Below are 120,738 nucleotides of genomic sequence, written 5' to 3'. Positions count from 1 at the left end.
ATTAGGGCTATCCTCAATGTATTCCTGAAAATGAAATGTTGGACAAATAAATGATTGAATAAAAACCTATCAGAAACGTATTACTGATGAATAAACAAATGCTCAAGATGAAAGCTGAGTAGACGGCAGAATAATACAGAAAACTGAACTATGTTTATATTATGAATTAACAGCACAATACAAATGTTTTTAAAACCAGTCCGTACCATACCATAAACATACCACACACATATAAACATTTAGTGAATCTTGTCTTACAGCTAAGTGTTGGGTTAATTATTTAAGCACTTTTCAGTGTTCCTTCTTCGTTGTGTTAAAATCCAAATGACAAATATGGACATTTAAATAACATTTACTTGTTTATTCACATAGGATTGAAATGCACATTTTGGTTGTGGTCAAAAAAGAAGAGAGTACTCAACTGCAGTTCCATCTGCTAAATCCATGAGAGATCAGTACTAAAGTACTTTGGAGGTTGGAGAACTTTAGTTGGTTCTAGGCCTCTCAGTGTGCTCATTCATTTTGAGTATCTCAAAATCGTCTTCTTCTTCATCTGCTATGCTGTATCTTTGTCATGTTTTCGTCATGGGAACCTATTTTAAGAGCAGACGCCAGCCAAGATGACAACCCCATTCTTACCCTATGCTCTGGATAATGAGGTGCACACGCTTATGCTAATGTTATGCTATAAGTGTCTGTGACTGTAAGTGGTACACAAAAACACATTGTTGGAGTGCAAGCCACTAGCCACTTAGCTATATATATTATTATTAGTATTATATTATCTATTTAGTGAAGAGGCTAAAATTGAACAAAAAAAATCCAAAATGAGTTGTGATGGAAGAGTTCATAAAATAAGACATAGTACTAATCTACAGTAAAAATAACTGGACTGTCCTGTTACACTCTTGTCTTGAATGATGGAATGATGTCTTGTCACTGGCAACCTTTTGCTAGTGAGTTGACATTAGGTTGCTGTTATGCAAGCACTATCAACAGAAATCTCATACAACCTTGAAGTTAATACAGTATTGTTTTTATTTATGACAATGGCCTGACTGAATAGAAGGAAGGAGAGCTAGTAGACATCAGGTCAGGTATAAATGTTGAGCCTGAGTAAAACCCGAAATCATGTTTGAAAACTTAAAGCGTTTGAACACACAGTTTTGTTGGCCAACATGGAATTATCATGTTCAAGTGCAATGGTTTGTTTTTTGTGTGGTAATCTAATGTTTTGATAATTGTGGGATGACAGTATGGGATAAATACAGTATTTCATATCATATTATACAGTATTTCATAGTATAAGTAATGCTATATGGTATGGTTTGTAAAGTCAAAAGATGCATCAGTTTGCCCATTCTTTAGCCTACCTAGCAGTGATGCACTACACACAGTAACTTTTCAAAACCATACACTTTTTGCATAGATGCTAAATTTAATTCATGCAAATTATTAGAAAACAAAAAAGTGAGACATTGGAAAAGAACACAAGGGTAGAGTGGATTAGATTTAAATTGAGATGAATGAAGGTGTACGTCATGGTGGCTACTTCTGATCAACAGGATACTGGGTTTACAAAAATAAGTGAATTTGTATTTATATATTTTATAAAAAGAAAAACAAAAAAAACTGAAAACAGAGGGAGTCTACATACTCATGTGAATGAAACAGTCAGGTTCATCTACAATTAATCCACTCATCTTTTAAAAATTGTTCTTCGGAGGGAAGAGAGAGTTTTTCCTGACACTCTCAGTCCAAGTATTGCTTTTCTATCACTCTGCCTGTAACAGAATCTGTCAAATTATGGCTTCTTGCATACCTAAGATTGTGTGAGTGGGTCAGTCAGCATGCAGCAATCATTTCTCAAAGGGCTGGTGCCATGCATAGTAGCCTGTATACGTCTGCCACTAGTTTCAGGTAAGTGAAGCCTAACTCTATAAATAATTTCATTTCTGTTGCCTGGCCATGTTTAAAAGGGCCCAGCCTTTACCATGAGAGAAGTTAACTTATTTCTTCATATGTCTCAAGAACCTCAAAATGATATTTGCACTAATGACGATCTTTCTATATCACAGAAAGACCTTGAATCAAACAGCATCCAGCTGTGTTTAACAGAACTTAACAACCCAAAACGTAATTCAACTATGGAACCAATTCTAAATCAATGGACTGGGGGAAATCCTGCTCTATACACCCATGGGAATTAAATAGAAGATTACAAAACGTAATAAATAAATAAAATAAATTAAACCTTTTTCAAACAAATGTGAACACATTATAAATACAAAGGAAAGTTTCAATTTCTTGTCATCTTGTTTTTACATAATTCAAATATTAACAAAACTCAGGATGTCGTGTACAGAGTCATACACTTATATAATAGTAAAAAGCTGATATAGAGAGTTGCACACAAGTCACTAGTGTTTATAAATAGTGAGGGAATAATACATCAATATTAATAAATAGAGATCAATAGAGACAGTAGATTTGGGGAGAACTGAGGTGTTGAGAGGCAAGTTAGGGGGATCAATTTATGGCTTAAGAGGCTCTTTAAGCCAGAACACTTCATTTCTATCTATGTTAGCCACCGTCGTTTTACAGTCCTTAGGAAATACGTGTAAAGATAAGGACTGATCCTGTCTCAGGTGACTACAATGGCTACATAAGATGGAGAGCAGGGAAGTGCCGCAGAAGAGCACCCTGTTTCCAGCACCTCACCTGGTGGGGACAGGAGAAGAGAGTTCGGGATCACAGAGGAGGAACGTGGAACGTGGATGAGACCAGGAAGGTGAGAGTGGACGTAGACATCAATAGGGTGCAAACTTCTGTCTCTCTGGCTTCTTGATCCCATTGGCCGAGGAGATTTTGGTGGTGTAGGATGCCAGAGTCCCATGCGTGGGGGCGGCGGCAGCAGCAGCATTGGGGTTGGAGAGTGCCAGGAGGGGGACGGATTTCATTCCCAGGAGGCTGGAGAGGGGAAGGGCATAGGGGCTGCCCAGCATTGGAGCGTGGGGCAGACCACCCATCGCTGCCAGGGCTGCAGCAGAGGACGAGGCAGGGGAGGTGGGCTGGGTGAAGCTCATGTTGAGGTCAACAGGGGTTGGCATGGAGGAGGACTGGGCAGTGGATTTGGCGGTCTCTAAACTGCATTTGGCAGCAGGAGGTGAAGGGTGGAGGGAGAGGGAGAGGGATCCGGATGGAGAAGGGTTAGAAGGTTAAATAAAAGACATGTTAAAGAAATTGAGAAAAAAAAATAAAAAAATCATAAGAGAGGTGTGTTTTGCTGAAGGTTGCAACATATTATTTAAGGTGGGACCTTGGCACTCATGAGGGAGGTGCTGTTTAATTCAGGGTAATGGCTTGGGTAGGGGCTTGGGAGGAGAGGAGACAGAATGGTTTTAAACTCATTAGGATTTTCCTCGCTCTCTCAAGAAGTCTACATCTCAAGAAGAATTAGTGAGTGACTATGAAAGCATTTCTCCACATGGTAGACTGACTACATGAACATGTAGGCATCAGAACATACTGCCCTATCTGAAATACGCAATTCAATGTGTCATTCCTTATTCAAGTTGATACAGGGTGTGTTCAATATGCAGAGCTTTCTAATGCAACTCTTTGAAAGAAGAAGAAAGGCGATGACAATGGCGCTGATTCAAGGGCAGTCTCTTACTGTATATGGTTGTGCATAAACATATGCAGCAATCAAGAGCTGGAATTTTATTTGAGAGTTAATGGAACAATATTGGTTCGTTCTGATGCCAAGTGTCATATCTTCAAATCTCAGTTTTCAGTAGGTTTCACTCTGAACTCATCCCTTCACCCTGGACAGGTGAGTGTCTCAATTTAGACTGTATTTGTATTATTTTTGGTACTTTACCTGGAACATAGTTACAGGGCCAAATAAGCAAGACCACTGATGTCTGATTTTATTTACCAGTCTGCTTGTTGAAAACACCCCTAGAATGAACATGTGTCTGTTGACTGTTTTTTTTTTTTAACTTCTGGACCTCCCAAGTCAATATAACCTTTTTGTTTACAAAATGGTTCCTATTTAGTGAAGCGAGGAGGAAATGCAACTGAGACGAGCTACAGTCATGAAACAAAATGAATAATTCCCCTTTCATGCCATGTGATATCAACAAGATCTTATACATTATTTTAATGACTTTGTTTCTGAGTGGGCAAACCTAAGGATAAATATTGCTGAAAGCAGTGATCAGGGGGTCAAGCAGCCCAGCAGGCCAGAGTTGCCATGGAAATGTTATGTCATTATGCCAATGGCATGGCTGTAAGCACTCAAAGCAAGTTTCATGTCAATTGAACAATTGCCCGAGATATGAGCTTACTGTTTGGCAGCTTTGCCAACGAATTAGATGTAACGGACAAATGATTTTGTAAAAAAAAAGAAAAACGGTCTGATAAATCGGTCTGAAGATCACTTGTAGCACTTTTGGTCAAATCCAATATGGTGGCTTCATCAGTTAGGTTGACATTATAGGTTGTAATGTCCTGTCATTGGGATCTCCCAAAATATCACCAGACACCAGAGAACAACCACTTTTATTATGCATCAAAAGTTAATAGGGAAAATGCGATTTTCAAATACTAAGTTTGGTGTCAATTCATGAAATAGTTGCTGAGATATGACCCTGATGACCGATTTCAATTAGCTGTTATGGACAAAAGGTTTCAAAAATCTAAAATGATAATATATGATGAAAATGGCACATTTTGTGGCCTAGGAAGAATTTTTAAACGTTTTAATATAATCAAATATGGCGGAACATCTAATATGGCGGATATTGACTTCATAAGATGCTTTGAACTCCACTTGATCCCAGAAATCGAACTGTACCAATCCAACTTAATTTTGATAAACTGGGCATACGGTTTAAAAGTTACATGGGCATCCCATTGGAGTGCTCAAGACATGAAACTTGGTGAAAAGAATCTGGGGATTGTCCCCAATCAATGTGCTAAATTTCAAAACGTTTTACCATACGGTTTTAGGGGCTGCCATAGACACCCTAGCCAGAAGAAGAGAAAGATGAATAAGATAAGGTAGAAACACAGTGGGTGCATACGCAGCTTTGCTGCTTGGCCCCCGACTATTACATGTTGATCCTACAAGCAACTTGCCTGAGTGTGGAGGTTTCTTATGTGATTGTATTGAAACAGTAAACATAGACTGACTCCTTAAAGCATAACAAATTCCACTTTCATTACCAGATATTTACACTTCCATCAGACAAAAAAACTATGTATTACACACAGATGTGGTTGGTGTTCTGTCTGGCTGTAGGCTGGGCTTGGCCCTTCATACAAGGCTGGCTGCCAAGTCTTACCATGATGTGATGAGGTACTGGGCCAGGTTGATGCTGATGGGGGAGCCTGTAATGGTGACGTGTCGGTCACTGGTGCTGTCCAGCTGGCTGCCAATCTTGATCTGCGCCCCTGAAACTTGCCGGATCTCATTGATTTTGGTGCCTTGCCGGCCAATGATGGATCCAATAAGCTGCATCAGAAAAGATGAGAAAGACCAGAGAAGTGTTTGTAGTGGAGAGAACCCACAAGAAGGACAGTATACATTCAGTGCCTGTCATCTCAGTCAGACTACTCAGCTAAGAAAGCTATCGTAACAGGGTTTAACAGCGGCATGTGCGTGTTATCGGCCACGTTCACGTTGTCATGTTAATATATTAACAAACTAATACATTTAGCAAATCGATTGTTTAACAGGCTGGCTGATTGTTTAACAGACTCGCCGATAACCGGTGCAGCTGCCCTAAGATGTGCTGTGAGAGCAAACCTAATCTGGAATTGTTAAAACACATTAATGAAAAAGGATGTGATAGGTAAAAATATAATAATATACTTTCTATGTTGAGATATTAATTCAATTACATTGTATTTCTAAGCCAAATCTAATTATAACTTAGACATAGTTACTAACTTAAATCCTGTACAATTGTGGAAAGCAGTAAACATCTATTCATATTAAATATGGTGACTGATTTCTGAAAAGAGCCTTCGATAAAAAGGTTTGCTGAAGCTGGGTATTAATGTGAAAAGGAATACAGAGGGACCCTGATAGGGAAATATGAAACTCTGACTTTAATATGTGTGTTAATCATATGCCTTTGTTTGCTGAAACTGAAGCTTTTCTGTTTCTGTATATCTTTGATTCTTAAGAACTAATGGTTCTAACTCTGTGTTTGTGCTTAAAAGTGTACCTTCTGTTTGTGTGTGTAAGAAAGGGCTGATAAGAACTAGTAGTCCTTGTTTTATGCCTTGCTGATGCATTACGTTGCAAAATGCATAATAAGATGACCACGGACGTCAGAAACCCACCACGTGGTTATCCCTGCTGACAAAGTGTTTTGGCGTTAGAGAACGCTAACTTCTTTCTAAATAAACCTTTTGTGGTGTGTTTTATTTTGCTCTCTCGTCTGCTGCAGTCTGGAAGTGAGCCCAGGCTCTCACTCGCTCTCTGAGAGAAGGCCCCTGCCTCTCTGGCCTGCCAGGACATGGGTGAGCCCAACAAGCTTGTTGTTGTTGAATAAATATACTTATATGCAACTCAGGAGTCCTGAGGTTACTTAAGTGAATTTTCACCTCACATAATTGGGGGTTTGGTCTGGGCTTCCAACAACCTGATCGACTTTTCGTGCCGGGGCTAATCATCAGGACCTTAACCATACACAGGGGAGTACAGGACTCCTTTTTCGAATGACCTCGTCCTTGACTTGGAAGGAGGCCAGGGCCTGCCAGCTAGGAGAGCCGAGGGTGAAAGAATCAACGGGATTGGGGGGTGGTCTCCGAGCTGTGTGTGAGGTTATTGTTTGTTTGTTTGTCCTTGTGTGTACACTTACAGTGGGTAGCACTAAGGATATACAAGAGAGGTATATTCCTGTTCTCCTGGTTGGTTGAGACAAACTTTTAGGCATACACAAAAGGGTATATTCCTGACTCCTTGTTGGTTAAAGTCAAAACATTAAGAATACTTTTTCCTGTCTCCTTGTTGGTTGAAGTCAAAACATTAAGAATAACTATTTCCTGACTCCTTGTTGGTTGAAGTCAAAACATTAAGGATAGTAAATTCCTGACTCCTTGTTGGTTGAGTCAAACATTGTAAACTAAGGATAGCTTTTTCCTGACTCCTTGTTGGTTAAGGCAAATGTATCAAATACAAAATAAAAAAAATTAAAAAAATGGGAAAGGGGGTATCCAAGTTAGTGGTTTACAATGGGTAAAACACAGACTAATTAAGCAATATAGCACGAGTGGGAGTGGGGTAGGTAAGGGATAATCCCACGGGTAGTGTTTGGCCGTAGCCACCGATCACCCAAGAAAATTCCCTGGCCTCAACCTCCTAGCAAAACGAGCGAGCAAGTGATATGGATGAACTCTGGTCAGGCTCGGGTTGGTGAGAGTCTGAAAGTAAAAACGAAACTAACCCTAGTGTGGAGATCAGACAAAAGGTAGTAGATAAAGGTAATTTAAAAGGTGTCAAGATCAGTTAAGATCAGGCAGGTAATAAGATAAATAAATAAAATTACTTAAATCGCGTCCAAATCAGAAGACTTCTATAAAATATCAGACTGTGTATACAAATGTTAAAAAATTGTCGAAACAGTCCTTGAATACCTAGAACGACTGAGAAAAGTATTTAAGGATCGTAGTGAACGATCAGAACCAGCCCCGTGTGCTGATGATGGGCCATGCAGTGAAAACATCAATGCTGGGTTCTCCCCATGCACGCACCATGCAACAATGCTGAGTAACGCAATGAAACCATCAAAATTGTGCTGGCATAGAATATGCACTTTGGAGGACCTCTTTAATGTTTTATGGGTAGTTCTATTATATCATTACTATTACTATTAATACTAATACTGATAATACTACTACTACTACTACTACTACTACTACTACTACTACTACTACTACTACTACTACTACTAATAATAATAATAATAATAATAATAACTAGAAAATGCATTTCCTGAAGGAAATACCAGTGCATGAAATGCAAAGGTTAAGAAAGGAAGAAGAAAAGAAAGAAGAGTGAAAGAAGGAAAGAAGAAAGGAAAGAAGAGTGGAAGAAGGAAAGACAAAAGGAAAGAAGAGTGAAGAAAGGAGAGAAGAGTGGAAGAAGGAAAGAAGAAAGGAAAGAAGAGTGAAAGAAGGAAAGAAGAAAAGAAAGAAGAGTGAAGTAAGGAAAGAAGAGTGGAAGAAGGAAAGAAGAAAAGAAAGAATAGTGAAATAATGAAAGAAGAAAGGAAAGAAGAGTGGAAGAAGGAAATAAGAAAAGAAAGAAGAGTGAAAGAAGGAAAGAAGAGTGTAAGAAGGAAAGAAGAGTGAAGAAAGGAAAGAAAAGTGGAAGAAGGAAAGAAGAGTGGATGAAGGAAAAAAGAAAGGCAAGAAGAGTGGAAGAAGGAAAGAAAAATGGAAGAAGAAAATAAGAAAGGAAAGAAGAGTGGAAGAAGGAAAGAAGAGTGAACAAGAGTGGCTCTGGATGAAGAGATAAAGAGAGAGTGAAAATATTGAAAAAAGGAGATAAAAATGGAGTGAAGAAGAGAGATTGAGTGTGAGAGAAAGTTGACTGAGAGAGAAAGATGGAGAGATGGAGAGAAAAAAAAATAGAGAATGGATGGTGTCTTAATGTTCCTAGTTACAGTTAAATTGAGAGGGACAGAGAGAGAAGAGATTCTTTGGATTTGGCACAGGTGTCAGTAAAGCACAGGTGCAAGCCAGTTTAAAGACCCTATTATGATGACATAATGGCCCAATGTAAGTCAATGGGAGAAATTTATATTCGTTTTTCTTTAATATCTTAAAAAGTATAAAGTTTAGAAAAGTGAAAAATACATAGCATAAGTGTCCTTTACAAGACCTACGCGACAAAGTTTGAATGAAGTTTCTACGTTAAGCGGTTCGGGCTGAATTAATCGCAGAAAAAGGTAACAAGAATAAGAAGAAGAAGAAGAAGAAGAAGAAGAAGAAGAAGCCTAGGAATAACAATACAGGGCATTTCATGCACTGTAATAATAATATCTATCTATCTATCTATCTATCTATCTATATATATATATATATATATATATATATATATATATATATATATATATATATATATATATATCCTTAGTGTTGGAGGATGGAAGGGGGGCTGTCTATGATGGCTATGCAGTCCCAAAAGTGACTCTCTGAAATCCACCCACTGAACACATAGCTTCTCTATGACAGCGCTCCAGAGATCTAATGAAAGGTATGTCATGTTGTGTATGTTTGTCAAAACCTTGATCTAATGCCCTTCTAAACCATGTTTTAGTCTGGACAGAGATGACAGATTTACTACCACCCCTGCACCCAAACTTTCTGCCCTCTTACAAGCTCTCTATCTTCACAGTAGTGTGTGCCTTTCCTCAGAAGTCACAAAGCAGCACAGTATTTTATCAGGTTGTTCTTTCCATGGCCCTGGGCTGTTAATGGCACTGTTGATAATATTGGACTTAAGTGTTCAATAATGGCTGCCAGAGTACTGTATAAAAAGGGCTCATCCTCCCTCGAGTAACAGACAAACAGACTCCTTTATTGATCCTCAAAGGGAAATTGCAGTAGCAATTAACACAAACCACAAAAACACACAACTTACACAAAACACACAATGAGGTAGGTAAAACAAAATCATAGTATTTACAACATGCACTGCCGTTTAAAAGCTTGGAATTAGCCGGAAACAAAGTCAACAAAGTTGGAAACAATGTACTCAGCTTAAAACAATATTTTTGTTCTTAAATATTATAGCATGACTGCTCCTTCCCTGAATAGATCTTGCATAATTTGGAGCGATGCTTTGGGTCATGGTCTTGTGGTAACATGAAACGAACTCCGATCAAATGCAGTCTACTCATCTCTGCGGCTTCCCTCCCCGGCCCTTCTCACTGCTGCTTACCACTATTAAATCACTGTTGCTTTTTATTTACACAGAGCTACAATACATAGAGCATTACAACACAACACTTTATGTGTGTTTTTCATGATAATAAGAAACTGAATAAAATTATTTCATTGAATAAGAGATTTCCATCTTCTTTTGAGCTTCTCACATTCTACTGTTATCAATCAATCTTTACAACAATAGGAAGAAGCAACATCTGCAATGTGTCTATGAGGATGAAGTGTATTGTTCCTTGGACTAAGAACTTCTTCCCTTTCTCCTCACTGAGTGCCCATTACGCTGGTCTAGCCAACACCACTCTCCATCTAATCTCTCCTACCAGCTGCCTCTCCAGCTCTGTAGGGACGAGAGTATAAGGATCTCTTCTCTGGAGTAACAAACTCATCTATTAGGCCTTTTGATGTCTCTTTGAAGTTTAATTCCCTGGCTTCAGCGCCATACAGATGCTTTTAATAATAAATTACAAGCTATAATCTTCAGCTCTTGTTCAAGCACGGTGGTGAAAAAAAAAACTAAAATGTAAACCTATAAATCTATGTGTCTATAAATATCTAATTATATATATATATATATATATATATATATATATATACACACACACACACACACACACACACACACACATATCTATACAATAAACGCAATCTCTCCTTTTGGGTAACACTTTACTTAAACCAAGTATCCAGAAATAATTTTAAACATATTCATTAATGTTCTTTTAAGTATTCATAATGCATTATAGTGCCCCAATTCTGCCCCCTTACAATTATGTTCCACCTAATAAGAATTTCTCTGATAACCAGGACTGAATTTTGAAAAACGTAAGCTCCCACCCCAAAGTGGCATTTAAATTGTACGTGCAAAAAAAATAGAGTTGGACAGTGTAGTTAAGTGTGCTACATAGCTATTTATTTCTGTATGTACAAACCTTTATTGAACAAACTGAACAAATAGGATTTCATGTCAATGATTTGGGTCGGTCGGAGGTTTCGCCGGCCATCACTGCTGGTGCTTGGTTATATCACATTACATTTAACTGGGCTCTCTTTATAAAATTAGATCTCGTTTTACTTTTGAAAACCGAATGGCAATAGTGCAATCAACAATTTAGTCAGTTCTTGACTATGGTGACATTGTTTACATGTATAACACCCTCTACCTTAAAACCCCTGGACTCGGTATACCATAGTGCTATTCGCTTTGTTACAGAAGACGCTTTCAGGACCCACCATTGTAACTTATACAAGAATGTTGGTAGGTCCTCTCTAGCAGACAGGAGGGAAAAACACTGTCTTTTATTTGTTTATAAAGCCTTAGTAGGAAAACTGCCTAATTATCTCATGTCACTTTTAAAATTAAAATCCATCTGTCATAACACACGGTCACAAAGCCTCATCTCCCTTGAAATCCCCCTTATCCAAACTAATATAGGTAAAATAGCTTTTAAGTTATTTTCTTCCAATAAATGGAACACCGTTCAAGAGGACTTGAAACTAACCCAGTATTTTAGATGCTGAGGGTGAGCCTCAGTGCTGTTGTTTAAAATCATTCTCTGATTTAATTTGTTTACTTTATGTTATTATTGTTTTTATACTTAATTTCGAGTTGTATAATGTGTTTTGTTTATTTATTTTGTCTGCACTCATAAAGCATTATAATGTAGCATACTACCTACACAAATATATGGAGTCGCATGTGAATGTTTTTAATGCGTTATGGATACTGGGTTAAGTGTTACCCTATTTTGAGTTATGCCTATGTATGTCATCTTGCTTCTATTGCATACAATGAATCACCCTCTATTTTGGGGAATTGACGTTGACGAAGCACTTGTGTTGATCCAGGTGTCACTGAGTTCAAACAGACACATTCTAAACTGGCCTGTGTGTCTTAAAATAACAGGGGGACACAGAACCTATCTGGAGCCACGTGACAGGCCCCAGTGAGTACTGTAGTGGACAGAAAGGGTTTGGGGAGGTGTGCTCACAAGTGTCTCTCAGCATGGGACAGGTTAGTTTGTTCTGCTTTATGTACTGAATTGTTTTGATAACAAGTAGCAAGTATGTCCGCCATGGGGGATCAACTGAAATAGCAGGATGAGAGGCAAAGGCAACCCAACAAAGAGATGATGAGTGTTTGTATGGGTGAATAAAGGACTGCTGTAGATACCCCAGCTTGTGATGCTGTTTCTGACCTCAACCAAGATGCAAAACCCCTTTAATCTGGCCTCTTCATTTCCAGCATTGCCAGCCCAGTTCAAACAACAACCAGCTGTCATAGGCTAACCACAATCTTATTATTTTTTTTTTTTTACAATTCTAAGCGAGAAATAAGATTTTGAAGACAAATATTAGATTTAATAAGATGTAATGAGGCAGACATGGTGGATTTCAGTTGACACACTTATAAACAGGTTATGGGTTATGAATACTGTATATGAAAAGGAAAACAGTTTTTGTGTCTGCCTTCTACTTACATCATTTGGAATGAGGAGCTCCTGGGACATGGGCTGTGAGTTGGACTCGACTCCTGCTGCGATAGAGAAAAGGAACTAAGGTCATCCAGTGATATCACAAAAAGAACACACAAATACAAACAAACTGCATAATGCATTTCCCTGAATTCCATTATTTCCAGCAAGGAAACATTTTCCACCCTTTCCTTGACAAGTCAGTTGCGCCAAAAAGGTGCATTATATAGTTAGACATTGCAATATTTAAAATGTTTCTACATCTACCATAATGACAATTCTGAAACAGGCTCACTATAGTTAAGGGATGACGTCTGCCCTTTGGGGAAGTGGTACAGATTTATTACCGAGCCGAGCGATCAGTGAGAATAATGAGAATGATCACAAGTGATCAATGTTTCATTTATGATCACTTATAGCCTTTGATCACTTATAGCCATTCTAGAACGAAATGTAAGCTAAGGACAGTAGATACCTTCAGTCGTTCACCAAATGTATAACTTTTTCGACTAAACTTCAAAAGTACATGTAGGCTATGCTTTACTTCAACTTTGTGCGCCAGACTGTACGTTACGAATAAAATGCGTATGGCATGACGTTAGGGACGCAATGCATTAACATTTGCAAAGCACAGGCTACCATAGACTGGATAGGTGCAGTGTACCTACATTCTGTCAGCGTGAATCTCCTTTAGACACATTTTTCGTATTTTAGATATTTTTCACGATATTCAAGAGTAATCTGAAAATGTGTTGAAATATCCAAGCGAATTTATATCAACATAGGCTCAGGTCGCGGACCCCCTGCAATGCCGTTGCGGCCCACCAGTTGAAAACCCCTGCACTAGACAATAAACAACACACGCTGACGTAAAGGGCTACCTCACCTATAAAGCATATTGTCCCTTTGTGCTTCCTTGAATCTCAAACAAAGTGTTACTGACAAGCTTCTAGGTAATGAGAAGAATATGACTACCATGAAGGCTACTGAGGAAAACGTTCTTTATCAGGGATTCAAGGAATCACACAGTGAGTACTTGATACAGATAAGCTTCAAGGGTTCAATGTATTTTTTCACAGTCAATGTTCATTGTGTGCCCATGATGCATGTAACATCAGCAAGTCTCAGAAGGCAAATGTAAAAACAGCAAAAGACTTGCACACATGTTTAAAGTTAAAAGTTTAAGGTGTTGCGTAGCAATCCATTACTTGCTGACTTCAAGTTAAAATGGACCTTATTCTCGAACATTTTCTTAAGTGTTTTCTTAAATATCTTCTTATGAACTTCGTAAGACCAACCCTAAGAAAGATCTCTTCAGGATTCATGAACGCATGGAAATGTGTTCTTAAACTTATCAGATAACCCTTAGATGTAGTTCATCATTACCAATGGATATGTTCCACTATATATGATGTTGACACTTCATTTTTCACTTCAAAAATGATTTGTACCTGAGAATGATCACTGAGGGCCTCATTTACTTACATTTGCGAGCGCAGCGTAATCAGCGTCTTTGACAAACCGTATATACGAACACCCACTTTCCCTTATACCCTCCCAGCAGCGGGGAATCTGCATTTTTACTCAAGTGCGCCGCCTTTGTAAATACGTTTCCATGTCATTACCCGCATTTAGGAAATTACGCCTGAAGTGGGCGCAATTCTGTTAGTAAATGAAGCCCTGAATGTAAAGCGACTAGTTTTGTGTGCTTATGCTCTTCCTTTGTCATTCTCTCATACTGCCCAAGGTCTTGGAAATGACTTTGAAATGCCTTCCTGGTCAGTATGAAATTCCACCTACGGCTGGAATATTGTTTCATTTCTGATCTCCACCACCCAGATGCTATTTAGAGGACAGGTGCTGAACTATAGATCTGCACTACACAAGCTTTACACAAGATTATCGAATGTGTGTACATATGACTGTGAGTGTTTGTATATGAGTGTTTGCATGTCAGTGTGCATGTTGGTAGTCCATTCAATTCCAAATGCTAAAAGTTGATATAATTCCTGTTGCAGTTACCCAAATACAGTTTAATGGCTTTTAAAATAGTACAAGCAGAGTGGTTTAAATCCCTCTGAGAGGAATTGAGTATGAGTTTAAGTGCATCTACCTGGCATGATTGGAGGGACGGGCTGGCCCATGGAGGTCATTCCCTGTTGCATGGACAACTGATGCAGTTTAGCCACCTATAGGAACAGCCAAGAAAATGTGTCACAAAGGTAATATATTACTTATCGCTGTGATAAGTAATATATAAGCAAATGATATGTGGTCTGATATGTGGAAATATGTCATTATGATAATCTAAGACTGGATGCATTTGGCATTAAGGTTAAAAAGGATTCTATTTGGCATCATGTAAAAGTTGAAAGTTGGTGAAGTTCACCCCAAACAACAATTAACAATACCACAAAAATGATAGAAGGAAGATATTTTTTCTGCAGTTATTAATGTAGGTACTCTTTGTATGTCAAAAACATGGATGGTTCTAACCAACAGGCCTTACCTCTGAGTGTGGAATGCCATATTGGTTCTGTAATGTGTATGCCTATAATAAGACACAACACAAGTCGTATTAGTGAGTGGAAAAAGACTTCAAATACTGCATATACGTATATATATAAAACAAATATACAATCACAAGTAACAGTAAAGATAAATCATGGTTTCTTGCTTTACGTTATGTTAGGAACAGTCTGCTTAATAGGAATTGGTCACATGTTTTTAATGAACAACAGAACTACAGAGATCCCTCTCTTTTTTTAAAGGAATAGGGAAATTCCCCTGGAGTTAAACAGAAGAGCAGACTGTTTTTTTTCCCCACTCTGATGGACTGCCTTAACACCCATGGTTTGTTTACCTAATGTAGCAGGCCATTAAAAAATACCACAAAAAACACCCATCCAGATACACACACATTATTATTATGTCAAACATTAATGACTGCTTGCATTAAGAAGTAGGTACATACATAACCACATATGTCCAGGCCACCTCATGAACCTCTATGCCTTGATATAAAACCCAGCAGTACAGCAACACTAAGTCAACAGTAGATTCAGCTCACACATAAAAGTACATTGTATACCACACTCTGTATATTGTATATTACTTAGACATCCTCAACGGACTCAAATCTTTCATATCTAATTTTAACATTTTTCTACCTAAATGTGATGCCAATTGAGACACTGAAGGGCATTATAACGACAAGTCAAATTTAAACACTGTTGTTCTGAAAACACCAGCGGCCATTTTGCTAAAATGGATGCTAGTTACTTAATTGTATTATAAGAGGTTCAGAGTGCTTAAAGGAGCTATATGCAAGTCTGGCTAGTTGTCGGTTAGTGAGCCAATGGAGCATCGCTACATGTATCGACACCTATCTCCTCTCCCTTTGCAGAAGTAAACAAAAGGTTTGGCTACGATTGCAGCTGCTGAAGGCTACATAGCATTAAAACGTTTATATGATTGAAAGATTTGTAGGCTACCATTTGTGTCTCCATCAACATCGATTATTGGTCATTGTCTGAAAGATCATGACATATTTTGCAGTTACCAAATCAGTTGTTAGTGTTTTGTTCCTTGATTGTGATGATTATGTATAAGTTTCTGCAATTGCCTTCATTATCGATTGCTTAAGTAAAAATGTGGTTCCTGTTGAATAGCCTTATCCCCAAAACATCTAGGCATCCATTGTGAAAGTCATGGCTAGCCTGACGATGTCATACTCATAATTCTAGTCAGAATATGAGTCTGATGCTGAGCCATTGGGCTGTGATTATGGAGCGTGTTTCAACGAACCAGGAAAAAAAATGCCTCTTCGCTCAATTGGATACCTACAACTGATCAGAGCAACATAGTATGACCATCTGATACATTAAAACTTTTACCGGATCCCGTAAGAAGGACGGCTAAAACATATTTTTGATCGACAAATGCCTTGATCGCGTTTCTCTGTTCCTCTTTCAAAATGAATGCGCTGTCAATATCTGTGAGATATGCCTGCTCACGTACTTATTAGCAGCAATGCTATAGCTAGCTACTATTTGTTTCAATGGATTTTTTGTCTAAGCGTTAGCAATAATGGTCTAGAGCGCTTCAGTTAAGACCTACAATCCTCTGCAACATTTGTGTTGCACATACACAACTAACCGAGTCAATGTAGACATAAAAAAGTCGTGTAGATAGCTTAAATCATATAAAATATGTCCCACTAAGCTCCCGAGACGGCGCCATCTTTGTTCGATGTATAATCTATCTATCTAATCAACTCAAGCGTTGGTTGGTCATCTGTCCATCAACGTATAAAGCCCGCCCTTACAATTTGATTGGTCAGATCGCTTTTCCGAAAACTTGAATCTCTCCCAACTAGCTCAAAGCCAGACTGAATCTCCCAGACCAAAAATTTTGTGGGCGGAGTTCAGGCTGGTATCCAGGCTAATTCATGGCATCAATAATGATTAAACCTGTCATTATTTCTCCCCCCCCCCCCCCCCACACACACACTTATACACATTTACACAAATGTACTACAGTGTCATTTATTTATGTACTGCACTTTGCTAATTCCAATTCACTGCATCTTAGCCCTGCATATGCCCAAATTATTTATTATGATCTTGTAAGACATTATCCTTTATTCTTATTTTTGCTTTTTTGTTAGTAAGTTTATATATTTATATGTTTTATGTCCTATGCACCAACCACACCGAGTTCATTTACTGTATGTGTAAATATACAGGGCCGATAAAAATAATTCTGATTCTGATTCTGATGAGACTTGATTCACAAGGCAGAGAAGGTCTCTTAAATGTCATAGGCCACCAAGGCAGAGTGGACGTGCCAGGCCAGCATGCATAGTAGACAACAATGCATTCCACCATGAAGCTTTACCCTTACATAAGGTTTAACCCTGGAGAATCATCTACAGGGACTTTGTCCCTTAGAATGTGATAGGTTGCATGATTCTGCGTGTAATGTTATAGTTGGAAGGACATTTTGAATGTTTTCCACAAAAGCACATCTTTCCCTTGTTATGTTTCCTGTTTTCTTTATTTCTTTTCATTTTAAAGGTGACCATTGCAATTCTGATGATGATGGAATCTGCTGCTATGCTACTGAGCTGATTTTCTCAGGAGTACTAGACCTTGAATCATTTATTTAAGTTCTTTCTGAAGTTCAAGTTGTTCCTGGATGTTCCTCTTTACTCAATAATTTGGTTAGTGGCATATTTAATGGCAATTGCAGACTATCTATTATAATCATAGTTTAGTTCTTTAACCCTTTTTTATGCAAAGCACAAAAGGAGGAGAGTGATATTGGGGTATCTAACCTGCACCCTGATTGCAACGCCAAAGAGCCAGGTTCGTTGGTATGGCAGTCAGAGTGCAAACTTAACTTAAACAACGAAACCAACTAGCTCGTAGGTTCGTGATATTTATTTTTTGTTGTGTTATAGTGCAAAGGCGAGTTACTTTTCTCCCTGGACACACAGGAGTGTGGCAGGACTGTTTGTATTTAACGGGATGCTGCAGAGCATGTGAGGTCTCTTGAACTATCCTAGCTATTTCTATCTTAGGAAACCATTTTAACAGTTGGTAGATGCTAGCGTGTAATATTAACTCATGTTAATAGGAAGTGAACATGAACTTGTGTGAAAATATGAATCTGCACAGGCACCCAGAGGGTTTCTACTGCATGGGCTTTCTCTATGGATTAAGGTTTTTGTCTGACTATAACATGCTGGCCCCAGGTCCCAAAGAGCAGAGCGTAGAGTGATTGGTGCCTGCAAGAGGCCTGGCCTGGAAGTTTTTCCCCCCAAACATATACTCACTTGCTGCAGATCCAGACCTCCTTGAGCAACTGACAAAAGTTGATGTGACCCAAACTCTGAGCTTTCAAACAGCTTGAAAAGAGAGAATAGACAGAAATTATTGTCAACAGACTGTGACAGATGAAAGTAATGATATGAATACTATTCTATTATAAAACCATACATGCATACACAAGTGCACTGATTCTGTAAGCCTGTAAGGCGTAATTTTCATAAATGTCAACATTTTTGTTTGTTTTTTTGCAGGGTGGCTGTTGCAAAATAATGAATATTTATAGGGAAAGCACTACCTGATTGGCCGACATCCTGCTGACATCATGAGGGAACATCAGACAGCTATTGCTAACTAAATTCTATGATTAAGGGAAGTAAATTAGCATTACTAAGTAGCTTAGTTTTTCTACAAATACACATTTCATGTCATAATGAATAACATGAATAGGGAATTTACTGTACAACAGCTATTTCCAACACTAAATGTGTCATGTCATTCAAGCTATCGTGTAAGCATCAAATGTAGTGTTATGTAATTCAAACTGCCGTGCAAACGTAAAATGTAGTGTTATGTCATCAAAGCTACCGTGTAAAAGTAAAATGTAGTGTGTCATTCAAGCAACCGTGGAAACGTAAAATGTAATGTTAACAGAAACATCTTTGGTTAGTTACCATTTAATTGTTACGTCCCTGTTAATAAAACAACCTGCAATATAACCTTCATTTTATATCCAAGTTTAAGTGATTTATACTAATTTATGGTGATTTATCCTTTGTTTGCAATGGAATCTTAATCCACATTCAAGTCAATGCATTTGTAGGCTACTCATTCTTTTACATGAGCAAAAGTATGAAAACTACATTCCATTTAAAAAATGAATCCCTCAGCTGATAGATGCTGATCAAAAGTATGACTATTCAAAGCAATTTAACCCAAACCAGTAATCAGTTATCATTTTAACCCAATCACAATAATCAGGAAATGATGTGTCCCTTTTCCTTATTCTAGGTTCATTATTTGGAGTTTTGGGATTTTTAAGCAGTCAGGGTTACCTAAACAAAGCTGTTTCATCATAAAACTAGCGCGATTCTGAGATTAAAGCCTTGGGACCTCCGACAGTATTACAAGACACAAGAAATATTTTTTGAAGGCAAAGACATCAACAGACATCAACGTTACACTCTTTTTCTTATTGCAGCGTCCCCTAGAGGTGAAATTACGCAAATTTGGCTGCGACGGATAAACACTTTCGAAATCAATGAACACATTTGTGACCCTTGGTCTGAAGATCATCTGTGGCAATTTTGACGAAGATTGGAAAATCTTTTTCATGAAAACCAATATGGCAGCTGCATCAATTAGATGGTAAAGGTAACTGGTATTCAGCAGATACGGGAGCCAAACAGCCCAGTAAGCCAGACTTGGCATGGAAAATGTATGTTATTATGTCAAGGAAATTACCCTAAGAACACACGGCAAGTTTTATGTATGTTGTCCAGATATTGATCGAGATATGAGCTTGCTTTGAGCTCCTTTGGAGAGAATGTGATCGACAAATATTTCTTCCACAAATGATTTCCTTCCACAAACACAGAACTCTGTGTCTTGTGACTTATACGTTCTCATTTGAGTAAACATACTATGATTTGTATGAATTAATGTATATTTGTAAACATACAGTTTATATTTTGTAAATCATACTGTGCTTGTGCATCTGTCATGATCTAGATGCAGATAGGTGGCAGTCTTGTAACTATTGCCTTGTTCATGTAGACTAGTGTGTGTTCATAAAATTGAGCCTTTAGTGTACTCCAGAATTTTAACCACATATATGTAAACATAAAGTTGATTCTCACTTGTATATGTAGCGCAATCAGCGAATATCATTGACTGGAATGTTTTATTCGTTAGTAGGTAGTGTTCACCATCACGTAAACACATTGGTCAGTAGGTGGCAGTGGTGTGATTTGTACCATTGATGTTTCTGTCTTATTCACTGAGAATCTGGTGAAGTAATCAGTTCCCTGACTTTCCTTTGGAAAAGATACATGTATTCCTTATCTAGAGCATATTTGTATTTTGTAGGTGGGCTGATGTAAATACTGGTAGTCAGTTATTTAGCTAGCTTATCTCCCTCTGGAACGAAATACTGTTTTCTGATTGGCTAATGGGGTGTACATTAAGTTCGTGGAACCGCACACCTTGGACGTAGTCCCAGTAGAAAAGTTAAATTGCCGTTCCATATCAATGCTCTTGAATGGTTACCATTGACAACCAACGTAACGTAACGTTTTTTTTTTTTGAAAAACAGCCTGTTCCAGGCACTACTTTCTCTAACGGAAGCACTAGGCTTCAAATCAAGAATTCATCAGGTTATTATGCATAAGTTTCCTAAAGATAAAGGAAATTCTAAATAATAATAATAATAATAATAAAAACATTTTTGGATGTTGTAAACGGGAGATAAGCGGGATAACAGCCTCGGAGCTGTGCAGTTCTACAAAGTTAATGGACTTCGCGGACCAACCCCACTCCGCTGCGCGTCGTGGAGTTCTTTGCCCCGCAGCGTCCATTAACTTTGTAGAACTGCACAGCTCGTCGGCCGTTATCCCTTACTTGACATACAGTAGTTTTGTTTCAAATATTAGTGTTTGTGTATTTGTGTTTTATAGGCCTATGTTGTTAAGAATTGTTCCCTGTTCCTAAGTTTGTAAAAGTGTGATGATGAATCTAACACATGGAAGAGAACAAGAGTAAAATACTTCCATACCTGATTTCCAGCCAGAAGCACTGCACCAGGTGTTGGGCTAGGTCTGTATGGAATAGTAGCTCCTTTTGGAGGGGACTGGAAAAACAAACACACATGGACCAATGCACACAAGATAAAAATAAATGAATTTAGAGACAAAGCAGTATACAGTAGAGTCCTTGTTTTCATCCTATTATTTGGGGTCAAAGCACTGAACATCCAGGAACTCTCTTGTTTTTGTTCTGATTATAAGTAGTAGTTTCAACTGTGATTTTTTGTGTAACATAAAAAAAACTAAATGCCATCTAGTTGTGGTGTGAGCGCCACGAGCCATTTTAAAATTTTGTGAAGTAGGGATGGACATTTCCAGCAAAAATATTCATACCTGCAAACTAGTCGCTTTTCGCCGAAATTCTAATTTTCAATAGAAATGTGTAATTTACGTGAATCGTGAAAATTCTTTCACATGGATGAATGCAACTTTTGGGCTACGTCAGAACTAGATCGGTGGACATGTGATGTAAGTCGCGTTATCTGCCAACTATGTAATATGCTGTGTAACTTAAACTTGATTTGGCAAAAATAATTGTACTCTAGCAGCGTTTAGTGTGTCGTGATCCATCACCTTCAATGATGATGTTTGACGATATCTATAATGGAAAGCTAGTCAGCTTGTTATGCTAGCATTAGCCTACAATGTCACTCAGTTCAATGTGAATATATTTGGGAATAAAATGGCATCCATATTGTTATTTGATATTAATGTATGTCATTATCGTAAGACACACACACAAAACCATTTCACATCATATGCAATTGGTGTTGCTCACTTTGAACCCAATACTTTTAAGTTTAAACATCCCCATAATTTAAACGGCTTCTGGCTATGCAGCAAATGGTGTGTCCTCGTTGCGATGAAATCTTTAAATAACTTCACACAGTTTACACAACCTTACACAAAAGACACAGAGGTAAGCAAAAAACACAGTATTAACAAATTCATAAATAAACTATTATACTGTTTGATAAATTAAATAGAATACAAAAAAAATGAATTTCAGATATTACTGTGCAAATTTAATATAGAATGTGCATCAATTTATCTTAGGCTTTGGCCGCTAATGTTTCTGATCTGACAATCAAGAATTTATTTTCTATACATTATATTCTATTCTATTGGACGCTAATGCTGGTGGTCGTGTGCTGCTTTTATAGCAGTGCAACTGAGTTAAGTTCTGTTTTTTTTTCTTCGAGGCAGGTATGATCTATTCAGAGCATCAACTGCCACGGCCTCCTCTCGTTTTGTCTGATATAATGTGTCAGTAGCCTTACACCAACTTTAAAACAGGTTAAATTAAGGTGACCAGACGCCCCCGGTTTCCGGGGACAGTCCCCGTTTTTTGCTTACATAGATTAAAACAATACGCTGTTTTGCAGGTGTTTACGTGTCTGAACTGATAATGTCCCCGGAATTTTGTCTCAGAAATATGATCACCTTAGGTTAAATAGGCTAACCTACTTCACTTCACTTGTGCTGTGTTCTGTTTGCTTAAAGCATATTTTGCTGATACTTACAAATAAACACCTATAGAATATGTAGTCTTATATTTAGTTGTAGGTTGTTACTTGAGTATCCTATAAGGTATCAGTTATGCAGGAAATATTGCTTCAACAGTAAATCTAGCAACAGTAAACCATGCATTTATTTCGTCCTATTATCTTAAATGCTTAAGTCAGTTTATTTTTTTCTCTGAGGTGACATACCCCCTATTTTTTTTTTACCTGCAACACAAAAATAAAGCAATACTTTATCATTAAAACCCTGAATGTGCTTTAACAGTTAAAATGTTTTTTTTTTTGTCAATCACAATGTTTGTGGTTACTGAGCAGGACAGTAATAGATTTGACTGCATCACATTAGAAGTTGCAATACAAAATACACTTTCAAATACAATTCCATATCCTTTTCTGTTGGTAGTAACAATAACTTCAGTAAAGGGCCCTGAAATCATCAAGTATTGATAACATGCTCTCCCACACTCTGATGGAGCGTGTGTGTATGTGTGTGTATGTCTCCCTTAGTCTGCCTTTCTAAAAATCTAAAGTTTGAGGTTGAATCCTTTGTGTTTTCATGCAAAGAAATCCACAACAGGGCCAACTGTAATTTCAATAACTACATGTTTGGTCTTGATAAAAATTGTAATTGTAAATCCTACCTCCAGTATTACAGTGCAAATAAGTTTGACACATTGGATGATCGAGTCCTGTGTGCCAGATATCGTGACTCCTCTCTCAGTGGAGTTGGGAAGGAGGTCTCCAGCTACCTGTACCTGAGCTCCTGTGCTCTGCCAGAAAGAAGAGGAGAGATATCAGATGCTCTGGGCGGCTTAGTGGAACAAAGGTTTTTGCACAGCCACTCTTATTATTAGATAAGACCCCACCCCACCCTGCATCAAAGGAAGGTGAAAAGTTGGCTTGTAATTGTAAATTAGTTTTCAAGACAGGGACAGTGCATAATAAAACATTAATCTTGTACAACAAGAGCATATGCATTGTGCCAGGTTCTAGCAGATTGCTGTTTTCCAACCTGGAGTCCCTGGGCAGGTTGATGGAATAGTTAGTACATAAAAACATAATAATAGATGTTGTGTCAATAGCTTGACACAACATTATGCATTACCTCATTCCTCCTGACAGAAAAAGGACAAAGAATATAAAATAACTGAGCCCTTACTGGCATCATAATGTATAAATTATGCAGCACAGCAAACAGCTAGGAAAACAGAAAGAGGGGAAGAAAGAGAGGTGTTCTGAAGGAGAAAGAAAGAAGCAAAGCAAGATACCAATAGATTCATTTTCTTCAACTCACCTCCCGGATCTCCTTGATTTTTGAACCACCCTTGCCAATGAGTGAGCCGCACTGGCTTGCAGGAATGACCAATCGTAAGGTAACTGGAGGTTTGCTGGTAACCGTACCATTTGCCACAAGAGCAGAAAGATCCTGAGTCAGTGGGATACATAAGAAGACAGGTGTGAATATGAAAAGGTAGATAAGACTGTTTGCTATTTAATATGTGGCTGCTGTACACAAACTGGCAAAATGTGCCACTGGAAATAGCAAAGTGGCAGCAGCTATACATGACCCAACATTCAGGTCATAATAATTGTATAGTTCAACCTAAATTCTATCCATAATTCTATTAGAATCTAGCAGGTTTAAATGAGTCACAATCCTTTAAATGTAAGATACACTATTTTGCGTTACATTAATATTGCAATGCGCTATTGCAAAAGTTGTGCCAAGCTCATTGGCAGGTCAAGTAGAATGCTAGACTTATTCTGCTCCCAAACCATAGCAGACAGAAAACCATTTAAATTGTTTGAATATCACTGGTCACTGCAATTTCTACCTGTAGCTATCCATATGGAAATTTCCTTAGACTTCCAGTTGCTTCTGCAGATTTCATTTTCTAAAATTGGTTAATCTACCCACCATCCCTGCTATGAACAGTACGTTTTTTTTTTTTTAGAAAAGCACAGCTATTGTGTAGCAACCAACACATTTGGTATTGTCACAACCTCAGCTGCACGCTCCTCTGTTCCTGTTCCTGCTCTTGCTCCATTTGCTACTCCAGTCCGTTCATCCTCTCCTGTGTTTAGTATTTCCCTCAGACCTTAGTTTTTCCTCGATGTTTGGTTCACAGATGTTTGGCTCACCTGTAGCCAATGTGTTAATTAAGTTTAGTTCCCACCTGTAGCCAATGTATTCATTGAGCTCCTATGTAAGCCTTAGAATTTTCCTTTGTCTTTGTGTGTAATTGTTTGTGATCAGCAAGATGTACTGTGTTCTCCAGTCCTGTGAACTTTGCATTGTTTGCCCATCGTGGCACTTTGATTAATATAAGTAAAACACACCGTGAGCGTTTGCATCCTATTTCTTGTTTCAAGTCTCCAGTTTGTGACAGGTTTTGAGATTTTCTTCTCATTTCAACACCAAATGTTTTTACGAAAGTGTAAAGCACTCTACGGAGTAAATTAAGTGATTACCTTCATATCAATATGCTTTTTGAAGCTTTTTGTAACTACAAAACAGGTCATCAGTTGGAAGGTCAAAGCAAAATTTGACAGTGATGGTTATATTCAGACAGGATTTTTGAAGGAAAAATGCCTGTATAATATGCAATCCTATTTTCAATCTCCAGTGTATTCATGCTGAACATTTTTTGTGAATTACAAGGAAACGATCAGTGTTGCTTTTTACATGAAATATAGTGCAGTCAGGTCAGATTTGACATGAAAAGCTTTGAATTCAGAATTAGTTTGAATTCAAAATATGTTTTTTTTGCAATAAATGAGTGGTTATCAGTAGTCATCAGTCAAAGGGAGATAATTGAGATATTGAAACAAATCTTTCTGTAGAATTCAACTCAATTTCTTCATGGTCAAAATATAAATGTTCTCAAATGTCTTCATCTTTTATTTGTTTTCTGTTAAATTCAGTGTTATAAATCATTTAAATAGATTTTAGTTTTTAAAATTAGTCATTTGGTTAAAAAAATATTTACTAAATTGGCCACCCCAGTGCTTGGAGGTCCAACATTTCTTAATTAGTTTCCATGGCCATTGGCAACAGGTTTTGTGCTTGTCATTCACATGTTTCAAATAATTCCGCAAGTAGTATGTTCACTTTTTGACAGACAGACCAGAAATTCAGTGCATCTTGAAGTCAGAAAGTAACATGTTGCTACGCAAACACCTTACACTTTAAAGTTCTATTTGATGCAAATGAATATTGCTGTTTTCCTGTTCTGACATTATCTTCCTCTGTACCCCCTGTTCTGCTTCATGTACTCTCTCTTTGTCTCAGGAAGAGCAAATAGCTAAGACCAGACTGATTAGCATTCAAATGGCATATGTGAGGATTCGAAATCCAGAGAGATTAATTTGTCCCCGATCCAGTTATTTGGAATCTCAGTCATCACCTAGATAATTGCAACAGGTATGCAATTACTCTATGTGCAGATTATATGTGCAAATTCTGTAGAAAGCTTTGCTGTGTGTTGTGTTACGACAGAGGCCAGCAACGTTAGGCCACCGGCTGTCTGGTTGTTGAAGCACATATAGGCTCTACAAGCGGTGCGGCCAAGCACAAGCTGTGCAGATGCTTGTAATACCATTGTTCTAAAGCGGATTTATTAATTTGAAAAATCTCTGGTGCTTGTGTCCTGCGAGGGCATCGAGTTGCCAGACTGATCCCTATAAGCAGATATAATATCTGGGTAAGAGTGTAGGCCTGGGGGGCATTGAGTTGCCAGAGTGGTCCCTTTTAGTAGGGGCAACGAGTGCCCCCCTTTGAAGGCCTGCACTCTGCCGGGGGCATCGAGTTGCTAGGGTGGACCCTGAAGTTGGACCCCCCTAGGTTGTATTGAATCAGCTGGACCTTCAATTTTTGTGAACAATCAGCCAGAGCTAAAATGTCTGCACATAGAACAGTCCTGTTCGTGACAACTGGCTTCATTGTTTATTACCAGGTCCACAACGACAATTTTGAACTTTGTTTCAGTGTGCTTTGTGTGTTTGTCTGTTTTATGTGTATGTCCAATGGGTAATGTGAATGTCCCATGGGTTTCAGTATTGTGTAGGGCCTACAGTATATTTCTATTTAAAACAAAACAGAATCATGAAACATTTGGTGGCATTCGGTTTTGGGATATTTATGTTAGGTTACCATTGCTAAATTCCCTACTATAGCTTTAAACACTGAAGCAGCAATTGGCCAGCCAAACAATGCATTGCCTACAAAAATGGCTAATGGCTTTTCTCTCTAAATATATTTTTGTGGAAGTCTCAGATTCACAGCTTGCTGCTGGTCTACTTGTGTCCTACTTAGGCATTAATCTCTGTGCTCTTTGAATGAGGTTTTATTGTGGTCTACCAGACTGTCAAAATGGAAATAAATACTTTGAATTCACAGCTGGCCAAGATCTTCAATGGCTATCGAATAAATCTGCAAAAAGAAATCTGCTTGCCACAGCCATTGCTACTAGGACAACACTTCCGTTATGACTAATGGAAATAGGAAGGATCTAGCAGTGGAACTGGGAGTGGCAGATTTCTAGACGTTTTTTCCTTGATTTTTTTTAGATTTTCACTAAAGTGAAGTGTGTCCATGTGTTTGTTCACATGTGTTTGTCCATTGTTATGAATATTTACAATATCCCATGTACATCTGCGTCCTTTTCTCTGAGGCAGAAATCCATGTGTGATGTGTGCAAATGCGTGTCTGGTACCTCCTCCAGCTTGACTGTGATCATGGTGAAGGCTCGGAACACGCATTCAGTGGGTCCTGTGATGGTTATGATGCGTTCTGGACATGACCCCTCTGAGATGTTGATGCGGGCACTGCTCTGTACAGACAGAACAAACACAATTAGTGTCTCTCTCATATTAAGGCTGGACAACAACATTGTCTCTGACCCCAAACACAGTGAATACAAATTGTTACTATCAACCCACAGATACAGGATTCGAAGTAAGGTTATACTAAAGCACTCTTTTGTGAAGCAGTCAATCCTAAAATTAAATATCGCATTTAAGGTCAGATCAAATATAATTTGAAGGGACTTGAATGTGTATTTTGTGATTGTAAGAGTCAGGTTGAATGTATGCATCTTTGCTTCTTGACCTATTTTTTTTGTTTCATTGTGATGCAAGACAAATCATCCTCATCATCATCTCTCTTCTGGCTCAAAGTGTGTCACATGCTTGGATGTAAGCCCTTCTATTTCCTTTGCTGGGTTGCTCACGCTTGGTTGTACGTCACTCTATTTTGTTTGTCTGTGTGCTTGACTATGAGCTCTAAGATATTAAAATATGCATGAGGAGGAAGTGAAATCATGTTCTCTTTTCTCTGTAGCCCAGTAATGACTCAAGTCTGTGCTTGTCAGGCTGGTTGTATGTGGTTGTGTGCTATACTCTTACTTATCTCACCTCCATGTGATGTCAGTCATTCTAAACCACCTCTACATCTTAACTCTTATTTTTTTATCCTTTTATTTATTTTAGATTTTTTTGTCTTTATATGTAAAGCAAGTTGAGTTGAACATGTGTATGAAATGCAGTATATAAATAAAGTTGCCTTGCCTAACATAATTTCCGCGCTCCCTCCTATCTATTTCCTTGTCTATCACTGTCTCTGTGATTCCACTTATTTATTCTCAGTCTCCTCTCTTTTCACATTCTTCCCCTTTCCTCGGTCTGAAATGCAGTTCCCCATCTAGTCACCACAGCGAAACTGGCTCTACTCTTTCTGCTTCATCTTCCTCTTCCTGTTGGCAAAACAAAATCCAGCAATTCACCCTTACAGTGAACCCACCAGAAGATACGGAGATCATTATGCCTTCTATTTATACTGCTTATGAAATAACCCTTTCTCTTTACTGACACAGGGTTCTGAAGAACACACTGCAAGAGAAAGATCTTGTTTCCTTTGTTTCCTCTAAAGGTCAGCCATGACTCAAGTTGACATTAAAGACATTAGAGAATCAACCTCATTTAACAGCTTTAAAATAAATCTTAAAACATGGTTAATAAATAGCCAAAAATGTGAGCATTAGTGGGTCAGTAGAACTTATATATTGGGATTTTATTTTATTTTGTCAGTTATGTTTGATATATATGTTAATGTCTTTTAAAAGTTGTTTAGCCACTATCACTCTGTTATGTTTGATATACATGTTAATGCCTATTTAAAGTTGTTTAGCCATTAACACCCTGGCAGGGGGACTGCCAATGGAAACTAGCCTTTTGGCTACAATTGGGTACATTTACATTTTAATGTTTATTAATGTACACTGTCCCTCTTCAACAAATAAACTGAACTGAACTGAAGTGTGCCATTCTTAGCATGTATTCTATTCATGAATAAGATCATGCCTTTCAATTTACATCAAGTGCAATCTGGTCTTAATTGGGATGTAATCAGGAGTGGAGGATGAAGAGCAGAAAGAGACGTTATCCTCAATGCCACCAAAGAAGGCCAATTTGCATGTTAAAACTATTGTTCTGCTGGCTCTATTATGGAGCCTAACCAAGCATTTTTCATAATGTACAAAGCAGCTTCGAGACACCAGTGCTGGAACCATTTAGTTCAGTGATTTCCTTGTTTCATTTCATTTATTTTATGTGAATTGTGTGATTCTGAGTCTGCTTGCATACACTTAACACAGCAAGGTTTTATGTAGGCTTACCTCTTCTCGTATTCTCTTGACAGTCTCTCCTTTCTGTGGAAGAGAAGTTAACACATCTTAGATAACATTTGAACAATTGTAGCTTTCCGTATATAAACCTTTCCATTTGATCATGTTGTCATGACTGCCAAAACAAAGACCAATGATACCCCAACCACACTGAAAACATGTCTTCTGCCATTGGACAGCAAACATCATGAGAAGTTTCAAGATAACCCTTTGCAATCTTTGGAATAAATTGAGCATTTGACCTATTTGAGTGCTGCTAATGGCAAACTTAAAGGCTGTCTCAGATTGGAATTTGTTGTACTCCTGTTTGTTTGAGAGCAATAAAGGTCGGAATTGACACTTTTAAAAGGTGCCCCCAACCTTTTCACTTTACATTTTTTTGAAACAAGACATTTTAAGAGCAGGAGACCAGTGAAGCAAAGATGCATATGATTTGAGAGAATGATGATAGCATTTTGACTTTACACTCAAAGCAAGGCTGTTTTTGAGGTTATTGTGAAAATGTAAACATGATTATTACAGCGCCACCTTGAGGCCTATGTGTGTTTATGTATGTGCTAGAAAAGTGAGAGAAATTTCCAACCCACCTGCTAATTTAGTTTTTTTTAGGCCTTAAGTTTTTTGCTGCCCAAACACAGCTTCAAATTAAAATTAAAATGAATTAATATTTACGTCATATCAAAATAAATTAATATTACACACAAAGCTACCAAGTGTTAAGATCGTTCCTAAAGCTAGAGATAGCGAGTATAGTTAATGGCTAGGTTAACTGGCGTGAGACCTTGCATGTTTTACACACCTCTCGTGGGGGTTCGAGCTCAGTAGCATCCCATTAAATAGGCAGTTAGGTGGGAATACACAAACCCGTTTCTTTATTGTTATGGAAGACTGAGTGTGAATGAAAATGTGTTCTATCCCATGTTTTTTGTACCCAATACATTAATGGGATTCATATGTGAAAGATGGAGAGAGACCTGGGAAAGAATTTCACTGAAAAAAGTAAATATATGAACCACGATTTATAGTCAGGAAACAAGGGTAAAGGATTATTGTGACATAGGAGATAACCACTAAAAAAAGTTACATTGTTCAGTATACATTGTTTGCATGTGAAGTATCTATGTGTGATATCAAATAAAATGTTGTTGTCGACATATTGCACATAACACACATTAGCCATCGTAATTTATCACAAGCTAGCTGAGAAAGATTTGCAAAGTTGTGATCTTTCAAGGCATTTGCTTTGAGATTGACAAAGACTGAACAAACGTTTTGGCATGAGATGAATTTATTTGTGTGCTAGCCTGAGACGGGACTAAGTTAAATGAATTTGGCATTTTTGCTAGCGCCTTAACCCCCGTAAAAATGGGCTGACTAGTTTTATGATCAAAAAGAACAGAGTCAACAAATTTGCAACAACAGCAAGCAAGCTTGCTTGTCTAACAGCAAGAAGGCCAGCTCAGGATCTGTCTTGCATCCTTGTTATCCCTTCTACCTCTCACCGAGTAAAGCCAGTGAGAGATCAACTTTTGTCTGGTCTCTTGCTTGGTTACTTTCTCTTTTTCTCTTTCTTGCTTCCTCAATGATGCCCATACGGGTCTTTACATTTAAATATATATGTACCCCTTTCTTCTTCTTCTTGTTCTTTTACGAACTGTATTCGCAATATTTTTGGATAGATTTGATTTAAAGAAAAACTAAAAATGTCCATACTGAGAATACCGAGCTAGCTTCTTCTTATAGCTAGCTGAAGGCTCTGACCTATAGTTGTTGGTGTGTGTTGTGGTTCTGTAAACTTTACAGTGTAAAGCATTATGCTGTTCTCTCGAGAGTTCTCTTGCATGGTCCACCAAAGTAACATTGTACAATACCAGACGTCCAGGGCCCAGAAGGGTGATGACACTATTCTCCCTATTACAGGTCAGTGTACCATCAAAAATATTTTGAAGTTGCTTTTTTAAGGTCACGTATAGTTCGGAGGCTCCAAGGTCATGGGCTCATATCCTAATGGAGGAAACCACACATTAATGCACATTCAGCCCACATCAACCAACTGACAGAGAATATCTTAAGGGCACCACCTCAACCGAATGAAATGGCAAGAATACAAAAGCAGAAAAGACAAGCCCCATAGTACACCAGGGTAAAATGAGCCAAAAATTGAAAACTGAGGGGTACGTTCTTCATTGGTGTTGTCAGAACATATAAGCATAGCGAGGCATTTGGTTCGAATGTGTGTGTGTCTTATGATTAAGCCCAGCGGCGTACATGACTAGACGGGCCCGATTACAGACCTCATTCCCCCCTTACCGTTGTAAAGACAGGTGAATTTAGCTATATTGCAACCTTGCGAGGCGCAGGAAAATGTACTTTTGATGTACAATACACATTAAGGGCAGAGATGGGCAAAAATACATCAAAATGTATTTTGATACAAAATACAAAATACCCCTCAAATAAATGTATCAAAATAAAATACAAAATACTGATGCCAGAAAATGTAACAAAATACAATACATGTATTTTGTATTTTTAAAAAACAGGAAATACTTTTTCTGAATTTTCAGTTTTCTCACAATTTGATATAGCAGAACATTCAGGTTTGGGCTATTCAGTGGCGTAACATAGTAACCACGGGGCCAGGTGCAGGCTATTATGATGGGCCCATGTCAGTGCCACAGGGCTCTCATTGCAATCTCTATGGCTTCCGGGAGGGCTATCCCCACTGTGCTTTCGTCATACGTAATTGCCAGGTAAGGACTAGGACGTGATCTGGCACTCCACTTTGTGAATGAGGCGCGCCTCACCTAGGACGCGATCTGGCACTCCGCGCCGATGATACTCTTTTTAAAGATCTCAGCCTACTAAAAACGTTGTTGAGACTCTTACTAAAGATCTTACTCATTCTCACAGAGACAAAACAATACACGTAGCCTACTATAAACGTTGTTGAGATTTTTATTAAGTTGAAAGTCGGTAACAAAACAGAGACAAATAGCTACACGTCAAGCAATGTCATTTATTTCCTAAAATACGTTTTACGAATCCAACTTACATTACCACTGCACACTCACCATCTTACAGATAACGTATAGAAGTTGTACTAGCATTTGTATTCAAGGTTTATACTTTAATCTACCAAAGTACTCACTGTTTAACAATACAATTTTCACAAGTTACAGATTATCTTTGACAACATTGGCCCCCACATGTGATTGACAACACTGGCGCACACATGTGACATCACACAGATAAATGACCGTGTAGCTATTTGTTTTGTCTCTGTGAGAATGAGTAAGATCTTCAGTGCGAGTCTCAACAACGTTTATAGTAGGCTAAGAACTTTAATAAGAGTCTCATGTGCGCCCGGGCCCCTGCCTCTATGCAATGCGGCGCGGAGTGCAAGATCGCGTCCTAGGTGAGGCACGCCTCATTCACAAAGTGGAGCATCTCGCCCAGGCGTGGAGTGCCAGATCGCGTCCTAGGTGAGGCGCGCTTCATTCACAAAGTGGAGAGTCTCGCCCAGGCACAGAGTGCCAGATCGCGTCCTAGGTGAGGTGCTACTAATTCACAAAGTGGAGAGTATTGCCCAGGCGCAGAGTGCCAGATCGCGTCCTAGGTGAGGTGCGCCTCATTCACAAAGTGGAGAGTCTCGCCCAGGCGCAGAGTGCCAGATTGCGTCCCGGACCTTAGCTCTAATTGCGTGTAAGGACATCACAAGGCTTTCATCAAGTCACATTGTGTCAAGATGGCTAACGTTCAGTGCAACAACTCGATTCGCTCTTTGAAAGAACCTGCTTTAAGTCGGTGTACTAATGAAGATAAATTGACAAGGATCAAGACAGCTTTCTAAGTTTTCGACTACAACCCTGTTTTGTGAAAAAAATTGATCATGAGAGAGTCATGAGAGAGCTCTGGGGTGATTTCCTTTTCGCCCCAAAAAGGGGCGGGCCATAAGAAGCAACACCTTTGGCAAATTGACTGATTCGACAATTCAGAGGCAGATCAGATGGTCTCATGGTAGAATCCGACAGAAAAAAAATCTCCTTCTGCCTAAACACTGGAGAAAGTAATTTGAGTATTTTAAATACAAAATTACTCCACTCTAAAGTATTTTGTTACAAATTACATTCAATTTTTTATCGGCCCTATCAAATACAAATTACAAAATACTCAAAAGCAAATTAACTTGTATTTCAAATACAAGTAATTGAAATACTGCCTATCTCTGATTAAGGGTTGCTACAATATGTCCTGAAAACACTAATGAACACAGTATTTCAGAGATCAAACTGATTTTGGAGAAACAATGTATAATGAGCAGATAGACAACACATGGGAAAACATTTATACAACTTTTTCAGGGGGTTATCAAACAATCTTGTGAATGACGAACATTTACATGGATTTATGGGAACAGCCGCTCGACAGCGCCTCGTCTGCTGCAACCAGACTCCTTAAAACCAACCTACTCTGAGGAGTTCATAGTCCAGGTAGTTTGTCTCCTTAAGTTTTTAGGGAATGCTGTCATGTGCAGTGGCCTTAAATGCAGCAGCAGGTAGGCAGTTCAGATTGTGGACTGTTTGTCATTGCAAGTTGCATACCCCAGTGTGGTGAGAAGCACCCCTGTTGTACCTGTCCAAGTCATGGAGGTTGAGGTGCATTACTACTGCAGGCAAACTGTTTGGGAAGGTAAGGATCCTGTGGTAACCTGTGGCAGGTGTGGTAAGGTCTTCCATCAGAACTGCATCTTTCCTCCAAGTTTCCCAGGGTTATGCTTTAAAGTTATGTACAGTAATATGAATATAGTAATGAGATTTCCAATTAAGTGTTACGTTTAAATTAAGCTCAACATTTCCTAATATGTTCAATCTTTGTTATACGAGTTCATTTTATGTTATTGTTGATGTTATAATTACTGTGCATTTGCTTGTTTGTTGTTGTATTGTTAAACTTGTTGGGTGCTGTTGAACTTGTTGTTACAGTAACACAAAACCCCTCTCTGTGGCTTGTACCTTGACATGGGTGAGAGGGCTTTCCACTTAATAATACAATTGATGTACCCTTGTTTGTGTCGTTCATTGTGTCGTGTCAGAATTGCACCAGCCATTTATTTATTTATTTATTTCAATTTGCCATCACTGAATATACTGCAAAGGGGAGCTGTTCAGGTAATCTATGTTTAAGATGAAATAAAGAATGCAGAACCTACTTTTGCAAATGGGAAATACGAATCTACAATCTCTTTTTGCTGAGAGAAGGCAAAGAGAACCGACGCTCATTGGAGGAGCAGATTGGTTGAGAGGGGGAATAGAGGGAATCATAGCTGTACTATAAGCTAGAGTGACAGAGGTGTTACATGTGTCCTCTTCACTCCCTTAACTGCATTTCGTTGTCTCAGTACTTGTACTCTGTGCAATGACAATAAAGTTGAATCTAATCTAATCTAATCTAATCTTTGGCTGATCAAAGACCAAAGGCCTCATTCAGAATCATCTGCAACAGTCTCACTACACATGCAGGCAGGTCTGTTAAAATTGCATAGCAATAGTGAGGGCCTACACAAGAAGTTGTTTAACTAATTTTCAGGGACGTGCACAGGAGAGGGCTAAGGTTGCTCGGGCAACTGCCCATCTGCCCTCCTTGACTTAAGTTGCCCCTCTGAAGGAAATTATAATTTTTTTTAAATAGTATAACGGCTGCCGGATTTCATGTTGGCATAGATAAAAAAAAATCGCAGAATATGTGTGCGGGGGGAAGGGGGCGTGGCGGCGGCGGTTAGTGATCGACAATTTCTCAGTTTCAGGCAGAATATGCGTGCAAGGGGACAGGGCGTGGCGGCGGTGCATACAAAAATGAACGTGTTGCCATTTTTTTTCCCGGGCAGAGCAAAGGCCCTTCAAAATTCCTGTGCACGTCCCTGCTGATTTTCCAAATATTATGGAGTTAATTGACAAGACCCTGTTACATTTGCAGAGAAATTAAGCTGGTTATCAATCATCACACCGAGGTTTCATGCCGTTTTAGTGGGGCCGGCCCAGTGTTCCGAAAGCCCAATATTCCGAAATCTCAATATTCCGAAAAAAATGTCCCCTTGGCATAATTTAGAAATATTTTAAGTGGCACAAAACTTAACTTACCGGGCTATCACGCATATCACTTTTCATAGGCAATATTGGTTAATTTAGCCAACTCTGGTTTTGAATATGGGGTACCATTCGTGCGAAGGAAATCACCGGCAAATTGTCGCAGGACATTACAAACACTACAATGCATGCGTTGGCTATCATAAAAGTATTTTTATCATCGCGATGCAAATGCCATGTGTGTGTAATAATAATCTGAATTAAAGTTCATGCTTGTGAAATAAATGCATTTATTTGTTTATGATTTTGTGTTCAATTCATTGGAATGTGCATGTGGGCTATAGTGGTTTACGTTGCTGTGCTCAAAAATACGGAACAGCGGGCTGTCGGAATAATGGGCTTTCGGAACATTGCCATGGAACCGTTTTAGTTGGGTACAATGAAGATGAACCAAGTTGGAATTTAATATTTTGTGGGAATGTCAGATTGGCTGGGAATACCAGAAGTTCAATTTTTGGAAGATTGAGTTGAAGAAGACGGTCCCTCATCCAAACTTAAAAATATCACTCAGAAATCTGAGCCACAGGGAAGGACAAGTACAATTGCGTATCATCTGCAGGTTTAGCCGCTAGAATCTTGTAAGCGATTAGCAATTCCTCCATTGTGCTACTTTAACAAAATGCACATTTCAGCTCTTGATGGCCGACCAAGTAGCAAAAAAAGCTATTCATATAACAGCATGGTAACTTGGCAGTCGTAATTGGGTCATACTAGGCAAGTAAATGTGAGAAAACACCCAATTTGACTATAAACATGAGCACATGGGGTTTTTCATATACTGACTGAGGAACTACAAGATTATACACTCATGCATCCTTGCTGGATACTTATAGTTTCGTCCCGCAAAATGTTACCCTACCAGCAAAGCATAGATGATTTTTTTTCAGCAGCGGTGTGGTTGTGTGTGGGTCCAAGAGCCCCAGGCACTGAACCTGTTCTCATGTTGGGACATAAGTGATGTGATGTGAATGTATGCCCTAAACTAAACAGAGATGTGCAGCTGATGAGTTTGTGAGTGCAACACATGGCAAATTCATTTGACTATGCACTGTAACGGATAACCGGTTCAGATAGAATGCAGAATGCAGAAGGGATTCATGCCTAGGCTAGCCGTTTAAATAGGGTGCTGGTACTAATTTACTAAATGCAAACCATGTCTTCAACAGCACCAACTAACTTAACTTCTGCCTAGTGCTACAGAGATTATGTCTATAGCTACTGTTAAATTCTTCCTTTGCTAACGTTATCTATCCAAATCAGGACATTTCCTACATTAATGTTATGCATGCATAGAGTAGGAAGTGTGCAGCTAATTGGGGCAAGTGTCTCCTACATGAAACATGAAATTTCACCAGACCAGTCATACTTCATCAGCACTGCACTGCATATAGGGGGGAAAAACTACATAAATGAATGTATTAATGAACCAAATAAAACATTTTGTGAATTCCTTATTCATTTTTAATTATCAGAATAGTCCTTAGTTGAGTTTAATTATCAGACCCTATGTCTTAATATGCAGCTCATCTCCTTGTACAGACTTTGGTCATCTCTAGACTAGGTATCGCACTATTACCCAGAGAAGATCCAGAATTTGACTGCAGGTCTGGCTTTCGATTGGCCAATAAAGACACAAGAAGAAGCGCAGACATTTTCATTTGCAGTACCTCTTGCTATTTTCAAGAATCATTTCATGGACCAATTTCTTTAAAACAATTTTCACATGATAGTGTTTTTGTGATATCTCCCTTTTAAAATAATGGTGTTGGTTATGTTCTTGTTAATATTGTTGTCTACAATCATTAATGTTACACATTATCCATTTGTAACTGTTAAGATTAATAAAAAATGCTCATGATTTTGTAAGTTGCTTTTGCTAAATACCCAAACCCTTGTTTCCCACAATAACTGAATAGACTGTTGTAGTCTAATTTTTATATACAAACAAATACCTTATATTGTGGCCAGCCCAACAGGAATAATTTACTGATCTTGTTAAGCCTAGGTACTGACTTAACTTAACTGGCTGAGCTGTATTATGCATTAATTACGTAAGTTCTAGTTTGGATAGCCAGCAGTCAGAAAAAGACTTAACCTAAACCTTAGTCTTTGTAAATAACCCAATACCGCACCTTCTGAATCAAGAATTAGAAAATATGAATACTACTCCACAATGACAACTGGAGGAAATTCCCCTCAAACACATACTGTACATCTGAACCAAGTTCTCAAAAACAAACACTAAAACTGCAAGGTGGAGAGGTACTCACCTTCCCTATGATGCTTCCGACCTCCTGTGAAAGGTAAACAAGACAACTGTTATAATATAGATCTGCGTGCTCCACAACCTCTGAGCTCAGAGATAGAGCGACATGTATGTAAATGCTAGCCCATCTAATGGACAAGACTAATCTAATGATAGCAGTTAGCATATACTGTATGCATTTTAATTTTTCTCACCATGTTTGTTCAAATGGTTTATAAAGCTTACTGGATAACATGGATTTCTACCTTAATGTGATGACCATGTTGTGTTCTGAAACAGTTTTGAAAAGGAGCATTTTGAAACTTCAGTCTTTAATTAAAAAAACGTACAAGAACGTACTTCAACATTTCCTCTCTTGCTTCTCCAGAACACCCCAAAGGAGCTTAAAAGTATTCAGATCTGGTGACTGTGCAGGCCATGGGAGACGTTTAACTTGTTTTAGGGACTTGTCATGATACTGCAGCCCAAATAATCACTGATCCACCCCCGTGCTTCACTATGGGCATGTAACAGCCCGGTTGGTAAGCCTCTTTGGGGTTTTTCCACACTGTAAATATCCCAGATATGGGAAAGACAGTGAGGTGAGAACACAAAGAACAATACATGTTTGACATTGTCTACAGCCCAATATTTGCACTGCTGGCACCATTGAAATCGACATTTGGCATTGGCACGAGTGACTGTTTGGCTAAAGCAGCCTGACCATGAATATTGACCCAGTGGAACTCCTGACAAACAGTTTTGGTGGAAACAGGAAAGTCAAGGTGCACATTAAGTTCTGCAGTGAGTTGGGCAGCTGTGGTTTTATGTTTTTTTTTTTTATCCAATCTAGGTTCGGACCTGGAACCTGGACAACCCTTTCAGACAGCTTCCTCTTGCATCAGGTACTCCTGTTGGCTGTGGTTCGTCCTTCCTGGTGGTATGCCGACATTACACTGCATACCTTGGCTCTCAAAACACCTCAAAGACTTGCTGTCCTGGTCACAGATGCGCTAGCAAGACACGCACCAACAATTTGTCCACTTTTGAACTCTGATGTCTCCTATTAGCTTGTGTGCTATTGCTCTGCTAATTCAACTTTCACACTCTGCTCTTACTGATGGAATGTGAAATCAGTGAAGGTTGGCCACCAGGCCACGGATAGGTTAGTATATTGGCCAGTGTCTCAGTTTTAATGGTCCAACTCCTGTAAGTCCAATACTTTGACAAGAACTGTTGGTACGAGCTGAATTATGGTATTTGCCTCCCTTAACCTGAGTTAAATCTGAGTGGGTTCAACTCCCTTCGTAGTGGCCTACAGCCCTTAGGACTACACTAACACAGTATGTTTGAGCACACACTAGATACAGCAAGTCAGACAGGTAGAGGACAGTGTAATGTAATGTGATTATAATCGTGCACGGGTTTACAAGGACAAATGCCACTCACAGACCTTTCTCGATCCCACTCTCATTCATTTCCTATCACTCTTCACTGTCAAAAATGTGGTAATGGTGAACTAGCCATCTAACTTGGCCTGCCTAGACTATGACTGTTGTACTGTTCTATCCCTTAAATTGAAATTCATTATCTTATTTTATTCAGTAAGGAAAGTTGTAACAAGATTAAAATGTCTTTTTCAACCTTGCCAAAAAGATAGAATGGGGGATTAATATCACTATAACATGAAAGCATGAAACGTTGAATCTGATAAAGTACTACATACAGAACAAGGTTAAACTTTACCAAATAAAAATGGGGAGAGAATCAGCATCCTGTACCATAATTAGCTGTATTTCCCCCTAGGACCGCGGTGCATCAGCATCTTATACCATAAATGGCTGTATTTACCACGAGGATCGCTGCACATCAGCATCCTATACCATAAATGCCTGTATTTCCCACGAGGATTCTGACCTGAGATAATTTCTCTAGCCCACTCTACATCCCTCTCCCACTCATTTGCCGTCACATCTTCCCTAACTAAGGTGCGTCACCATACTAAGCAACTTACAGCTACTTATTATAACCATTACCTTGAACATACATTAGCATTGCACACAGAGCTATCCAGAGTATCCAGAACTGATAGGGGTTTTATTCTTACCTTCCCATGCATGAGCAGCCTGAGGGTGAGGGTCACATTCATGCCCCCTTCTCCGAAGTCCTGCTCACAGTTCATTCTGGTGTTTGAGTGTGGCACAGGGAGACGCATGAAAGTGGCCGAGGCAGCAGGTTGAGCTGGCAGTACTGGTGGGCAGTACAGCTGGTACAAGTACAGCTGGAAGGAGGGGATCTCTCTCTCTTCCCTTTATCACTCTGTTGACACAAAACACCCAATCATCACAGACCACATCAAGCAACATTTCCCTTATCAGTGCTTAGGATATACAGTATGCTACAGCCACCTAGGATTTGTTTTCCTGACTCCATATTTTCTGCCACCACCTTCATCCATCCACTATTCACCTGTATCTATTCTAGTGATTGTTTACAATGTGCTTTCATACTTCATAGGTATACTGCAGCAGGACCTTTGGGCATTTGGGTAGCATTTAAGTGATGCATGTCCAAGGTGGTAATGCCTCAAAGTGCATTATTTTCTGCTTCCCAAAATCCCAGAAGTAGTGATGTGTTGTTCGTGAACTAATTTGTCTTCACAAATGTATCTTTTTAGTGGACGAGAGCAATGGCCATCTTTCATGCCCATCTTTCATCATGTTCCTTTCATTCGACTGGCTTGTTTGTTTGTTGCAGATTTCTCTCTAATTCAACTGTGGATATTTGTATTGGTTGGGCTAGGCATCTGAGTTTATTGAAGAGGTGGAACAACCTGTAGCCTACTGTACTCTTCTGTGTGACTGACGTGTTGGAATGGACGGTAGATTTATCCATGCATGGCACAAATGCTGAAGTATTCACTGACGACACGAAGCACACTATGTTGAAACTTGAACACGACTTAGACATTTGGCCGAGATGAAAAATTATATACATTTTGTTATATTTACATTTTTATTTATATTTTATTACTGAAAATACATATATTATTGGTCCAAAAAAACCCGCTGTTTGGCAAAAGTATTTGGTTTTCAGGGATCCACCTGACCATAGTTGAAGCTTGACCTTTTAAAAGCTTATGACTAAAATCTCCACATGTACCAAACCTAACTAAATGCTAAATAAAATTCCCATACACCAAGCCAGGCAGCAAACCAAACATTGCTCCTCACCCCCACTACTCCTCATCTACACACATGTACGCATATTCTCTCTGTCCTAATCTAGACTATCTTCGCTATGGGACGCTGCTGTAGATCTACCTGTAGAAACCCTCGGCCAACTGCACCCACCGCCACCGTACTGGCGTACACTTACGCCTTACCCCATACCCTATGCTAGCATTTATATACAATATATATTATTGCCACCACCGTTTCTCTGTTCCTACTCTCCTTACCCCTGTAAAAGTAATCCTATGAACACAGTGTATACCCATTTAACTGGTCTTGTATGTATCATGAATATACCACCGGATGTCTGAATATATATTATGTACATCTACCAAGTGCATGCTGTGTACAACACTTGCTGTTTCCCTTCCCCTTTTGCCACACAACCCTTCCCCCATTCCCCCCTTCCTATCTCCACCCGGCCAACCTCAACCAGATGGGTCCCCCCTTATGTGCAGTGGTTCTGCTTAAGGTTCCTTCCTGACTCACAGGGAGTTTTTCCTTGCCCCTGCTGCCATTGTGCTTGCACTAAGGGGTCCAGGAACTTGGCTCTGAGACAATTAAATAAAATTGAATTGAATAAAATCAAATGCTTATAACAGGCCATCGTCAGAGGGGGGCTTGGTTCTGAAGGCTGCCTCTCTTCCCCTCTCCCTCCCACATTAGTAGTTCAGATAATTAGGTGTTAATGTCAAATATGTGCTTTAAACTACTTCCATTCTTGCATCTGACCGACACTCACACTTAAATGAAGTAAATGAAGTGCTTTTACATATAATGTATTTTATTGGAAAGAAGTCAAGTTTAAGGGAATCTGAATGGTTCTGCAAAGAATGGTACAGGGACTGCATTTATATAGAGCTTTTCTACTCATTGAGCACTCAGACACCTACCCATCCATGACTCAGACTCATTGAGGCCTCAGACACCTACCCATTCACACAATGAGGGCTGAAGCTTCTATTTAATGCTACTAAAACTGTTTTGTGATATTAATGATTACAATTATGTGGCGGTGTCCTTGTACAGCACATTCTGTGGGGCATGATAAACTAACATGAAGAAGTAGGCTGACGTTTAGGTAGCGTCTTTTATGCAACTTCACTATTGCTTCATGTGAATGCCAAGGCATTTTAGTACAAACTGTTATAACAAATGATGTAACACATACAAATTCTGATCACCATCGATTTCCTTTAGATAGCCTGAATGTAGGCTATATGTTTACTCTTGAACAACTATTAAAAAATGTGTAATGTGATTCGTGCATGTATAGTACAATTGTATAATACACCTACCCTAATATACTGTATGTAATGGGGTATAGTTTAATAGAACTACAGCCTTTATTTCAATACAATGCTGTTCAACGAAATTAAGATGGATTCCTAAATCAAGAATAAAAAAACACATAGACTTATACAATACTATGAAAATGGTCTTAATCAAACACTTACTGAAATCTCAATCAAGGGTCAACTAGGCTTCATAATATTATTCTGATGGATACCAAGTTGTCCTTAACTTGGGGTGACACAATCATAAAGGTTAGGCTACAGAAGTCTTGCTTGTTTGCCGATTGTGAAAGACGTGCTCCCATTTTTTGAAAACCCCCCACTCAGATCTAAGGTTGAGGCTTACATGGCGTAGTGTGAAAGTAATTGATAGCCATTAAAGCAGCACTAAGGAGTGGAGTGGCCTGGAGCTCCCCCTAGTGGCGAAAAAGGTTGAAATTTGCTTTCTTCGTTTATGACAAATTAATGAGTCAACAACTATGCTAACACAGTCAAACATCAAGCAAGTGCAAAACAAGACAAAGCATGACAGAAAATAACTACTTTCTAATCCAGCAGAAAGATGGCTAGCTCTGAATCGAAATCGCTACCCGATCCTCTTCGTGCATGTTCAGACACAAAGGACCGGGCGGCTCCAGAAATCCTACAGACCGCAGTAATTTCCCTACAGACCCCCGATGGCAATGGCGGAGAAGCCATTCTCCATATTAAAAGTAATTGTAGCGGCAAAAACATTTTCAAGCTGTTTTTTTTTAAGGTAGAATTGTTACATAGTGTTACTTTAACGGCTACAGCAGCACAACATTTGTATTGGGAAATACCCGGTATGTAAAAGGATTTTGAATGAACTGTAGGCCTACATCACACCCTGCTGATAGTGTACATTTTAGGTATATATTCTACCAGCTTATTTGACGATGGCTCACAAAAGAGTTTTTGAATATGCTAGTCCGCTACACACCAGGAATACTCAATTACTCCATCGAGTCCAAATGAAATCAAACAGCAGGTGATTGGACGGAATCGAATCAAACACACGGACAGAACTGAGAGGTGCAAAGGTGTCTAATCATACATTTGTTCACTCTACTGTTTTGGGTTGTGCACATTGTTTTTAGTCCCATATAAAAGGTGATTCAGAGCATGAAGAATTAAATCAGATCGCATCACTGGGGACGGGGGATGGCACAATGGAGGAGGAAAATTCACTCAATGTCTTTCCCTCCCTCTCTCTCTATCTATCCATATTTCTACATTTGTTTGTCTTGATCACCTAGCCCATCTCAACTGCATGCAAACCAATGCACAGTACAATAGAAGATCTTTCCTTCCACATTAAGAAGACTTACTGATAAAATTGGCTTATGTTCATAGTGTTCTTCTTTGGAATGAAAATAGCACCTGCCCAACACCACATCCTTGGAATTGTCCCATTCCTTTTTTCCACACAATACCTTATGAGTTTCCATAGATATTTCAAAACATCAGGCGCTCCTTTATAGACACAATTTGGTTCCCCGTTAGAACCAGGAGACGATGCACCACACCACGCCTGGGCGGCCATCGTCCTTTGCTAAACCTCTCTCCAATAAGAGGAATGGCAGCCGGTAACACGAAATCCACATGCCTCTTATCGTCTGTATGAAGCTGTTGAAGATACTCTTCTGGGTCCCTTCTTTGAACTCTCAAACTTCCAGTATTTACTACGCCTACCTATATTTGAAGTTTGAAATCTGTTTGAACGTCAAGGAAAATGACAAAGGAAAGTGAATAAATACAATATGTCATGAACCTTTTGAACTAAAACTTTTTCAGCAAAGAGAATACACTTTTCTATACCCTGTTTTGGTCTATGTTTATCTATGAATGCATCAGACCATTTCAAGTAGTTTAAAAGTACTACTCTTAATAATCGGCTTGACCTATGGCTGCCCTACTCAACTATGATGACATTGCATTACATTTTATAGATACAGTCAGCTACAAGTCAGAGTATAGAGGCAAAGAGTAGTGTTAGGGAAACTAAAACTATTTCATGTTAGAACCTAAAGCTGGCAATTTATGAACAGGAGCATCAGGTTAGCAATCCGCTTAATTTTGTTGTAAAAATGTTGGTGACATGCATAAAAGTACCATCATTATCTCATTTTTTAACGTTGTAATAAAATGTTCAGGCATTCTTCAGACATACATGCACATAGATTGCCCTGTCCACATTCTCGCCTCTTCAAGCTCCTTTTTGGCTATTTATTTTTTACTAGATCAAAAAATGAGCACAGGCTGTTCAAAAAAAGACCATATTGCCTTTTTGAAATATAACAAATTATATATTTTGTATTCTAAATAATAATTCTAAATGGGTTAATGTGGTTATTGTGAGTATGTTTCCCTTACATGTAACTGTAACACACCTTGCTGACTGTATCTTTGGGTTGTGTTTGAATTTATGTGTTTTTAGTTAATACAAGACTTTTTGTGAGAGCTTGTGCGAAACAGCAATATGGACCTCCAAAATAAACCCTTGTTCAACAAATAAAACTTATATTTTCTGGCAAAAATATTTTGTTCTGACATCATAACAACTGTGTTAGCAACCTGTGTTGACATTTGCTTGAAATTGGCAGAAGCTGAACTAAGCTAACAGACTAGGAAAAAAATATTTGTCCAGATTTGTTGTAGCCTTTTCATTGCCAGACATCTTTCAGTTTTTCAAAATACTTTCAGGTATATCTCACAACACAGAGGGAAGTGTGCAATATGCTCATGCAATCAGTGACAGATATAGGCCCTAGGTCACTGACTTGCTTTATCTGGAAGCCTCAAGCTTGTGTCCACCCAGGAATAGAGCTAAAACAAAACGTCACAGCAACAGATTCCTGTGTCAGGGCTGTAACCATCCAGGAAAAAGACTGGATGGGTGACAGAATAGGAAGGGGGGGGGGGGGGGGGGGGGGGGAGATAAAGACAAACTGAGAAATCGAGAGGAAAGACTGGGGATAGGGAGGTGTCAGCTGCACAAGCAACACAGGCTCGGCATGTGTCTCTGATCTCTGGAAAGCTATTCAGCTGTTGTGGAGTGGACAGCTGTACAAGCAACGCTGGGATGTTGGGGTCCTTAACAATGTTTCTTAGTCAGGGGAAAACAGACATAACTCTTCACTTTTCCCCTCAAACATAACCCAGCATTACCGCAACATTAAATTCAGCATGGATGAATCACTCTCATTTACATATTTTGTAACTATAAATCTCCTTCCAGAAGAGTTCATAACGTTCAATCTAAATCAGTAATCAGACTATTGTTTCTGCTGGGACTTAAACATAAACAATCCCAACCCACATTCCATTTTTCACAGTGATCGAATGATTGCATATGACAATTTGTCATCCTTAGAGTGTTGATAAGGACAGGTAAACCTCATAATCCAGATACTGCAAAAATGTTCGAAAGGTGGTGACATAGTGCTCAGAACCTGTGCCATAGCTGTCCTTGTGTGCTCCAACCAGCTGAAGTATGCCAGCTTTAATCCACGTCAGCCACAAGAAATAATATGGATGGTGTGTGTCTCTATGCTAGCACGGTTTGACATATTTTTTAGCTTGTCCATTGGGCAAGTGAATGGTCCATTTTGCTTGACGAGATCTAGGATGTGGTTGCCCAATGTTAGTATCACATATATCAATAATAACTGACCTTCTTATCAAAACAATGTCTAAACATGCACTTTACTTACTGTACGCCTATTTCCCATAATTTAGATATTTCACACTTGTTGGAATTTGTCCATTTTGTTTTGACTTTAATCCGGACCTCGCAGATGGTTTATTCCGGAACCTACGTTAACAGTCAGCCTCTTTTTCAACTGTAACTGCCCCCTGAACTAGACAAAAGACCACCAGTTCCATCCATTAGATACCTCTTTTTTTGCCTGCACTACAAAGAGTGCAGACTCTTTCCCACCGGCATTGCCCGGGAACAGACGTCCTTTCTCTGCTCCAGCAAGCTGAAGAGAGCACACTGCCTTGTGCACCCTCACTCTCCCCTAAGTCTAACGGCAACGAATACCTAAGATTTCTCGTAAGCCAGGAACGCATCGCTAACGGGGATATATTAGACCTGGGCATTGTACGGCCCGCGGGCCAGATACGGCCCGCCGGGTGATTCTGACTGGCCCGCGAAAGGTTACATGATAATTAGAAAATACTTTTTTTTTGCACAGTTCTGAAAACATTAAATATTTAATATAGGCCAGAGGTGCCCAACCCGTCGATCATGATCGACGTGTTGATCTCGGAGACTTTCCCTGTTGATCTCCATAAAAAAATTATCTGTTTTTTACGGACTTCGGAAGACCATAGTCAGAAAATATCTCTGAACACAGCTGAAGTGTTCTCAGGAGGATTCTTAAATTGAACTTGAAATTGAATAAGGCGCCATATTTCTAGAGACCTCCAGGCGACAAACACATCGTTAACAGCCCTGTATCCAGGTTTGCCCAAACAGTAGATGCTGCGTGTGCTTTCTATTACTGTGTATGCATGGCAAGTGTGAGAGCGCCGAAGTTGCGTAGTGGCCGTGAGCGGTATCGCAGACAGATAGAGATTTTAAATTGGATATGAAGATGAAATCTGACACAGAGTTTCAGCGTTAAACTAATAAAATAATTGCTGTCTGTGGTTCTATATGGGCTGTGGAAATAATTTAGAAAAATTATAGTTTGAGATGGATTGATAATTGATATAATTGAGAACCCCTGGTTAAATGTGTTCTTGGTCACATCAATTTGATTCAATTACAACTAGGCCTAATAAAAAGTTAAGCTGTTAGTGCAGTTTGGAGTCTGGACGGTCTTTTTCTCTCAACGCCTCAAAGGTATAGGTGATCTTGGGCCTAAAAAGTTTGGGGACCACTGATATAGACATATAAAGTCAAAAAGGCAACAAAACTGGGAAACTTTTCTTTACACAGTACACAGTTCAGTGACTTGTTGTCTTGTTTATTTTGGCTACAAAGATGATGTGATGTCTTTAGAAAGCTAAGAAAATCCTTGTTTCAATAGTATATGAAACTCAAAATGCCCTTTGTTATTAATGTGACTGAAAATGAAAATCATTTTGGAAATTCAATTTGAATAAATTATATTTTTGAAAGCTAACGTCACATTTGAATTGCTAAATAATAACATACACTCTTACCAGCGGTCAAAACAATGCCATTTACTGCTTTTTATATAGAAATAAAATTGGCATTTTGGCCCGGCCCTCCAAAATATTTTCAGTTGCTCATTTGGCCCCCTGGGAAAAATAATTGCCCACCCCTGCCCTAGGATATAAGTACGTTTAGCATGAGCAGCTAACCATCAGCCTGCTAGCTACCTCTGCAACAGAAGCAAGGCAAAGCACGGAATTGTGTAGACGACTTGCATAAGGAACTATGGAGTGACCTAGTGACCAGTAACAAAGAAGGCATCATTTACAATGTATTTTCTTCATCTAAGGACATCTTCATAATCTCTTCTGTCTGCCTCATCAACATCGGATCTACCAGCATAACTCTTTTTCCCTAAAGACTGGTAACTTCCAAAGCAAATACAGCCGCGGAAAAAATTAAGAGACCACTTCAAAATTATCAGTTTCTCTGGTTTTACTATTTATTGGTATGTGTTAAAGTAAAATGTACATTTTAGTTTTATTCTATAACCTACTGGCAACATTCCTACCAAATTTCAAATACAAATATTGTCATTTAGATCATTTATTTGCAGAAAAATGACAATTGGTCAAAATAGCAAAAAAGATGCAGTGTCTTCAGATCTCGAATAATGCAAAGAAAACAAGCTCATATTCATTTTTAAACTACACAATACTAATGCTTTAACTTAGGAAGAGTTCAGAAATCAATATTTGGTGGAATAACCTTGATTTAAAATCACAACTTTCATGTGTCTTGGCATGCTCTCCACCAGTCTTTCACATTGCCGTTGGGTGACTTTATGCTACTCCTGGCGCAAGAATTCAAGCAGCTCGGCTTCTTTTCATGGCTTGTGACCATCCATCTTCCTCTTGATCACATTTCAGAGTTTTTTTTATGGGATTCAGGTCTCGAAATTGGGCTGGCCATGACAGGGTCCTGATCTGGTGATACTCCATCCACACCTTTACTGGCCTGGCTGTGTGGCATGGAGCATTGCCTTGCTGGAAAAAACACTTCTCAGAGTTGGGGAACATTGTCAGAGCAAAAGGAAGCAAGTTTTTCTTCCGGGACAACGTTGTACTTTGCCTGGCTGAGGTTTGTAAAAGACCATAAGGATTGAACCAAAGCCGACTGGAGGGTCTCCTAGTTCGTCTTCTCTGATGAGTCCAATTTCACAGTAGGTGCAAGACTCTGTGGCTTGTAGGCCTCTCCAGGTCTCCGTCTAACCATCAGACGACCATGTGTTGGGCAAAGCTGAAAATTGGACTCATCAGAGAAGACGAACTAGGAGACCCTCCAGTCCGCTTTGGTTCAATGGATCAGTGGATGGAGTATCACCAGATCAGGACCCTGTCATGGCCAGCCCAATTTCGAGACCTGAATCCCATAAAAAAAACTCTGAAATGTGATCAAGAGGAAGATGGATGGTCACAAGCCATGAAAAGAAGCCGAGCTGCTTGAATTCTTGCGCCAGGAGTAGCATAAAGTCACCCAACGGCAATGTGAAAGACTGGTGGAGAGCATGCCAAGACACATGAAAGTTGTGATTTTAAATCAAGGTTATTCCACCAAATATTGATTTCTGAACTCTTCCTAAGTTAAAGCATTAGTATTGTGTAGTTTAAAAATGAATATGAGCTTGTTTTCTTTGCATTATTCGAGATCTGAAGACACTGCATCTTTTTTGCTATTTTGACCAATTGTCATTTTTCTGCAAATAAATGATCTAAATGACAATATTTGTATTTGAAATTTGGTAGGAATGTTGCCAGTAGGTTATAGAATAAAACTAAAATGTACATTTTACTTTAACACATACCAATAAATAGTAAAACCAGAGAAACTGATAATTTTGAAGTGGTCTCTTAATTTTTTCCGCGGCTGTATAATTTACCTTTGCCATTGTACTGTATTTAATTTGTTTTCTTCACCGGACATAACTGTTGGGATATTTTTTCACGGTTATTTGGCAGTTGGTTTCGCCACACCATCCTGGGGTTATTTGTAAGTATTGCTTCCCAGAAACATAGGGTCTTGCATGCATCACTAACCAACCATTTCCCTCTTCCAACTTGGCACTGTAATCAGACAGATTACACATTCATTGGCCTTAACAAAGCCACACACGTGAAGGAAACACTCAAACTTTGCGCTTCACATAGGCCCATCCTTTGTTCATATCATATAACGTGCCCACACATGCACGCGGAACTACGTTTGCAAATCCAGGTGCACATGAACGCATGGTAATGCAACACTGGATACAGTACTGTAAATTGTGTGTTTTTGCCTAGAAGTCTCTAGAAATCTGGCACCATATTGAACGAAACGTGCCGTTCACAGACTCCAGAATGAATGTGTTCACAGTATCGTTCATCAGGCAGTTATACAGTACGTTCAGTTCAAGTTCACCAAAATTATGAACGAGTTCTTGAACTTTTTTTCAATGAACGCGTTTAGACGCAACACTGCAAATGAGAATAGTCTGGATTGCTGTACTTGCACAGACTAGACTCAATAGACTAGCGCAGCATCCTGGTGTAGTCCTTTAATTTATTTGATGACATCAAGATGCCTCGTAGAATCATGACTATAAATGTGAACGTAATTGTTAATTATACAAATATTCTCATATTTATTATTATTATAACTATTTAAATCTGAGGATGTCTATGAGAATCGCGATTCCTTAAATAACCACAAGATGGCCCCGTTGAGTAATCGCATTTTAGAAGACTCCGGTAAATTTACGACTGCTATTTCGTGTTCTGAAAGTCTTCTGAAGTTCAGAAGAAATCCCAGATGAGAAAACGTTGGAGAATGGCAAATATTGTCCTAAATCCACCAAAGTGGAGTTCAGTCCTAAGTCCTTCTTAAATTCTTCTCAACTGCGTTCGAGAATGAGGCCCAATATTGTCTTGGTGGCCCTCATGAAGACGGTATTGCTTGTTATGCACAATTGCACACACATTTATTCCACACCCGCTCACAAGGCAAGGTACCTACATAATTCTGGTGCCCATGTGAAGCACAAATGGAGAGCTGAGAAGAGTGATGGAGAGGGGGCATTGGTTGAATTGGCGTTAATAGTTGCAATCAACCTCTCTTCAACCTAAGTGAGGAGACATGGAAGGCCAATAATTCAGCCAAGGGCCACTGTTCCACTGCCAGGCCAGAGGGGGCGCCAATATCCCCATGTGTCATCTCCAATTATGGTGTCATTTGCCATATACCAACTATTGGCCCATACAATACAGAACGCCTCATCGCAATTATTGACGCGCTGAATGAAAGACCCGAAGAGAGAGGGCTGTAGGGGTCTGGCATGTCTCTTTATGTCATCATTTAGGACAATGTTGCCTTCCACTGCCTCGTGAATGAATGGTTTGAGCACAGCCCTGTATGATTCAATTCCTCCCTGCATTCTCCCCTTTTCTGAATCCAATCAAGGAATTCTTTTCTGCCTGGAGATGGAAGGTATATGATCACCACTGGAAGCAGCGGATGCTGGTTGCCTGGCAATAGGTGCAGAGGACTGACAGGGATGGTACTCTCCCGAACTTAGCCTGCACTGTGATTTTGCGATTGGATTCATTCATCCAATGATGGTTTAGTAAATTATTATTTAGTCATAACTCAATATTTCACCAATCAGCTAAAATTTCATTTTAATTATGATTATCCTAAAGATGATTGATTTTTAAATTATGTTACCTTGTCTAGCAGCTTTGCAAGAAACAGCTGGAAGCCTTTTGCCCAGTGATGAGAGTGAAAGATGAAAAGTCAGACTTTGAGAGGGGTAATAAAGCTGAATTGTAGTATTTGAATTGGCTGGTGGCGATCCAGTGGCTGTCCTATTGGCGTGAGTGGAGCATTTCAAGTCAGTTTGAGCAGCTACAAGGAGAGTGAAACAGGGTCACTAGCACACAAACTACATGTTTCCTGACTAAAAACCAATCAAAGTTTATGACACCACATTCTGAATCATCTGCAATTGTTTCACCACACATGCAGGCTGGAGTGTGAACAGACAAGCTCTGGCAACAGATGCTACATGCTCAGAGAATTGAACAATTCGAACTAATGTATCCAGAGTGTATCTGCCAGCGTATGACCCTAAACGATTCATACCCGCATGTAAGGGATAATGAATAAATAAATAGCAATAAAACCGACTCCAAACTATTTGTTATTGGCTCTAACTCAGTGCTTATGAAGATGAAGACCTTCATCCATAAACAGCGCCGCCGCTCCCATAACATGCACTACGCGCTGCGGGTAGGGCACCACGTTCTGAGGGGACACCAAAAAATAGGCAACTGAAAAATCATCTTAGTTATAAAAATTATTATGCCGATATTATTTCAGTATAGAAGTATATGGCACCTTCAAGGCATGTATATCACAAAACAGGCGGAACAAGAGATATATTTAATTGCCCCCCAGAAAACAAAAACAAATACACACTCAACTTCCCAAGCTCGCCGTGGTTGTGCCCTTTCCTATCTCAGTGGCTAGGAAAAAAAATTGCCTCAAAAAGACAACAGGAGTCAGGGGCAGAAAAAAAGAAACAGTAAGAAACTGCAAGATGATGCCTGTGCATCACTTTCAAGTAAGTCCATGTTTAATCATTGTTAAATACGGGAAATGTGCTGCTAATTAAATGGTTAGCCTATGCATACACTTCGAACTAGCTGACGTTATTGATAATGTTAGCACACTCAAATATGTTATAACTTAGGTGCAAGTAGGGCTGCCAAACGTCCCAAATGGTCCGTGTCATCCCGAATTATGGGTGATTTTGTTTTGTCCCGTCCGGGACAGCTCCAGTCCCGTATTCCAATCACAGCCTTTTGTCCGTGAAAAAGAAAAATATGACAGTTTGTGTAATCTTTGACCTGGAGACAAGCGCCTCTCAACTTCAGTTGACTCCACTGGCATTTGTTATGCCAACAAAAATAATAATAATAGTAGGCCTAATTGGTCACGCCAACACGAGCAGGTAAAACTTGTAGCGAGAGTTCATCATGCCTCGACTGAAGGACAGACTGCCCCACATCAAATAGAGAATCTTAAATCACGATTGAATTGAAAGCTTGCACATTGACTACTGGTTGTTTTCATATTTCATATCAGCATTCTTTACACATGATGAACTGGTGTTACTATGTGTGAATATGAATTCATGTATATGAACTCGTTCATAAGAAATGTCACAGGCACCCAATATAATGGTAGAAGTTAAATCGAGGAGAATATAACATTAGCTACTAACTAAGGTTCTGTATTGACAAGAGGTAAATAGCGCCCCCGCTTGACCTATCTAAAACAATGTGGCCAGGCAGTGAACTGCAACCAGTCTGAGTTACATACAGTAGGACGTTGAGACAGAACAATGAATAATACATCCTAGCAAGTCCAGTAGTGGTTTCCCAAAATTACACTGAAATGAATAGGTTTATGGTATGGCTAATGAAACCTTTCGATTTCCATTATTGTTGGTCAGCTGTTGGCACGCGCCTAGCCTGGATACCAGCCTGAACTCCGCCCACAAAATTTTTGGTCTGGAGATTCAGTCTGGAGTCGAGTTAGTTGGGAGGGTTTAAACGGCCCCGAAAAGTGATCTGACCATTCAAATTGTAAGGGCGGGCTTTATACGTTGATGGACAGGTATAGATAGAATACCGGTATACATCGAACAAAGATGGCGCCGTCTCGGAAGCTTAGTGGGACATATTTTATATGATTTAAGCTATCTACACGACTTTTATATGTCTACATTGACTCGGTTAGTTGTGTATACGCAAAACGAGTGTTGCCCAGGATTATGGGTCTTAACTGAAGCACTCTAGAGCATTATTGATAGGTTATGCTAACGCGTAGAAAAAAAAACCATTCAAACGAATGGTAGCTTCTAGCCTTGAGTGCTAATTAAGTAACATCAACAGATATGACAGCGCATTCATTTTGAAAGAGGAACAGAGAAACGTGATCAAGGCATTTGTCGATTGAAAAGATGTTTTTGCCGTCCTTCCTACGGGATCAGGTAAAAGTTTAATCTATCAGATGGAAATACTACGTTGCTCTGATTGGTTCTAGGTATCCAATTCAGCGAAGAGGAATTTTCTTTCCTGGTTCGTTGAAACACGCCCCATAATCACAGCCCAATAGTCCGGTCTCAGACTCATATTCTGACTAGAATTATGAGTATGACATCGTCAGGCTAGCACGCGCCGGCACCTGGAAGAAAGTGTCCCTCCTTTGGGGTTGATATAACAACCTTTTTTTCCCTTTTCTTCCTAAAGGAGTTTTGCTTAGGGCACCAAAATGGCTAGCAGCGGCACTGCAGCTGGACCATTTCCTGCTCTTAAAAGGTTTAAAGTTTTGATGTTATCCTGGCCCTCTTTCCTTTACACAGCACTAGGGGTGTAAATCTCTCATGACAGAAACGATTCGATTCGCATCTCGATACATGGGCACGATACGATACAAGAAAAGATGCATGTTGATAAAAAAAACGATTCAGTACGATTTGATGCGATGCGATTCGATGCAGTTCAATAATTGAAAACACTAAGTTGTGAGGAAACAATGGACCTCATTCTCGAACAGTATCTTAAGTGTCTGATTAAATACCTTCATACCAACCTAAGAAAAGATCTCTGCTGGATTCATGAACACCTGGAAATGTGTTCTTAATTGAATACGCTTTCTCAGGCACCTGAACTTGCATACAGAAATGCCCTGCCAGCTCTAGATCAAAATCATTTCAAAGCAAGCACCAGTAAACCCGGCAGCGTTTCCATTGTCCAGTAATTGCCGGACTTTGTCAGGGAAAAAAATGTGTCCGAAAAATAGATCTCACTGGTCAAATTGTCCTATTGGAATTTCTTTAAAATACCGTCTCCCAAACACAATCGCAATTTGAGAATAACCCTTATATTTAGGGCTATAAAGCAACATGCACTGCCCTTATTAGGCTATGTTTTAAAGGAGCAGGCTATTCTGCCGTTTGAAAGTTATTAAACAACACCTATGCTGCATTTCAAATAAAGCGCAAACCGTCGGTTATAAACAAGGAGCGAACTGAGTGAGAAGGATCTAACATGGCCAAGCAGACTAGCTTTAAAAGGACAAACGCAACTGATGAGGGTGAACTGTCTGATTATGGATGAACCTGTAATACCTGAAGCCATAGATGTTCGGACAGCTCCACCAGAGAAAAGCTCGAAGTGTCGGGCTGTTGAAGGTAATGATAAAATGTTCTGTTCGCATTGCGAAAAGGCATGACCACGCAACGGTTTCACAAGAGGGTCGAATAATTTTTGTATATCTGCTCTCATTAAACATAGTCAGAGCAATGACTATGTTGCGGCGCTCAATTTAACGCCACAGCAGGTTTCGATTAAAGGCCACTTATTGACGCGCATCAGACATTCATGTTTTTTTCCTCATTGTAAACTTAGGCAAAATAAACATGTTGCATTCTATACATCCTGATTATGTCATTCTTTAAGATACAAAGCCTGTCGTTAGTTTTCTTCAATATGCTTATTTAGAAGCAGTACTAGATATTTGACCGGCTTATCATTAAGATATCCGGAAAATTACAAATCTGACCATTTTGACCGGCAATATTTTTTTCTAGCGGAACCTCTGAAACTCAGACCTAATTTCACCAGGGCAGAGGTGGAGGTAGGCCCATAGACATAGTACAGACTAGGGCTGTAACGATACACCTACCTCACGATTCGATTCGTATCACGATTCTTGACCCACGGTTCGATACACCCCACGATATTATTATTATTATTTTTTTTTTTACCTCGCGATTTTTTAAATATATTTTCTAATTCACATTAGAAGAAGTATGAGCTATAAAAAAATGAAGAAACAATTTATAACCAAATATTGAGGTTTTTATTACTCAAAGCAATGCTGTTGAAAAACATTCAACAAACTTCGGAACCTGTTATCTATCTGCAGAGCAAATGTCAGGCTCATACAAAAACATTAACGTGAATGAATTGATGCTAATACCTAGCGCGGTCTCTATAGGATTTCCCATATACGTTAGCATTAAGCTAACATATTTTCTACCACAGTAAAACATGCAATACTATGTGATTGTTTTGTTATACTATGCATGCAATACTATGTGATTGTTGAAAACAAATGTTACGTGATGGGATTACTAAAATGTAGTCTGCATGTCTGCTCAGTTTAGCAGTGCTACCCAAGCAAAGGTTTGAAAAGAACTTCAGACTTTCTGTTAGGGAAACAGCTTTCTATCTGCCAAGCAAATGGCAGGCTCATGACAACACGCGCAACCTTTGGGTTCATGAACTGCACTGAGTAAATTTTGCGCAACAATTAACCCCAACGCTGAAGCCCGCCTTTACTAGCGAACCAAACTTTTTGTATCAAGTGACCGCTGAGGGCATGTCGCGGTTCTGCCTCCTCGCATCGCGATGCAGGTTCGTGGCCCAGAGTGTCGCGATTTCTCGGTTCGATCCAATATCGTTACAGCCCTAGTACAGACTATGCCTATGGGTAAGCCTACTGTTGCAGAATGTATGTGTCCATTCTGTTCCACTATGACTATATCCACGCGATTAAGTTTAGTGCTTACTGCCATTTATTTACGTCAGGGCTGCCCAATTTGGGGCCCGCGGGCCAAATGTGGACCGCGCTGGATTTATTTTGGCCCGCGCTCCGGTCAGAATTATAGTTAGAACGTCATTCGTTAGACAGCATTTTAACCCATTTTTAACAGGGTCTCTGTTTCAACGACATTTAACTAAGACTGGTTGCAGTTCACTGCTTGGCCACAGTTTAAACATCGTTTCAGATGGGTCAAGGGGGGCGCTATTGACCTTTTGTCAATACAGATCCATATCTATGGTTATCTTGTTGCTATGCTAACTAACTAGCTAGCTTTTACCTTAACCTTAAACTATTTAAATGGAAGAGCTCCGTTTGCATGAAATGATAGCTAGTTATCTAGCTGATGTTATAGTCTTCTCAACTTAACTAATACATGTATAATGGGAAAAGGTAGAACAAGTTCATATTCATGAGTTCAAATTCACACATTTCAACACGAGTTGAGCACCTGCCAACTGTAAGTACCTTACTTATGTGTATGTTGATATGAAATATGAAAACAACCAGTAGTCAATGTGCAAGCTCTCTCTCTCTATCTGAGTTGGGGCAGTCTGTCCTTCAGTTGAGGTCAAGGCATGACGCTCTCTCGCTACAAGTTTCACCTGTTCGTGTTGGCTTCACAAATGTTTGTGGAGGTAGCCTTTGGAGTCAAGTGCAGTCAAGGTGCTTGTTTCCACGGCACAGCTTACACGTAACTGTTATATTTTTCTCTTTTGACGGATACAAATAGAAAATAATGGGAGTATTTCCATCGAAACATCAGTAGTCACTCTTGTTGCCTGCAATCATGTTTATTAGCCTTTAACCTGCTGTTAGTTGATTGGCCATTATATAAGTCCCCTACCTATGGCACTGGGATTTTAACATCTTCCCTGTGTATACTAATAGATGACATTAAATTAGTATGATATGTTAATAAATGTTTCTTTTTTTACCTGAAGCAAATGTTATCTTTCCCCATTATTTTCTTCTTGGAGTATACCAGAATGCTTAATTTACATGTTAAAATAACAAAAAAATCTGGGGGGGATACCCCCAGACCCCCCTACAGGGGCTTGGTTTGTCATCTTTTTAAGCCCGTCTGAGTTTGCAGGTATGTATATTAATGATAATGTTAATTGGGTACACATATGAAATACATTTCGACATTTAGGCATGACCTTACATGAAACTCTGGTTTTGGCCCGCGTCCCTCCACTCCGATTAATATTTGGCCCCTGACAAGAAAGAATTTGGGCACCCCTGATTTACGTATTCACTGACATTTGCAGTGTTCATGCTTTTATTTAGTTTCAGAATCAAGACTATAAATGTTAAACATAATTGTAAATGATACAAATGTTCTCCTTTTTATTATTTTATAATTATTTAAACCCCAGGAATGTCTGTAGAAACACGCAATCAACAACGATGTATCTTCCTTAGCTGAAGTAGCTAGCTAGCATAGCATTGGCCATTGAATAGCATAGCTAGCATAGCCGTTGCAATGAATGAGAGTTGTAATCTGTCATTCTCTCAAGGTCTTGGCGTTATTTCTGAGAATACATCCTGATTGGTTTATGCTATGCGGGCTATGGCCAATGACAAGCTGTCATTGTTCTGACTGAGATCAAATGCAACAGGTCAGCGAGTGTTTTGTGTTTTGCAAAGCAAAAAACGGAGGGACAAACGCTTCTGAATCAATTCATAACTTTTAAATCGGGCATGTTCATGTAATTTTAAAACCGATACGGGACTTCACGCATCGATGTCGTATCTTACATGCTAAAAACAGATATCGATACGTATCGGTTATCTTTTACACCCCTACACAGCACATAAGCCATGTTTCTTTGTACACATGGATGCTATTGGTATGAACTATTTGTAAAATCAAAGTTGATCAATCATTCTAGTGTATATTATTGAATTTAGTTTACTATATTAATTCATATGTTTTCAATAACCTGTTCATGCCATTAATGCCATGTCTGTAATGTTATAGGGGGTGAATCATTAAGATTGCAACTGTACATACATATTCAAGCATTAAAACTAATCTAACATTTAGATTAGACTAAGTTCTGTCTGGGTATCCTTGTGGAATGCATATGTAATATCCTGTTATTGTGCCAGGGACTGTTGGGCTGCAAATCAGCCTGGGGTTCAACATGTTGTCGTTGTGGATGAATAGGTCTGACTACATTCCCCTGTGAAGCAGCCACCCTTCCATAGCCTTGTGAGTAAAAATACCTCCCTGTCCTCTTGCATGACAAAGGGATGAGTTGTGTCTCCAGCCAGGCAACCACATGACGTGCCCAAGCTTCAAAAAGAACATGTGACTGTCTGGTCTGCATTGTGTGTTTGATAGAATGTATCTATGGGTGCAGTGGTAACACTGATGTTATATGTGCTTTGAGGGAGTGAGGGGCAGGAAAGGAAGGAAAATATGACATGAAGCTTTTCTTTGGAAACAGGACATTAACACATTAGAGGAGGATCGATCTTGTTTCTGCCATTAGGTGCCTAAAAAGGGCCTCTGCATACCCACGACTGCCACTGTAGGTTTGAGTCTAAACTAGTCCTATACAAAACCCTACGTTGTAGTAATGACGTGCTTCATAAAAATAGTTGCAAACCTTGCCAAATGTCAATGGTACAGTTTGGACCGTAATATTCTATATCTACAGTGCATTCACATGATTAAATCCACAGTTTTTCAGGTCTTGAATATGAATATGATTTCATTTCATGCACCACCTCCATTGTTAAAATCGGGACTTAGTACTAATCTCAGGCTCCTAACATTATTTAACATCTACAATAACAAAACAATAGATTCAACAACACTAAGGCAGAAAATGAATGTCTCTTTAAGCTGCTCCTCGGAATGATTGCACACTTAAAATGAGAACAGACTTCTCTGATCTTCCTCCTCCATAAGCAATCCAAAAGACACACTGATTGTAATACTCAGAGAGCAGCATCGAACAGTTCTCAGATCCACCCAATGTCCTTTCACTTATCATGAGAATAGAGCCCCCTGACCCCAACACACCCCACCCCAGAGTTCAAGAGGCGTGTGGGACCACGTCAGACATGCAGTTCCTCTCCTATGTATTTCAAAACCACTGTTCCTTTGTTCATGCATCTCATACATTTCTGAGAGAAACAAGGGTATAACTGTGTAGGTGTGTGTGTGTGTGTGTGTGTGTGTGTGTGTGTGTGTGTGTGTGTGTGTGTGTGTGTCTAAATGCGGATACAAATGCCAAAAGGCAAACATGAATAACTATAACTTGTGTGTGTGTGTGTGTGTGTGTGTGAAACAGAACAGAGAATTATCAAAGACTATACAATGATTGGCTGAAGAGTTAGCCTACCTAGCTGGTTTAACAAATCAAAATACTGAGCTGTAAAACCACTGATGGCAAAACCTTTAGGCAGTGTGAAAGGAAAAATGAACAAAGAGGACATCACGTTGAACATTTTCTGTGAGCTTATCAAGAGGAGGCATAAGCATAGAGTTCTAATAAGAGAAACTGAATTCAACTTATAAAGCCATAGGTATGAGCATGCAGGCTTTTAAACAAATGTGTACCACCTTCATTTAAATAATCAACCATTCAGGCAGTCTTGAGGAGAAAGGAGATGATGCCTAACGATCACTCAAAAGGACTGAAGATTCTTGAACCGGCCACTAATGCAGTGGTTCTTAACCTTTTTTGAGGTACTGAACCCTGCAAGCTTCATCAGTGCATTCGCAGAACCCTTCGTAATTTGAAAAGTAAAATATGATTTCTTTAAAACGACATTGCTAGTGTGAACCGGGCTATACTGTGTGTGTCTTGACCCCTGCCGAACCCCTGAGAGTGGCTCAACGAACCCCTGGGGTTCGATCGAACACAGTTTAAGAACCACGGCACTAATGTTTTGTTGGAATTTAAATCAGTATGCATGTTGATAAGTCGTACACTTTATTTATTTATCTTCATATTTATTAACATTAATTTAATTATGTTGATGGTTGGGCATTACAACAGTTCCTGACAGGCTATGAAATGTAATAAAAAGTACTAATATAGATACTATTGGTGAATACTCAAATTGGAGTATTCAGTACTTGTACTTGATCAACAAAAAGGTTCATATTCACACACTGTCCTGATATGCTATAATGAAGCATGAATGTCTGTTTGTTTGTGCCTCTGAGCAGGGGGGGGTTGTAGATTTCTTAGCCCTTTTTGACTGGGTATAGTTGAAGAGTAAGCAACCCATCAGTAATGCTGATCAATTAACCTCTCCCTTTACCCCATCTCCCAGTGACCTACATGTCTAGATAAAGGTCGCTTGAATCTCCATATTGCCTCCATTCACTCCACTCCTCCCTCTCCTCTTTCCAAATGATGAGATGGAGAATATGAGAATTGTAATAGAGAAGGGGGCAGATGGTGGGGAGAGGCAGCTTGGGCAGAGGAAGGGCAGGGATCGATAGCTCTTAACAGTGAGGGGGGTTATGATTACTGGTTGCAGTTGCCTCTTACAGGAAATCTTTGTCAGTCCTGAACAACAGCACAAAGGTCTACCCACCTATTAGACAAAGGTTTTGTTTGGATAAGTAGGAATTTGTGAATCTCAGCTATTGACTATAAAGCAAATTCAGACCATTCTTCTGGGATCATTCTTTTTCTGTGATCTGTGTGTTTGTCTGATATTTTTTTTGTCTTCTTCCATAAAATAAATGAATCTTACAAAGTACTAAATTATTCAACACTAACAAAAACATTCTTCAAAAGCCATACCTTGTATTATTTATTTGTCCGGCAGGACAAATTGCAAAGGATCTAGACGAAGTATCAGGTAGTGCACTATATGGTTGTTTAGAGAGGTATGAGGAGTTAAGAGGCTGATAAAGTGAAGATAAAGACCTTTTAGACACACGTCTCCCCCAATCATCAGACAGTGATGAACACCCATGCTCAACACAGCCCATGGAAGATATCTCTTTGGTGTTTTTTCTATTTCTTGAGATGAAGACTGTCATGATTCAAACTGATCAGGGAGTACTTTATGTTCTCAGGCCTTAATTAGTTAAAACAAGCTTGACTCAGTCTTAATTCAGTTATGTGTACTGGCCCCTCTCCAGTCTCTGAGTCCTGTGATACACCACTCTCATTCAACAAGCTTTGTACCTATAGATACTGAAGTTTTCTCATTCTAAAAGTGCCTGATAAGCTTTTGATGGGAATGCTCATGTTGACCTGACAGATCATTGCTAAAATGAAGAGTAATGATGATTGAAAGGTATCATTCTGCTAGCTGCTTGGCCCTCAGCTCCACCACAAAAGGAACAAATATGGAGTATGTCTATTTTGTCCAGTAATCAAATTCAAACACAGGGACACTGTGAATAGGAATGTTGTGTTATGCAAAGCTAATATGACCTATAGCTCTCCTTGTGGTTTTATGTGCCTTAAATCTTTGAGAGGCCTTACCAATGAAAATGCCATGCCACAAAAACCATCCCTCTATTCAAATCTTCTTCTAGTAGCAAACAAATTCTAGATGACAAAGAATATTATACACATATCTGTTGTTAGTTCAAATAAACAGGGAACTTCCCCAAACAGTATATTTTTCACTGAATAAATCTTGTACTTTGAGGACAATTCAATTCCCAGTTATGCGTTGATCATACCTCAGCCAGGTCTGTGACAGGTACGCAGATATCCAGACTTAGATTTACAATTCCAGAGAAATTAAAATGAAATGTTAAAGACGGTCTGGTTAATCCAGGCCATCTGATTTCTAAAGTAATCCTTCATGTTGGTTATAGTTGTGAGGCATCAACATCTGGGTAAACTCCAACACAAATGTCTGCAGACAGGACACATATGTTCCTCTCACATGTGCAGTGATGAAATGAGGAAGTGTTGCCAGGGCAGCTCTGGTTTTCCATCTATCACAGTCAAGGCTCTCACACTCTCTAGAATCCTGAAGAGAGTGGAATGTTCTGAGAATGTTTAAAAACACTGAGGCCCAGATTTGCTAACACGTTAGCTAACATGTTAGCTAACACGTTAGCGCCCGTTGCAGGTGTCATTTTGTAGCAAGGTGTGCCGGACATGGCTAAAACCACGTTCTGCCTGCTGCAGGGGAACAAAATGGGAAGTTGCACTTTCCTGACTACTGTGCATGCAATTATTTCTTGTTATAGCCATGATTGAATGACTAATTTCAGTTGCGAGTGTAGTGCATCAAATGTCAAATGAAAAGCCACAACATGCGCTTTCTGTGGATTGGCTAAATCGCTGTTTGGGCTGGGCTCTCCAAGGTATGCACATCTACTCCTGAATTGCTCAATATCAGTGTAAATAATTAACAAATATCACGTCAGGCTTAAAAAAGGTCTAGGATTATTTGGGAATGATGCTTACGGACTGCATGTTCGCACCACCTCACTACCACTAGAAGCAGGCCCCTCGATCCCAAATCAGACAAAGAGCCATGAGAGGATGGGCTCACCCTGCTCAGAGTCAAGATGACAGCTAAAAATGGCATCCTCCTATCTGTAAACAAACTCATATGTTTCCTAGACAATCTGTAAGACACAGTCATTGCAAGATAAAACAGAGGGGAAAGAGACCAAGACAAATCGAGAGGGGAGTGCAGGAGAGAGACGGGGAGAGAACGCTTCATTCCAAAAATAGCAAAAGCCTTGTTAAATATTTCAGGCACTCAGCAAGCAGCAGAAGAAGGCAAAAAGCTCATATGCCACAAACACAAAGAAGATGCTGGCATCAAACCATCAGGCACAACCTGAATTAGCATCATAAATATATTTAGCACACTTACTAAAGCCTTCGAATTTAGCTAAAGTACCAAATAACAACAGACACTTACCATGTGTCACACTAAAACCCCCATGTATACACACACATACACACAGACATAAAACATATTACACATAGGTGTGATTTCTATGGATTTTCTGCCTGAAAACGTGGATGGAATCACAGAATTCAGATATTAAAACAGAAATCATGGTTACACACAGAATTGCACAGAATTACATTTTTAAGTGAGAGAAATATATTGAACTATGTTATACACTAAATTTGAGCCTGTGTGAGTGACACAGGTACATCAAAGATATCAGAGAGAGCTAGAGAGAGTAAGTTAATAAAACAACTTGGTATACTTCAACCTCTCGCGTTCAGTGGCTTTAAAACGAACACACTGATGGCGAACAGCTGTATCCCTGCATTGTGGACCAAACAGGAAATACGGTCACTTGTTGGCTTAGGAGAGCATCAGAATAGAGTCTTCATCGAAACCGGAAGGTAATGTGCAATTACTTTAGTTTGGGGCGACAGTGGTACAGGAGGTAGAGAAGTCTTTTAGTAATCAGAAGGTTGCTAGTTTGATTCCCTGTCGAAGCGTCCTTGAGCAAGACACTGAACCCCTAATTGCTCCTGATGTGCAGTGTGGCATCAGTGTAAATATAAAAAAAATGTGTATACATCCTTGTAAGGATAAAAATGTGTATACATCCTTGTAAGTAGCTTTGGATGAAAGCATCTGCTAAATGATTTCTAAGAAATCCCAAATAAAACTATATTAAATATAATTGCATTGGTCTTGGGGGATTATACTATTTGCTACCCTACACTCACATTACAGCATAGTTGTCCCCACAATGTAGTTGATAATAATGGATTTAATCAGATAAAACTGAATCTAGAAAAAAATCTAATGGAAAACACAGATTCTGGGAAAAAATCTAATGGAATTTGGCCATAACATACTTCATAGACAGATATAGAAAGGGCAATATGATGTTTTGGATGATAGCTTTGTTGAGACGATTAAATGAGAAAGTTGATAAAACGAGATGAGTTGGTTAAACGTGAGAGTAACTGGTGCTAAGGAACCAGGCTGATGAGCGAGACAGCAGGGCAAGTTTACAGAGGACCTTATTAGGGGGCGACCTCAGTAATCTCTGCATTCAGTGTACACCATTATCCCTTATCCAATCAATAGCAACATCAACTATAAAGCATCCATCTTGGGGTTAGAGAGTGATTTGAGTGTGGCTTTGAGCAGGACCACCATTACAGTATCAGGTTTTACCTGGTAAATCAGTTTTTTTCCACAGGTGACCGGAGAATCTGATCTGAGATGAAGCCAGATGAAACTACAAGAGCATCTGGTTGTGTAGTCTTAACATTCTGTATACTCCCCTTGTCCTAGAGTCCCTAAAATAAATCTTAATTGAATTTTAAACCCCAATTCTATTTTGCATGAAGAAACAACCCGCCATTCATGATACACTTTCTGCGGTCACTTTGGGGAAAGTAATCAAATTTCAAGTTGAAAAAGGATCATTTAAGGGTTTTCTCTGGTGTTTACACATGGTGGCAGCTCATGTTTGACCCTTAAGACCACACAAGGGTTGAAGCTAAGGAGATGTTTCAAGCTTTGCTGGTCCATTCACTATGGCATGAAAAGGAGGTTGTGAGTGTTCCTATTGGTTGTAATCTAAAATTAAAAGGGAATTATATTTACATGAGGACTTGCATTTAAGACTTGGGAAAAAGCAAAACATCAAATCAAAATATGCAGTCTTGTCCATTTCCTCTTAGCACAAACATGTATTTCTGAGTGTATTATGTTAGGTCTTTGCTTCTATAACCTCTTTGCTTCTGATTAGATTTCCCTGTCTTAATGCATTTGGGTTTTCCATTCAGCCAGCAATTCTTTCAGGTGGGTAAGGGGACCTCGATATGCCTGAAGGAGTAGCAGCAGCTGTATCTGTCCAGGAGAATCCTGCAACAGAGTATAGAAATCTGCTGTGGCAGACAGAGAACTCTGTTGTGAAGTATAATAGTCCACATGAGGGGTCCTGGGAGCCATGAGATTAATACACATTTAAGGAAAGACATCTTTACCAGCAAATGATTACTATTATGAATCATCTCAACTAGGGAGGCTGCATCACTAATACATCTCTCAGAGAGAAGGTAGTGTAACTGTCACTTCCTCATGTACATGCGCAGAAGCAGAGATTGTGAAGACAGGTGACACACATTGAGATTGAGATTGAACAAGAGTAATGGTGGTCTAGCAAGAACAGCCACAAAGTTATTAGTCAGCAAGTCAAGAAAGAGGAAAAGTAGGAGTAAATGAACAACAACACATTGACTTTACGTCAGACTGAGGACTTATCTTTCTAGTGAAGGACTACTGTGCCACCCTGGCATATTTTTGCAGTACAAATGATTCGTTATAGGCATCTTCAAGGGCCTTTAGAGATGTATTTGTAAGCTTCTCACTCAGTAATTTATGGTAAGTACCCCCTCCTTCCCAGCCTCTCTGTTGCTTACTGGCTCTTGTTCCTGAAAAGCAACCCCCTCTCTTTTTAGCCTCCCTCTTTCTTATTATATCAATGATTCTAGGGCTACAATAAGATATTAAATTCAGGAGGGCAACAAATGCTTTTGACCACTGTTACCTCCCTCTCTCCCTTTTTTCACTTCTGCCTGTTTCCCCGATGCAGCTCTGCTGGTAGGTGGCGGGGGACAGAGGATACATTTCTCACTGTCCATTTCCCTGCATGCCATGTTGGCCTCAGCTTTTTGCTGATCTTTATGCCAAGGATGCAGCGCTGGTGATACAAAGCTGGCCCTTGTGAGGAGTGAGAATGAGAACAGAGGGCTGTACACAGTGGCAGCTCTGTCAACACATGAATTCAAATACATGGATGAATAAAGACGTGTATGCCCCTACGCAAAACCCCCTACTCCTGTCTGCCTAGCATTCTTTGTGTGTGCAACTAGAATGGCCTTTTCTTTTGTAGGCCTCAAGTCCAAAGTGTGCTTTGCCCTAAAAGGGTACAGTCAATCTCTACTGAGTGTGGTCACCATTAATTGTCTTTCTGTATAATAAAGGAAACAGAAAAGAAATGCATACTGTTAACCCTACGGGGAAAAAAATATGCAGAACCACAGGAATTAAGACTGTATTTACAAGTTTATTGCTCCTTATTTACTCAGAAGACAACAGGGCTTGACAACAGGTGTCAGACCAAGCGTGGTCTGTTTAGAGATGGGTTTAAGTAGCCAAGACATAATGAGCCCCAATGATCACCTGGTACAGGGATTCTCAGAGGCTGAGGGACTTTTGTGCTGCTTCCTGAATGCACAGGGTTTACTAGGGGCATTCTTTTGTTCTAGTGGCTGGGCAGTGGTTCTTTTCACACAGCTGCCCAGTCGTGCTCTCTAGGCAAAGTGAGCTTCACATTTGTTGTTGTGTGGGCAGCTGCATCTTTCCTTCAACTTCTACACTGTTCTGTTGGTGCACACTAAACGTTCGTTCAGACACAGCATATGACCAGGCAGTATTTGCGTCAATCTCATTGGGATTGAATGGGAGGCGGAATTCTGTCTGTTTGGGCGGCATGAGGAAGAATCCGCCTCTGCAGCCCATTCAAAGTTGCCAATTCTTTAACTTTATGCAAATAAGAACCACCTGAGACCCAATCAGTTCGGCGTGTGTGGGATTTGGAAGCCTACGTTGTTCAGAGTGGCGGGAGTAATAAAAAAAAATCGAAACAAGATAGCAGAGTGTCCGCAGTCTATTACTGGGAAATATTTGATGTGCATAAAGGTGTCTACACGATTTTTGATATGTCTACATCGTCTCGGTTTGTTGTTTATATGCAACACGAATGCTGTCAGGGCAAACAGAATATTGCAGGCCTTAACTGTAGCTCTCGACCATTATTGTTAGCTTGCTGCTATCACTAAACCGAAGATCCATAGAACACATTGTAGCTAGCTAGCTGCTGATAAGTTACATATAAAGTATTATTGATTGTTGTTTACTTGGCACATGAGCATATTTGGGGCAAATAACCCACTCTGTATGTAATCTGAAGCACTGACCTGTTTTCTACAACCAGTACACATCCTAGCATGCTAGCTGACGTCAGCATCTGAACTTAAACTTAAGACCATAAGTGATGGCCGCAACATCTATTATTATTTTCATGATGGCCCAGGGTGACTAATGGGGAAAGATCTACCAACCAATCAAGAGTGATTTTTTTTAAGGGGTGGTTTCATCCAGTACTGGAGTGAGGCAAATTCAGGCCAGGCGGTTTCACTGCTATTCATGTGCCAGATCTGCCCTCCACACAGACACACCATATCGTTGCCAGTGGTTCGTTCTCGACCATTTCTGGCACAGGCGAAAACAAACTTTGCAGGCAGTAAACTGCCCAGAATATGGAAAGGAGATTGTAGCTCAAACTGGTCATTAATGACTCTATACGCTAATACTGGCTAGTACCACCTTGGGGAGCTCCAGTGTGCGCGACCGGTCAATGCCTTTGCCAAGTTTGTTTTCGCCTGTGCCAGAAATGGTCGAGAACGAACCACTGGCAACGATATGGACCGGTCAATGCCTTTGGCATGGCCTATGTGACCGGTCATTGCCTTTGGCATGGCCTATGTGACCGGTCAATGCCTTTGGCATGTCCTATGTGACTGGTCAATGCCATTGGCTTGGCTTCTGTGGCTGGTCAATGGTGCCGGCACCAAGGTCCAGAGCCTGTTCTGTGACGCCGAAGAATTGACATTAGAACAGTTTCTGGAGCTCCCAGGCCTGTATTAGCACACTGTCTCAAGACTGTCCAGTTTGAGCTACAACTGCTTCTGAGAATTTGTGAGCTTTCAGGCATTCACAGGGGATGAAAGTCCCACTTTTCATGCAGTGACAGTGAATTTTACAACTGACTTGGTTAAATTTCTACCTTTCCATAAACTGTGATTAAGAAAATATCAAATGTTCTAATATCAAACATAACAACTTCTATGAATATTTAACCTTTAAGAATTAAACTTTTTTGCCTCCTGCTTATTTAGTGCTTTTTATACATTGGTGTCAACCTATCTCACTTCCCCTCCTTGCAACTGAAAATTAGGTTTCACCAGTCACACAAATTGGAAAAATTGAGACAGAGCCTTTCAAAGGCCAACAGAACAAAAAGTCCATGTAGTCAACAGCTCCCATTTGTACACAGATCAGGCCCTTTTTTATAGAAAAAAAAGTAGCCAAGTAGCCATGGGTTCTTTACAGTGACATCTGCTAACATCTCATCTTTCAAATAGGTCAAAGGTCAAAGATCAGGGTTTTCTTGTTTCAGTCACAGACCTGAACTAAAGTCATACAAAATAGCCTCTCCCCCAGTGTCATAATAGAAGCTAAAGATGAGAAGAACGCCAGTTGATATTATGAGTGTGGGCCAAACCTGGTGCTTGAACTTAAGTTCATGTCTAACCAATCTAAGTATCAGGATCCAAAAAAGTTTAAGCATATCTGCAAAAATAAGGCTATTGCTAAAAAGGCTTACCTAAATTAGTTTCACAGAGTTTCATATCTCTGAATGGCACTGTCAAGACATCAACTGTCAAGTGTCCGGTGTTAGTGGTCTAGTGGTTAGCATTGCCGCCCTATAAGCAGCCGACCAGCTTTGGAGAAAAGCGCCTGCTAAATACTGGACATGTTACCTTTTAGTATCACCACATATTGCTACTCTGAGGTAAATTCATAGAGATGTGTTTCAATTCTAATGCCCATGGTCATACGTCATCTGTAAACATCTGGGTCAGAGGACAACTAAGATGGTGACAGAGCTAAGGAAAATTGTGTTAGTTAATTAGTAGGTGTGTGCATGCCTCCCTTGTAATATCCGGTACATTTCGAGATACATGAGCTTTGATACGATTTAGGGACGATATATTTTATGATTTGATGTGATGCGATATGGTACAGTCTAATAAAGTTCATTACATTTGTTAAATGTAGACATTCATTCATTTTCATTCATTTAACAATAAAAATGGTTTCCGATTTGCATTGGTAAATCGTTACACCTCTATTAATTAGCTTATGGTACTTTTGTCTATGTTTTCATTAAGTTAATACTAACAATGTTATGTTGAATAATACTTGTCCACAATGTATTGAATTTGAAATGTTTATAATATAGTTGATGGCCTACTGCTGCCTCCACCAACTGGCCTACTGTAGTCCGTCCACCAACCATTCCCCAAACATGCTAGGAACCAATATAAGCACCCATGGGTTTTAGCCCTCCTTGCTAAAACGTTTGCCTCCAAGTCCAAGTTGCCAATTCTAGTTTGATGCTGAACTGTGCAGGTTACATACTGACAATTGTAAAATGCTTTGTCTGAGTAGCAGCATTCTTCTCAGCTGACAGTGTTCTACAGTGGCGCTTATTTAGAATATAGGCTCTACATTGCATTGTATATGGAAATGTAAGTATGAGTAACATATGGTCTGGAATTGTAAACATTTAGTATTTATTTATTTCTAATCAATACTAGATGGAAATGTTAACTAGTGGAATTTGAAATACATCATATGGAATTCTGATCTATCCTGCCAATCAACGAATGACATGCCTTGGTCAATCAAGAAGGAAACTTCGGTAGAAAAGTGCCAGATCACTGTCAAGATTGAATAACAGAAGTGCTGTACAGAAGAGCTAGAATTAAAGATAGGATTTTTGTGATTGTCGTGTCAGTTATATTTAATTGGGATGAATTCAGCAGAACACATGGAACCGATTATAGCCTTAATTGTTGGAACCAAAAATGAGGAAAAACTGTAGATTAGGGCTTCTTGGCTGACAGTCCACCATGGTGGTAAATACAGACATCATTAAATTATGGTGTAGCGTCAATTTATCATCTGAAACTTTATCTTTTATTAGGCTAACAGCTTTATCATGGTGACAGTGAACAAGCCTTGGCCCATCAACCTATAGGCTAGTCATGTACTTAAAAACAGTCTGCTCGGGTAACGGGCACGCAAAAATCGAGGCCACACGACTTTATCATAAGGAGTCGACAAAGTAGACGGGAATTAAAAATTCGCTTGAAATTCTACATCTCTTTAGGGCAGATCATACAGACAGAAGCGCAATCTATCACGGTTTGAAGTCTGAAAAGAAATAACATGTTTGCTAGTGTCGGGTACCTAAACACACGGGTGCCTTGGACTTGTTTTATTATAGCCCAGGCTATAACATAAACTCAATCTGCGTTTGAGGTCTTCACAGCATACACGAACACACGTATGTTTTAAGTTATAGGCTATTCCGAACATGCTAGCGTATCACAAGCGTTTTTTCATTCGGTACACAAGCAAGTGTGCTACTCGGTCTTTAAAATATTTTGAATAGCACTTTTCTTGTTTGTAGAACCGTTGATGAATTTCGTGTCTGTGTAAGATTACTGTTGATGAATTTAATTATAGTTCTATAAAGTTCTTAGTGCTAGTGTAGTTTATGGCCGAACATCTTCCATGTCAATAGCCTGTATCACTGGACACCGTATCTATCTCTGCCTTGACATCAGAAGATGATCAGCACGACATGCACTGCAGCCTACATCACTCGCTACTCGCATAAACGAGTAGGCCTATACGATTAAAGGGAGCAGAAATAAGTCATTGAATCATAGATGAATGGTGAACTCTTACCTTAAAATCGGTGTCTTGAACTGCAAAACCTCAACATACAGGCCAGTATTATTATAACATATCCCCACCTGCTTGCGTCATTGTCAATGCGAACCTTGTACAGTGGCAAAAAAAATCCCGATTTCAGGGTAACAACAAACCGAGAGAAATAGAGGCAGCGCCTGAGCGAGATAGAGGGGGAGGGAGGCAGAGGAGGCAGAAGGGATGCAGCGGACGTGGGACTACCTCCTTTTACAGGCTATGGACTATCCCATCCAATTACAACAAATGAGAGGCTAAGAAAAAAAACAATGCACTGTGGGTAAGGGCACTGAGATTTGACATCTCACCACGACTTCTCCATGGGTTTATGTTTTTGTGTTTGTTTTGTAGCCTCATGTTGACATCTCCGTTTTTTAGAACTATTTAGATTCCATCACTTGAACTGCTACATGCGCATCAAATCACAGTATGCGTTTGATTGTGTTAATTAAACATGTTTGTCACGGCTAGATGTTCCTGTAGCCATTTCACGTTGTCCATTTTGATTTTTGATTTTTGTATAGCTTATGGCTAATTTTGCTGGGTAGGCTATCAATATTCATGCCAATGGGACTTCCTCTAAACGTAGGGAGTATCTTGCTTGTTCCCCTTTCACAATAGTAGCGTAGGCTTACCAGCGAAAATTTAATTTTTAGAACCAAGCACCACCAATATGCCTACGCACAGAGCCACAGATGATGCTGCTGTTATTTCAATTTGGCCTCAATCATGATAGTTCGTGTGTTTCATTATGTATTTTACATGAGCGTCTGTCCAGCTCAGATCCAGTACAGGGGTACACGGTTTGGCTATGTGTGACATTTGTTAATAAGAATGCACAGTTCTTAAAGTGTAAATGAACACTAAAGATAAATAGGCCCAGCAGTCATCTTGTTTAAAATGTGGCTTCATTCAGTTCTCTCCACCAGTTCGCCAGCTCGCAATTCATACAGTCAGTGAAATAATAATGTTGTGTAGACTTTCCCACATGAAGTAGGCTATAGAAAATATAGAAGAGAAAAACAAGCATACTGATTGCTGAAACATTGAAACACAACTGACATAAAAATCAAACAAGTCCACTATCAAATGAGCCACATTGGCAAATTTACAATCTCCTGGATTGGAAATGGATAAATAATTTACAGCATACAAATCAAATGCTTGCATGCACACTCAGCAGTTGCTCTCTTATCTTCGGTTTTGTCACCCTCTAGTGGTGTCTCAGTACAGCTGTGTATGAAAGGCCATATAGGCCATTAATCAGAAATGCATTTCTCACATTACACAAGTAAAATGCTCTCAGATACACATGTGCAATACTTTGGCTGTTTTCTCATACAGGTCTATAGTGGTACATTTTGCACCATTGGCCACAATAACACAATTGACCTGCTTCAAATTAGTCTCCCAGAAATGATCCAACCAGAAATGTTGAGTCCTTAAGGAAGGTCGCAGAGTCAATTTGTGCAATTTGTCATACAAAGAACTAGCCATACAAGGACCAGTCATACCAAGAAAACCACCATCCAGCATATACTGTAATTAATATTATAATAATAATAATACATTTTATTTATAGGGCGCCTTTCAAGAAACCCAAGGTCGCCTTACAACAGTGAATAAAACATTGAATAATACATAATACAGCAACAACTTCAGTTGGCAGGACCTTTACAGGTTATAGGCCTGCCTAAGCAGGTGTGTTTTGATATGTGTTTTAAAAAGAGCAATTGAGTTAGGGTCAATGTTCCTGATGTCAGGGGGGAGGGAGTTCCAGAGGTGAGGGGCAGAGCGGCTGAAGGCTCTGGATCCCATGGTGGACACAGATGGGCTCGGGGGACGGTCAGGGTGATGGAGGAGGCAGACCTGAGAGACCCGGTAGGGACATTGATGTGGAGGAGGTCAGAGAGGTATGGAGAGGTGAGGTTATGGATTGCCTAAAATGTGTTATAATATATATTATAATAAAAAATTAAATAGGCCTACTATAAATATTATATTAAAACAAAACCATATAGATAGAAGTTTGAAATGGAGAATTGTATGGACACTCAGCAGATTAGTGAACTTCTTATTTACAATTAGTGTGGAGTTTCATTTAATCCAATCTCTTGATTGGAACATGAGCTTTCATCAGAGGAAATGTGCGGGGTTTTTTTGTCAGGGTTTTCTTGCAGGATTTATTGTGCATGGTTGAGCAGTTCAGCACAAACATATACGAAGCTATCAGAATTGCTGGGAGAAAAAAAAAAAGTTTCGAAATGTATGTTTGGTCAATTATTTCTCTGTTTTTACAGTGATTGGCATTGTATTTTATATCGTTGGAAAGCCTGTTTACCTTTACAATTATGTCCAACATGTAAGGATCATGCATTTGTGGGAGGAGAAGCACATCTGATTATGTGGGTAGCGGCAAAGTCCTTTTGGTATTATTATGACCGCCGCACGCCACATATAGGTGTTGTCGGAGTTTTTTTTTTTTTTTTTCAGTTTGCCGATTTTCTGTCTACGATTCCCGGGACACTGAAACACCGGTTGCACAAAATTTGGTGGGCATGTAGCCCAACTAGATTAGTGTGGAACCACTGATTTTCGTTTTGATCCGTTGCACCCCCGTCGGACTGGACCCCTTTTAAAGAGGGTGGGGCGATTCAGTTTTCTGTGAATAAGTCGAAAACAGTAGGGCCTAGGAGGACCACATTTTTTATGTATGTTGGTCTTAAGAGGCCACGTCAACCATTCCACTACCACTTATTTCATGTATAGGTCCACCTAGTTACAAATGAAAAAGCAAAAATGGGGTGTTGTAAAACATTTTAATTGTAAGTTGACAAGGTCAGAACTGCACGAAATCGGAGGTGTGGGATCATTATGACACCTTCTGACTGCACGTTAAGTTTCGTGGAATTCTTTCACAGGGGGGGCATGCAATAAATTGATTTATCTCCCTCTGGAACGAAATACTGTTTTCTGATTGGCTAATGTGGTGTACAATAAGTTCGTATAGATGGACACCTTGGACGTAGTCCCAGTAGAAAAGTCTTATATAATTATACACCAACTGGCCTGTAGGTGGCGCGACACCGTTTTCTTCGAATATCCCGAGAACCGTAGGGCCTTGGAGGGCCAAATTGTTCTTGTATGTTTGTGTCAAGGGGCCATGTCAACCCATACCATAACCAGTCATAACATGTATAGCGCCACCTAGTTAAAAATTAAAAAGCAAAAATGAGGTGTTTTAATCGAATATATGTCAAAGTGTTCGAAAAATTACCAAATTTGCCAGGGACATCAAGCCTGTAACCGTCCATCTTCGGTAGAGTTTTTGTCCATGGATGGAGCAAAATGGCTCTGTAGCGCCCCCTAGAACATTAAAAAAAAACCCTGCGCATTGGGGTTATTTTACGAAGCTTGACGGAATTCGGTACACGTCTTCATCATGCATGGGCGCACCAAAAAGTCTCTTAACGACATGGTGGCAGGTCCACAGGAAGTCGGCCATTTTGAGTGGAAGATGCATTTTGACGGCGTTTGCACACCTTGCATATGATCGAACTCCTCCGACAGATTTAATGGTAACGCCATAGGCGTCGATTACGGGGGGGACCGGGGGGACATGTCCCCACCACTATTCATAATTTGAATTTTGTCCCCACCACTTTTAAAAATGTTTCAACCAATTGCGACCGAAAAAATCCCCACATACTCAACCGAAATCGTCGTGTCTAAATCATGCGATAGGCGCGCACGATGACATCCTCACAGGATGCACACCTGCCTGGCTGTGTGTGGAGCAAATTAGTTACAAGTACATTTTTCTTTTAGCTGTTGCAGATGACGGAAGCCTAGTTATATCTAAGAAAGTAACTTTGGGTAAACACTGACTGATATTTATACTCCTACTTGCGATCTGTCTTCACACTTATGGTGACTATTTTTCAATTTTTTTTTTTTCAATTAAATGTGTTTTACGGAATTCAGAAGTTCAACGTAAGAAAATATCTCCACCTTATTAATGAACACCTGAAAATTGGTTCTTACACAGCCAAAGTGTTCTCAGCTGTGCCGAGTGAGGTAGAAGATTCTTAAATTTTGATTTGCATACATACACGTAACACGCCCCGCCAGGGCACGCAACCGTAGTGACGTGTGCAGTCAGCCCTAGCCCAACACGGATGAGGCACAGCTTGTCGCTGCCTCTGTCAATCTCTTTCGTCAGTCTAATTTTGTTTTAGGTGTTATTAAATGTCAATTACTCTAGCCTACATTAAATTCGGAAAACCACCGACTGGTGACAGTGATAAGGTAAGATGTGGCGTTGACCTTGCCAAATGTTAGCTTGCTATTCACAGATGAGTTAACGTTCCCTACAGCTAGCCTAGCTAACGGTATGTCTTAAATTGAGACCGTTATGATCTGATAAAATAAGCAAGCTGGTGCTGTTGTCAACATCGAGATTATGTATTTTTTATTGTTTGAATGGGATTTTCAACCCCTGACAATACACTGTAGACTCATATTGTAATGCAACGTTGAATGGATGAATAACATAAGGGTACCCAGCACTTTTTCAAACCACTCTCAAGCTTATGGTTATTGTCCCCACCACTTCTAAAAACAAACTGACGCCCTTGGGTAACGCCTTGAAATGTGGTCCGGCCACTCTTCAGCCATGGGCGACTAAAAGTTATATTGGATTTTCTCATTAGTCGGAAGGTGTGGGCGTGGCAGACCCTCAAACTTTGCCAACTTGTTAGTGCTTGCCACAAAACACAAAGTCTCTTATAACTCTTGTGTACATTGTTTGATCCAGAGAAAATGTCTTAAGGTGGACGCTGGATCCGGCCCGAACACGTACATATGCCTGACTGATATCACCTATAGCGCCACCTGTTGCTGGTTGGAAACTTCACTTTGTTTCCACACCTCTTTATGTGACCTTTTTTAACAAACTACATTGCAAAAGAAAAATATACCAAAACAATCCACAAAAAAGTAGTACACAAAACATTACATAACCAAATCATCAAAATCTATCACAAATAATTCCTTTAATACATAAAAATGAAACACAAACCAATTTACACACATAAAACACATAAAAACACACAAACATACTGACAACCATGACTCATTCTGTGCCAAAACCTACTGAACAGTTCGGCGGTCATATTTTGTAACGCTTTGCGTTACGTCTAGTTAGTAATAGTAATAATACTTTATTTGTTTAGTGCAGCTCAAAGTGCGTAAACAACGTATTGACTCTTGTTTTTAGTTGTTTGGTGGATTGGATGGTTGTTGCAATTGTTATCATTATAAGGTAACACTTGAGTTTTTTTTGAGCACTGCCTCTGGTTAACGCTGGTTCTGAAGATAACAAGATATCACCTGTGTGAAGTTGGCCCCCCGTCTCATTCAAAATATTAAAATAACACTGCTGTTCGTTTATGCTAGGTTCAAGATATCGTTACGTTTTTGACCACCTTGGAATGTTTGGCAGTCATACCAGTTGTCAAAATGAGAAAATATGGGGTTTGTTCATTCAGTCATTAAGTGTTTACTTAAAACATAACTTACTGCCTACCAAGAGAACCAGCAGAATAGAAGAACACTTTTTGGCTAGTGTCTTCAGTCGAACATTTTACGTGAGGACAATACTGTAAAATTTGAGTACAATGGAGTCAAACATGACTACTTTTAAAACATTGAGCAAGAATTTGGCTACACAATAACTGACAATTTGTTAACAATTTAACAAAATGGCAAACATGTCACGTTTTCAACTCAGTAGGTTGTCAAAGACCTATAAGCTCACAGAAATATGATTAAGCTATGGACACATAATTGATTATGAAATAAGACATTGGCAGTCATTACTGATTCCATTTGTCTTAGATTACTCTCTCACATCCGTACGTGGTGGCAAAGGGTATCAAAGTCTTGTCAATGTTTGTTTGTTGTTTTGTCGCATTTGTCACTGTCTGTCACACCGAGTTGATTTGCAAACAAAATAGCTAGTAGGTAGAAGCTATTCAAATTATTTAAGGTTTTATGTCTATGTATAGGTTAGTTTGAAAATGTAGTGTGCTGTTTCACTTTCAAAACGCAAATCAAAAATTGTTCCCACGTACCCCAGTTGGGGAAAGGTGCAGTAAGCCTACCAAAGTTGGTGTACAACGTGCTAATGGGCTAAAATCAGACAGTTGGCTGACAGCCTCGCATATCACATCATCATGCTGGTTACAATTACAGTGCTATCTGATAGTACAGTTTCTATTTCTCAGTAACTTTTGAAAATCTTAAAGGCACCCAGTGCAACTTTATAGGCTTGAGACTCGAAAAAATACACATTCAATTTCTAGTCCGTGGCACCAATAAATAAAGATTTGGGGAATAAATGGCGGCGATTGTTGTTGTTTACGATTTTCTATCAGTTCTCACCACACAACGTCTCATCTTTGCTCCTTGAATGTCGATATGTAATGGTATGGAGTTATTAAAACTTACTACGTGTAAAAAAGACTAGAAATTGAATGTTTATTTTTAAGTTTGAAAGTGCACTGGGTGCCTTTAAGCGAGAAAACGCCAAAAATGTACACAAAACACCTCCGTCAGCAGAGTTTGGCCCGCCATTTTTGTTTACAATTTGCAGTTGCTGGAGGGAGCTGCCGGATAGATTTTTGGGTAATGGGACTTCATAAACAATCGTTAGAGGGGAAGTTTGCGATAATAATGATTATTATATGGCAACGATAGTACGAATGTTCTGATTGGCTAATGCAAAGTTATGCCTCCCGCGTATCGCTCAGGGGCCTGAAGTTTCACAAAAATTCTCTTCACAATTTTGATTTAGCAAAGGAAAGAAAAATGGCATATAATAAACAACTTACTAACTTCGACTGTTTGGTAAGTAAGTTAGTATTCCATTCTCTGAGAGGGCTTCCTCTCTCAGAGCCTCTGAGAATGTTCTGAGAATGATTATCATTATGAATACCCACAATACCAGCATTTAGAGTCATCTTTAAAACTCGCAACATCTTTAAAACAACCCATTCTAAAGCCCATTGGCTCTGACAATCTGATTCCATCTCGAATGGAAAGCATAAACCATACACCATATAACTTGTATAATACACTTCCACACCTGATAGATGTGTACACAAAGAATGAAACAAATCTACAGACCCAGTTTTGAGAAATCTTGGTTTAAATGTCAATTCTTGTTTGTATTAATGTTATCATAGTCGGCTAAGTTTTGTGCCTCTCTCAAAGGGAAAGCATAATGCATACACCATTGTATTTTATAAGACATTTCCACTTCTGAAATGCATACACAAAGAATAAAGAAAATGCAAGGTAAAGGATTCGATATGTAGGAGACACTTTCCAGAGTGACTTATAAAGGCCGTGACCAAGAACATGCAGTGGTGGACCCAGATCAACCATGCAGAGGGCAGCGATGCTAACTAAAAAACACTAACAACACTACAGTCTCTATCTCTATCTACAAATCTGCCCCTAGATAAAGCCCATAGATCATATTTTGCTCCCTATCTCTAAAGCAATGCGTATAGCTACCATTTTAATAAAAAAAAAACACTACTACACCTGAAAGATGTTTACACAAAGGATGAACAAATTATACAGCAATCTAGAGACATTTTCTAAAGCATAGCTGGCTTGGAAGAGTCAAGACAGAGACTACTGATCATCCTGTGGCCATAGCCTACTGGTTCCTCTCACTTAATTATGCAAAATTTTGCCTAGATAATACACGTGAAGCATGAACTGGGGCTTGGCTAAGTTCTGCATAATTAAGTGAGAGGAACCAGTAGGCTATGGGCTAAGTTGTTGGCTAATGTATTTTGAAGTCAGCACACAATTCTCAATACGTAGTGTTAAATATGAGTGACAAAACTATAAAACTAAGTATAACCGCACAACATTTAATGATAATTAGGCTACATTACATGACTGTGTGGCATGATGCCTTTAGCCTGAATCAAATGGCAGTTGCCAAGCAGGCATTTATCTTGAAATATTGCAAATGTATTCTCGAAATATGATTTTCTTTTTATTTATTCTCAAACTCTCCCAAAATATTAATTGTTTTCATACAAAATGAAACATTTAAAAAAAGAAGTGGATGTGACATTAAATTACATTTTTCTATGCAGGAATTTATTACAAAGCACTCAGATAGTAGGCTGATGTCCAACATTCAAATGTCACTGTGAAATACCCAATAAAGCACCCATTCACTCCACCACTGTACATTACAGAGCGAGTGAAGATGAGGTGATTTTACACACCATCAAATACCTTACCCCCATAGAGACAGGAGCAGTGGTAAAAAGTGTGGGAAAGTTTGAACCTGGCATACAAGACCCTCGAAAATGCCTCACCTATCTGGAAACCAGGGTGAATGTATGTAGATTAACAGATTTTGTCAAATAAAGTGAGAAACAGGGTAAGGAATAATTTAACCACTACTAGAGGTTTTGAGAATAGTCTCTCTTAAATCATTACTAAAATGACACAATTTTACAATAATAAAACCATTTCTAAGAAATCACACAAAGTGGCAGCTATAGAAAGTGAGTTTTCACCACAAAGTGGGAACAAGAGGAATCTTGGAGAGTCTTAGGAGAAGGAGGAGAGACCACCACCTGATGAGACCATAGTCTGCTGTCCGTACAACAGGGAGGGACACAATGCCAGAGAGTGTTGGGCAGTGGCGGCCCCTGAAAAAATTCTCAGGGGGGGGGCATTTTTTTGATAATGATTAAGGCGACCCATTCAGTAGGTACATTAAGTTATCCGATTTACTCATACAGCAATACCTTTTTGTCAACTATTGGCAGCAACCAACAGTAATATCTCCCCTCTTTCTACATAGCTAGAGTAGCAAGATACAAGTGGAACGCTATGGAAGAAAGTTACATTCAGGAGCCTTCATAAGCAAACATGATGTGGCTCCACATTAAATGATCCCACTTTTTCATTATCCACACGTCTCAAATGTTGTATGATGTAACATAGCTGAACAGGACACATTATATGTCCACTAACAACATAAAGAAGGGGGCAACATACGTCAAAACCAACGATATTTATTAAGTATTAGCTTACAAAAGCAAAATAAGTCATCACATAAAAAATTATTCAAAGTTAGTTCACACTGTGAAACCTATGAAAAGTGACAGTGGTATAGAAATACAGACCGATACTTGAAAAGTAACTATTAAACTATGAAAAACACACTGACTGCCAGTTTCTCACTATTTGATGTATGCTCTTTCTCTTAATGATGGTCAATACGTAGTAACTAAAGAAGCACTATTTCGATAGTTTATAGATCTTCTCAGTATTTTCAAAGTGCACGAGCTGTGCAAGAAAGGTGCGCGTTTATCATAGACCCATGCACATGAATGATTGGCGATTTAACTAGCGAGATTCAAAGTAATGTAGAGGCAAATCTTTTTCACACACTTCACGTAGAGCATAACCCCTTGAATACTCCATGAAATTGGTTGCGAAATGTAAAAGGTTATCGTGATTTGTATCCAGATAAACCGCAGCTCCTGGCAACTTGCGGTTGTTTGACATGTTTGACAGACCTCTGACGTCAGAGAGCTCCTGTAACAATATGGCGGCGACGCGTTTCGCCGAGAAGCAGTGGAGGCGGCGTCTACCTATACATGTCTATGGGCTAGCCCTCCCGGAAGCCATAGAGAATGCATTGAGAGTGTCGCTGCCTGATGTAAGGCTGTGCAATTAATCGAATTTTGATCGCGATATCAATTTTTGGGCCAAACGATCTCCAAACTCATATAATTGACTTGAAACGATTAATTTCCGTAATTCAGTATTTCCCCCAAAAGCATTCAACGCTAGCCTGGTGACACCAGCCTACGTATTTCCGCCTGAATTGATTTCAAGCTCATACTCAGTCTGGCCCAACCCCATTGACAATCGTCTCCAGAACTCAAAATTTTGCAGGACCAATCAGCGAACAGTTCAGAGCTGTGACGCAAAACTCGCCTTGGAGGAAAAGACACGAAAAGCTATCGGAAAAGTTGTCTCAACTCTCGAGAACATCAGAAAATTAAAAGGAGAACAAGAGTATTTTCTTGTAAGTTTTATGATTGGAAAGGACGTCGTAGCTCTTCTCCCAACTGGCTTTGGGAAGAGTTTAATCTACCGAATGCTTACTAAACGTTGCTGATTGGTTAAGGGAACTCCAATGATTTTAAACCTCAAGATAAGCACCCGCCCATCTCGGAAACCAAAATGCATTGGGTTGGCCCAGACTGAAAGACGGAATGAAATGGAGTCACAGGCTGGTAATGGCCAGGCTAATTCAACGCGGTGAGAGGGAGTCAAATCTTATACTGGCGTTTGACATCACAAAGTTATATGCCACTAGCCGGAGGCGGGACATGCCAGTGAGCCTAGTTGTACTACAATAGTGTCGCAAAGTTTTTTTTTTTTTTTGGTTTTTTTTTTTTTTTAGATCAGTGATTGAGAGCTCTGTTTTGTGAAAAAAACGCATTTAACATGGGAGTCAATGGGAGAGGTCTGGGGCGATTTTCATTTCTCCCAAGATCGCCCTGAAGGGGCGGGGCCATTTGAATCACGACTCTATGCTTACTGAATGACTGTTACCTGATTTGACAATGACATACAGAGGCATATTAGACGGTCTAGTGGTCGAATCCGACAGAAAAAAAATATGAAATTTACATTTACATGTAGTCGTGCAATTGAATTTATACATCAGGAATTATTTTTTTCTTCCTTTTCCCATAGGGAGTGCGTCGCCCAATCGCCCTTATGGACGGGCCGCTTGGGCTATCGTTAGGACAACTGCCCCTAAGCCAACAGTGGCGGAGAGTATGACCCTGAGCAGGTTGCTGACTATCTTGGACAATGACCACCACCCACTACACAGAACTTTCAATAGACAGAGAAGCATATTCAGTTGCAGACTTCGTCACTGTCATGCTCATAGGACAGGCTGAGGAGGTCCTTTGTCCCCAGGGCCATTCAGCTATACAATTCCAAGCAGAAGGGACGGGGGGAGATGGTCTTCTCTGCCTGAGTCTACCTCAGTCTGTCCTATCATCCACCCCATCTTATTATGCCAACCCACTGTCCATCCCTTTACTGGCTATATTAGCCACTTGGACAGACTTAATCTCTTATATTCTCTTTTCTCTTTGCACTATTCACATAAGCACAAGAAAGGTTTTTTTGGCACTATCCACCTAAGCAGCACAAGAACACTTTCCTCCTGGTCACTCACAATCACGCATATTGTACCATAGGGTCAGACCCATTCTTGTATCTGTTACCAACCCACTCCTTTTGAACATGTGTATGTGATTTGTGTATGTGAGTTTGTGAGTTGTATACCTACTATAAGCGACTAGATGTCCTAAAACAGCAGCTTTTTCATGTAGCTCTGGTGTTTTGTAATCATGTATGTTTGTGAGTTGTATGTATTTATGTGCTGAGGTGTGTTTTATGTGTTTGTCATGTCCTGGTAGCCTACATGTCATGAGACTCCTGGCTATCCCTAGCGCCAACGCAAGTGGCAGCTTTTTAATGTAGCTCTGGTGTTTTGTATTCATGTATGTATTGTTTGTGAGTTGTATGTGCTAATGTGCTGAGGTGTGTTTTTTTTTTTTTTTTTTTTACTGTTCCCACACTGTACTCCTCTAGGAGCATAGACTGGGTGTTGTCTTTTCTCTCCTCCCCTCCCCAATGTAATGCTGTAATTCTTCCCTATCTTTAGCCAGTTTCACTCTGGCAGGGGGACTGCCAATGAAAACTAGCATTTTGGCTACAATTGGGTGCATTTACATGTTAATGTTTATTAATGCACACTGTCCCTCTTCATCAAATAAACAAATCAAACCAAAATGTGGTTGCTTTTAGGTAGTTAGCTTGCTAGTTTTGGAACAGAACTCCATATTGCTGCTTTAAGTCACTTACCTTGGTATCAAGGGGGGTGGGGGGGGGGGTTGTACACCTGAACCTCGCAAGGCGGAGACCATACAGAGACTACCCGCCCCGGTAGCAGTAACAGCCCTATTTAGGAATTGTGGAATTTTGGGGGTTTGACGACATTGCCAGGTAACTTGTGTCTGATTGACATTCAAGATCATTGTATAAACGGTTTGACATGTGCTTAATTTGCACATGTGCTACAGCAGGGGAGTAGTAAACATTGGAACTCATTATCGAACGCAGTTAAGAAAAAGTTAGGTAATAGTCATTGTTGTGGCTAGGCTGAAGTGAAGGTATTACAGCTAACTTAAGTTTAGCAGATTTTTACTGAAAACACAAAAAGGCAGGGGAGCTAATGCTTTTTATGCTTTCAGAAGAAAAAAAAAATCCCCAGAAGAAATGTGGCAGTCTTCCTTCCAGTGGCATAGTTGCTGAAATGTCCTAACCTACAACCAGCCCCCCTGTCCTCTGTAGTTATGAGTGATGCAGTGAACACGTCCTAAGTAGACGTTTAGTAAATATTTATTAATGTGTTGTATATATTGTTGACCATTACATTGTTTCAGTATTCATTTGGACGCATTTTGAAGAATTTTCGCATACTTTGCTACAGCTCATTATTGGATTAAAGATTGATTTTTGTGTTAAATTTGAGGAGTCCTCCTTTTTCTTACAATGGCAGAAGGAAAGCCAGTCCACCCAGTCATGTAAGACTTCAAAAGGCAACCACAGCCAAAAAGGCAACCACAGCTAAAGCGCAATCTTCAAAGCTTGGAGGGTTGACAGTTTCTGTTGCATCAATGGCACTATGACATGGCACAGGCTATCCAATGTAAGGGGTGGGTGGTTGCTGGTGATCCTGAACCTGGTTTAGGGTAAGGGAGGAAACAAGGTAGAGGTATTGGATAACATGGTCTGTATCCTGGGGCACACAAAGAGAATGACAAGTATGTCCTCATCATCAGTATCAATGGCATAGTACATTATGATATACAGAAAGGGGAGAGGTAGGGGGAGTTATTTTTTTCAAAAATCTCTAGGAGAATAATATATTATGATTGTCATCATACGCAAATGTTTTAAACTGATTATATTTCTTGTAGTGGAATGTATTGCTTTCAGTTGGTAAGAAGAATATTTTCTGTATGATCCTGCAGCAAAAACTTGATGAAGTTGTGAGTGCATGGTATTCCCATATGATCAGATGCTCATGATCTGACAGACCAGAATGTGTGTAGAGGTCATCCAGTCGTGTTGTGTACAGTCCCTAAGATGTTTGGTGCAGAGGACAGATGGAAATTGATTGACCAAGAAGAGGTGGATCTATGTAAGGAGGAGTGTACCCCCAAGGGTAAATTACCTTGTGATTAAACTGTTTGAACCATCTGTTTTACTGTTTTAATATTTGAATTCTTTAATGCTACTGAACTATACACATGGCTAAAGAGATCCTGTAAAACCTTTAATGAGGGGATTCACTTTTTGTCTTTATTGGAAAGTGGAGTAACACTTGCTTTAACCATTCATTTTTTTTATTTTAAGTACAAATTGAAGTTTGAGGATGACTACGGACTGGGACCTGAGTCACTGTGTGAAATCACATCCCATTAAGCAAGGGTAAGGGCAAGGCTGCTCATAGAGGAATCAGTATTTCCTCTTCCCTCTCTCATGTGTCTTTTCATGTGATCTATAAGTCTCCATGTGGTTGTCTGTTATAAAACAAAGTTATACATTCAACCTATACAGTACATAAGCCACTTGCGTTGTCTAAACTAGCCATACTATAAGTGATCCAACCCTCTGGCAGGGTGGTCCAATGACCTTAGAACTTGAAATAAGACACATGGAATAGTCAATGGGCACAAAAAGATACTTAATATAATTATTCATATTAATAAAGTGTAACGTAACAATAGAATAGTAGCAACAACAGCAGCAATTAAGTGGACTGTTGAACAAAAGGTAACAAAAGGTCTTTTTCAGAATTTAATTTGAATATTTCCATGACATGGTTTTCTATTCCAAAAGATCAAATATCATATGTTGAGCATTAGGCAACATGTTACATAGAAGTATAGTTAACACATCAACTTGCTTGAGTATCACCACCTCAAAATGAACAATTCATCAACACTGCTAGCTCTGGAACCATTCATCCAGTGGTGGTCCGTCAGGGCCTTCAAGGCCTTCTCTGCTGGCCTAAATATCATCAGAAATAAATGTAATAAAATAAATTTCATTTTAATATTTTCTTTCCATAAATATGTATTCAATTATTCCCTAAAGTCCATTATCTTCATTTCATAACTTCCAGCGTTGTTAATTTATGTTAGAGCTTTCATCCAATCATATTTCAGCTATCGTGTGTTGCCACGCTCCGCGAAATCTTCCCCGAGAACAGAAATCTTCCCTGAGGCCTTCAGAATTCACATTGAAGGCCAGTGTACATCTGATTGGTTATCACAACTGGCTGTTTCATTTAATTTAAGTTGAATGAACTGAAACAGACAGTTGTGACAACCAATCAGATTTCGAGTTGGCGACACTGGGCCTTCTAGAAGGCCAGGAAGATTTCTTTCCTCACGTTGAACGTGACACGTAAACGTCCTTTGATTGGATACTGAGGCAGACCGGTGCAGCGCTTCAGTGCTCAGTTTAGCTGGCTAATGCGAAAACGACGTACATGCTTATGCTAGTTGTTTCAATTGCTAAGACTAAATATAATTACATTAACCAACTCATATAAACTAGTTTACACCAACTTGATAATTCCAGTTTTTGATACAATTACAATGCCATTTTCAAGACGGAACTTTCAAGAAAAACTGGATATCGTGAGGATGGGAAGTTTAATGAAACTGCTTTGCAGGTGGGACAATGCGATGTTTAGTGGACAAACTTGTTAAAGCTTTCGGTGGACTTAATAAAACTTTGTAGACTAATCCCTGAAAATCGCTGAATGTCGATATGTAATGGTATGGAGTTATTGAAACTTACTACGTGTAAAAAAGACTAGAAATTGAATGTTTATTTTTAAGCCTCGAAAGTTGCACTGGGTGCCTTTAAGGGAATCTGAGGTAGGTTTCATTACAGAAGATATACTTTGGAAGGCCACTCTTGGAAACACCTTGAAAAATAAAGGATTCTTTTAACATCACACATTATATTGGCACACTTACTTACTTAGGCCTTTAAGTTCCCAGAGGACATAGCTTCAGTTGTACGCCGAACAGGGCACAGGATGGAGGTGATCTCAATCCCCCCCAACAGTGCAACTCCTAGCAGCCACCAGAGGCCAAGAGCAATGGTAGAAATCGGTTGGCTGTTGGCTACACTCAGAAAATAATTATCAAGAAAATTGGAACAAAACAAGGTGGGGGTATAAGGAAGGTAGTAACAGGTGTAAACAGTAGGATGGATGATATCGTACAAGTAGAAATAGTCTGTTCTTCCCACAAGACAGATCAACCGAAGGACCTGAAACAGACTTTGACTTTGAAGTTAGTGTTCACAAACTAACTTGAAGACGTCTATGGAATCAGATCAATGCCATAAATATTTTGTAATCTGTAATATAGATTTTGTATCTGTAATATAGATTAAGTATCTGTGAAACCATCTACACTTTCAAAACCTATCTACAGATACGGATTTCAAATACGAAATGCATCTACACTTTCAAAAACTATCTTCACTTTCAAAATCTATTTACAGATACATATTTCAAATATGAAATGTATCTACACTTTCAAAAACTATCTACACTTTCAAAAACTATCTTCACTTTCAAAATCTATCTGCAGATACGGATTTCAGTTACGCATTACGGATTTCTGTTACGAATTACAAAATCTTTTTGGCACTGTTTTTACAGCCTTTCTAAAGAGCCAATCAGAGCTTTTGGCAGATTTTCTAAAGCGCCAATCAACACATTGTATCCTGTACTGACTAGCCAATCAGCGCTAGCTTGCTGGCAACTGCTGGCCCGCTCATTATTATTCAATACTTATAACCTAAATGTGCCACCGCTCTGCCTACTGTGCCTAGGGAGAGATCTGGGGTCTCCCCCGCATGGTTTGAATAAAATTCGGTGTACGAACGCCTTGGGGGAAGTTTAACAAGCATGCCTTATGTCTGGCCCAAAGGGCTGATGAACACCTGTACTATTTAGTTAATCTTAGGCTCTGGCGATTCAGAGATCGCTTGGGTGCAGAACGCATTGTAACTAAGAAATTGGTCTTGCTTGCTGCCTCCACTGAGACGCTAGAAAACTCGCTTCCACAAAAAATACACAATAAAGAAGACTTCAGAAAATGGTTACAAATAGGCTACCCCAAAGTGCCATGAAAAGAAACGAAAATGACATTGCAAGGTGGTTTTGAAATCAGGCTGGTCATTATCCAGTTGTTGAGGATGCACTTAACGGTATACCCCCACCATCACTTTGCGTGTCTGGAGAACAAGACAATAGCAGTCTGTCTGCTAAATGTTCTCATCGTGATAATGGGTCATATGAATACTGTTCATGGTTAACTTAATAAAATGTGAATAGGAGATCAATCACGAAAATGCTAACGTTAGCTTTCGTTAGCTACCAAAGCAGATCCTAATATCTTCCATACAACGACAGGGTTTCCATACAACTGACTGATTGTGCGTTTTACAATGACTTTATTAACAACTCCAAATATAGGACTTCTTACTCGCCATTTCTCGGTCTCTGATCCATGACAGCTGCATACACCGTTACACTCAACTTTCCCAGTTCCCAGCAAGCTAGCGCTGATTGGCTAGTCAGTAGTACAGGATACAATGTGTTGATTGGCGCTTTAGAAAATCTGCAAAAAGCGCTGATTGGCTCTTTAGAAAGGAAGTTAAGACAGTGCCAAAAAGATTTTGTAATTCGTAACAGAAATCCGTAACTCGTACTTGAAATCCGTAATGCGAACTGAAATCCGTAACTGAAATCCATATCTGCAGATAGATTTTGAAAGTGAAGATAGTTTTTGCAAGTGTAGATACATTTCGTATTTGAAATCCGTATCTGTAAATAGATTTTGAAAGTGAAGATAGTTTTTGGAAGTGTAGATACATTTCGTATTTGAAATCCAAATCTGTAGATAGGTTTTGAAAGTGTAGATGGTTTCACTTAACAAAATCAATATTGCAGATACAAAATCTATATTACAGATTACAAAATATTTATGGCATTGATCTGATTCCATAAACACAAGACGGCAAATAAGCTACTTACTAGTCCGGCAGACAGTAAAAACCGGGTGGCTTCAGGCACACCTACATAACGCAGTAATTTGCCTACGGACCCTGGTATGGCAATGACACAGAGGCGATTCTCCATATTAAAAAAAAGTTGTAGCACCCCAATTTTTTTAAACCTGTAATTTTAAGGTAAAACTGCTTATCCTAACCCTAACCCTGAAGTACAATTACTACATAAGGCCACTTTAAAAAGTTCATGCCTTGTGTTTATACTTTACTTTGTTTAAATTACTTAAATGCACAGTGGAAAAGCCACAGATTGGTTTCTGTAATGAGCAGTTAAATAAAAATGTGGGAAAGAATATTTTACACTAAATGTATCTAATATTGTGTTGGTCATATTTAAATCATTCAGTACGTTTTGTTGGAAAAAAGAGGATACATTTTAAAAATCGCATATCGAATCGCAATATTTTGGGGAAAAAACGCAATTAGCTTATTTTCCCAAATCGTTCAGCCCTAGTAAGAATAACTTTTTTGACCCAGGCATGTTCATTATTATTGAGCCTCATTCTCAAACGCAGTTAACACTCTAAGGTCCAAGGCCTTTTAGACTTTTCTAAGTTGTCTGACATGCCTTGATGTTTTTGTACATTTTGCTTAACTAAAAACATTGATGCACAAATGGAATATATGATTCTATTCTAGAAGACCTCAGCAATAATATTAGAAAAGGGTTCAATGTTTCCGTGGTTGTTCTTTTTATGTCTCTAAGACGAAAACTCAAAAATAAAAATATCCCGGACGAGGGATATAGACCTTTTAGTGTTAAGAATAAGTTAGAAAGAAATTTCTTCTGAGCTCCACTTATGCTTATTTAGGAACGCTAAATAGCAGTTGAAAATCAACCAGATTGTTCTTAAGGGCTGAATTTGTGGGAAATCATTAGTGATTGCATTCAAATCAGTTCTCCAGACATCCTCGGCTTTGAATAATTATAATAATAATAATAATAATAATAATAATAACTAGGAGAATATTTGTATCATTAACAATTACGTTTCACATTTATAGTCATTCTACACGGCATTGTGATGTCCTAAAATAAATAAAAGCTCTACACGAACACTGCAAATGTAAGTGAAAAAATAAATAAGCACTAAACTCAATCGTTTGGATACAGCCATAGTTGAATAGAATGGACACATCTCCATTCTGCGAAAGTGCCTCCACCTCTGCACCGGTGAAGTTAGGTCTGCATTTACTGACCTGTGCACCACCGGTGTTTGCTTTCCACTTTGACATGACTGTCGATTGTGTTGCTTTTCGTGTGGATTTCATACGCCAATACGGTTGCGTGCCCTTATAAGGAGCTGACGGGCGTGTATGTATGCAAATCCAGGTGTAATAGAATGCGTGTTCAATTTAAGGATCCTCATTCGGGGGAGCACAGCTGTGTTCGGGGGAACACTTCAGCTATGTAAAAAGCCCATTTCCAGGCGTTCATGAATCCGGCGAAGATATTTAAGAAGACAATTAAGAAAATGTTCAAGAATGAGACCCATTGTCTTTCCAAAAATCCCATCCTCTGTTGAGCTTCAGCGCAGTCATACCCTGACATTCTGCAACAGAATTTCCTGGCACAGTGCAGGATCTATCTATAGAAATCTGGGCACAAACTGGTATGCATGGGAGGAAAGCAATAACTAATATCTCTCCAAGAAAAAAACAGGATGTCATCATTGACAGACGGTATATTTTGATAGGAAATTGTGGGGCAGAATGCAACTCTAAACATACAGTGCCCTCCAGAATGATTGGCACCCTTAGTGAATATGAGCGAAAAAGGCTATGAAAAAATGTCTTTGCTGTTTATCCTCTTGGTCTTTCACTCAAAATATGCACAAAAATCTTACCTTTTCATTGAAGTAAAATTATTGATTGAACATTTTTATTTTTAACAATAAATACATATATTTCTCACATTTGTGCCACAATTATTTGCACCCCTAGAAAATCTAATAATTAAAAGTCATTCATCACAATGGGAAAGACCCAAGAACACAGTGAAGATGTGCAACAAGAAGTTGGTGAGCTGCACAAATCAGAAAATAGATATAAGAAAATCTCTAAACTGTTGAAAATACCCATTTCCACCATCATGGCAATAATTTAGAAGTTTAAAGCGCCAGGAGATGTTAAGAATCAGCCTGGAAGAGGCCGTGTGTACATTTACCCCACGCACCGTGAGGAGGATGGTTCAACTGGCAAAATAATCTCCAAGGATCACAGCTGGAGAATTGCAGAGGTTAATTGAGTCTTGGGGTCAGAAAGTCTGCAAAACAACCATCAGACGCCGACTACATCACCACAAGTTGTTTGGGAGGGTTGCCAGAAAAGAGCCTCTGCTGTCAATCAACAACAAACTAAACCGCCTACTGTTTGTCAAATGTTACTGGGACTTTTAAAGGGGCCGGGTAATATGGTCAGATGAGACCAAAATAGAGCTTTTTGGCAACAAACATCAAGGGTGGGTTTGGCGTAGACAGAAAGATAGCCATACAGCAAAGCATCTCATACCAACTGTGAAGTATGGGGGTGGATCTTTGCTGTTGTTGGGCTGGAAGTAAATATGCATGGTATCATGGACTCCATCAAATACCAGCAGATATTAAATGAAACCTAACAAACTCTGCCAGGAAGCTTAAAATGGACCGTGGTTGGACCATCCAGCAGGACAATGATTCGAAGCACACCTCAAAATGTACACAAAAATGGCTCACCAACTGGTTCTTCCATGGCCATCAAAGTCCCCCGACCTAAACCCAATAGTAAATCTGTGGGATGAGCTGAAGAGGAGAGTCCACAAGCATTGACCTCGGAATCTGAAGGATCTGGAGAGATACTGTATGGAGGAATGGTTTTAGATCCACCAACCTAATCACGCATTATAGGAGAAGACAAAGAGCTGTTATCTTGGCAAAGGGAGGCTGCACAAAATATTAAATGAAGGGGTGCCTTTTTGAGAAAAATATTTGTTTCATGATGAGAATTAAATGTTTCTTTCAATAATGGTTCTTCAATTAAAGGTTAGATTTTTGTGAATATTTTGAAAGAAAGATCATGAGGATAACCAATAGACATTTTTTTTTCACATTTTGTTTTGCTAATTTTTACTAAAGGGTGCCAATCATTTCTGGAGGGCACTGTACAAGCCAGTCTACCAAAAAAGGTTTGAAGCCGAGGTGTTTGTAAGTGTGGACCTTCATTTTCCAAAATTCACCAAAGTTAAAGTACTTCTGTGTGAAGGAAAATTTCTAACTGTTGTGCAGGGCTTATTTACAGTTACCAGAAACATGAGGCAAGAAAGCCAACTAACATCACCAACGTTGAACTACTTTAGTGTGAAGGAATTAGTCAAATTCCCAGCTGTTGTGCATGGCTTATTAACAGTCACCAGAAACATTTGCTTGACGTCACTGTTGTTAAAGGGGTTCACATACTTTCACACTAGTCTTTTAATGCTAGGTCATTCTGTTAATAAATTAATGCATAAATATACAACGTTTTGTAATGTACTGTTTTATAGACTTCCTTTTATAAATGTTGAATATAGATGGACATCTGATCACATTTTAGATCAAATTTCTACATATTTATGATTTTCAGAAAAGGCTTCTCAAAATCTCTAGCACTACTGTCTATGTCACATATCATGGCAACTGGGCCAATAGCCTAACCTTGAGTCGAAAAATACTGCGTAATACAGAAGTGTAACGCATTCAGTTCAGAAAAAAAAAGTTGCCTTGTCTGAATTGACTGAATGAGTGTATGATCTTGCTTAAAACATTTTTTTTGAATGCATTAAGCTTCTGTAAGGCAACATCAGAACTGCAAAAAAAGGACCTGACACAGTGAAGTAAACAGCTGTATATGACAAGTGATTCTATTGAAAAGAACATAGGAAATACAACTCTAACAGCACATCTTGGTGAAAACACTTTTTAATACAAGATTTGAACATACAGTGTCTAGTGGCAGAAATAAAATAATGTAAAACACAGACAAAAATAATAGATTTCTTCTATGCATTCTTAAATCACTGATTTTAGTCAACACTCTTGAGTCAACGTGAAACAGACTATGGTCAGGCTTCAAAAGATTCATATGGGGCTCCCTTCAATCATCTGTCCAGTTCCTCCTCTCCCACCTCTAACCTTTTCTAACAGTGTCTGCATTGTGAAGCCCTCCCATCTCAGCTGGGTGCTGACTGATGTTTACCCAGTGGAGGTCTAGCCCACTGAAAGGGCTGCCTGCTGCAGCTCTGTGTGACAGTAGCAGCACAAGGGACACATGTGCTTAACACAATGGTGAAAACACAGAAGGGAAAAAGTGTGATTCCAGTTACATTAAACCTTTCGAAAAACGTATCGTCATCGTACATTTTCCAGTTGTAATGATTCATTTGTTTCATCAGAAATACACGCACGCACACACAAAAAAATATATATAAATCCTGGTTGAAGCAAGGGCACTAATGTCATGCTTAAGGCCCATGGGATTTGACACATCATTGACAAACCAAATAGTTCAAAAGGCAACAAAAGGTACAAAACCAAGAGATTGGAGATGAAAATCTGACAGGGGCATCAATCTGTATCTGTTCCAAAGTTCTTGTTAATTTCCTAATTCTTTAAGTACCGCTTTAGTAAAGAAAAACTGGCTTTGTTATATTATTTGTTCCACAGTAGTCACACATGAAGTAGAGCGAAGTGTCTTAACACATTTGGTGTGTTGTGCTATTTCCCACTTTTAAAAACCAAACCAAACAAAAAAAAATGTATATATTCATGTCATAAGAATAACTTGAGTTAGTACTTTAAAGACATATCATATAAGATTTGTCTAACCTACATCCAGGAAACTGAGCCATATTCTATGTGAACACTTTGCATCTTTGGTTTTCCACCCAACATGTGATTTGCTTGAGACTATGATTGTGGAGTGTACTTGAATACATTTAAATTAATTGCTTTTGTGAAATAAGCTTCATGATAAATGATACAAATAGATGCAAATTCTAAACATATAATAAAAGGCCACACAAATATTAACTGCATTAAGCTAGCAGACTTCACAATCACATTTAAGTTGAAGCTCTGTTGATGCCAGTTCACTCTGTAACTGAAACACACTCAACATCAGGGAAGGAAAACTGAAGAGGGTTTTAGAGCAAACCACTAAAATTGGATCGAAACTGTGAGTGCCTTATGACCCCTTTTGTTGGTTAACCTTCTCAGCTCCTCGATTAAAATAAAAAGTGAGAAATGAGAACTATAAATTAACTGCAAATGTAATATTGCAGACACAGGACAGAATCAGACATTTCTGAGGACTGAGAAAGTGATCCAATTCTGCTTATGGAGGAGCATTTTAAAATAAAAAATTACAACAGTAAATCTATTGGCCTACAGTTCTCAGTGGTGACACGAAGCCCAGAAAAGTCTACCATCTTGGCACAAAAAACATTTGTGGACATAAAATAATTTAAGGACTTTAAAAGCTTATGAAAAAAAAAGTTCTGTTTACAGCTCAGCACCGTGATCTCATCTATAGAATGGGCATTGCCATCATATTAATACATCTCTCTTTATTGCAAGGACTTAATCTCTTGAGAATGCTGATGATAAACTGGGTCATTTCTATTAATATGGAAATGAAAATGACTTAAAAGTATCACCACCACCACCACCACCAATAATAATAATAATAATAATGCGAATCTGAAATTTAAAAATTACATTTACAAATTGCAATTACACCTACAGTATATTTATTGTATCAAAAACTTTGTAAAAAAATAGACAGAGAATTTACATATTCCTTTTTAAGATTTCAGATGATTTTGATGAAACCTGGTGTTTCAGTTTATCCTGGCAATTAAGCCAGCAGTAATGAAGTGATGCAACTGAGAGCAATTCCCTCTTATTTTCATAATACACTAAATACTTTTGTCCATTAATGTCAAAGGGAGCATCACTGCATAAAAGGTTTATCCTTTTCCCAGTAAAATAATCCACACTTTCTGTTTCTAGACCATAGTTAATCTGAAATTATAAATAATAATAATTTGCATTATTATTATTATTATTATTTTTTAATGTTGTTTTGAGTGAGTTTCAAGCATGTTTCATCTATAACATCTATCATATGTATAGAATGCTACTAAATTCTAGGAAATGACTACATGAGGCCTTTAATTAGAAGAACGTGAAACAGATACAGTCCATTAATTCAGCATACAGTACCATCCTTTATTTCTGAATAGGGTGTCAAAATCAAACAAACAAAACAAACAAACAACAAAATAAAAAACAACTACTACCGTTACTACTACTAATACTACTACTACAACTACACACACACATACACACACACACACACACACACGTATGCATGTATGAATGTATGTACGTGCAAATATAACTGTAGGTTATTTCAGTCATGTGCTCCCAATCCTTGGAAAAAAAAAAAAAAAACAATAGAAAACACTATTATAGTCTAGTAAAATGTCTTTCAAATATACATTGGATTAAACAGAAAAAAATATCTATATTTTAGACTTTAGACTTTTTGGCTACCTGTTTTTGTTATGCTCATCACAAGAATATGAATAAAACAGTACAATTAGTGTTAAAAGGCAAACCGTATGAAATGAAACCCAACCATAGACGCTGCCAGTTGGACTGTCCAAATACTCCATGATTACAGGTTTTCTTTATTTGTAGTTTCTCTATGAAATCCTTGCTCCTGCAATCACCTACTTTCTTCTTGTATTATTTAAAAGTAAAAGTTCAGAAGATAAAAAGAGTGCTGTTAGGCAAGTAGTTTGAAATCACCCAAAAGGAAAACCAAACTAAAATAGTAATGATTAAAAAACAAACCAAACATGGAAAATAGAGATATTTTACAAGCCCATAGGAGGGGAAAAAAGCGTTGGGACAGAAGGGCAGGTGTCCCAACTTGCGGTTCAGCAGTAGCCCGAGTGAACTTACTCGAGCAAGTGGTTGTTGGCAACTCTTGTAGGCTACGTCCTAGATCATTCCTTTTCTCCAATTTTTTTGACAAACCAGCCCATCCAAGCCCACCCCAGCCCACCCCAAATTCCCGCATTGTAGTATGCCTCTGTTTCCCCTTTTAATTCCAAACAGAAAACACCGGCATGGAACTGCAGAAAGTCCCCTCTTCGCTTTATGTGAAGTCATTGTCAAACATTAGGGGGGGACGTAGGGTGGTGGTGATCTGTAGGGGGTCATGTTCTTTGGGCGGGACCCCTTGCCTTCCATGGGTGCCGTGAAGGGAGGAGGAGGCTGGTAAGGAGGGGCATTAGGATCCTCATCCCGCAGAGCAGTATACTCTCCAAGTAGGTCCTGATTAAGGGGAGTGGTCTCTGGACTGGCCATGTTGGGGTACTCAGGTGGAGGAAGAGGTGGCTTCTCCTCCTGCAGAATGAGGGGCATGCTTGATGATGGAGGTGGCTTAGAGTCATCCAGTTCATCAGCAAATATGATTGGCACTCCCTTTTTGATAAACGTAGCCTGATCCTCAATGGTAAGCTTGCCCTTGCGCTTCTTACGGTAGCAGATCATGGCTATAATACCTGCAATTAGCAAGATGGCTGCCACCACCACTGCTGGAATGACTGTGTGCAGGTAAACATCATCTGTACTCTGGCGGCCTGCACCAACTGCTGGTGTGGGAGCAGGGGGCACAGGGATAGGCATAAAGACTTCACCAGGAGGAACAAACATGTAAACACGGCAGCTTCCAGTACCTGTGACGGTGATGTTTATAGGGGTAAAGTCAGGCTCCATTATGTTGCTAAAGTGTTTGGTTGGTACGCCTTTGGCAGTAGAAATCTTGCTGCTCATTGCCTGGATCTGCTCCTTAGGACAAGGGTTCTGCTGAAGGCTGTTGTTGGTCCACTCCACCACAATGGAGCCCTTGGTGATGTTCTTTAAGGTCACTGTACTGCTATTACGATCTCCAAATAAGACGGCCAGCTTTTTGACAAGAAGAATTTTCTTGTGGATGTTGCTGGTTACACTATGTGGTTCCCCTTGGAAACGAGCAGCAAACAGGACAGGTGGTTTGTCACTAGTAGCCCAGCGATTGACATGAACCTCAAAGGCATCTATTGCATTTAGGCTGCCCTTGTCAGTTGCCTGCATGAAGTACTCATGTTTTCCAATATGCTGCCAGTCTGGCAATCCGTACAGAAGTTGGCTTGTGCTGTTGAACTGGATCCACGAGTCCTCTCCCACCACCTCATAGAGGTTCTTTCTCAAAGTCAACCTCAACTTATCGGTAGTGCCGTCTTCAAAGTCATAGAAAGTGTCCAATGGTATTTTCACTTCAAAGTAAGTGCCTACCCATGCATTCACCTGGTCAATCGGATTACGAAGCTTTGGCTTCTCATTACCCGTGTCAGGTACGACAGGAGAGGGAGTCGTGCGCCTGGGTGATTTTGTAGTAGTCAGTTTAGACATAACCGTGGTCTTAGGTTTCCTGGGTTTCTTGGTTGTTTTTCTGGTAGTAGTTGGTGTTGGTGGAGTAACAGAGGGCCCAACAGGCATTGGCCTGGTCATGGTGGGCTGGATGGCAATAGTGCTCGTTGTCTCCATGACTGTTGTTGGCGGAACTGGACCAATTGTTGGTGTATGGGCAATAGGATCTCTTGTGCGGATTGTAGGCTTCACAGGCAAGGGCACAGGTCCTCTCACAGGGAAGGAAGAGGTGTCTGTTGTAGGGGCAATAGAGGGAGATGTGGGGGTGGGTATAATACGGGTTGGAGGTTCGGAATAGGTGGTAGGTGGAAGTAATGAGGGTACAGGTGTTGGGGTGTTGTTGATATGCCTACGTACTCGCTTAGGAACATGAGTTTTTTTGTTTGCAATGTGCCATCCAACAACCGGGTATCCTAACTGTGCCGACATTGTTCCCTCCTTTGCTGGTGCCTGGACACTGCTGATGTTTGGTACAGAACTTTGGTCCAGAGCACAGCCTAGTTTCCAAGATAGAAGGGCACCATTTTCCACCACTTTTTTGGCATTCCCAGGCCCAGCCATGAAGGCAGACATATCAAACAAACGGTTGTTCACCACAGGCAAGATCTTCATGTGCTGGAGCCCAACCCCTGAAAATTTCTTCATTTTTGCAAGCAATTCCACTCTCTGCCTTGAAGTCATCTTAGTGAGATCAGCATCAAGAATAACGGTAAGCACCGTCACAGGCTCCTCATTAACACAGACAAAGGACTGGACATTGTTGCTTGCCCCTTGAATTGCCAGTTGAATGGGGTCACTGTCTGCATGCTCCTCTGGATGCACCTCAATGGAGAAAACATCAGAGTGGGATGAAACCTGGCTTCCATTAGAGATGGAAACAGATATGTAATGGACACCTTTGTCTGCCTCTAGAGGAAGGCCTTGAAGGGTGCTGCTCTCGGCGTCCCAGTGTAGCCATGCAGGTAAGGCTTCCTTGCTAGCCTCAACAACCTTGAAAAAAAGAGGAAGGGAACAAGTGTTAGGCTACTGCATCATTGACGTCAAATATTGTAAAATTCTATGGCAGGATTGCACATTTCTACCCATTTACATTTAAATTCTCCATTGAAAAGCTTTGTTGAAACTGATCAGAGAAACATTTCCGCCAACTGCATGTTACCCCAATTATGTCCACATGTAGGGAGTCACCTGTACCACACAAGGACATCTCAGGAAATAAATGACTATCCAATGTGTGCACAATTAAAATAATGGAAATTCCATTCATTAAATCAGTTCATTCATTCATATAACTCTTGCAGTGCCATTGATGAACATGGTCTCAAAATTGTCTTTCCTTTATTCATTGTTCTTTGTAAGTAGTAATACAACTCAATCCTATACTAACAGAACCTGCATCAATTGCATTAAAGCAAATTGCGTCAACTTTGACAGTCCTAGTATTAACATCATCACTGGCCCCAACAAAAGCTGTGAGAAATTTTGTTTCCCTTCATTTTCTGAGCATGTGGCTTCCGTTCTGTCGGTTATCCCTCTAAAATATCTGGAAGATCAGAGCCACTAGCTGACACACAATATGCCACACAGCTCCTTGTGCAGATCCTGGTTATTTGTATTACTACTCTAGTGGGCCTGTCTGCATACAGTGAGACTTGAGGTGGTGCGTTCCCTGTAGCTGCTCGAATTATAGGACAACCACAGGAACGATTTTGAATTCTTTCATTTATTCAACATTATTACCCCTTTCGACCACTTCGCCCCTCTGATGAGCATCGTTTTTTTTGCTTCTCAGATTACAGCCTTTTAATTTGTGGTCCTTTTAAAGAGCATTTGCACTGCTATTTGAGTATGTAGAGTTCTACAAAGTAGGCCTACAGGAAAACAGAAGCTTTCCTAGTCACAGCTCTGTAAAGCAGTACATCAACAATAAGATAACAAAATTCCAACTGCAGCTGGCATTTCCAAACCAAACCTTCTTTCCATACTCATGACTCACTCTATCCACTCTAGAAAACAAGCAAAACTATGCCCAGAGGCCCCCAAAAAGGCCTTCCCATTTTTCCAATATTGCAATAATGAGATTTAACATAATCTCTCACCTGCACCCAGACCTCTTTGATATTAATCTTTGCACATACATGTTTATTCAGCATCACCACAAATATACCTCAGAGGTTTCCTTAATTCACCAATACAATAACGCCAAAACTTTACTCAGTGAAACAACCCACAGGCACAAATTTTCTGAGGGAGAAGGGGCGACATGCTGTCGTCAACCAAGGAGAGGTGGAAGGGGGGAGTAGAATGTTCCTTTGACACAAAAGAATTTAACCAAACCTACAATCCAGGACTCAGCCTATAAAGCAGCTCATTGTTAGAGTGAACTTGACGAGGGCACGAGAGGAGAAAGAGCCCATTGTTGTGGAGAGAAGACAGCTGGAAAGATAAGATTCATAGTTTTGACAGAATATGCTCAGGCATGTATGATGTGGTGACAAAATGTGAAGGCAGGGAGACGGGAAGAGGAAGACTCAGTGCAACTGATCATTTCTACTGGAAAACTGGAGGATGGAGAGGTCTTTTTGGTAAGCCGAACACACGTTTGTATGAAACTATTTTTAAAACGGCATTTTTATGCCGTGAAAAGGGAACATCTTCCAACTGCAAGCAGGTGTGAAAAATGAATGGAAAAACGCCTTGACAAAAAAAGTAAAAATGGACCACAGCCCTCAAACTCCCCATATACTTGTATATATCAGGGCCTAAACCTTTTGAAAAAAAACCTTAGCTACTTTCCAGAGAGTCTTGCCAAAACTACCCTGCCTCTGTGTCTACTCTGTTCAGTGACAGTCACAGAACAGCAGCCTTTCATGTGGGGCATGATTATCAATTCAATTCAGTTTATATAATGCCAATAACAACTGAAACTCTTTTAAGAGCCCAGGGCCTGAATTCCCCGAAACAAGCACTAAGGTGACTGGGGCAAGGAGAAGCTCTTAAACCTTAGCTCAAAGGGTATGGATTCATACAAACTTCAGAGCATATTAGCACACATGCTCCATGACCTGATGCATACATGATTCCATGACACATAGAAACACTCTGCCTACAACTGCCCATTCCCACCAAACCATGCACAAATCCTACTTTGCTTGTAATACATAGTGTATGCCAGCCAATTTCCCCGTAAACAAATGCCATCAATGACATAGTTTTCTGCTTCACTGCTCTGCCTGTCCTTATACATTTAATCATTTAGCAGATGCATTAATCCAAAGCAACGTGAAAGGGAGAATAGTACCCTATTGAGGACACTGTATACCCACTAGGCTGTTCTACAACCTATACTCTGGATAATTATGGAGAGTGGCAGAGTTTAAGTTAGGGATAACGGCCGACGAGCTGTCCAGTTCTACAAAGATAATGGACGCTGCGGGGCAAAGAACACCACGACGCGAAGCGGAGTGGTGTTGCTCCGCGGAGGACAGCTCGAAGGCCGTTATCCCGCTTATCTCCCGTTTACAACATCCAAAAATGTTTTTATTATTATTATTTAGAATTTCCTTTATCTTTAGGAAACTTAATATGCATAATAACCTGATGAATTCTCAATTTGAAGCCTAGTGCTCCCGTTAGAGAAAGTAGTGCCTGGAACAGGCTGTTTTTCAAAAAAATAAACGTTACGTTGGTTGTCAATGGTAACCATTCAAGAGCATTGATATGGAACGGCGATTTAACTTTTCTACTGGGACTACGTCCAAGGTGTCCATCTATACCAGGGGTGCCCAAATTCTTTCTCGTCAGGGGCCAAATATTAATCGGAGTGGAGGGCCGCGGGCCAAAACCAGAGTTTCATGTTAGGTCAGGTCCCATTATATTGAAATGTATTGCATATGTGTACCCAATTAACATTACCATTGATATACATACCTGCAAACTCAGAAGGGCTAAAAAAGGTGACAAACCAAGCCCCTGTAGGGGGGTCTGGGGGTATCCCCCCCCCAGATTATTTTGTTATTTTAACATGTAGGCCTAAATTAAGCATTCTGGTATACTCCAAGACGAAAATAATGGGGAAAGATAACATTTGCTTCAGGTAAAAAAAGAAACATTTATTAACATATCATACTAATTTAATGTAATCTATTAGTATACACAGGGAAGATAGGTAGGGGACTTCTATAATGGCCAATCAACTAACAGCAAGTTAAAGGCTAATAAACATGATTGCAGGCAACAAGAGTGACTGCTGATGTTTCGATGGAAATACTCCCATTATTTTCTATTTGTATCCGTCAAAAGAGAAAGATATAACAGTTACGCTTAAGCTGTGCCGTGGAAACAAGCGCCGTGACAGCACTTGACTCCAAAGGCTACCTCCACAAACATTTGTTAAGCTAACACGTACAGGTGAAACTTGTAGCAAGAGAGCGTCATGCCTTGACCTCAACTGAAGGACAGACTGCCCCAACTCAGATAGAGAGCTTGCACATTGACTACTGGTTGATTTCATATTTCATATCAACATTCTTTACACAAACATAAGTAAGGTACTTACAGTTGGCAGTTGCTAAACTCGTGTTGACATGTGTGAATTTGAACTCATGAATATGAACTTGTTCTACCTTTTCCCATTATACATGTAAGTTGAGAAGACTATAACATCAGCTAGATACCTAGCTATCATTTCATGCAAACGGAGCTCTTCCATTTAAATCGTTTAAGGTTAAGGTAAAAGCTAGCTAGTTAGCTAGCATAGCAACAAGATAACCATAGATATGGATCTGTATTGACAAAAGGTCAATAGCGCCCCCCTTGACCCATCTGAAACAATGTAAAAACTGTGGCCAAGCAGTGAACTGCAACCAGTCTTAGTTAAATATGACGTTGAAACAGAGACCCTGTTAAAAATGGGTTAAAATGCTGTCTAACGAATGACGTTCTAACTATAATTCTGACCGGAGCGCGGGCCAAAATAAATCCAGCGCGGCCAAATTGGGCAGCCCTGATCTATACGAACTTAATGTACACCCCATTAGCCAATCAGAAAACAGTATTTCGTTCCAGAGGGAGATAAGGTCTGTATAACTTGTGTATAACTATGTTTCTAGGAATCATGAATGTAACATGTACAATTCTTATTTATTATTGGAGAAATTATGTGGGTTTTGGCAAAATCAGGTATGAGCCAAACAACGGTAGAAGTAAACCTAGGCAAACTGTTTGGTGAGATACAGTGTACCATCATATTTTGTGCATTAGGGGGAAAACAGGGACCAAGTGAATGGTTATCAGCAGGCCAGGGGATGCACCCTCTTTGTCCGATCATGTCCAAGATCAACCAGGCTGCTGGTTACTGGATCATCTGCAATGGTCTGACCACATGTGGACAGGTCCACTAAGAATAGCTAACTGACTTTGGATAAAAGTCTGGTATAAACATAACAGTAACTATAGTCCCTTCAATTATTTAGGGTGCTGAGTGCATGTATTAAGTTGATATCAGTACATCAATATAGTTCTTACTGTAGCTGTAAACCCAGTTCAAAGTTAGGCAAACTACAATGACAAAAAAGTAGAGAAAGCAGTAAAACCTGTGAAACCTAGCAAGAGGAAAACAAATGCTAAACCACTACCTAGAACACAGCTTTTTTTAAAGAGTTAGAGATTTGTCTTAAACTTGCAAACTAATCAGTCAGAACCCATCAGACTAGCCTTTCCAACACCACAGTAGACAGTAGCCACTAAAGTGATATATATATATATATATTTTTTTATGTTTGGCAAAAATAATACTGTGAAAGTTCTTACAATTTCACAGGGTTTTGTACATAGTGGATATCCTGGGCAGCTAGTCAGAGAACAGTGTATTTATCCTTGCTTGACAGGTAAAAATAAACTGTGTTTATCAAACCGAAAAAGGCCATACTAAATTTAGAGCAAAGATATTCTCCATAGAAATCCCTGTCTAACACAGGCCTTGGCAAGTTGACATGACATGAAATGACCCACTGGTTAAAATGCAGATCAACCTACACCTTACTGAGAACAAGAGACATGTGTGATCACTGGGTAGAAGTTTAGACTCGACTGGATAAATGAATGAGCTTTTATTTATGTAACAAAGTGTAATACAACACTGCTGAGCCAATTTCCATGGCATTCATCTTTCTCTGTCACTAGCCTGAAGTAAATCTGTCAGTGGGATTCCAATGCCATGGAGACCAAGCTGATTAGATTTCAGTGGCTTTGAGGGTGCTAAAAGGGGAGGGGCTAGATGGGAGGAAAGGGAAATCTAGGCCCAAAGATGGTAGATGGACACTGAATGTCATGATGTGGAGCTGGTTACGTAGCCAACTTTGTTCATATCCTTTACTAGGCCTAGCCAGTTTTATTCTGAATATTTTTCATTCCTCTTATTATGATTTATCATGGACACTTTTTGTATTGGAATTTGTGCCAAAAAATGCAATGCGAAGACACCATGGAAGTAAGGACAAGTTGAGGCTGACACTACAGTCATTACTGGACCCTCAGATCAGTGTTGCAGAGGAGTAGAGTACTATTTAATAAAATGTGCGAATGTGACTATTCATCCTTTATTACCCAACAGCAGGAACACAAGAAGAAAATACTAAATTTGTCAACATGAAAATGCAGTACAGGTCTAAAGAATTGTCTTATGTTTCACACATGGGGATAATGTTTCACACAGGTGAAAATGTTTGTTTGGTAGCAAACCTCTATCTATTACCACAACTACAGGACAGGTGGATGAACAGTTTTGTTTTGCTGGAACAACATTCTTTTAGTTTTAGATAATGTGTGGGTGGTAGGGATTATCATTTTGGAGGGAGGTGTTGGGGACCAGGGGACCTCTCGAGCCTCTTAAAAGTGCTGGGTGCAAGCATTCTCCGGTACAGCTGTCAGACAAGATTGCCCAAGTATGCACAAAGGGCCCCTGGTTTCAACTTCACAAATGCGCTTGACAGAGCAGAAGAAATCCAGTGAATATAGGATTACTTAGTGAGCCTGGGAGAGAAGCATGTCATTGACATGGGCAAGGAAAACACAATGATGCGATGGGGCCATGCTTTTCCAACAGGGGGCTGGGGGCTGTGGAGGGAGTGTTAAACATATATTGCCTTCACACTTTTTGTTAATGCCCAACTAATTGTGTAAAACCTCAATCTGCACTTTTGTACAGCAATGCTTAATTTGGAGGGACAAAACACCATATCACAAAATAAGCAGTACTGTGGGCCCACAGGTCAAGTTCTCAGATGGAGATTTCTTTAGACTGAATGTAGGGTAAATACTTAATCCCACTGAAAATTAAACAGAATCTCCACCGGAATAAATTACTACATTTACCATTACAATAAGCAAGGTAAACGTCCAAACCGACTACATTCAGGTCTACTTTGTAACTTTGCTGACATTAAAGTGTTTATTCAAACTATGTCTGAGGGCTACTGCTTTTGTTAAAACTATTCTGTGCCACCAAGTCATTTTACAATGTTTTGAAAGCAGTGTGTACATCTGACCAGCAAGAAAATAGATCATTACTGGTCTTCATTTTATTGACATGGCTTACCATGATATCTACAATATTACCTCAACCAGTATTGGGATCAATATAGACATAACACCGCAACATATGTATGTATTATACCACACTCTAGTGGACGGACACAACATAGGACACCTTCAAGGCCAATTGTATTTTTAACCATTGAAATTAGCAGTTATTCTGGTGAATCTGGATGCAACAGGGAATGTAAATGTTTCTAAATAAGTATCAGATAGGAACCAATATATATTATAGCAAAGTGTTAACCCAGGGCAAATTTGTGTTAACGCTTTGTTTTAATATTATATATTGGTTCTTATTTGATAAGACTGGCAATTAAGTCATTCTTTGGAAATTCCAGGACCACTATCTCTGCTCACCTTCACTGTGGTGCTTGCATCCAGCGTCTTGATTGGCACGTGCATCTGGAATACTCTTCCCACCACCGCAGAGGAGTCTGGGAAGCTAGCAGCTTGTGTGGCTGTAGCCACTGCCTCGGCAGCTGCCACAGCTTCCTGGAGCTCAGAGATGACAGCCGAGTGCATGGAGGCCTCGAGCTGGTCATGCAACTCCACCTGTCCCTCAGGCCAGCTGCCTTGCACACCTCCAAGCAGCAGCAGCACCACCACCACCAAAGTAGTCCTGCCAGTGCACAGCAAGGGGCAAACCCCCTGCCTCTGCTTTCTCTGTTTATTGCGCATTCTTTCCTTTGTTTTCTCTCACTCAGATAGGGGAATGGTGTCCAGTGGAGAAAGACAGCATGCACGCTGGCGAAGTCCCCAACAAAAGAAAAGAAGGGGGTAGGGGGTGACTGATCCTCTTTTCAAAACTAAATCTCAATCACCACTCTCTTCTTTTGTTTTCCGACCCTTTACTTCTCCTTTTGTTTTCTTCTGCTCTTTTCAACCTCCCTCGTCTTTTGTCGTCAGATGTCTTCAGCAGCTCTCACATTCCATTGTTAGGGCTGTGTCTGAGACCTGAGGGGGAAAAAGGGATTATTCATTAGTGCAAGGTGGAACACAAGAGGACCAGCCAAAATGTCTTGATGCACTCTTTCCATTCAAAGATATAGTCTCTCATATTTACTAAACGATTGTACTTATGTAAGTCAGTCCTACCCTGTCTTTCCACAGATGTACACAAGAGCCGATATTCATGAAGCATCTTAAGGCTAAAAGTAGCTCTTAACCTTTACCTTACTCTTAATACTTACTTTGCTAATAATTGGCAAGTCAGTTTTGGTTTTGGGACTTCTTATCCTTAGGGCTAAAACTAGCACCTTAGTCTGGGAGAACTAAGAAGTCAAGAGGACTCCTAAACCATTAAGACCAACTCCCAATGAAATGGCAAATTGCAGTTCACATCATTCCACATCACAATGTTAAGGAACACAGACATGATCACTTGAAAGATAGCATCTCAAAACACGAGGGAATAATTGTGGAGCTGGTGAGGGACCGAAATTGAATTGAATGTAATGTTTTCTTTTAAAATTAAACAAGCCCCGTCTACACAATCGTGTCATCATACAGATGCATTTTGAAAACTATGCGAACATACTCTGTCTATGTGTAGCGTATTTCGATTTTGTTTCATTTGTAGCATGTCATTTTTATCTATTTATTGTTCCTTGTGGTTGGCTATGAAGTGCAGACCTCATCACCAGCACAGACCTGTTTCTTGTCAACTAATCACAGAGGTCATTCAAGACAAGGTCGTTCATAAGATTTGATATCAACCATAACCATAACAACGGATTATTTAATTAACAGCCATGTAGGAGTAGGCCCCCCCCCCCCCCCAAAGAGACCAACATATTTTAACTCTGGCACTTGGGGCCACAAAAATCAAACAGGACTTGACCCTTGCTGATGGGTAGCTGAAACGCTTCTAGACGGCAGGGAGAGAGTACATACCTTTCTATTGTCAGGGGTGGGGGAGGGTTAGCAGACTGAACTATGTGGATTGTTATTCATACAGGTCTTTCAAAAGGAGTCAAAAGAATGGAGTGGAATGGAGGGGGGTGTATGCTGGAGAAGGGGGCTGGCAGGCACCATACTATGCTCTTGAATTCCCCTGAAAGACTTTCCCTCAGAGGAAAGCATGAAAAGGACAGAGGCCACACCTTCTCAAAAGCAGACTACAGAAAACAGTCCTTCCAACTCCCTTCCTGATCATCGCTAATGCACTGGGAAACAACCTCAACGTCTGAAATCTCATTCAGCAACACATGACGACTCCCTAGTACAGTAAACTTATTGCATCAGTAAAAGTTATGTATAAAAGACAAAACCCTAATGAACGGATGTTTGTTGGTCATCTATTCGTGTTAGTTCAAATGATAAAACCTTAGGCATCGAGCTGGGACTACCGCCTGAACTGGCAAAATCAGATATTCCACCAAATAGACTTTGTAATCAAAACTGGCAAGAGGAAAGACAACACTGATTCAATATTAAACTTCCCAAACCAGCAAGATAAGACAAATAGTAGCAAACCCCAGGCTTTAAGCATTTAACCTCCTTTAAACATAAAACACACTCATTTTCTGATAATGTAAACGCCTCCGGGCAGCAGAAGTGTTAGTTAGTTAGGAAAGAATGCAAGGTTACACCTTGTCCAGAACTGTGATGGGGACGTATATGTCACACAACACATTGATGTATTCTGTGAGTTTCAAGGTTAAAATAGCATTACATTGGAATTATTCAGTGTCATAGCCAGTGTATGACAGTACAGCAACGTTAATCCGCTAATGTGCATGTTTGTGGTTTGTGGTTTGCAGATTTAGCGCCCGCAAGGAGCAGTGAATTGTAGTTTGGCCAACAAAAGTTGTGTTTCCTGCTTGGTCCACAACCAAATGCTCCTACCAGTATACGTTTTCATGTTTCCACTTCAAAACAAAGAACAATACAAAAAAAATGGGCAGTCCCTTACTGGGCTAACACAGGGCATGAAGTATCCTATCAAGGCAACAGGCTAATCTCCCTTCACTGCTCTACAAATGTACAGACCCCTTCAGAAAATAGTCAAAACTAATGGCTAAATGAAGCTTTCCAACACACAGCCCCATGGGAGACTTCTCAGCCACTCTGCCTACAAGCTGGGCAGCCTGAAAGCGACTTTACCTACTTTTTTATTCTTTGCATCCCATCCGGGTAGAAGAGTTCAGAACCATTTCTGGCCAAGAGAAAAGATGACTTTTAAGCATTTGAAGTGGTCTCGTAATAAACAAAAATCATTTAGCCTTCACTTTAATAAAGAACCATCATCCCCTGCATCCTCCAGAGGTGAAGACAGGAACACGTAGGTACAGGCATGCCCAGGACAGCCTCTACAGAGGCCATTTTGTGCATGTGGCAATGGGTGAGAATGAGAAGGAATGAGAGAGAAGAGACGGGAGACATCTTGTTTCTTTGAGGGGGTCAGCTCATGGGCTGGGCAGCAATCAAAGGTCCAGTGGTTTCACAGAGGACTACTGTGAATGGGGACTGAAGCAGCTCAGTGGCTGTGGGAGATTAGGGTTTAATAGACAGAGAGAGAACAGGGACTAGTGTACGAGTATGGAAGGGAAGTGTGTTCATGGGTTAAAAGTTTGAAATAACCTCCAGTGGTGATATAGGTCTCAAGAGGCCAGGACTTAAGTCCTTTCCCTCCGGTCCCTTGGTGGCACCTTTTGTCACTCAGTCATGACTGAGTTTGCTAAAGGATGGCCTGTGACTCAATCAAAAATGACAAATTTAGCTTTACCAATTGTCAAGTGGTCTTACAACTTAAAATCACCTATGCAGTCTACTACAGTGCTGGTGAAAATACTAGCCAACTTGCTAGGATGTCGAAGATATTTGTTACGCTAGGACAATGAATGTTAACAGCAGCAGATGCTAGATTGAATTTGTTGTATATAACAAATAAAAGAACGATTGATAATGTTGGTAGCAAGCCATTTGTCTACTGAATCAGCAAGTGTAGCTACTGGGCTATTTGACATTATTAGATCCATCCCAGTATCACTTTGTTGATAGGATAGTTTTTAAAGTGGATGTGTTGTCTTCTTTTAGAGAAGACAACACATCCTCTTTTTTAAGTTATTACTATAATGTATTAGTGCGGAGAGGAAATGGGAGCCAATGTCGTTAACGCAGAAAAATCGGACCATCATTCTATCCCCTGACAACCTACTAACAATTACGACAATAGCAAAAGTGTGAATGGGGACAACAAGATTCCGGTCTCAGAGAAGGGCAAGGGGGAGGGGGGACTTTCAGCCCGTATTTACTTCATCTAGGGTCTGGTGTTCTCTTTGCTATGTGTGGTGTCATGACAAGGTCTAAAGAAAAAGGTTGTGGACGCCTATGAGTCTGGCAAGGGATTTTTAGAAGATCTCCAAATTATTCTAAATAAATCATTGAACTTTAAGGAAAATTATCTAGTGGTAGATTTGGCCGTTTAGGATTTCAAACAACTGGTAATTTATCCAGGACTGGCCAACCCAGCAAATTCAGCCAGAAAGCAGACCCTTTGATAGCAAATAATAATAATAATAACGCAAACATTTCATCACAGGTATTTATTGTCCAAAAAGAACATTCGCGCAAGACTACAGTTTGCCAGTGAACATATAAGCAAAGACCAGGCCGTTTGGAATAATGTGCACTGGACAGACAGATCAAAGATGTGTTTACCCATAGTAACAGTACATTTAGCACAGACCAAAGACAGCTTTTCAGGAGGAGAACCTCATACCAGCTTGCAGTCATTGATTCAGCTTTGAGTTCTGCATCATATCAAAGAGTGCTTGAAGATAATGTGAGGCCATCTCTCCAAAAGATGAAGTTGAACTGGAAGTTGTCCTTTCAACAGGATAATGATCTGAAGCTTAGCTCACAAGCAAATCCACCAAGGAATGGTTCAAGTCCAGATTTGAAATGTTGTAGGGGGATTTGAAAAAGACATGCAAAACCCCCAAACATTTTGCAACTGAAGCAGTTTTGTATGAAGAGCGGTCAAAAATGTTAGCAAGTCAAGAGACTGGTGGACATTTGCAAAATGCCTACAAGAAGTTATTTCTGCCAAAGGGGGCAACACTAGCTGAGGCCAAGGGTTAACTTCCTTTATCCACAGATGAATTTTGCAAACTTCGAAAAGTGTAGTAAGTTAATTTCTATACCGCAGCAGCCCTAGTTTTAGCCCAAGATAGCATGTCATCTGTGATAGAGATGTGGTCATCAGATAGAGATTTGGGTATATAATTATAACTATCTGATGCCCATTGTTGTTTAAGGACATTTCTTCTCTTTTATTGCTAGACTTGACTTTGCTGCTACTGTCTGCCTGTAGCCACTGGATATGCATTCCTCACTTGGTCAGGTGGTAAGGGTTGGCATCCCAAACCCCACTGGTGACTGACAGAACTCTGACACTATTAGCAGCAGAAGTCAGTTGCAGTCAAAGAGGTTGCTCTTCTCAGCTTCGGTTAATTCATAGCCGCCCTTAACCTCCAATGCCACTACAGCCAGTTGATCCTCCTATTAATAACAAATATGACTACTGGCTGCTAGAGAGATTCTTGCATGTCATGACATATCAGCCTATAGAGAACTCATATAAAACTCATTATATGAGAACTCATATATAAAATTGTTCAACAAACTCTGAATATTTTAGGATGTAGGCAGACTCATCTTGTAAATGTGAGCCAACTTCTTTTGGTCAGAACCAAAATAGCAGGTCAAAGGTGCCTCGGACCACGGTCCAGACCAAAGGTCCAAAAGACATGGTCTCTGTCAGGAACAATTTAGACTAGTACACTCACAAAATTGCAATGTGAAACTAAAACTAACCGGATTAAATGTATACTATGAAACATGAACCTTGGTCCAGACTTTCAGGTGTAAGAGCATCCTAGGTAGGATATAGGTTTTAAGATGGGGAAATTTTTTTAACAACAGGACATTCAGTCAAACTGACAGGTCTTTGTCTGAGGTAAGCCTAGTTCTGCTGTTTGTGTTGAAAATTCATAGTAAGTAATGTTAGGTAAACATCTGTTAAGTTGTTGATGTTTGATATTTGATCTGCAAGGCAAATAAGGTTTTCAAGGAATACAAACAGGGTTCAAACACTGTTCAAGTGAAGTAAAGGGGTCTCATCAAGTCCCATATTTAACTGTTCTTGGCCCTGTTGAACTTCATCTTCCAGCCGTTTACAAGTATTGAAGTATTAAGTTATTATTAACTATGAGGCTCCCATCTCTTCAGACTTCTTAGGGAGGGCTACTGTTGAAAAGAGAGTTTCAAATGCCTTTTGCTAAAGAAACATTTTGAATTGTGGAAATGAAGATGGACAACAGCCTCAATTCAATCCATGGTACCGATAATCCTCATCAAAGACAGACAGCACAGTTTCTTTGTAAATATGTGTCTTTTGAAGAAAAATTTGTCAATCATAAACTGCTACAAACTTGATAATTTCAAGATGTAGGCACCTTAGCTGTCATAAATAAATCCAACTCTCTTTTGATGAGTGTTCCGTGTGTCAAACTTTGTAGAATCACTAGCTACTTGCAAAAGATTTTGCTATGCTCTTCCACAAGATGCCCTTCCACTTAAAACTCTATTATGTAATCATTCCAAAAACAATTTAAACTATTTTACCCCATCAAGGAATACATAGGTTACCTATGATAGGTAGTTGGCATCATTATTTATGCTCCCTCTGTGACCTGTCCACCCAGGGCATATCTTAAAGAGATACCATTACAACATACCATAGCATGTCCTTGCCTGATTATAACTCTGCAGACGACGACAACAAACCTGTAGCATAGCCTTATTCTGATTCAATGTAAAGTGATACCTCAAACTATATAAAACTTTTTTTCCCGCCCATCTGTAATGTCTCATGGATAAAAATAATTTGATATGTCATAGCCACAACAATGCCACACATTTGTTGACAAGGTACATAAAACAAAGGCTAGTGTAGCATATAGTGTAGTGTAGCAAAACACACACACACACACACACAAACACACACACGCACACAAACACTACCACACACCCACAGAGCATCTGATACCTTTCTTCCCATAGGGAACCGGAAAAAACTTTGTCCCCTGCTGAGCTAAGCTATTCTTGTAAGCCTGACATCACATGGCAGATCAAGTCCCTGAAGCAGACCACCAACAAACTCCTCCATGTTTGGTCAGGTTGACAGCTGGGGAACAGTTGGGAGAAGATGTGAACGACAACTGCAGCAGTGGGTGCCATCCCAACAGGCACTAACAACCAAACAGCTAGTCAACAGACACAACCACACCCTGACGCCTACCTCACATGTTCCTTAGCCTGAGACATTACAAAACTGTGCTCAACCCCACTACTTAATGCGCAGACAACATGACCCAGAGCCAATATGACTACTGGGACTATATGGGCTTTCCTTCAGAACTCAACAATTCTTTTCACAGAATGTTTTAGTCATACAAAGTGAAACTATTTTAATTGTTCCAGCCCATGATCACTCACAAACACAAGGATCCTATGGCGAGTGAGACAGACGTACAGACAGACCAGACAGAAATAAATACATCTATTTCAGTGAATGCAGGCTACTGTTACTTCACTCTCATCTCACTTTCCTCTCCACCATCTGCTCTATTAATAACCAACCTATCCTCTTGGCCTCCAAAAGCACTCCCTACCCCTGCACATATCTAGACAGAAATAGTCTCACCCCACAGCTTCCTCCAAGGTCAAAGCAAACACTGTTTTTAAAACTTTATCAACACACTCTTTGGTAAAAAATGAAATCGATTCTGTTAAAGTTAATATGTGCTGCTATGAAGTTATTTTTTAACTATTTAAATATATTCTAATACCACTAAGCCACTCACTTGCAAAAATGTTAGTCAGAGGAGACATTAAATCAGACATACCAAACCAACCTCAAAGAAATAGTGGCGAAGAAGGCCGACTGTGGTGTCGCCTGTGTGTGGCAAAAGGTTGTACTGGAACACACAACAAAGACTAGCGTGCATGTTCTGCAACATCGTGCAAAAGGAGTTAGTTCTCTCCTTGGATACATGGAATGTGACAGACTTTGAGCATCTGCATCAACAAACAGGAATACCATGAATACACTTAACTGACACAGTCTTGTTAACTGTTCTTGACTAGAGGTTAGGGGCAGTGTTTAGAGTCAAAAGTGGTTCAGGAGGTAGTGGAGCCGTTCAGCAATCAGAAGGTCGAAGTGTCCTTCGACACTGAACCCCCAACGCCTCCTGATGTGCAGGTTGATGTCTGAGGCATTAACATTTAATAAAGCGCTACATAAAAGCAGTCCATTTACCATTCTTGAGTGTAATTTTTAACATGGTCATTACTTTATAAACCATGTAAATTATGAACAAAATGTTTTCAAACGGAAAGTGTCTTTGCCTGAGAGATAAAATACAATATTTCAACAATATTTAGTTTGATCGTAATCGTTGAACAGACAAGTGACGTGATGAACTTCACCAACGGGCTCCGCTGTGGATTTCACATGGTCAACCAGTGGAAAAGTGGCCGACAGGGGTCGAACTGAAACAACAGCTTGCTTACAACAAGCTAGAGAGCTAGCTTGTGAATTGAGATACAGTCTTAGGCAAAACAGCTAAATATTGTTGAGACCACTGCTCTTCACAATTGGGGGTGGTTAAATTAAAAAAAACGGGAAAGGGACTATCTTGCATAACCACTTCGACAGAGAGAAAAACTGAGCTAAATGCTTATGACAGTTCATTGTGAATAGCGGATGGAAATTACATTCAGCACTATCAATGGGGGGGGAAATAGCAGGACTTGAGAGAGAGCAAGCCTTAGAAACATTCTTTAGGAATCCCAATGCAAACAAAGGCCAGGCTCAGACACCAAACTGATTGTGAGTGTGGACTTTCAATGTGAATGAATCCACAGTGAGTGTCAGAGTGAGGGAGAGTAAGAGGTAGCTGAAGAGTGAGGCCGTGGCTGACTGCCCAAATGGCCGCTCTCAATTGGATACTTAAACTTTCTCACAGTAAACCATAGCCAGACCTATAAAGAAGCAGACAATTCATTATCATCCCAACCTCTGAATTCCTTTGGTGACCTATGCAAGAGTAACACAGGTAGACAAGGCCACCTGCATGTGGTGTCTCAGTTTTTTGTAGCTATAATGCGTTACGCTATCCATTCCATTTCAGAGAGATAGAAAAAATACCTACTAGAAAAGCACTAAGCAAACAGACTGAAACTGTAAATAAACTGTTCACTACACAGAACTTTAACTGACGACACTTCAGCAGCGCCTCAAGCTGCGTCAACAGTTTGCCTTCATCAATGGTGGATTGCAGCTTCAACAATCCCAAAACACAGCAAACATTCATGAAAATAAGAGCGGGGAGCTGTATCCACGTGTGAAACCCACAGGGACCCGGAAAATTGGTAGATCAGACTGCATTTGGATATATCCACATAGGAAAATAAAAAGGGAAAACCTTGTTCTATGTTCCATCTCCAAGTATCTTCCCCCAAGTCCTATTCATATGGTGTGTATATTTTTTAACATCTTCATGGTCCCAGGAATAGAAGTACATCGTTGTCAGATCTAGCAGCCAAGTGAGTATGGCCAAATCACCCACCCACTGAAATATATCAAAATAAAACCACCTCTGCAACTATTTCACAATCAATCAGCAACCATCTTTTCACAAGCTAAGCAATATTTCAAATTCACTCCATTCTCAGGTTTACCACAGGGCCCAGCTGCAGAGGGCAATAGCCTAAGTAGAAATAATGTGAGTGAGATTCAAAACTACAAGCTACATAGTACATATGTGGAGTTGTTAAAGCTGTGTGTGCGCATGTGTGTGTGTGTGTATGTGCGTGTGTGTGAGAGAGAGAGAGAGAGAGAGTTTCAGAAAGTCTCAGACACCAAATACAACATTGTCAATTCAACTGAAAAGGCAAGAGGTTTGTAATGTTTGACTGTGAGAAATGGCACAACCTTGTTCCCCTACTTTCCATTTTACTACACTTAGGTTAGTGGCTTCAGTGGCTTCAGCGCACATGGTGGAGGATTAACACCATTTGCTTGCACCAAACAGTGCACTGTCTGAATATACACACTAGAACCCCTACTTGACTGAACCACAACAATACCACTTCGCACACACCCTGCACATCCCCCCCCAAAACAAACACAGAGACGCATGACTACTCTTGTGTTCTTCTCAATCTGCACCCAACAAACATCCTGTTGCAGCAGGTCATTTGAAAAAGGCAACTAGACCATAGTAGGATTTAGTTTAATGGTTCATTATTCTAAAGGTATCCAATCAAAGTAGCTCAGTGGATCAAGTCTAGCCAATTAATAGCCCAATGGAACACTGGCTCACAACAGACAGCCAGGTGCAAGGTCATGCTGCACTCACATGTTGAGTGCATAAAACGGAAGACGAGGTTAGATTGAAACTTTAAAAAAAAAAGATTTCACCTCAAGGGCTCGCCAACTAGATCAACAAAAACATGAGTGAGCAAGCTAGCAAGCGTTTTATCAGTGCTAGTTGTGCTGTTGGTGTTTGTATAGTTTTTACATGCCTTTTCCTAAGTAAGATTTTTTTTTTAACCAAAATGTGTTACTGCTGCTTTAAGGTTTCAGACATTGGACTACCATGTTAAACACGTTTGCAAGTTACCTCTCTCACTCCCAACTGGGCTTATTTTAGCTTTTTTATTTCAAGTTCTTTCTTGGGCCATTCTGGTCACATCCTTCCTTCTTGCATGATTCATCCAATAAGCTGATTATACACACCCTACAAGGAAATAAATCTGACGTGCACTTGAGCAAGTTTGTGTGTGGTTGTTTGGGGCATACAATACCTTTGAAGCCTGTCACAATTCTCAGAAAAAAAATAAGTGTGCATATGCATAGAGGCATTGTGCTAGTTTCTGCCTTCTGTGTGTGTGTGTGTGTGTGTGTGTGTGTGTGTGTGTGTGTGTATGTGCGTCTATGTGAGAGGAAAAGAAAGGCAGAGAAGCCTTAGTTTGAGCTGGAATGTGTGCATGAGGGCCGGGACCTTGCTTGCTTGCCTGCCCACCTTATATTAGGGCTTATCTTCAATCCAATCATGTCATAAGCTTGCATGTCTCATCATGAGGCCCTGGAATTTGGCACAGGCCTCCAGGATTCCACCCAACACAAGTTCTGCAGAAGGTTTGATCTTTTCAGAGGATTTACCTTGGATGGAGTCTATTGAAAGGGAAACTAACTAGTATTTCTGTTTAAATTGTCCTAATCAAGTTAGTGTACTTGAAAACCAAAATAACAATGATAATAATGATAAATACTCTGGAAATACTCTTTTCTGATTGGCTGGCAGGTGTACCAATATTTCTGTATAACAGGACACGTAAGAAGTAGATTAGAAAAGTGTATTCACCAATTCTATATCAATGCTCTGAAAACTTTGAATAGTAACTATAACAACCATAGTCAATAAAAAGCTGTCCATTGATACTACAGTGAGATTGTAGTCACACAAGCTTATGACTTAACCAAATTGTATTCTCCGATTTTGCCAAGTGGTGTAAATGCAATGAATTGCGAGGTTAAATAAGTTAGCTTGAGAACTAGCACTTGGCAAGCTAGTAAGCATAATATCAGAAACAGCTAGCAATCTAACGGATTCCTTTTGAAAACAACTAAATCAATTGTTAAATCATGCAGACTATCCAAAAGTTTTCCTAAACAGAATGAATGTATTGCAGAATCATGATCAAAACAAAATAGTGACCCAAGAATGGTGATTGAATTGAATCACATGACACCTAGCGATTCCCACCACTACACAATACCAAACAAAGCAAAGTTGGATTGATGTATCATGCAGGTACTTTTGTTTACAGATTACCAGATTTAAAGAGGTGTGTCCCTAACTATTCAGAACTGCCATGCTGCCACTGCAACAATGATGGCTTCCAACAATTATGAAAACAGTGTAAATGAGAAAACTCTCTCTTCGCCTGTCAGTGGCGGAAAAAAGTGGTTTACTTTGACGCAGATGCATGCCCCAAGACACTGTTTAGCAGTTATGCAGTTACCCATTATGGCGTTATAACTCAATACTGGACCAATTTTGTCAATAAAGCCTAACATAAGGTGTTTGTCCATGTATTTTTGTTTGTGTACCAGTACTTTCTGAACATTTTAACAAAACCGTGATAATATTTTAATTTTGGTCACCATAATCATAATATAAAATGTTCATATAGTTTCATCTCTAGCTACAGCATCAGGTTATTTACCATTACCATAGTGCTATTCGCTTTGTCACAGGAGCGTTATATTTGTTTATAAAGCCTTAGTGGGAAAACTGCCTAATTCTCTCGTGTCACTTTTCAAATTAAAATCCATCTGTCATAACACACGGTTACATCTCCCTTGAAATCCCACTTATCAAAACTAATATAGGTAATAGCTTTTAAGTTCTTTGCTTCCCATAACTGGAACACTGTTGAACAGGACTTGAAACTAACCCAGTATTTGTCTGTCAACCAATTTAACAGTCTTTTAGATGCTAAGGATGTGCCTCAGTGCTGTTGTTTTAAATAATTATTTGATTTCATTGTTTTTACTTTGTTATACTTAACTTCTGAGTTGTAAAATGTGTTTTGTCTGTTTTGTTTTGGTTTGTTTATTTGTTGTTCATCTGTATTATGTACCCTTAATTAGGGCATTGCTCATAAGAGCCCTGTGCTCAGTCAATTTCCCTGAATAAATAATGATGATGATGATGATGATTTCCAAAAGTGTGACAGCTAGTGTAGGTCATCCTGACAATGAGCATCTTAAAATGTCAAGAATCAACCCAACACCCTCAAATTTATGGTGACTGATGTCTAGCTTTTGTTTAAATGTCTCTAACACCAGCTTCTTTATCTTAATTAGTCTAAGGCCTGAGAGAAAAGGGCCTATAACTGCATAATTTAAATACGTTCCGGCCCAATTTGTCCAATACAATGCTAGATTGAGAATTGATATGCCTATATGAATATAGTAATTACCCTAAAATTACAGCAGCAGTAAGGAGCTTTGGGTCGAAAAACTAGCAAACCAGCTACTGAAAAGGCATGCACAAACAACCACCAACGAAACAGCAGACAGTGTGAGCCACATTTATTTTGATGGTATGTAGATGAGCTGTCGCTCCCAATAGCCATCCAGGCTATACAACGTGTAATAGTGAAATAAGTAAATGATTTAAAAGCACGTTGCCAACCAGATCTCATAAGGCACCAGTTAGCATGCTAGCAAGCTTTTATCAGTGGCAATTGTACTGAGGTTGGGTGTTTTGCAAGGTCTGCCTTTTAGGCTGTTTACCTTAGCTCGCTAGTTTAGACCCAACTTCTTACAACTGCTTTAGAAAATATAAAACTGGATCATAATAATCAACAAAACAAAATGTTTATTTCAAAATATACGCAATCCCGTTTATACCAAAGTTAATTAAGGACCGCACACATACCACCCTTTCATCTACCACATAGACTTTGACCAATAACGTTAGCTGTTTTATCTTTGCTGACGTTATAGCAATACCGTGAACATCTAATATATCATAATATATCAGGGATTTATCAGGGATTTAGGTAAACAAATCATGTAAAGTTATTTGAACGCAACTAGTAAGATCAATCATTAGTCACAAGATGGGTCTATCCTAGAGTCGATATACAAGTTTTACACTACTAACGTAAGAAATACAATCTTAACCATGCACCCCTAACCCAGGGAATCGAAACGTGCTGGTTAAGTAAATGAAAAGGCACCATACGACAAGTAGCCATGACTATCTATGACAAACTGAACACCTTCATATAGCAATGTTAACATAGTGGTTTACAAAAACGACGTTAAGTGAACGTTATCGGTTTCATGCATTAAAACAATTCTAACCTCACGTAGCGTAACGTTTATGTATTTTCACCTAAACAAGTTGTCGATTTTGCGTCCACTGAAACTAAGTTACAGATCAACCGTGAGCTAAAAGTAACAAATCCATGTCATATTTCTGAAGCGGAGATTCCATTTCTATTAAAGATAGCGATGACAACACTGTCATTCAGAGCCACACTTGATGTTTAACTTGGCTATCGGCACCCAACGTCCAGGCCTGCCTGCTTTAGGCCTCGTCTTATTTGTATAACGATTGAGTCTTTAAAAAAATATATAATTAGCTACATCAAGCATTCTCCCTGAGTGAGGTCATCAAACAGCCTATTTTAGTTAACAGCGTTCATTTTGCCAGCATCGTTGACGGCGCGACGGAATCTCCATCATTACATGCACCAAACATTAATTTTAGATACAATCCTAGCGAACTCTGGGAAGGTATCGCTAGCATTGTCGGCACTATTTCATCGGCAAGCTGAAACTGTTTATTTTCCACATCAACAACATTTCAGACTCAACCCTCAACTGCATTTGGTCGCAACAAACAAACAAACTATACGGTCAATCGCCTTGAAATGCACCTGTTTGAGAGGGAAGAACATAGCAGTTTAGCTGGCGTCATCTTGAAACCGAGCAAGCTAGCAAGCAGACTTAGCAAGAGGCATCTACCGTTAATCAAACCCACAGTTTAACCTCGGCTCATAAAAATGTAAACGACAAACCGCTAACACCGTTACTCTTACCTTTTCCTAAACACCGACTTCACACAGCCAGTATTTTCATCTCTATTCAAACGTCAATGGTGTATTGTTTTCAGACATTTGTATCCATCAAGAGGAGGCGAAGAATCTCGCCCTCTCCTTGAATTTTCTCCCCATCCACAAATAGAACCCTTTCTTGCTGTCATAGGAGGCAATAGTCTCGATAAGTCGATTGCCGAAACACTACTTTCACATCGCTTCAGATAACTAATAGATTAGAGATATTGGCTTTTAAATTTAAATGCAGCTGGACGTATCCATATCTGACGACCATCCACTAAATTTGTCTGTGTCGAAGGCACCAGCGGCATTGAATAATCTACGTGGACTCTACTGGATGACCCACCGACAGTAATCTAATGCCTTTCCTTGATATTAGGTTGTCACAGGTAAAACTGTTATTTTGCACACAAACACACACACTCACACCAACAAAAATATGGTAATTACTTGCTGCGCTTTCTTGCGTTTGAATCCATCGAAGGTCGTATGCACCACGAACACGATATTCGATTACAAATCCTGTTTCGTTTATGATCAGGAAACACGGGAGAGGGGGGGCGACAACCGAAATATAAAAAAACAAACCAGGCTGTACAACCCAGAACAATCAAATTGCATACCTTACAGCCTTTAGGGTAGAAGTTTATGAAGTATTTACTAAACAGTCTTTAAAAGGCTGAAATTTCGTTTAGTCTCCATTATCGGTCGGCGAAGGAGATAGCTAAAGCAAGAGGAATGCTGCTCCCTTAAAGCCTTTCCAAAGAAGGAGAGGCTGTTAACCAGCTATCTGCCCAAGAATTACTCCACCCACTTCGTAATCCCACCTTCACTCCCTGGTAACGTCAGGTTATCTGACACCCAGCAAGCGAATGCAATGTCACGAGGACATCTGACAATTTCTGTTAGTTGACCAAAAGGATAGCCTACTGACCTTTGCCGATCAAATATGCCTATATAATGTATTCATATGTTTCACTCTCTCTCTTATATAACAAATATGGCTGTCAAGCGATTACAAAATAATCAAATCATTATTATTATTAAAGGCACCCAGTGCAACTTTCGAGGCAAAAATAAACATTCAATTTCTAGTCTTTTTTACATGTAGGAGCTGAATCAATGACAAAAAGAGAGACCTAGTAAGTTTCAATAACTCCATACCATAACATATCGACATTCAAGGAGTAAAGGTGAGATGTCGTTGTGTGGTGAGAACTGATAGAAAATCGTAAACAACAACAATCTTTATTTATTGGTGCCACCAATCTTTCTGCCTGTATTTCTCAGCATTGAGGACACCATTCATCCTGACCAAATCTCCAACTCCACTTGCAGAAATGCAGCCCCAAACTGGAAAGGAACCTCTACCATGCTTCACTGTTGCCTGCAGACTCTCATTATTGTACCTCTCTCCAGCCTCCAGCGAACAAACTGCCTTCTTCTACAGCCAAATATTTCTAATTTTGACTCATCAGTCCAGAGCACCTTCTGCCATGTTTCTGCACCCTAGTTTCTATGTTTACGTGCTTAGTTCAGTCACTTGGCCTTGTTTCCTTGTCGGGGTAGAGCTTTTTGGCTGCAACTCTTCCATGAAGACCACTTCTGGCCAGACTTCCCCGGACAGTAAATGTCTGTACCTGGGTACCACTGGTTTCTGCCAGTTCTGAGCTGATGCCACTGCTTGAAATCTTCCGATTTCGAAGGTAAATAAGCTTGATGTGTTTTTCATCAGCTGCATTAAGTTTCCTTGGCTGAACACTGCGTCTACGATCCTTAACGTCTTCTTCAAAAGAGCTGGAACTGCACATTTTGAAACCCCTGTCTGCTTTGAAATCTTTGTCTGGGAGAGACCCTGCTGATGCAGTATAACTACGTTGTGTCTTGTTGCTGTGCTCAGTCTTACCATGTAAATGGATAAAAAATAAACATTTATTGTTTACATTTTTCAAAGCATTCTTAGTTCATAGCATTTTTTCACACCTGCCTAAAACTT

At 39.6% G+C, this 120,738-nt stretch overlaps 2 protein-coding genes across 4 annotated transcripts; both read right to left on the bottom strand.

Annotated features, from left to right (window-relative positions):
* Window positions 1-2,636: 2,636 nt before the first annotated feature.
* Window positions 2,637-70,702, bottom strand: pcbp4 (poly(rC) binding protein 4). Its single transcript, XM_080845878.1, has 15 exons — window positions 70,609-70,702; window positions 39,780-39,991; window positions 37,698-37,721; window positions 29,273-29,305; window positions 27,314-27,430; window positions 23,893-24,024; window positions 23,240-23,368; window positions 21,045-21,119; window positions 18,570-18,632; window positions 18,280-18,351; window positions 14,950-14,991; window positions 14,554-14,629; window positions 12,447-12,502; window positions 5,352-5,521; window positions 2,637-3,147 (listed from the first exon to the last, which is right to left on the bottom strand). Exons 2-15 carry the CDS (start codon window positions 39,885-39,887, stop codon window positions 2,811-2,813), a joined length of 1,434 nt encoding a protein of 477 aa, XP_080702004.1. The 5' UTR covers window positions 39,888-39,991; window positions 70,609-70,702; the 3' UTR covers window positions 2,637-2,810.
* Window positions 70,703-91,855: 21,153 nt separating this feature from the next.
* dag1 (dystroglycan 1) lies at window positions 91,856-119,528 on the bottom strand. Of its 3 annotated transcripts, none has more exons than XM_080846218.1 (3): window positions 119,193-119,528; window positions 104,388-104,984; window positions 91,856-97,424 (listed from the first exon to the last, which is right to left on the bottom strand). In XM_080846218.1, the coding sequence occupies exons 2-3, from the start codon at window positions 104,706-104,708 to the stop codon at window positions 95,142-95,144; spliced, it is 2,604 nt and encodes an 867-aa protein (XP_080702344.1). In that variant the 5' UTR covers window positions 104,709-104,984; window positions 119,193-119,528; the 3' UTR covers window positions 91,856-95,141. The 3 variants fall into 3 exon arrangements, with proteins under 3 accessions (XP_080702344.1, XP_080702345.1, XP_080702346.1); XM_080846219.1 differs by lacking the exon at window positions 119,193-119,528 and adding an exon at window positions 118,725-118,851; XM_080846220.1 differs by lacking the exon at window positions 119,193-119,528 and adding an exon at window positions 113,525-113,599.
* Between the last annotated feature and the right edge of the window lie 1,210 nt (window positions 119,529-120,738).

Source organism: Sprattus sprattus (assembly GCF_963457725.1).
Source record: "Sprattus sprattus genome assembly, chromosome: 10".
Taxonomy (NCBI): domain Eukaryota; kingdom Metazoa; phylum Chordata; class Actinopteri; order Clupeiformes; family Clupeidae; genus Sprattus; species Sprattus sprattus.
This window is presented reverse-complemented; position numbering and strand designations above follow the sequence as displayed.

Bases quoted from the DNA above. Each gene is read 5' to 3' on its own strand.
- dag1 (XM_080846218.1), bottom strand. From the start codon at position 104,708: ATGCGCAATAAACAGAGAAAGCAGAGGCAGGGGGTTTGCCCCTTGCTG. The intron at 97,425-104,387 runs GTGAGCAGAGAT...CTTTTTTTCAAG, and splicing joins ATGCAAGCACCACAGTGAAG to GTTGTTGAGGCTAGCAAGGA.
- pcbp4 (XM_080845878.1), bottom strand. From the start codon at position 39,887: ATGCGTCTCCCTGTGCCACACTCAAACACCAGAATGAACTGTGAGCAG. The intron at 37,722-39,779 runs GTAAGAATAAAA...TACCTTTCACAG, and splicing joins GGCTGCTCATGCATGGGAAG to GAGGTCGGAAGCATCATAGG. The intron at 18,352-18,569 runs GTAGTGCTTTCC...TCTCTTTTCAAG, and splicing joins GCAGGATGTCGGCCAATCAG to CTGTTTGAAAGCTCAGAGTT.